This window comes from Pongo pygmaeus, chromosome 1 (assembly GCF_028885625.2).
Source record: "Pongo pygmaeus isolate AG05252 chromosome 1, NHGRI_mPonPyg2-v2.0_pri, whole genome shotgun sequence".
Lineage (NCBI taxonomy): Eukaryota > Metazoa > Chordata > Mammalia > Primates > Hominidae > Pongo > Pongo pygmaeus.
This window is the reverse complement of record NC_072373.2, coordinates 50,465,025-50,609,203: the sequence shown is the minus strand read 5'-3', so window position 1 is coordinate 50,609,203 and position 144,179 is coordinate 50,465,025. Positions and strand designations below refer to the sequence as shown.

Sequence of the window (144,179 nt, the reverse complement as noted above, 5' to 3'; positions counted from 1 at the left end):
GATAGAAAATGTGTTGCTGGATGTACAATTTTAATGATTGTCTTAAAAGACATTAAAAGCAGAGAAAAAAAGTCCTTCATAGGAACTTGCCTTAGACTAATGTACTATGTCTACAGAGGGAAATAAAATCATTGGAAGAAAGATTGGAAAGTAAATAAAATTATACCTGTCACCTGGACAAATTGTTTTCTCCACTTTTACAAATCTGAGACAATTTTTGCTTAAAAGGAATAGGGGTTGGGGGCTGGGGAGGGGAATAGTAACCTCAGTTGGCTGCTTTAACAGATGATCGTTATGTTAAAAATTTCCAATTTAGCGTATTTTCTGAGAAAACACCAAATGGCGGATGATGCAGATGCAGCAGGAAGGCGGGGCGGGGCAGAGGCCCCCTGGGGCCCTGGGATGGGGAACCGCGGTGGCTTCCATGGAGGTTTTGGCAGTGACATTCAGGGCCAGGGCCTGGGCGGAGGCCGCGGAGGTCGATCAAGTCCCTGGAGGGAATCTGTCTCTTCTTCCTGCCCATCAAGGAATCTGAGATCATTGACTTTTTCCTGGGGGTCTCTCTCAAGGACGATGTTTTGAAGATTATGCCGGAGCAGAAGCAGACCCGCGCCAGTCAGTGCACCAGGTTCAAGGCGTTTGTTGCCATCAGGGACTACAATGGCCACGTCGGTCTGGGTGTTAAGTGCTCCAAGGAGGTGGCCACTGCCATCCGCAGGGCCATCATCCTGGCCAAGCTCTCCATTGTCCCCGTGCGCAGCGGCTACTGGGGGAACAAGATCTGCAATCCCCACACCGTCCCTTGCAAGGTGACAGGCCGCTGCGTCTCTGTGCTTGTGCGCCCCATCTCCGCTCCCAGGGGCACTGGCATCGTCTCGGCGCCTGTGCCCAGGAAGCTGCTCATGATGGTTGGCATCGATGACTGCTACACCTCAGCCAGGGGCTGCACTGCCACCCTGGGCAACTTTGCCAAGGCCACCTTTGATGCTGTTTCTAAGACCTACAGCTACCTGACCCCCGACCTCTGGAAGAAGACTGTATTCACCAAGTCTCCCTAGCAGGAATTCACTGACCACCTCCTCAAGTCCCACACCAGAGTCTCGGTGCAGAGGACCCAGGGTCCAGCTGTGGCTACAACATAGGGTTTTTATACAAGAAAAATAAAGTGAATTAAGCCTGAAAAAAAGAAAAAAAAAGTCCAGTTTAATCTTTGGCATTAGGGATGATTTCAAGGAATGAAAAGCAAATGACAAAAATATGCTTCTTAGCTAGTGGAGATTGAAAACAACTGTACAGTGGGCACAGTCATCAATGAAGCATGCTGGAACCTGAGCTTCAGGTCTGGGTAGAAGGAGAAAAAGCAGAAATGGATTAAACTCAAACTTGAATACTCAAATGATTGTAGAACTCATCTGTAGATTGAAAACTTTCAGATCAAATACAAATCCACTGGCTCAATGTAGACAAGGGAATCTGGAATGATATGGGGGCATGGGAGGGAGGAAAATCCAGTCATACTGGAAGGTATTTACTTCTTTTTGTTTAGAGCACAGCTCCTGTCAGCAGCTCAAGATAGACAAATACAGTGAATGCCTATTGCATAGGATTCCCACACCTCTTTTCTCGGAAATTCCACTGTAGCCTTCCATTCACACGTTTGCAACTGAGGTAATCCTGTTCCTATTACCCAGTCCACAATGTATCAGTCCCGGTTTGGGACTTGATCTAAGTTCAGTTAATCAAGTCTTTTTCTTAGGACTTTAAAATTGTGACTAAGATTTAGCTTCAGCCTATAGACTAAGACGGGAAAAATAGCCCATTTTCAACAAGAGTACACACTAGAGAGTCATGAAAGTCAATCATCAGCAAGAATGAGGAGCAACGCAGAGCCTGGAGATGCGGATGGTATACTTGTAGAGTTTTCTACAATGTCACAGATTTCAATCTTGATGCCGAGTTATGTTCTGGCCCTTGGGTTTCTTGACATCTCTTCTTCAATGACCAAAGACGAAGGACCCATGGATTGAGATCTGATATGGGCTCATCACAGAAACAAACATCCAGTTTTGATGCAACTTTTAATCATTATCATCATATCATATATAACTACGCCTCACTGTCCCTCTGACTTATTCAGTACATTGCATTTTAATAAAAAAAAAAAGGTACAATTCCTTTCCTTAGAGTCACTCCCATCTTCCTGTAACAATTGATAAGTTGTCCTAATGTTTTTCTCCAGCAACCTCACTTATAATATGTATTGTGAGGTTGAAAGAGTCAGTCAACAAATATTTATAGAGAATGTACTATTTACCAACATTATCAGATGGGAACAATAATGCTCTTTTCTTACCTGGCAAGAAGAGATAATAAGGTATGGCTAAACCTACCATACTAAACCCTTTATGGAACCATTGAAATGCATCTAAAAACAACAAACATACTATTGGTTCTTCAACTTCTTTAAATATAGTGGATTATATATTGTAATATATGAGTAATATATATTATACTATGCAGTATATGATATGTAGGAGAGCCATAGACAAGGAAACAATCTTTTACATTAAAAAAATAAAAATCCAGTTATCACTAACACCAAAGCTGTCAAGAGCATTGCTCTCCAAATATCTCTTATGACTATTTCCCTTTGATTTTTTCTGTTCTTTGCTGCCTTAAACGGTCTGACTTTCATTAAGCTCTCTATGTTAGCTTTTTATCAATGTCTTTAGTTCATCTACATCATTTCACATCCACTGATGCTCTTCTTGAGCTAGGGTCAAGTCAACTCCCAGAGGAGCAAGAGAAACTCAAATGACACTGATGTGTTTCATCTGACTCTGACTTCCAGCCCTAAATTCGGGGTTTGTCCAAATAGCCAGGGTTTTATAAATTACAAGATATCACTTTTCCTATTTGCTTACATTCATGAAAGCAAAAGTGAGATCAAACTTCTCATCCCCCAAAAGAATTTCAATTACAAGAACTATTTTCCCTCTGCCCTCCGTTCCCCAAAGCCACATCCTTTGTAGCTCCTACCAGTTCCAGATTCCCGCAAACCTTGATCTCTTCAGATCCATGTTATAAAACCCATCAAGCTCTCTGCCTCTCAACTTTCACATCCAGTTGTCCCTGTGACTGTTGTGCTTTGCAGACTGAGAAGAGTAGAAACTTGCTAAGACCTCTCTGTAGTCATGAGCAGAGTGATGTTACCGTGAAGTGTTCTGTAAGGACACATACCATTTCACTATAATGCTTCTAAAATTCAGAACTACTAAACATATTTGAGCTGCCCTTTCATGCTATTTTGAAGAATATTAGGGCACCTAATTAAATTATGCATGCTGATTTGACCAAATAAGGCATTTGCTTCATTTTAATGGAGAGTGACATTTATTTTCCTATGCTAAGAGAATTCCACAGAGCTTTCACCGTAATAAAGGCTAATTTTTATCTCTAATATGATAAATATATAGATATAACCAAACAATTTCTATCTTAAAAAAATTTTAGTCATTTTCAAGAGGTACGTTTTACTTACCTACATTTTTAAAATTAACAATAGGCTTGATAACTAACTTCAACTTTTCATCTTAGTTTTATGGCATATGTTCTTGTCATATCCACTAACTGTGAACAGAACATATCATTTGAATGCACAATTTAGAATCAACATAATTATTTTAAATGGGTTCTTTCGATGTTTCAGAGGACTATTGAAATTTATACAATGGGGTCAAATTGCAATTTACAAACTTTTGTGCATATTGAAAGTGATTTCTTTGGCAGTGATATGTTTTCAACAGATGATGATGATGGCAGTTATCTTCCGCTGGTCTGAATTTAATTTCAGTCATTTTTATTCATGATATTATAACCCATGACATATTAAAGAATACATAACTTCTAAAAGTGCTGAATTTTCTTTGAGATGCAGTTTATCGTCTGTTAAATACTATACATCATAAGCAAACAATTCATGTAGAAAACTGTGCCTGTTCTTTGGAGGGAGGTAAATAGATAAGCTGTCCAAGGTACAAGGAAATAGAGCATAGATAATGCAGGTTTGAAATATTCTCTTGCTTAAGTGATGCATTAAATCAATATTCTGCAAAGTCTTTTTCTTGTTATGTTATTTACTTGTATAGTGTCACAATTTTCCATTAAATTGTCTGTTTCAGAAGATATATTTTTCTCAGTTCCCAATTTCATTTGATTAGTATTCTTTAAACTCTTTCACTATATATGCAAATTATCAACTATTTCCATCATGTCACTCTTCTACTCAAAGACCTTCAATGGTTCCCTATCTTGTGTCATAGCACATGTAACCATTTGTGCCTGATTTTCAAGATCTATAGTACCTGGGCCCTACTCTAACTATAAAACATTATTTTCTAGTATTATCTGAGATTCTGCCTGGTGCAATCAGGTCATATAAACATGTCACGCCAGTCTCGCCCCACTGTAACTATTTTCGTGCTCCTTCCCTTCTTCCTTCTCCTTCTTGTTTGTGTACATGTGTATGTACTATATATGTAAAATGCTCTTTTTCCTTCCTCATTCTCTTTCTTTAACCTTTAAAGGCTAAAGACCTCCTCCCTAAAGTTTTCTCTTAGTCCCTAAAAAATAATTGATTGTCATCTTTAAGAAAAATCCTGCATACATAGCACACACTGTCTCTAACCACATAACATTTGTCTTATTTACATTTTCTTATTTATATTTCTATTCACCATAGCTATTATCATATACTGAGAGACTTACTATGTCTAGTCACTTGATATAAATGAATGCAGCAAAGTAAATAATTTATCCACTCTCACACATGTGCCAGAGTCAAGAAACCAACCCATGTTTATCTGGGTCCAAAAATCTCATGCCCACTCGCCCTACTAAACTGCCTATTCCATGTGGGTAATTTCTCCATTGAATGATAAATTCCATCTATTTAATGAGGGAGTAAGCATGAAACACTGGCAGGAGTACGAGAATAAGAAGCAAATGACTACATGCCTTGTTTAAACTGCTGTGCTGACTAGGGGTCTGTGTCTTTTTGAACTAGATCAACTTTGTCTGTTTCCTTAAAGCTCTAAAATTCCTTGACAAGAGTTTATGCTTCATTATTTTTCAAAGAAGATGGTATAGAATGTTTAGAACATACCTAGCATTCATAAAAACATTTTCAGTGGAATGTGTTAATTCAGATCATGATTATAAGGAATTTTCACACATCAGTTTGATTCATTGACATAGGAATTTATGAAAAAATACCTAATTGGTAACATCTGTCATAAAATTTTCATGTTAAAAACTAAAAAATTGCCTAGCACTTAGAGGATATTGAAAAATATTTGTTACATGAATTAATAGCCCAACTCTGAAACCAAACAGGGTAGTGTACTAGTATTATAGTTATAAAATGAAAGGACAGGGATTTTGTATATATGCAACTTTAAAATGACAGATTCATAAACAGAAATTCAAAAATAACCAAAATATTACATAAATATTAAAAAGACAGGTATTTTGTATTGTTATTTCGGTACCCCCAAGTGTTGCTTAGCAATACTGGATAGCTTTATTCTATTATCTGAAAAATATCTAGGTTCTCTTAGGATGGATTTTACAAATATTTAGTTTGGTTTTCTTTTTAAGGTTGTAAGTGATATAGCAGACTGATATGGAGTTGTAAAACATGTGACTAAGCATCTTGAGATGAAGTCATTATCCTGGATTATCCAAGTGAGTCCAATGTAATCACAAACGTCCTAATGAAAGAGAGGCAAAGAGAGATTTGACACAGAAAGAAGAGAAGGCAATGTGAAGATGGAAGAGACTGGAGTCAGGTGGTCACAGCCAAGGAATGTCAGCAATTGGCAGAGGCTGGAAGAGACAAGAAGGCCTCTGAGAGTCCCTGGAGGGAAGACAGCTTTTAAACACCTCAATTTTTGCCCAATAATACTGATTTTGGATTTATAACCTTCAGATATATAAGATAATATGCTGTTTTAAGCCACCAATTTTGTGTAAATTTATTATAGCAGCAATTGGTAACTAATATCTTCTTGCAGTTGACATAATCTTACATATGAGAAAACCTAAAATCTTTAACAAAAACTTTTGAACTATTAAATATATTGAGTAAAGCTGCAGGATACAAAATCACCGTACAAAAATCAGTTGGATTTCTTTATACTAGCAGTGAACTATCTGAAAAGGAAATTAAAACATTAATCTCATTTAAAATAGCATCAAAAGGAATAACATACTTAGGAATAGATTCAATGAAGGAGATCAAAGATTTGTAGGATGAAAACTATGAAACATCGATGAAGGAAATTGAAGAAGAAACAAATAAAAGGAAATATACTTTCTATTCATGAATTGGAAGAATCAATATTGTTAAAATCCTATACTACCCGAAGTGATCTACAGAGTCAATGAAATCCTTACCAAAATTCAATAACATTGTTCATTATTCACAGAAATTAAAAAACAATTTAAAATTTGTATGAAACGAACACAGACACAAAACTGAACAGCTAAAGTAATCTTGAGCAAGAAGAACAAGCTGGAGGTATCACACTTCCTTATTTCAAATTATATTACAAAACTATCATAATCAAAACAGTATGGTACTGCATTAAAAACAGACACATAGAGCAATGGAACATAATAAAAATCCCGGAAATAAACCTACATATATAGGGTCCACTAATTTTTGACAAGGGCACTAAGAGGACACAATGGGGAAAGAATAATCTGTTCAGTAAATAGTGTTGGAAAAAACAGATATCTTTTATGGAAAAGAATAAAACTGGATCCTTATATTACAGTGTACACAAATATTAATTCAAAATGAATTGAAGACTTAAATGTAAGACCTGAAATTCTAAAACTTCTAGAAGAAAACATAGGGTAAACTCTCCCTGACATCAGTCTTGGCAATGATTTTTTTTTTTTTTTTTTGTATATGAAAACAAAGGAATGGGCAACAAAAGCAAAAATAAACAATGACACTATACCAAACTAATATGTTTCTGAACAACAAAGGAAACAATAAAAAAATGAAATGACAACCTACAGAATGGTAGAAAATATTTACACACCATGTATCTGATAAGGGGTTAATATTCAAAATTTATAAGGGACTCATATAACTCAATAGAAAAAATAAACAACCTGATTACAAAATTGGCAAACGACCTCAATAGATACTTTTCCAAAGATGCTCAACATCACTAATCATTAGGAAAATGTAAATCAAAACAACAATGTCACTTCATACTTGTTAGGTTGACTATTATCTAAAAGTCAAAGATAACAGGAGTTGGCAAGGATGTGGAGAAAAAGAAACTCTTGTACATTGCTGGTGGAAATGCAAATTGGTATAGCCACTTTGTAAAACAGTATGGAAGCTCCTCAAAAAAGTAAAAATAAAACTATGATATCATCTAGTTATCCTACTTCTGGATATACAGGTTAAGTATCCTTTACCCAAAATGCTTGGGACCAGAAGTGTTTCAGATTTAGAACTATTTTGGATTTTGGAATATTTGTATATACATTATGAAATATCTTGCAGATGGGACCAAAGTCTAAATATGAAATTCATTTATGTTTCATATATACCTTATACACATAGTATAAAGGTAATTTATATAATATTTTAGATAATTTTGTGCATGAAACAAATTTTTGACTGTGAACTGTCATTTAAGTTAGCTGTAAAATTTTCCATTTGTGATATCATGTCAACACTCAACAAATTTCTGATTTTGGAGTATTTTGAATTTTCGATTTTCATATTGGGGATGCTCAGCCTGTATACCCAAAGGAAATGAAATCATTAGCTTGAAGAGATATTTGCACTCCCATGTTCATTGAAGCATTATTCACAGTGGCATATTTTCAATATACTATTATATATATATATATATTTACAATGGAATATTAGTCAGCCTTAAAAAGAAGGAAATTCTGCCACTTGCAATGATATAGATAAAGCTAGAGGACATTATGCTAAGTAAAATAAGGCAAACACAGAAGGAGAACTATTCCATAATCTCACTTACATGTGGCATCCAAAAAAGTTGAACTCATGGAAAAAGAGAGTAGTAGAGTAGTTACTAGGTGTCCAGGGTTGGGAGAAATGAGATGATGGTCAAAGGGTATAAACTTTCAGTTAGAAGATGAATAAATTATGGAGACAATGTATAACAAGGTAACTATAGGTAATAACAATGTATTGTATACTTTGCTAAGAGAATAGATGTATGATATTCTCATCACACACATCACACACACACACACACACACACACACACACACACAATGTGAGGTGAGGGATATAATCATTAGCTTGATTGTGGTGATAACTTCACAATGTATGCATATATAAACACGTCACGTTGTACACTTTAAATATACATCATCTTTTGTTAATTGTACCTTAAGTAAGCTGGGGCCAGAAGAGAAACATATTGTAATGTTTTCCAGTTATTCTTACTTAATTTTAGCCAAAATGACAGCTGTGGGGGCAATCTGGCTGTAGATTGTCAGGGTTGATTTGGCTAAAACTGAATGGCTAGGCAGGTGCCTCTTTTTCTGTCACCATTCTGCATAACCCCAAACCCCATGCAAGTTCCACTGAAGAGTATAGCAAAGTTTTCATACCCAGAAAAACCTTCACATAGTTATTCAGGTTTATCAGCAGAATCTAAACTGGATTTCAAATCTGTATGAATCCCCCAGTATATCTAATAGAATACTGTGTACACAATTATGATTAAACCAACTTTATTTGCACTTGTAAGCAAATATATTTATCTTCTCCAACTGTTGTCAGATAGATTTGTGGTTACTAAGTCTACTAGACTCACATTTAATTTTCAATTTCCTCGATGTTACCTGAAAATCCTACCTGTTACTTCACTGTGCACTGTGCATCTATTCTAAGAGGATGCTGTATTCAAGTGCTTTGGTGAATCTGGCTATGGTTATTCACTTATCACATCACGTATTTCCAATAAATTTTAAAATGCAACCTAATACTTTCTGATTTTCTTTTAAAGCTGGTTATAATGAAATAATTTGGAGAGAAGTTTGATAATACTTCTTGGTAATATAGTAGTTCCCCTTTATTCACAGGGGATATATACCTCCAGCAGATGCCCAAAATCTTGCATAGTACCAACCCCTGTACATACTATGTTTTTTTCTATACATACATATCTATGATAAAGTTTAATTTATAAATTAATCATAGTAAAAGATTCATAACAGTAATGGATAATAAAACAGGAAAATTTTAACAACATGCGAGTACCACTACTTTTGCTCTTTGGGGCCATTAACTAAAATAAGGGTGACTTGAACACAAGGTCTGCAATACCACAACAGTTGATCTAATATCCCAGATGGCTACTAGGTGACTAGCAGGCTGGTAGTGGACAGCATGGATATGCTGAACAAACGGAGGATTCATGTCCGAAGCAGACGGAGTGGGTCTACAGGAAATTTCAACACTCTACTTAAAACAGCTGCTTGACAGCATTTTACTCACTGTAGAGCTTCTTTCTGTAAAGAGGATTGAAGTCAATCCTCTCAAACTCTGCAGCTGCTTCCTCAGCTAAATTGATATAATATTCAAAGTCCTTTGTTGTCACTTCAACAATATTCACAGCATCTTCACCAGAAGTAGATTCCATCTCAAGAATCCACTTTCTGTGCTTCTTCACTAGAAGCAACTCCCCATTCACTAAAGTTTTATTGTAAGATTGCAGCAATTCAATCACATCTTCAACCTCCACTTCTAATTCTAGTTCTTCTGCCATTTCCACAACATCAGCAGTTACTTTTTCCACTGAAGTCTTGACCCCCCTCAAAGTCATCCATAAGGGTTGTAATGAACTTCTTTCAAACTCTTGTTAATGTTGATATTTGACCTCCTCCTGTGATTCATGAATGTTATTTATGGCATCTAAAATGACGACTCTTTTCCAGAAGGTTTTCAATTTATTTTACCCAGATCCAGCAGAAGAAATCATTATTGATGGCAATGATAGCTTTTTGAAATGTATTTCTTAAATAATAATTCTTTAAAGTTGAAATTACTCCTTGATTCATGGACTGCAGAATACATGTTTTGTTAGCAGGCATGAAAACAACATTGATCTTCTTTCATCAGGCTCTTGGGTGACTAGGTACATGGTCAATGAGCAATAATATTTTGAAAGGAATTTATTTTTATAAGCAGTAGTTCTCAATAGGGGGCTTAAGATCCATAAACAATGCTGTAAACAGATATGCTGTCATCCAGGCTTTGTTGTTCCATTTATAGAGCACAGGCAGCGTGGATTTAGCATAATTCTTAAGAGTGTTAGGATTTTCAGAATGGTAAATGAGTATTGGCTTCAAATTAAAGTCACCAGGTGCCTTAGCCTCTAGCAAGAGTCAGCCTATTCTTTGAAGCTTTAAAGCTGGGCATTGACTTCTCCTCTCTCGCTATGAAAGTCGTAGATGGCATCTCCTTTCAACAGGAAGCTGTTATGTCTCCATTGAAAGTCTGTGGTTTTAATGTAACCACCTTCATCAATTATCTTAGCTAGATCTTCTGGATAACTTACTGCAGCTCTTACATCAGCGCTTGCTACTTCACCTTGCACTTTTGTATTATAGAGGTAGTTTCTTTCCTTATTTCATGAATCAACCTCGCTCGGTTCAATTTTTTCTTCTGCAACTTCTTCATCTATCTTAGCCTTCGTAGAATTGAAGAGAGTTTTGGCCTTGCTCTGGATTAGGCTTTGGCTCAAAGGAATGTTGTGGCTCTTTTGATCTTCTATCCAGACCACTAAAACTTTCTCCCAATCAACAATAAGGCTACTTCGCTTTCTTAACATTCGTATGTTCACTGAGGTAGCACTTTTAATTTCTTTCAAGAACTATTCCTTTGCATTCACAAGTTGGCTGTTTGGCATAGAGGCCTAGGTTTTTGTCTATGTTTGCTTTTGACATGTTTTCCTCACTTAGGTTAATCACTTCTAAATTCTGATTTAAAGTGAAAGCTGTGTAACTACTCTTTTTTTCACTTGAACCCTTAGAGGCCATTGTGGGATTAACTGACCTAATTTCCATATTTTTGTGTCTCAGGAAATAGGCAGGCCCAATGAGAGAAAGAGAGATGGGAGATGGCTGGTTGGCAGAGCAGTCAGAAAACATACAACATTTATGGATTAAGTTGCTATCTTATATGGGTGTTTGTTCATGGTTCCTCACAAGAATTACAATAGTAACATCAAAGATCATTGATCACTTATCACCAAACACATCAAATAATAATGAGAAAGTTAGAAGTATTGAGAGAATGACAAAAACGTGACACAGAGACATGAAGTGAGTACATGCTATTGGAAAAATTGCACTGATAGGCTTGCTCAAAGCAGGGTTGTCACTAATGTTCAGTTTGTTAAAAATGCAATATCTGCAAAGTGCAATAAAATGAATGAAGAGTAATAAAACAAGATGTGCTTGTACTCTGATAGATAACAAAATCAGTACTGAAAATAAAGCTTTTAAAAAATCTGCCAGTAAGTATCTACTTATAACTGTTTTATGCATTTGAATTTAAAATTCTGAAACCAATTCTGAATTGTGAAGGATAATAAAAGAATTCCAATAGGGTTTTGTAAAGTACAAATTACCTCTTGTTGAGATTTTTAAAGGTAACGTTTTAGTACAGAAAGTTTATACTTGAAAATAATATGTTCCACATAAATTTTTTTTTACAAATGAAAGTAATCATTTTTATTATTTAGTTTTTAATTTTAATTTCATTTTTCCATAAGTTATTGGGGTACAGGTAGTATTTGGTTACATGAGTAAGTTATTTGGTGGTTTTTGAGTTTATTTCTGGGTTCTCTATTCTGTTCCATTGGCCTATGTGCCTATTTTTTATACCAGTGCCATGCTGTTTTGGTGACTATGGCCTTATAGTATAGTTTGAAATCAGGTAATGTGCTGCCTCCAGATTTGTTCTTTTTGGTTAGTCTTGCTTTGGCTATGGGGGCTCTTTTTTGGTTCCATATGAATTTTAAAATTGTTTTTTCTAATTATGTGAAGAATGATGGTGGTATTCTGATGGGGATTGCATGGAATTTGTGGATTGTTTTTGGCAGTATGGTCATTTTCACAATATTGATTCTACCCATCCATGAGCATGTGATGCGTTTCCATTTGTTTGTGTCATCTATGATTTCTTTCAATAGTGTTTTGTAGTTCTCCTTGTAGAGGTCTTTCGACTCCTTTGTTAGGTATATTCCTAAGTATTTTATTAATTAATTAATTAAGCAGCTATTGTAAAAGGAGTTGAGTTATTCATTTGATTCTCTGCTTGGTTGCTGTTGGTATATAGAAGAGTTACTGATTTGTGTACATTAATCTTGCATCCACAAACTTTGCTGAATTCTTTTATCAGTTCCAGGAGCTTTCTAGAGGAGTCCTTGGGGTTTTCATATCATCAGCAAACAATGACAGCCTGGCTTCTTCTTTACCAATTTGGATGCCCTTTTTTTCTTTCTTTTGTCTGATTGCTCTGGCTAGGACTTCCAGTACTATGTTGAAGAGGAGTGGTGAGAGTAAGCATCCTTGTCTTGTTCCAGTTCTCAGAGGGAATGCTTTCAACTTTTCCCTGTTAAGTGTTATGTTGGCTGTGGGTTTGTCATAGATGACTTTTGTTACATTAAGGTATGTCCCTTGTATGCCAATTTTGCTGAGAGTTTTAATCACAAAGGATGCTGGATTTTGTTGACAACTTTTTCTGTAAGTATTGAGATGATCATGTGATTTTTGTTTTTAATTCTGTTTATGTAGTGTGTCACATTTATTGACTTGAAACCCACTTCATCATGGTGGATCATCTTTTTGACTTGTTGTTGGGTTCAGTTAGCTAGCATTTTGTTAAGGATTTTAGCATCTATGGTCATCAAGGACATCGGTCTGTAGTTTTTTTTTTGGTTATGTCCTTTCCTGGTTTTGGTATTAGGGTGATGCTGGCTTCATAGAATGAATTAGGTAGGGTTGCTTCTTTCTCTTTCTTGTGGAATAGTGTCAAAAGGATTGATATCAATTATTTTTTGTATGTCTGGTAGAATTCTGCTGTGAATCCATCTGGTCCTGGACTTTTTTTTGTTGGTAATTTTTAAAATTACCATTTCAATCTTACTGCTTGTTATTGATCTATTCAGGGTATCTAATTCTTCATGATTTAAGCTAGGAGGTTATGTTTTTCCAGGAATTTAACCATCTCTTCTAGGTTTTCTAGTTTATGTGTGTAAAGATGTTCATAGTAGCCTTGGATGTTCTTTTGTATTACAGTGGCGTCAGCTGTATATCTTCTATTTCATTTCTTCCTGAGCTTACTTGGATTTTCTCCCTTCCTTTCTTGGTTAATCTTGCTAATGGTCTATCAATTTTATTTATTTTTTCAAAGGGCTAGCTTTCTTTTCATCTATCTTCTGTATTTTTTTATTTGTTTGTTTCAATTTCATTTAATTCTGCTCTGATCTTGGCTATTTCCTTTCTTCTGCTGGGTTTGGGTTTGATTTGTTCTTCTTTCTCTAGTTCCTTGAGGTGTGACCTTAGATTGTCTGTTTGTGCTCTTTCAGACTTTTTGATGTGGGCATTTAGGGCATGAACTTTCCTGTTAGCTCTGCCTTTCCTGTATCCCAGAGGTTTTGATAGGTTGTGGCATTATTGTCATTCAGTTCAAATAATTTTTTAATTTCCATATTGATTTTTTTGATCCAATGTTCATTCAGGAGCAGATTATTTAATTTCCATGTATTTTCATGGTTTTGAAGGTTCCTTTTGGAGTTTATTTCCAGTTTTATTTCACTGTGGTCTGAGAGAGTGCTTGATATAATTTCAATTTTCTTAAATTTATTGAGGCTCGTTTTAAGGCCTATCATATGGTCTACCTTGGAGAAAGTTCCATATGCTGTTGAATAGAATGTGTATTGTGAGGTTGCTGGATGAAATGTTCTGCATATATCTGTTAAGCCCCTTTGTTCCAAGGTATAGTTTAAATCCATTGTTTCTTTGTTGACTTTCTGTCAAGATGACCTGTCTAGTGCTGTCAGTGGAGTACTGAAGTCCCCCACTATTACTGTGTTGCTGTCTATCTCATTTTTTAGATCTATTAGTAATTATTTTATAAATTTGGGTGCTCCAGTGTTAAATGCATATATGTTTAGGATTGTAATATTTTCCTGCTGGATGAGGTCTTTTACCATTATATACTGTCCCTCTTTGTCTCTTTTAATTGCTGTTGCTTTGAAGTTTGTTTTGTCTGATATAAGAATAGCTACCCCTGCTTCTATTGGCGTCCTTTTGCATTAAATGCATTTTTTCCACCCCTTTAAGTTTATATGAGTCCTTATGTGTTAGGTGAGTCTCCTGAAGGCAGCAGATAGTTCATTGCTGAGTTCTTATCGATTCTGCAGTTCTGTATCTTTTAAGTGGAGCATTTAGGCCATTCACATTCAATGTTAGTATTGAAATGTGAGGTATCATTGCTTTCATCATGTTCTTGTTGCCTGTGTACTTTGATTTTTTGTTTTAGCTTTTTAACTTGTATTTTTGTTTTATAGATCCTGTGATTTATGCTTTAAAGAGGTTCTGTTTTGATGTGTTTCCATGATTTGTTTCAAGATTTAGAGGTCCTTTTTGCAGTTCTTGTAGTGCTGGTTTGGTAATGGCGAATTCTCTCAGCATTTGTTTGTCTGAAAACGACTGTATCTTTCCTTCACATATAATGCTTAGTTTTGCTGGATACAAAATTCTTAGCTGATAATTGTTTTGTTTGAGGAGCCTGAAGATAGGTCCCCAATCCCTTGAAACTTGTAGGGTTTCTGCTGAGAAATCTGCTATTAATTTGATAGGTTTTCCTTCATAGGTTTTCCTTTATAGGTTACCTGGTGCTTCTGTCTCACAGCTCTTAAGATTCTTTCCTTTGTCTTAACTTTGGATACCTTGATGACAGTGTGCCTAGGTGAAGGTTTTTTTGTGATGAATTTCCCAGGTGTTCTTTGTGCTTCTTGTATTTGGCTAAGTATCTCACAAGGCCAGGGTAAATTCCCTTGGTTATTCCCCCAAATATGTCTCCCAGGCTTTTAGAATTATCTTCTTCCTCAGGAACACTGATTATTCTTAGGTTTGGTCATTTAACATAATCTCAGACTTCTTGGAGGCTTTGTTCATATTTTCTTATTCTTTTTTTTGACTTTGTTGGATTGGATTAATTCGAAGACCTTGTCTTCAAGCTCTAAATTTCTTTCTCCTACTTGTTCAATTCTATTGCTGAAACTTTCCAGAGCATTTCAGATTTCTGAAAGTGTGTCCAAAGTTTCCTGAATTTTTTATTGTTTTTTCTTTAAGCTATCTATTTCCATGAATATTTCTCCCTTCACTTCTTGCATCATTTTTTTTTTTTTATTTCCTTGCATTGAGCTTCACCTTTCTCTGACCCCTCCCTGAGTTAGCTTAATAACAAGTTAATTAAGGTTAGCTTAGTAACTAACATCCTGAATTCCTTTTCAGGTAAATCAGGGACTTCTTTTTGGCTTGGATCCACTGCTGATGAACTAGTGTGATTTTTGGGGGTGTTGAAGAGGCTTGTTTTGTCATATTACCAGGGTTGGTTTTCTGGTTCCTTCTCATTTGGGTAGCCTCTGTCAGAGGGAAGGTCTAGGGCTGAAGGCTATTGTTCAGATTCTTTTGTCTCACGGGGTGTTCCCTGGATGTAGTACTCTCCCCCTTTTCCTATGGATGTGGCTTCCTCTGAGCTGAACTGTAGTGACTATTGTCTCTCTTCTGGGCCTAGCCACCCAGCTAGTCTACCAGGCTCCAGGCTAGTACTGGGGTTGCCTGCATAGAGTCCTGTGATATGAACTGTCTATGGGTCTCTCAGCCACAAATACCAGCGGCTGTTCCAGTAGAGGTGGTAGGGGAGTGCAAATGGACTCCATGAGGGTCCTTAGCTTTGGTGGTTGAATGCTCTATTTTCCTGCGGGGAGGTGGCACCAGCTGTAGTATTATGGAGAGGGACAGGTGTTGGGTGGGGCCCTAGAACTCCCAAGTTTATACGCCCTTTGTCTTCCACTACCAGGGTGGGTAGGGAAGGACTATCAGGTGGAGGCAGAGCTAGGCATGCCTGAGCTCAGACTCTCCTTGGGCAGGTCTTGCTGTGGCTGCTGTGGGGGATGAGGTGAGATTCCCGGGTCACTGGAGTTGTGTACCTATGAGAATTATGGCAGGGAAGTGGGGGAAAGCCAGCAGTCACAGCTGGCTGAGGCCCCCATCAACAGCCTGGAGTCTGTTTCCACCAGGTGGAGGGTGAGATGAGCTTGAAAACTTGCCCCAGGCTATCCGCCTCCCAGAGTATTTGGGGTGTCTCCCAGGTCTTGCAGTAGCAGTCCGCTTCCTTCAGAGGGTCTGTGGGTCCTCTCGGGATTGCAGGTTTGTTCTTGCTGTTGATCTGGAGCTAAAATTCACAATGCAAGCCTCCGCTTGCTGCTCTGTCCAGGGTGACAATCTAGTCCTGCCTCCCATCCACCATGATCCTAATGCCACTTCACCAGAGTTGAGAATTTCAGACACAAGGAAATAGTTACCAAGTCTATTTGTTTTGTGTCCTCCTGGACAGGTACAAAGTAGTCCATTAACCTTATTAACTCTTGGATTTATGTATTTGTATGTTTAGGCTGTTACTGATGTTGAAAGTGAAAGTGGCAGCTAAGCTTCCACATATATTATCTTGAAAAGAGAAACATAAAAAATGCTTGGTTTCTGCTAAAAGTAGATAGGTATTTTCATCAATATATTTTTGAGTATATCATTTGCCACTCAGATAATGATAATTTCCTACAAAAACATGATTTTTATATTCAAACCTATGAATTCAAGTTGTTTAACCATTTGTATGAGGCCATGGTTTTCTTGTAATACTGTAATAGTAACTTCAATTGAAAAATATTTTAAATACAGGTGGAAAGCCAAAAAGAATTCTTCAGTTACTGTCAAATATTCAATTGTGCATTTCCCAAATGCATACTTCTATAACAATTTAAATAAGCATCATACTAACAAATATCAAATACGAAATGGCTTTTTAAATGGAAGAAATTATTTCTTTTTCTAGGAATCCTAGTCACTTTGTATCTATATCTGACTTAGTGGATCCTTTAATCATAATTTTACTGACATACATATATTAAATTATCTTGGAAAAAATGAACATTTTCATGCTTCTTAATGTGTGGTCATGTGATCACTTTAGTACAGCTTTCAGTTTGCCCAAGAGTACTGCTCTGGTTTTTCCCATAATTGGATCTCATCCAGTTAATGTATGACCCCTTTTAGCCCTTGTAATATCTGTTTCATAACGAGGAGGGGAAGAACAAAAAAAGCTGTTGAAACTCTATCACACAGTAACTGTACGAAGAAGAGGAGGTGGTTGAATTTAATATGTAGCATTACTAACCAGTGATATGAAACATTCACTGTGAGCCTGCATTCCTGGGGTGCTAATTCCTTTACCTCTTGCAAGAATGTGAGAAAATAAAACTCAGGTTTTTACTATGTGGGATATGGGAAAGGGTCACAAACTACAGATTAATATGTATTTCATATCTCTTTTCTTTTTTTTCTATTAGTGCTATACAGTTGAGACCATGTAAATATGGACTGATTTAAACTACTTGAAAATCTGGCTATGCATTTTGTGAAATCAGACCATTTGTTTCTGGAGAGAAAACTATGTATGTAATACGATGAGCTTTACTTGGAGAGCTCCAATATTCTCATGTAATTTTCATGCAGGACAAATTAGCAAAGCATCTTATAAAATAATAGAAAAAAGGATCATCTACATATTTTTCATTTCAACTGGGCAGAAGGAACTTTGACAGAGATTCTGAAAAAAGGGGTTTTGTTTTGTTTCTTTTAGTTTTTTGTGTGTTTGCAGATTCTCATCCATCTAGGCTTATCTTTAATCAGGAAATGGCTGTTGAATATCATTATAAGAAAATTGGAACTCGCATTGTATTATGACAAGAAAGAAATTTCTTCTTCTTTTAAATGAATTCAAATTTTTATGATCAAAATCATTATATATCAAGACACTGATATAACTTTTAAGCATGACTCCATAAACTTAGAAAATTTAGAGACAGTAGAAATGTTTCCACATAAATTATGAAACAAAATTCTACAGAAGTTTATGAAGGGTAAATAACAGAAAGATTCTGAAAAAATATAGACTTGCAAATTGGATGTGAATTCAAAATAATAGCCCAGAATGAATGCCGAAAACAATTGAACAGTGACAAAGAATCACATGAAGAAAGATGGAAAAGAACCATAACTTAGGTTAAAGTAGAAAAGTTGTCTGATAAGACACAAAGAGCTTTCCTTAAATGTCTTCAAAAATTTGAAGAAAGATAAATTAGATTGGAGTAGAGTTTCAAAGAGCAGACCATGGGCCAAAGTGTTAGGCCAAAAAAGGGATAGATTGTCCAATTATTTGAGCTATTTGTAAATGTAATGAGCTATAACAGTGGAGTTTAAGCATAAGTTGTGCACTGTCACTTATGTTTTAAAATAATAACAAAAACAATTTCTGTGCCCCCCCAACAAAATTTCCCCCCCAGCACAAAATTTCCCGTGTGGCGTCAGATGAGGAAGATGATTTCTAAGTTACTCAGCTCGTACTTTTTTCTTCTATCTTCATAAACACTTCCTTTTACTTAATTTTTAAACCAATTTGTCCTTTAAAATTGTATTTAGCTTTGATGACAAGATTTTAAATGTGTTACATTTAGATTATGATTTAGCAGATAAGGAATACATACTTGAGTTTTTAGATCTTTGCAAAGGATGCCCTAAGACAAAATCATTTTAAATCAGACTACTGGCTATTTGTATAAAGATTGTTATTTCTTCACAAAAACTAGGAACTTTGAAAATAATCTCATTGACTTCTCCCAAAACACACTAAAATGTAATAAATGTAAGAATTGAAATGCAGTAATTATAAGAACTTTTTTATTTTGGGGGTTGAATTTGTGTGAGGTAGTACTGGATGGTCTCAAAAAAAAATGCATGTATATGTTCATTGCAGCACTATTCACAATAGAAAAGACATGAAATCAACCTAATTTCCCATCAATGATAGACTGGATAAAGAAAATGTGGTACATATACACCATGGAATGCTATGCAGCCATAAAAAAGAACAAGGTCATGTCCTTTGCAGGAACATGGATGTAGCTGGAGGCCATTATCCTTAATAAAGTAACACAGGAACAGAAAACCAAATGCTGCATGGTTTTTCTATACACATAGAGGGGAACAACACACACTAGGGTCTATTAGAGGGTGAAGAGTGGCAGGAGGGAGAATAAAAAAATAGAACTAATGCATACTAGACTTAATACCCAGGTGATGAAATAATGTGTACAACAAACTCTCATGACACAAGTTTACCTATGTAACAAACCTGCATTTGTATATCTGAACTTAAAAGAAAATTTTAAACAAAACAAAAAAAGATAAACACACAAAAAACTAATAAAAATAAACATATTTACATGCTCACAGTAACGCAGGATGCTTTCTACTTGGTTGAAATTTAAAGGTTGGTTTATTGTGGCAACTTCCTCCGTGAGTTAATTGTAGCATTGAATAAATTTTGAATCAGCTAGAGGAAAGTGCTATGTGTAAATAGAAATCCTGCTGTGTTTGATTGCTTGTGTCTCTGGAGATAAGGCATCATGGATATGCTCATCTTTGGCATGAATGGAGAGAAGCAAAGGTGTAATCAGCTAAATCCATTAGTAAGTTAGAGTAGGAGCAAAGTAAGAAGCAATGAAGGATTATAGGGGAAAGCAATGTGAAAAGAAAAGTGGATACATTCTAGATAATTTCTGAAGATACTGTCCAAAGAATTTTCTATTTTTTTTCTATGTGGGTCTTGAAGGCAAAGGAGTCAGAATTGACTGCTCAACAGCTAAACTTAAGCTACTGTCCTTTTCTGAAATGGAAAATTCAGAAAGGAACAAGTTGTTGCTTTTTTTAGTGGGGGGCTGGAGGGAGAACAGGATCAAATATGAACATGTGAATTTTTAGATGCTTATGAGGCATTTATGAGGATATGTCAAGTGAGATACATGAGTCTGGCACTTAGAAGAATTAGCTTGGCTGGATGAAAAAATGGAGAAATCTCTATATTTACAAAGTATTTAAAGCAATGAAAAATAGAATTATCTAGGAGAGTTTAGAAAAAGATAAAAATGGATATTGACCTATAAAAAGATAGAAATAACATTAACATACATTTCTCCTATAGGAGTTTAATCATAGAGTAGGACATAAAATTTGCCCACATAATTTATTAACAAGAACTGAGCCTCTTACCCAGATATTTCTGAATGGATCTAGAACAAGTCAATTCTAATATTTAGGACACTGCTTGGCAAGACTGAACAGATTGAAGAGTTAAGGGAACTAAGAGTGGAATGAAATATGGCCCACAGTTGGGGTTGGCACTAGGAGACACTGATGCAGCTGTGGTAACTAAGAAATTTAGTCTAGTAGGCACACACATCCTTGCACAAATACAAGGACAGGTCAACAAATGAGGGTCAGAGTTGTGTAACAGAAGTCAATAATAGGTTGTAATTGGTAGAGCACAGCAAGCAATGTTAAATTTGATGACTCGTACAGCTACAGATATATAGGAGGGGTCAATCCTGAGTAACCTTCTTCTCTGGATAGGAAGTAAGTTAGTATTTCTCTCCCTACTGACATCACACTAGCATGTTAAATTCTACATTTGCCTCAGTGAATATCACATACCTGTCTACTCTATTGTCTCCTCTTTCTTCATTAAGGATAGGCTTCTTGTTCCAGTCTACCAATCACCCAAATTAACAACTTAAATGTAAATCAGTTCATATCATTCTTTTTATAAAACCCTTCCAAGGGCTTCCATTTGCACTTAAAATAAAATCTATGACTTCGAGGGCTCTTAATGTTCAGGCCTTTGACCCCATTTTCCTCCTCATACCACTCTCTCTTATTACTCTCTGGCCAACTAGACTTTCATATTCTTAGAGGCAATAAAATCTCACCTTCGTAATTTTACTTACTTCTTGCACAGAAGGCACTTTACTTATTTATTTATTTATTTATTTATTTATTTATTTATTTATTTTGAGACAGAGTCATGCTCTGTCAACCTGGCTGGAGCACAGTGGCATGATCTCAGCTCACTGCAGCCTCCGCCTCCCAGGTTCAAGTGATTCTCCTGCCTCAGCCTCCCAACTAGCTGAAATTACAGGTGCCCACCACCACACCCAGCTAATTTTTGTATTTTTAATAGAGACGGGGTTTCACTATGATGGCCAAGCTGGTCTCGAACTCCTGACCTCAGGTGATCTGCCTGCCTCAGTCTCCCAAAGTGCTGGGATTACAGGAGTGAGCCACCGCACCTGACCAAAGGCACTTTACTCTTTAAGCAGGTGTGTCTGTTCCTTCAAGTTTCAGTATAAATGTCACCTTATTCAATGGAACTTTCTGAATACCTTATTTAAAATAGTTTCCTTCTTTTCATCCCTCAGCTCATTTCATTATTTTTTTCCCACATAAGTTAGTGATTATATATTTGCTAATACATATTTACTAGCTAAATATCTGCTCATTCATTAGACTACAAACTCCACAAGGGCAAAAATTATTGCTTTTTGATTCATTATTAGACTCCTGGTATTTGGCATATGGGATATTAACATTAGCAATATTTACTAAAGAAATGAATAAACACAGGGATAAATGAATGAATTAATGACTGAAGAAGTACATAAATACATAAACAAATGAGAAAACTTCTCATTAGCATCTGGCTTTTTAGTACATGAACATAAGCCATCAGTAACAATAGTAGGGTTCAGGCTATCAGCATCTTTCTACACCATGTGAAATTACAAAGAGTTGTTAATAGTCATACTCCAGTAAGTAAAATGTTATTACAACATCTGTTCTTGGATTTCAATGTGTTCTTGGATAGTTGATTTCCAGCCTTTTTTGTTACTGTTCTAGATTTTATAATAGATTTGTAGATTTTAAATTATGTTCCTGAGTATAGTTAATAAATTTTTACCTTAATTGATCTAGATATTGGATTCTAATTGTATATACTTCTTGATCAACCAAACCATGAGGAGTATTTAATTAGTTTACATCAGATAAAACATGATTTTAATTTTACAATTTACTAAATTTCTCTATTCCGTCTAAAACTTAGAAAACTTATTAATTTTCTTTATTCTAGCAAGTTACTGGATAATCCTAACTTTAGTCTGAGATTATTGCTAAAAAGCAAAACAAGCTATGTCTGAACAACAGATCCCAAACTCTGTTATCAGTTTTTAAACCTAGTTTTTACACATCTATATTAATGTCCAAAAGAAATTATTTAGGAAATGAGGCCAGTATTTTGCTCTGGTGTTGATAATATTTGTTGACAAGTTGTAAACCCTGCTAAAATCTGGTCTAGAGAAGAAAAAATATACTAATTATTTTCATTTCAATATAAATTTTGTTTAAAGTCACAAATCATCATGACTTTTGCACATGCCAAGATAGGTCTGATATATAACAGGGACTTAGACAACATTAAATAATGAAAAAGAGTCATATCATGTTAAAATTCTAACAGTAATCTAAGTAGCCCTCATTGTACACAGTTTTATATGTACTGATTTTCGTTACCACACTTTAAGTCTGTAATATCAGTACTTAAACAACATTGTTCAAATTTTAGTTACCATGGCATATTAACTGTGAATAATCACACAAGATATAAAATTTGCTGCTAGCTCTTCAGGCCACAGATTACTATGTAAATAACAGATGCAACTCATGTTCAGCAGCCAATCACGTCATTTCTTTCAGAAAGGTGGGTGTTTTGTCACAATGCTTCTGTTGCTCCGTTCACACACAGACAGCTAAGCAAGTCATTGTGTTGTCTTCTTGTCACAAACCCATGCGACATTTTATAAAACAAATAGTCAAAATGAGGAACTGGATAAGGAAGATGAAATTTCAGCAAAGAAATGAAGAGTGATGATACTGGAAGTGAAATTTGAATAGATGGGGGTATAGAAGGCATGGTTGACTAAGAGAAGGAATGTTGACTACTGCATGTATGTAGTCAAGAGGAACTTAATGAGGGTGAGCTTATCAATATAATGAAAAGGATAAGGATAAAATGACGATGATGTCCCAGAGGAAGTGATGCCAGCAAAAAAAAAAAAAAAAAAAAATTATATTAAGGAGATTCTCAACAATACTTCATGCCTTCAAAAATTCAAAAGATGAAATGTTAAAAGCTCATCTAAACTTGGGAAGAGTACGTTGGTTTGTTAAGGCATAGGAAAGACACTTACTCTTTGAAATTATATGACAAGAAGGAGGCAAACACCGTTCAAACCACTCTCAATGAGATTTTTACAGTGAAATAAAACACAAATTCTCAATGTTTCTAAATGATTTAAATTACAGTGTTCTAAGAATATAAATTGTATTATTTGTTTTCATTTCCCCTACATTTATAACTGATAATATCAGGAGAGGCCTTAATGTTCTGAAAAATAAAAACTTTAAAAATCATAGAACAATTGTAATTTTCTCATTGATAAGGAGATCACTTTGTACTGCCAGCTTTCACATCTTTTAAAAGTCCTACACTACCGTGAAAAGCAAGGACTGCTTGTACTAACTTCTTTTACTTTATCTGAGTGAACAACAATCAAGTTCAATATATTTTACCAGGAAACAGGTACTATGTGGTTTCTAAATTACCTCTAATCATGTTTGTGTAATAAAAAAGCCTACAGTTCTGATATGTCTTGGAACTTTTTAATAGCCTAAAATTAAAGACAATCACTGCTACAAACTTTTCAATATGACCATTAATTGACCCTGCTACTGATCAACATTGTGGGAATAATAAAGCATATGGAGTTTTCACTGGTCACTTATAATATATTGTGATTCACCACTGAAAAAAAGTAATCTATGATGCATAATTTAAGCTTGGAAGATATATGCTAAAGTTATAATTCATTATTTTGAAGAAAAAAGACTCATCTATATTTTCACCCATCCCAAGAAAGATGTCATAATTTTTTGGGAAAAGCTATAAATTATTATCATATCTCTGCAGATCATAAATAAATTAATTGCATTAAAATTTGCTCCCATAATAGAAGCAAGAAGATAAATTAATAATACATTTTAGCGTTAAAGAGGTACACATAAAGGCGTATATTAGCCTAAGATGAACCACAAACCAGGAAGCAGACCAGAAACATTCTATATAATCAGGGACTATGCTGGAAACGGAACACACTAAGATGGTTCAAGAGACTCTAATGAAGGGTTTGAAGAGAGTTAAAAAAAAAATAGTGTGTTGAAGCAGCCAGAGATTAGCAAACATGAGAAGCCTTTATCACCTCTTGGCCTAAAGGGTTAAGGAGACGATGTGTTAATGAAGCCCAGGGAACTCTAGTGTGGAAAATAACTAGCAGACAGGAGTTCCACTCCTGGAGGATTCAGCTATTGCTGGAAATGTGGCTTGGAGCGGAAGAAAGAGGTCAGGAGATGCTCTGATCCGATCTCTTCCTTCTTTCTTCTGCAGTCTTTCACCAGTGGACCCCAAATCCACCACCAGTGAATCCCATTAGCCAAATCCCACTAGAATAAGCCAACAAGGGAAGTCAATGCAATCCATGAAGGTTGACTTCCTGAGGCCCTGAAGGGGACAGATAAGGAAGGAGTTTGATTCTGGAGATATGGCAAATGGAATAAGCAGAATAACATAATAACAAGACCTTAGTAATGTACCTGTGTCTCACTGAATTATACCCCAGAAGCAAGACTGAAACACATCTCAAGATTTGAAAGTAAGCAGAAGTTTTAGTAAACTCAACTTGAATTCTGAAAAAGAAGCATTTTATTATAATAATGTTACAATATCAAGGAATTTAAGCTTCATTTTTCTATTTAATTATACTTAATCCTCACTTTCCCACCTCATTTAAGCCATTACCTGTATTTTGAGAAACTCTTAACAACTAACCTGGGAGTGGACAAAGATACAAACAAAATTATTCAAACATAGCATGGCATTACACAGAGGAGTGAGTGCTTAATGCTGCCTGCCCAGTCAATGGATCTCATGAAGTGAGGCCATTAAAAGTGGACAGGTGTCCACTGTCCCCAGAAGGTTGAGGCAGCATGAGCAAAGGTGAGAGAGGAAGCAGGAAGTGGCATGATGCTTTTTTGAAACAGCAAGCATCTCTATATATGGGAGTACAGAGTAAGAAAGTGAGGTGATACTGGTTTGGAGAAGGGCAACCTTCTCTGAATAATTAGCCTCATGTGTCTTGAAAACAATCTTGGACGTTATAATTTAAGAGAAGAAATGGAGAAACACTAAAAACTGAGAATCAGGGGAGAATTAATTACTCTGAAAGCTTGCTCTGACCAGGCACCGTGGCTCATGCCTGTATTCCCAGAACTTTGGGAGGCCAAGGCAGGCAGATCACCTGAGGTCCGGAGTTCGAGACCGGCTTGGCCAACATGATGAAACCCCATATGTACTAAAAATAGAAAATTAGCCGGGCACGGTGGCACATGCCTGTAATCCAGATACTTTGGAGGCTGATGTAGGAGAATCGCTTGAATCTGGGAGGCGGAGGTTGCGGTGAGCTGAGATCGTGCTATTGCACTTCAGCCTGGGCAACAAGAGCAAAACTCCGTCTTAAAAAAATCTAGAAAACGTTGGAACAATTTAATTCAGTATTAACTTGTTTCTTACTCTTGGGGAAAGAAGAACAGGAAAAAAAATACAAACAGTGATTATATTGTTTACATAATTATAAATAATGCTTCCTACAAATGCTTTACAATGACATTTAATTAATAATTATAAAGATGAAGCTATAAACATTGTACCAGACCAGGTATTTGGCAATGATTACAGCATGGTTCCTTGGGTATCCAGACAAAGCACATAAAACTGTGAAAAGAACATGGTTGCCATTTATAGCGATGTATTTGTGTAAATCTGAGTGTTTTGACAAATTGTGACTTTAAGACAAAGAAGAGAAATTGTGTGGTTACTAAACCTAATAGTAAGTGTCAGATCTGCAACTCTTACTAGAAAAGAAATGCAAGAAATTCGCTGATTTATATAGACAAACCACTGGAGAACACATGTGAGAATTAATTCTGAGGTGATAGAACAAAGAAGGAGAAATAATTTTAAATCAAGCTGAATTTATCAGCTTTGATGCACTTACCAGGGAATCTGGCCACAAACAGTTATGAGTAGTTTGAATTATTTGCTAGTTTGGTTTGATTCAAAAGTGACCCACACTCAATACAGTTTAGATAGCAGATAGTTATTGTTATAATGTAGAGAAGGAATCCAAAGACTTTAGAGGTTGTGCACTGTTAAAAACATAAATATCTTTCCCTTCATCCAAGCCTTAAGAAAAAGTAATTGGTGAGGGATACATTGCCTTTTTTGAAGAGTAATTTCGTGGAAACATTTTATAGACTAAGCATGCTGGCAGTGGACTCCACAGTTGATTTTAAGAAGAATGAGAGATGTTGGTCATGCCAAGTAGTGATAAAATGTTTATTCCAGGTGAGAGAAGTAATTATGACAGGCTGCAGTATAAGCCTACTCCACAGATTGGCCTGATTAACATACAAAAATTGGTTACAGAGTCTGCAGAGTCAAAAGAGATGGGCAATCCACAAAAATCTTCTTTGTTTTATTAAGAGAAAATTCACCTGGTAAAAAGAGGCCTGAGATGATGCATCAAAGTAGAGAATTGTTCCCCCCTCTCTCAATTTGCAGCTAGCCAATTCACAGGGCAGAGCTACTTGAATCAAACACCTTGAAGAAAGGCCCTGCAATCATATTCAAAGAGCATATTGTAGATTTTCCAACAAACGCCCCACTGACTGGTCCTAATTTACCAGGGAATTCTCCATTGAGAAAAGGAAAACGCCTCAATTTTTCAGATATTATTGGGCCTTGGATTGAGGTAGTATTAATTCCTAAGAATCCAGAATGCCTCCACAGGCTCTCAGTCAGAGGGCAGTACTTCTTTTCTTCTTTTTTTTTGAGACGGAGTCTCCCTCTGTCGCGCAGGCTGGAGTGCCATGGAGCGATCTCGGCTCACTGCAAGCTCCGCCTCCCGGGTTCACGCCATTCTCCCGCCTCAGCCTCCCGAGTAGCTGGGACTACAGGCGCCCGCCACGGCGCCCGGCTAATTTTTTTTTTTTTTTTTTTTTTTTTTTTTTTTTTTGTATTTTTAGTAGAGACGAGGTTTCACCGTGGTCTCGATCTCCTGACCTCGTGATCCGCCCGCCTCGGCCTCCCGAAGTGCTAGGATCACAGGCGTGACCCACCGCGCCGGCCAGAGGGCAGTACTTCTGAGCATTATTTAATGATGGGCTTTTGATTTGCGCTCACATCATAGTAAGCTCATTGAGTTCTGAGACTCATTTCACGACTTCATACTGAATTCCTGAGTGTGTAGTTGAAATTCATAATTTTCAGCAATTGGCAGAATCCTAATATTGGTTCTCTGGCTGATAGATTAAAGGCTATTATGTCAGACAAGACTAAGGGGAAGCACCCGAAACTCCTAGTCATTGCCAAAACATTAAACCAAGTTCAATTCTATGTACCTAGGGATAACACAGAGATTAATGCCATCATCAAAGACTTAAAAACTCTCGGGTGGGGATTCCTATTACATCGCCATTAAACATTGCAGTTTAACCAGTGCAAGAGACAGATGAGTTTCAGAGAATGGCAGCAGATTATGGATTATTTTCAGTTTAATCAGATAGTGACTGCAATTGCAGTTGCTATTCCAAATGTTGGTTTTAAATGAATTAAAACAGGAATCGAGTAAGGATTATCAAATGAGCCAGAGGTGAGGACCTAGGTCATAAGAAACAAATGAAAAAGGGAAAGAGAGCAGAAGTCTACTCCATTGTCTGATTCCTTTTTAACCCAAAATAACTAGGAAGAAAGCTTTTTACTAGAGGGAAGGAGCGATTACATTCTGGGAGGGAATGGATACAAAAGAGAAGCTGGCAAGTGACTTTTATTGCAACTTATATCCCAAATGTAGCATATTTCAAATATTTTCTCCCTCACTTTCTCTTTCTTCTCATTTATATATGCGTTATACTGCTTGTCATTGTCCCACGGGTTATTGAGGCTCTACTCAGTATTTTAGCTCCTTTTTCTCACTGAGTTTCAATTTGAATAATTACCACTGTGCTGCACAATCACTATGGTGATCTCTTTTTCTGCACTGTCAATCTCCCGTTAGGCATACCTAGTGAAGTTTTTATTTCACTTCTTGTACTTTTTGTTCTAGAATCTGCATTTGGTTCATTTTAATAGTCTTCATGACTCGATTTAGATTCCTCATCTTTTCACTTATGTTCATCTTTTTCTTTATATTTTAAACAAATTTTAACAAATGTTTTAATGCCTTTGCCTGCTAGAGGCTCACATTTTACTATTTCTTCTCATGCCTAATAATTTTTAACTGTTTTCTGGTATCATGGATATATTGTAAGGAGTCTACTATTGTCTTCCTTTCAAGATAACAGGAATGTTTAATTTAGTTCTGAAAGGCAGTTTTGTACTGGCAGATGAGTTGGATCTTTTGGAGGCTTGTTTTCAAGAGCGGACTTTTAGTTCTAAGACTACCTTGTTTCTAATATGTAACCATTCTGAGGACTCACTTAAATATCTGGGTTGTTCAGTGTGTTCTCTCTACTCTGGGTCATTGGGAATCTTACATGGCCCAACACTAGGATCTTTGTTGAGTTCGTAGACCCCTTACTAGTTATCTTTTGCCAGATCTCATCTTAACTCCCCTGTTCATGCACAGTTAATATCTGAACAAAAAAAGTAGGGGACCCCTACACAGATTTCTGGATCACTTTCTCTGAACCACTGTCTTCCATTTAGTATCTTGCCCTGCAGTTTCCATCCATTTTAACAACCTCATTTTTCTTTTTCTGTTGATATATTGCCCCAATACTCTGCAAAATACAGATAGAATAATAAAGGCGATTACTGTCAGTACAATCATAAAGTTTTCAGCAGAAAAGGTTAAGAAAGGAACAGAAAATTCAAATATGCAAATATAGATATCATACAGTGAAAAAGGAAGTATGGATAGGTAAGATTTCTGGTGTGTTTGTTACAAAGTAGGCAAAGAGCCAGATACCTGAAGGAATGATGAGGCATAGCAGTTATATTGTTAGTTCTGTCATGTAAAAGGATTCAGCTATCTGCAATTTTCCTCTGTAATTGCCATAGCTATAGATCAATATAGTTACAATGATATTAATTATAACTATATTATTAATTTTTGGCACTAAAGTATTCTAAGCTATTAAAATGAGAACATATAGACTTTTTTTTTCGAGACAGGATCTCACTGTGTTGCCCAGGCTGAAGTGTAGTGGTGCAGTGGTGTGATCTTGGAACCTTCGCTTCCCGGGCACAAGCTATCCTCCCACCTCAGCATCCTAAGCGGCTAGTACTACAGGCACACGCCACTGTGCCTGGCTAATTTTTGTATTTTTTTTGAAGAGAAAGGGTGTCGCCATGTTGGACAGGCTGATCTCAAACTCCTGGGCTCAAGTGATTCACCTGCCTCAGTCTCTCAAAGTGCTGGATTACAGGTTGACTTTTATGTACTTAAAATATTTTAGAATGTTTACCCTATTAGTGTAACAGGTCAGACTCAGGGCACCAATTTTTAAAGTATTATTGAATATTAATTTAGATTCATGATTTTAAGTTTAAATTGTATTAAGTACATATTTAAAATTCAAACATTTAAGAAAACATAAGGTTCACTTGTTATAAGCTCTCTGTCTTATTCTTAAAAATTATTAAAATGCTTATAGATTTTGCTTGTGGTTTTGTTGATTATATAATTGAAATATTCTAAAAGAAAGTAGAATGTAATAAACTTAAATATGGAGCTTAAAATATTTAGGTGAGTTTAATTAATTAAATTTATAGGTGAAGCCAAATATTAGTCTGGGCTATATTTAAAGTTACTCTTAAAATTAGCTAGACTTATAAATAAAATAAAATTGGAAAACTGACCTTAAAAATACAAGGAATAACTAATATCAAATTATATATTTTTAAAAATAGTATCAAGTAGTTCATTTTTATGCACTACAATCTCTCATCGAGGACATTAAAAATTTGATCTACATTGCTTTACCTTCATGTACTTAAGAAAGCTTTAATTTTACATTTGTATGGTTAATTTTGATGTCCTCTATTGAACAGAAGATTCATGAAGGCAAAAACCCAGTTGGTTTCTGTTTTTTATTTAAGCCCAGTGGAGTGCTCTGAGTAGGCCCTCAAAATACATTTTTAGATATGGTGAATACATTCAAACAGCATTTTTTCATTATCCAAAAAGACAGATATGAATCATCTTTATATCTAGGTAAATATATGTATATGTGTGAGGAAAATATTCCATTTATTTCTCAGGTAAAATATATACCATAAAAACCTTCAGTCTTACAGCAAGATAGCTCCAGGTACTCTCTTCCAATCCAAGAGTATGTGACCATTCACATCTTCCTCTATATACTTCTATGAGAAAGGGGGAGGGCCCTGGATTGGGAAATAATTGCTGGCATTAGTAAGTCTGTTCCAGAGGAGGGCAAGGCAAGAGGCCAGACTAAAGGTGATGGAGAGGACCGGCTATAAAGGGAATATAATTAGAACGATGTGTAGACAGAATTGAGATTTCCTGTTCATGTGTGTGTGCGTGTGTGTGTGTGTGTGTGTGAATGATAACAATTTAGTCATATTAATATTCATTTAAAGAGAATGGCCTGTGCAAACAGAAAGTATTAATGATGCATTGTCCACCTGGAGTTGCTAGTATGGCATGAACACCAGAGGGATTAACTTTGCATATAGGAAGAGAAAATGCTGCCACTAAGACAAGAAAAGAAAAAAAAGAAAAGGAGAGAAGGATGAGAGTGGATGCAGATACATGCTGATGACATAGGGCACACTTGGGCAATGCAATTTCAGGCTTTCTTATTGCCCTCCCCTCTTTTCCAAATCCCCCGTAGCCAAGTTCAAGTTTGCCTAAAATTCTGATTTTTAGATATAATACTGTGATTTCATCTCTCCAACTTTGAAAGGTAATTTTTTTGTTAGTCACTTTACTTTCGTTTGAACATTTATTACAAATATTCCTACTAAATTTTTTGAAAATGACTAGTTTAACTAATGACTATCAGAATCGAATGTAGTTTTAATAATATTTATATATGTAAGTAATATATACACAAATATGTTGATTAGTTAACAATTAACATATATATATAAATTTTGTCATAGGGAAAATTGTAAAGCAGCACAGAGACAAATAAAGCACATCAAATGAGAGTATGAGGCAAGCAGTGTTTATTATGGCTGACCTGTGTTTTCTGTTTGTCTAGCTGTTATTGATGATCAAAAAATATTTGCTCTGTTCCTGAGATAGGAAGCAGTGTCTTCTCCCAAGATAGGAAACAATGTCTTGACAGCTTTTTAAGCTAGACAAGAAGACCGTGAAAAGTACTATATGTAAAAAGTGTGGAGTCAAGTGTATTGTAAAATGAAATGCATAAATGTGAAGAGTAAGTATGCGGTACAAAGAAACAGCAAAAATGATAGAAACACACAAATACTATTTTTGTTTTATCTCTAATCCTTAGAATAATATCTAGGAACTTTTAACAAATGCTCCATGCAATTTAAAGATTAATCTTACCTCACAATTTAAAGATTTCACAATGGAGCTAGTGACCCTGAGGCACCTTAGTGACAAGCCAATGATTAGTACCTGAGTTTCTACTTTGCTTTTAGCCATTGATTCAGGCTGCCTCCCCCAGGACACCAAGATATTTCTAGGAAAATCGCAGCTCACATTTGACTACTTTATTGATTATTAATCTTCCATTTTAAGTGTAAGGATCTGAAAGTAAATACTAATCACCTTTTCCTGGAAATATTAAAACTTTAAAGGTTCACACAGAAGGGGCTAGAATGACAGGGGAAAAACTATACATTAAAAAAAAGAAATGATTTGCAGGATGAGGCCCCAAGGATCCCAGAACATGATCCTCTTTTTATATTCTCTATTCTGCTCTTATCCTATTTTATCATTCTCTATGATGAAATGGCATATAACTTTTCTAGTCATTTTCATTTGTAAATAGACTTATGTTAACATAAATTCATAAGGATATTTTAAATCATGAGAAAAAAAGTGATCAAATCCTGTATTTAAAAAATGGAATATTCCCCACTTCATGTAAATTCAATGAAAGCAGAGTGTTTCTGTTTTATTCATAGATTTATCCACAGCATCTAGTTTAGTACCTGACTCAAGATAAATGGTCTATAAATATTTGATGAATAAATAAATGAATGAACTATATTTCATCAAATCAAGTCAATCAATACCATAAGCAATCAACTGTGGTACACATTAAAGAAATGCAAAAATAAGTATCTTACCTACTCTGTGGCGGTAATAGAAAGAGGATCCGTCGCTTGATCTGGGCCAAAAGTCAGAGAAGTAATGAAAGAACATCCTTATGGAGATGGGAGATATGAAGTAGGAGACTGATGTTTAGCAGGCCACTTAACATACTTGAGACTCAGTTCCATGATTCATTAAGTAGGAACCAATAAGCCGAGTATCACTGGCTCCCCATGAATATAAAAGGATGTATGTTATACTACTATTTCCAAGAACTTTCCTACAAAGTGCCTGTGATGGATTGAATTATTTTTCTCAACTTGTTACTCCCTTCTTTCCATACGAGGATTACATATCACTTTCCCATTGGCTTTGGTGACTTATTTTGGCCAATGAAATGGGAGTGTATGTGATACACTCCTCATACATAGGTACCTAATGGCAGAACTTGTAAAACATAGGAAGTCTGTGCCCGTGTTCTTGTTCATGTCCCCTCTACCGTGTCCCAGCCTATGGCTATTCCTGCAGCCTAATTCTCAGAATACAAAGTGAGGGGAAGCAACTCCAAATCTGACACACAACCAGAAGCAAAGAGAGCAGCTGACCTGTAGCTGATGATATCTGTTAACAATTTATTTATGTGAATAATAAATAGTTGTAAACACTCAGTATTTTTAGCTTATTTGTAATGTAGCATGACCTCAAGAAAATCTGACTCATACAATCCCTTAACCACAAAAGCAAGTAATGTGTAAATGTGTATCCTTCTCCACAAGGTCATAACTTAAACTGGATCATCAGAAGTCTGTAAGTTCTTTTTTTTTTTTTCCTGAGACGGAGTTTCACTCTTGTTGCCCAAGCTGGACAGCAGTGGCGCAAGCTTGGCTCACTGCAAACTCTGCCTTCCGGTTTCAAGCGATTCTCCTGCCTCAGCCTCCGGAGTACCTGGGACTACAGGCACGCATCGCGCCCAGCTAATTTTTTGTATTTTTAGTACAGACGGGGTTTCACCATGTTGGCCAGGGTGGTCTTGATCTCTTGACCTTGTGATCCACCCACCTTGGCCTCCCAAAGTGCTGGGATTACAGGTGTGAGCCACCGTGCCCGGCCGAAGACTGTAAGTTTTTAAAAATCTTTTAGTATCTAATTTTGCACTCCAGTTCATAGTATTTGTGTTTGTTTTATAAGCAGTGTTTCGAAATACTTACAATGAGGTAATGTTACTCTCTAGGAAGGTTTCAAACCACATGTACATGTGGCACATCACAGCACTTATGAGAAGCACAACGCTGTGAAATTTCAAATAAAATAAGGTTTTTGCTTTTGTTTCCTGTAGTAGAATAAGTCTATACTGATACATTTAAAAAAACTTTTTAAAATGTAAAACTTAAACATTTAATAATGTAAAACTTATGAGGTAGCTCGAGTTTTAAATATATGTATACTGAAAAAAATGTAGTTTACATACATAAACAGAGCTCAGCAGAGCTGGTATGTGTACATGTCAACATATTCATGGTTTAAGTGTGCATATTAATGTTAGTTATTTGGTTTTTATTAGGTTAATTATTTTTTTATTTGGTTAATTATGATTTTTTAAAAGGATCTCTCATTATACTATCCCCAGAGAAAAACAGATCTTCAACAGTTTTTTGATGGAAATAAACAATTTCAGGTTGAGACAACACATCAACTTCATGCATTCCTTCAGCTTGAAGTCAACTGGGCCTGGGTTGAATCTGGTTCTGTTTTGTTGTTGTTTCATTTTGTTTTTTAGCATTTGACTATGTACAGTCTCCATTTCTAAGTCTTGATTTCCTCATTTATAAAACGAAGCAACTAAATGATATCCAATACACTTGTTTTGAAAATCAAAGAATAAGCACGGCACCCAAGACAATTTTTTGTATCACAGGCACACATGAATATTTTTTTCCTTTTCCTTTTCTTATCATAAAAACCTATATTTTGTGACTTTTATATTTATTCCTAGATGCTCTCATATGTATTATCTCATTTTTACAATAACATTATAAATATAAACACTGTTATGCTATTTTACAGATGAGAGACTTGAAGCACAGAAGGCTAAAACTACCTTTAACTTCTAAAGAAACTTTGTGAGAAGCATCTGAGACTATTGACAGTTAAAATCCCTATCATTTCAGAAAATGCAACTGGGGATCACATGTATTTTAAATAATTCTAGTTGAGAATAGAAAAAAGTCGCATTTATGAAGGAAGATTGACATTTTTAACCTTCCCAATGATTTCATCAAGCTCTTTTAGTACTCCTAGCCTCAGTTTCTTCACTTGCAAAATAAGAATAACCAAAAACAGGAGCTTCGTGGATTAATTTTAAGAATTAAATGGGAAAATGTTTATTAACATTTTAGCACAAGCCTGCTTACAATAAACATTTTAAAAAGTTATCTATCTTAATAAGTATCGATTATTTAAAATGAATCTATTTTATTTGTGATTTTGTTTTTCTTGCTTTTTTATTTTTGACAAATCTGCCAGGTGTTCATGAACATTTATTGATCAATTTGAAGTCATCCCATTTTGGTTAAATGGATTTAACTGTATCTGTGAAGACGGTAATGATAAATATAAGTAATCTCTAGATGGCACAATTACCAATGATTTTCAGTTATTCTATTTGTTTATCAATATTTTATATTTTCTGGTAAAATTTTATTTGATATTAAGAAACATTATTATATATTAAAACAGACTTTTAATAAAGAAGGCTTAAAGAACTGCATGCAATGTTATAAGGCTCAAAGGTGGGTAATGCATATTCAAAATGCTCAAACTCAGTTTTGTCATATTGTAAGAAAATTGTCTTCATGATCATTTGAAATGTTTGACCGGCCTCCTTTTAGAATTTACTAGAGTGTCATTACTTTTGCTTCTTAATATGACAATGAGTAGCTCTAAAGAGAAAAGGTGTTAGCTCTGCCACTTTCTCATTTGTTTCACATCTATTTTGTAGTATCTTTAATCCATATTTGACTACAAGATTTTTTTGATCACTTGTCAATTTTTGGAGCATTTACGCTTTTAAAATTTGAAAATAGAATTCATAAATCCATACCACTAGGCACACAAAAATCATGTCACAATGTGCTTAAATGAACTAATATGTGAGAAAACCATTGTGGTTATTTTCCATTGTGAAATGCTCACTCATTTTGCCTTGGAGTATGTCACTGACCAGAAAAGGCATGGAGTTATCTGTCAGAGTGTGATAAATAAAGTCAATACAAATATTTAGAATGCTTAATGCCCATCTAACTTTTTAAATTAATATGTGTATATATAAAATATTAATCCACAAATACGTTGTATATATATATATATATATGAAAATCAGCAGAAATCCTACTTACACTTTGAGATGCTATTTCACTTTGAAAAAATGCTGTAATAAATAATTATTAATCATTTACTAATTAATAATCATTAGTCATTTACATAGTAAATGACCATACTGAAACAATAATATTACACAGCTTCCCATATGCACTCATAAAGTCAAATGAGGAAGACAGATGGTAAACAGTTCAGAAGAAGGAAAAAAGCAGAAGGAAATAAAAGAGTTTAACGAGGAAGCTCATTTAGACATGATGGGCAAAAAAGCTCTCAAAGAACTGGTGTTATGGCTCTTCTAAAAGATTAGATGCCATGAATCAGGGAATAGTAGGAATGAAGGCTTTGAGTTAGAAAAGAGGAAATTTTATTGTAAGGGACTGTCTAAATCCAATATGACTGTGGTGTAGTGAAAGAGGGGAACAGTTGAATGAGAAGAGGTGTGAGAGGTAGGCAGGAATTAATTATAACAGGCTTTTCAGCCATTGAATGGGTTTTGCATTTAATCTTCATGCAGTAGCAAGGGTTTTACATTGGCTGCATGGATAATAGATTAGATGAGCGAAAAGTAGAAGGTAGAAAACAAATTTGGAGTCCGTCTCTGTAAAGCAGGGAGGAGATGATGATTGTTTGAATGAAGGAATAGCATTGAGGATGCAGAAGAGCAGGTGAATTCAAAGTATATTCTGAGGACTGAACATTCAGGACTTGCTGATAGATTAGATGTATGGTATAAGGAAAAGAGAAGCATCAAGAGAGACTCCAAAACTTTTAGCCTGAGCAACTGGTAGATGGTAAAGGCATCTACATGTATTGGGATGAGGAAAATTTGGGAAGAAGTGTGCTTGAGAGAATAAATTAAGAGTATCCTTTCAACCAGATTGGGCTAGTGCCTTGGTGATGTGATGTAATGTTCAAAAGGGAAATTCAAGTTTCTATCTTTTGTAATTGGATGAGTGGTGGCAGGATTTACTGAGATGGGAAATAAGAAAGAAACAGATTCGTTCTTACTCTAAATTGGTGGGATTGTCAGATCTCTATTTCCAAGGCATATTCAAGAGGCATTTAAGATGAGAGGCTGAATATGAATTTGGGACTGCAAGTTTGGCATGCAAAGGAGAGATCTGGGATCTGGATATATTCACTTTAGAGTTAAAATACTGTTATTTAAAGCAAGGGGTATGGAACCTGGGGAAAGAAATGTAGAGACAGAAGAAAACCTGGTAGCAAGATAGTAGTAAACTCTGTGGTTCCAAAGAAAAATTTATAAAGTTCCATTCTACTATTCATGTCTCATAGAAAAAAAAATCTTAAAATCAACTATAATGGTTTTAAATAAACTCCAGCATGCTGGTATAACTTAATGATGTATGAAAGTATGCATTCTCCAAATCACATACAGATGCTCCTCGGCCTAGATTGGGGTTACATCCTGATTAACTCATGATAAATTGAAAATATTGTAACAGAAAAACGCATTTAATTCACCTACCAAACATCATAGCTTAGCCCAGCCTACCTTCAACATGCTGAGAACACTTACATTAGTCTATAGTTGGACAAAAACCTTTTAGCAGAAAGCCTATTTTATAATGAGTTGAATGTCTCACATAATTTATTGAATACTGTCCTGAAAGTGAAAAATAGAAGTGTAGTTTTTACTGAATGCACACTGTTTTCAAACCATTCCTAAAGTCAAAAAATCAAAAGTCAAATGACTATGAAAAGTGGGAGACTTAATTGAACAATGAAAACACATGGACACAGGAAGGGGAACATCACACTTCGGGGACTGTTGTGGGGTGGGGGGAGGGGGGAGGGATAGCAATGGGAGATATACCTAATGCTAGATGACGAGTTGGTGGGTGCAGCGCACCAGCATGGCACATGTCTACATATGTAACTTACCTGCACGTTGCGCACATGTACCATAGAGCCTAAAGTATAATAATAATAATAATAATAATAATAATAATAATGATAAAAAAAAGAAAAACAAAAGAAAAAAAGACTTTATGAAAAAGAATATATATGTATATATTTATACATACATATATAGTTATTGATATTCTTTGAAAATTAAATCATAAAGGTCTGAATATATTATGGAATATGCAAATATGTGTATAATAAACTGTATTTTCAAGGGGAAAAAAAAAAAGAAAAGTGGGAGACTGTCTATATACAGTTTGAAAACTTTTGGCTACTTTTCAGAGTCTAGGTCACTCAGTTGCCTGATACTTTGTAACACTATTTCTCTGTTTCTTACTGTATTCAAATTATTGTTTTTGAAAAATGATTTTATTCACTACAGAACCTCTGCTAGCTGTGGTTAATTACTACTCTACCTTTTTGTGTACCTGTCTCTTCTGCAGGGTATGGAAAATTAAAAACTATACTTCTCAATTTCCCTTGTAACCATGATAGGCAATGCAAATTCAGTTCTTTCAATTAGATGCACCAAAAGACTGAAAACAACTTACCATTTATTGGCTATTTTCTGTTGTCAAGTCATGGAGATGCCAGAGTTACCCATGTGGAAGTTGAGAGACCTTGATGATGGTCACAAGTCCCGGCATACCAGAGTCTAGTCTGTACTGTTTTGTATGTTAACTGCATTTTAGCTGTGACCAGACTCTGTTTCCAGGGTATAAGCTTCTCTCGGGGAGGGAGCCTGATTCTGGCTTCCTGATCCCTGCATCACAGCCAAGTTAATATATTCTCGCATTCAATAGTTGCAGTTTCAACTCCTGATTCTCCATCTTCCTGCCTGTGTTAGAAAGTAGTAGTTCACCTGGCAAATGAGTGCCACAGTGTTCTGTCAATCATTCTAGAAAGGCCATCATAGAGCCCATTGTTCCAGTATTTGCTGCAGTTTTGTAAGAACTTTTATAAAAACCGATAGTTTCCTAAATCCTTGTCTGCACAAAAATACTTAGAGATATTTTTACTTCCTGTATTAAAACAAGACCCATAGCCTGATTTAACTCTGGGGATAAGCAGAGTATCAGTTGGAATTAAACACTATAAAATTGTCGATAGAGGAGATCCTTTGAATCATGAATTTTTCATTATTTAATTTAGTATAATACATCGATTTATTATGGGTTTACATTGAGAAATACAGACAAACTTAGTAACCAGTACCCAATTTCAAAATTTATGAGATAATTCCTGGGTAAAAAATAAGTGACTGGCAGTCATGATTAACAGTTCACACTCTTATGCTTAATGTCCCTATCCATTACAGACAAATTGAAGTAATTTATTTCTAAAAGCACTTTATTAATAGAAAAAGGAAAAGAAGATTCATTTATGTAACTGCACTCCTAATAAAATTGTCAGAATCATTCTATTAGAAGAAACAATATACCTTCTTAAAGACACAAATATATCCCTTTTTATGGCTAAAGTATTTTGATGTAATGTGATTTATGGCATAACAATTGAACAACCTAGAAATGCAAAATGTACTCTTTTCAGATTTTGTGATAAATATTCAGAGAGTTCTAAGCTCATATCTATTATATTTTATTGCTCTATATCAAAAAAATAATGAAAGAACAGGAGTTTGTCGCCCTCAAAAGTTAAGTTTAATATTCTCTAGTATTAGTCCATTCTCACACTGTCAATAAAAACATACTTGAGACTGGGTAATTTATAGAAGAAAGAGGTTTAATTGACTGAGAGTTCAACATGGCTGGGGAGGCCTCAGGAAACTTAGAATCATGGCGGAAGGGGAAGAAAACATGGCCTGCTTCACATGGCGGCAGCGAGGAGAAATGCCAAGCCAAAGGGAGAAAAGCCCATTATAAAATCATCATATCTCATGAGAACTCACTCACTATTATGAGAATAGCAGCATGGGAGAAACTGCCCCCCATGATTCAATTACATCCCACCAGGTCCTTCCCACAACACAACACGTGGGGATTGTGGGAATTATCATTCAATATGAGATTTGGGTGGGGACACAGCCAAACCATATCATCACTTGTGTGATAATTAAATATGGAAGATATTTTTCAGGCCAGAAGAACAGGTCAAGCACAGTGGCTGGCATACACCAGGTGATCAATAATTATATGTCCAGTGAATAAATGAATGACTTAAGAGATTCTCAACAACAGCAAAAAAATAGGTGATTTGGAAAATCACCATGGATGAGGTTGGCCACACAAGTTCAAACAAAACAGTTATTAAACAGTCATTATGAAGAAAAGAATCAAACATTTCTCTGAAATCAGTTAAGCTGGCTTTGGTTCCTAAATATGTGTTTTATTTAATATATTACATGTTCAAATAATAAAAAAAACTCCAACCTTGATATTTTCTCATCTGTAAAATAGGGATAACAAAGCTTCCCTTGCATAGTGGTGATAAGGGTTACATGATGGGTGCTCAAGAAATCGTGGTTATAGGTATTGCAAAAGTATTTTAATTTTTATAGAAAAAAGTGTTTAAACCAAGAAAATTTAAATAATCATCCCTTGCTTTTTAAGAAAGAGTAAAGCAAAGTGTTTCTAGGAGCCCTGCCAAGCACTTTAGGTGCCTCGTGACCTGCCATGATAATTCCTCTGCTTCTATGAACATCCTTCACTCCCACTACACCTTTTGAGAGAATATTAAATTCAGTATTGATATGAATCCTGTCTACAGTTTAATTCTCTGATATGTGGCTTCTTCCTCCCACTGATGGAAAAAGAAGTATTAATACAAGTGAAACCATGTCTGCTTTAAATTCAATTTTACAGAATTTTTTTCACATTTGAAAACTGTGCTAATGAAGGTTAAATTACAAGTGTATGTCTTTATATGTACATAAATATTCATGCCAAATGTGTTCCTACACATGTATTATATTGCATGTTTTTCATGTAAGCTGCTGAACCCTCATACCGAACATGGGTGCATCCATGTCCCTCAAGGACAATGAGAAAGAAGCAAGTGTGCCAAGTGTGTGGTTACATGCAGAGCTGGAAAAGAGGAGGTGACAGAGTAGTTTGGCTAATTCTCAACATGATTTTGAAACCAACTCTCCAGAAGAGAGAGCTTAAAGCTATAGAAATACCTCTGAAATGCTATGCAAAAGTTAAAGACTCATCTTAATTTATTAATCCCACAAATTCACACAAAAATTCTACCAGCTTCTGAAAGAAAGTGTCTATTTGCCATCACATCATCCAATAAATAGCATGGTAATAATAAAAGAAGCAAACATAGTTTAATGTTTGGAGTTCAATTCAAACGATCTCATTAAAGTAGAAATGTCTAGTGCATGAGAAGCACAGTAGACTAGTAAAAAGTTAATTAACTCATATTTATTTTCAAAATGCATTTATTAAAAATGAATTACACAGGTAAGTTATGTTTGCCAATTCTTACAGCTACACACTTCCAAGGACATCGGGGTTTTCCTGAATCTAAACTTTTAAAATATCACTACCCCTTTAAAGCTACCTTGAAGAAATTTTGCTTATGGCATAAGCACTTGTAACACAGGACACAGTAACAAGTGAAAGAAGAAATAAAATTCATCCTGCACCCATGGTGCTAAGTGGGCTTTTTAAGGAACAATTAAAAGCAATAAGTAACTATTTTTACACATTTTCTTGATACATAATAAATTTGGGAAACAGGGAAATCAGCAACTGAATTGATAATTTATTTGCACTATGGTGCCTTAGTTGTCTATATAGAGCTTTATTACTCTATAAATATACAATAAAATTTGGAATGATAGGCCCATTTGGCAGTGTAGTGAATAATTAGTAAACTCAAGAGTACAAATTGAATCACATTTTGGCAAAGAATTGAAGAAAACACAAACAATGCAACAAAATTCATTGCTGAGGATGTTCAAAAGCTAATTCACATCAACAAATATACTTCCCCCAAAGTGACATATTAAAACACATAGAGGAAAGGAATACTGGTACTCAGGATAAACTCAACCTAAGCAAGAAAAAAAAACTAATGCAAACGATTATTTTCAAAGAGCAAAATTCATGACATCTAAAGTTTAATGCCCATTTGTGGGCTCAGCCAGCCCCAATGAAATGTCAATTACCAGAAGACTAACATCCTCATATGTAACAGTAAGCCCTAGCCAATCAATAGAAAATTGAAAATACTATAGTACAATGTGGGAACTGTATGACCTGACACAAGATTATACACTGATACAGGGGGTTATAAGCAAGAACATGCTGAATGAATCTTCAGTGAAATGGCCCATACATTGTATCACTTTGATTATCAGATAAGACCTAACACCATAGGAAAAATGACTCATCTCTTGACTTCAGGGAAACACAATAGGATATTAATTAATATACTAGTATTTTCTTTGTTAAAAGTCTTAGATTTATTCATTATTTTAAAACTAGGTACTTCTTCTTGTTCTTTTACTGAGACAGCAAAGGAAGATCTGCCTGGCTCAGGTATAAAACGTGAGTAGCCAAGGAATGAAGATACATAGGATGACATCAGAGAACAGGGCGTGGTTTTGCTTTTAATATTTTGCAGTCCCCTTCCAGTTGCCTTTCTACTTATATTCAAGTAGAAGAATTGGTAAAACGAGAGAGAGAGAGAGAGAGAGTGTGTATTTTTTTCCTCTTAGGACTAAATTACAGAAACACCATAAGCATTTTAAATCAAAGATTAGCTGTTTTAGGAATTCATCGTAATATCAATCCTATCTTATGTATTAACATTAGCAATCTAAGGTTTTCTCTAGCATGGGGAAATAGAAAACAATCCACCAGTCAGAAAAAAAATCTTATTCTAAGCTTAACATTTTTGTGATTAAAACATAAAATTATTGAGAGTGACATTTCTGTAATACTAATGGATGTGAGAATCATAAATTACAATAGAATGACTTTCTAAAAAACAATATTGAATACATTTTCTTCTTTTACTCTGATGTAACATCACATAGATCCTAACTCTGTATGTAGGTTTTATAGCTGTATTGGGCTGTTATAAGCCATGGCCCTTGAAAATCCTGATCTTTATTCTTTTTCTCTGAAAGATAAAGAATGAATTTTAGCACACAAGAGATCATCTGGAAATAAATAGAAGATTTTCATATTAACAATTTTCCTCTTTTCTGTTACATTCAGTATCTAATATAAGGTTTTCACTTTCTCTTTTGTCTGTAAAGAAACTAGATGATGTTTATCTGCTTGAAAACTATCATAACATAATGTACAGTATTATAATAATCTACTACTATAGTACCTTCTGTGTTTCTTTGATTTTATTTATATGTATTAACTTTCCCACAAGGATATATCATTAACTCTGCCCCAACATTTATTAGGAAAAATCATCTACGTTTTCTTGATCAGATTTAAAACTTCATCAATACTTCTACATGCTTTATGCTATTATATGCCAAAGCAGAATTACCAAACTACGAAGAATATATACTTATAAATTAACATTCTATATAATTAACATTAATATAGAGATTAATGTTATAAACATTTCATATATATATATATATATATATATATATCTTGTGAGAAAGCACTTACTTCCTCTCAAAATAACCCAGTTAATCTTTGAAACTCTTTTGATACGATGTGTTGTGTTATTATACACAGTATATGTAGGGATTAGGTTAAGAAAATAAATATACTAGAAAAACAAATTTAAGAATTGCTCCCTTCCAATTTTCCTTCCAGTTTAGCCATTACTGAGCCAAAGGTGAAAAGGCTGAAAAAATTAAACTGCCTTTCTCTAATTCTACATCCCACCCAACTAGTAGGAGATTTAATTTTTATATACTTGTAAAAATGTGATTCATGTATGAAAATCCAGACTGTCTATGCTTTTCTTTGTTTAGTTCTAAAGAATTTACATTGTGGCCTATTTATGAAGAGCTCTGAGGTGCCTCATGGTGAGTTCAAGTGCAAAAGAGGATCTCTATTTGCATTTGAATTACCGCCATCCTCAAATAACCAATCAAGTAATGTCTCATTTTGAAGGGCAAGTGGGTGGGAAGAAAGAGAAGTAAGTATAAAGTTTATATTTCACATGATGTGCCAGATCTTCCCCTACATATAATTTTTCAAACTGGGAAAGAATGGAGGAGTCGAGTGATTATTGTACTCCTGGCATTTGGATGAAGACAAGGACATAGCCATGCCGATCATCTTTCCTATTTCATTTCCTGAAAGCGAAAGATCAGTTAGTGTGATTATCTTATTTGGTGTACAGTAATTTTACAGAAAGTATTGATTCTTTTCATTTATTTAAATGTGTGCCACATATTATCCCATAAGTTTCCACAGTACTATATCCCATAAAACTATATAATTTCTCATTTAATAAAAATAAACAATAAGAAAATAAGATACTATATTTTATTTGTCATCTAATCCTTTAATATTTCAAATGTTAACATTAACACTGAATCATAATCAGTGTGCTAAAATTCAAGGCAAAAATAGGTATTTTTGTTTTGCTCTATGTCAGAATAATTGTTGAAATGTTAAGCCTTTTTAAATTTAATGATTGGAAGAAAAAAAATGAAGACCACACTTAATGGAAATCAAAAGAATTAGTAGAATTTGACAATTTTCATGATATAAATACTGCATACATTTTAGTGTGTATTAAAATTATATTAATATGCAATATATAGTCAACATGCAGTAAAAGGTTTCTACTGATACTAATAACCATATCAGCATTTAGTTAACAGAATAACTGTATTCATCTTAGTTATATTGAAAGTGATAATTAATTGAGTTCAATCACTGGCTTCTTAAAAAAAGATTATATAGGTAGGTGGTATAATTCAGAGGTAGATTTTCTGTAACTTAACTAAATTGATCCAAATATGGTTATATTTGCATTATTGTAATAGCTAATCAATGAGCAGTTAATAATTGCCATTTGGTCACCATATGGCCAAACTAATTTAGTTATTCCAAGTGACCAAAATAACATAAAGAGTTATTTGTTATTCTATTAAAACCTTAAGTACAAATTGGAGTAACCATGTAACCAATATTCAAACTTGCAATAAAATATATTTCTTATAAGAAAAATATTAAATCTAAATCATAGAAATGTTCTGCTCATATCACCTGAGAGCATAATATGGCTACATTCCATACTTGAGTGCCAAATTTGTTGTCTGGCTGCTCTGGGATTAAGGTACATCCAAATAAAAGCATATGCTTGAAATATACAGAAGCCTACAAATACTCAAAATGCACTTTTCTGTAGCTTTGAAAATGAACATGGACTATCTATCAAGAGAACTACAAGGCAGCAGAAGAACTTGAGCATCTATATCTAGCTACCAAATGAAGAGCTGATTGTGTGTGTGTGTGTGTGTGTGTGTGTGTGTGTGTGTGTGTTTTCCATGCTCTTCTTTTTAATCATGGTCATGTAAATCAGCATTGAAAGCCATGTGGATGATTAAGCTGAGAATCACACCCAAAACTTTCACAATCAGTGCACATATATGATATTTTGGCTTCTTATATTTCTGACCATCTGTCAAAATGGCAAAGGCCCAATTCAAAGTTGCCAGATCCTAGCAAGTAGTTTTCAGATGGTTATGGGTTTCAAGGGATCTTCTAAATAATAAATAACACTTGTCATTTAAGGATTTCTGGCATTCTAATAAAAAAGAAATCGTATTATACTTCTTTTATGCCAAAGTAAATAGTATATAGATAAACATCATACTTCCTAGCAAGTGAAGTAAGTAAATGGGAACATCTTGAACCAACAACTAAAAATATTACTTCTAGGTTGTTTGAATCATTGTCTTCTTTAAATAGAGACTTGAGTTTAAGTGTTTTCCCATTCAGTAATGGATCTATATGAATTGGCCTGACTTGTACTTATATTAAGTACTTGTACTGGCCTCAACTGGACCTAGGGGTAGGATTTGTGAAGGCAGGGCCACTGAACAGGGATAGAGTCCCTGTGTGAAATAGAAAGTCCAGTGACCTGAAAACCAAGGAAATCTTTGTACTTTATTTCTCTTTGCCTTTTATTTTTGGTGCCCTTCAACACCTTACTTAACAGCTCCAACTCTCATTTTATTCATGTTTAAAATTAAGCAACTGAAATAAATAATTGCTCGTCTTTTTAATAGTATTTTTTAAATTCTAGAATGCATAAAATATTCTCTATTCCTCAACGCCCCAATCACAGATCTTCTCTGTGTATCTTTAAAAATGGGCCCCCCTCTTTCCCAATCAGAATTATTTCCCCATTTGTGTTCCCATAGTACTTTCTACACAAATCTATTAGAATACCTGGTACATGATAGTGTAAGTTTATGTATGTTTACGATGTCTCTGGTAAACATTTTGAGAGCTTCTCAAGAGCAGACACGTTTTAGCATTCCTAATATTTAACCCAGTGCCCAGCATACAGTATCTACTGAATAGTCATGTATTACAGTAAACAAGGACACAAGTATGTGCAACACTAAAACAATAGTAACTTTAGAAAAATAAAATAAAACCACATGCACACACATTATATATATTTGCAAATAAACATATATCTTACATATTATATATTACTTATATAATATGTATGTACATATATATGTATTACATATATGTACATACACATGTAATATATGTAATATATGTATATATTACATATGTGCACGTACACATATGTAATATATGTATATATTACACATGTGTATGTACACATATGAATATATGTACACATATGTAATATATGTATATATTATATATATATGTTTATTTGCAAATTTTGGCACTCTGAAGTGAGCATGACTTGCCCTAATGCACAGGAAAAAAATTTGTTCTATAATCCACTTTTAAATGTATGCATCAATGATAGCTTATAAGATTTATCCCTGCCAACATTTAATTTAATTAGGTGAGAATTCTTACATTATTTTAGAAACTAGAACTAATTATTGCTGTCTTTGAGATGCTTTCTTCGCAGAGACGTTTATATCCATCTTCTTTGTAGACTTTGTCAAAACTTGATGGGTTTCTATTTCAAGACAAGCTTTCACTACATTCTCATTAGCTGCCATTTACCTCATTCTCTGGACTCTGTCATTTGGTTAGGATCAGTTCATTCACTTCTCATCTTCTGCATGGCATTCAGACCAGAGTGCTCCTAAGCCCTGTCGTCAGACCCAGGTGGCCTCACTTGGCCTTACCTTCTCACATGTAGACATTATAGATTGACTCTTTGTTCAGATTTTAAAAAAAGTTTCACTCTAGTACACAGACCTAAAATGACAATAATTCTTAATACTCTGTAACATGGGTAAGGGCAGTAAGTGGTAGGGCTGGAATTGGAACCTAGATCTTGCCTTTTTGACTTCACAGCCTTCCTTCTATTAGTTGTTTTTCCAACTGACCCATTTGATCGTTCTACGGTTTTCTGGAGTATTGACAAGCCTCTATGTGTGGTATTGCCTGAGCTTACTCATTTGATATCTGGCAACATTAGGTTCCAAAGTGAGAAACGGAAATCTGGTGTCTCTAAGATCCATGCAGAGCATACTTTGAGCATGAGCCTTGTGAGACTGTAGTATCCAAAGCATTCTGTATTTCATGTAGGCAGAGTTTAAGATGTGAGATCAAAGAACAACACTATTTGTTGGATAAAATAATAACATTTGGATGTTTCCAAATGATTTTCTTAAAAAATATAATTAATAAATGGAACTGGGCTTTCATTTCCTAAATAAATATTTCATAAAGTGATTGCACAAGACTTTCTTTGCATTTTGCACTACTGAAGGTTGGTCAAACATGTTGAATATGCAGCAGTAATGAGATCTGTCATCCAAAATGGTAATTTTGCTTGAAGTCATGTTTTCTTTAGAGTCCTTGTTATTTAAATAAATTCACTTATCCTCATGCTAGGCTTGATGCATTTTATTTTTACTTTACTTTTTAAAAATGGCAACAATTTAAAGAGAATTTTGTAGGGTAAATTACGAGGTTCTTATTGTACAGCACATCTTTTTAGTCGCACTAAATCTTTCTGAACATACATAATCCATATAGAAATTGCAGAATTTTTTTCAAAAAAGCACAGAAAACATGAATCTAATTTGAAGTTGGCTCAGTATCTGAAATAAAATATGAGAAAAACAAAAGTATGCAGTTAAAACTAGAACCTAAACTTTAGCTGAAAACTTTGGGGTTTTCTGAAAAGGAAATGTCAAAGTTGCAAGTAAGCAAAAAATTATTTAATTTACACAATGTCACTTTAAACAAATAGTTATTTAAAAAAATAAAGATGATGAAGAAGAAAACCAATTAAAAAAGACAATTGAGTATCTTTCCAGAGATTTTATTTATCCTAGAAGAGAGATGCCCCTTATCTTTATACCCATGAAGCTAACTTCATAACATTGCACAAAATTTTTTTAAGAAAAAAAATAAGCCTCATGGAGCGTGGTATATAATTTTCCAATGTGTTATTTCTCAAAATAGTAACATCTTAAAATCTATACAATAAACTTCAGATTATTTCTAAACAAGGCCCATGGTCAGAATAAGTTAGTAGAGAAACTTCTTTGATTCTTCTATAAGAAATTATGTTGGGAATATTAAATGCTTGGCATACAAATATTTAAAGTAGACAAATGCATATCTAAATTGACCTTTAAGTGGATATTAATATTTTTGTTATACAAATATAAAAAGAAACTCACCTAGGGTTTCTTCTTTTAATAAAATTACAGAAAAAGCAATTTATATATAAATGTATTTGAGTGTCTCTAAAGTGGAAAAGAATTGTGTAGCTCAACAGTGCATCCATTTTAAGCAAGTCCAAGACATTCCATGAGCTTGTGGAATGATATTTAGGATTTTGCTGAAATGGATTTCTACAAAGCCCTTGTTCACTTTTCCCTATGTGTGTGTGTGTGTGTGTGTGTGTGTGTGTGTGTGTGTGTGTGTGTGTGTGTGTGTGTGTGTGTGTGCGCGCGCGCGCGTGCGCGTAATTTTAAAGAGATTTAATCACAGTGAGTCTGATTAATTTACTTTTCTCTCATCAAAATGCTATTTAGCAAGAGTTGGATATTTGATAGCCAGTTATCTATGCTGGACCTTTTTCTTTGTATGGGGAAATGCGCATTTTGCCAAAATTAAATGGAAATCAAATATCAAGAATATGTCAGTAAGGTATGAGATTTAGTGAGTTCCAAAGCTATAAATAAATTATGGTTGTGGTCTGAAATTCATTCCTACTGCTTATTCTCTATACATTATGCCAGAAGTTTCACTCTAGATACTTATTGAGGGCAGGGCCGGATTAGACTCCAGAAAAATCAGGGACACCGGGTGGTCTGATTCAAATGAGCAGCTCCAGGTCATTTTTCATACATTAATTAAAAAATAATCAACTTAAAGGGACTTTGTCATGGCCTAGATATTGCTCTAAATACTTTACACATGTGAACTTGTTTAAGTTTCCTACCAAGTACATGACGAAGGTCACATTATATAACCCATTTTACAGAGGAGGAAGTGTTAAGAAACTTGCAGTGCACCAGCATGGCACATGTATACATATGTAACTTACCTGCACATTGCGCACATGTACCATAAAACCTAAAGTATAATAATAATAATAATAATAATAATAATAATAAAGAAACTTGCTCATGTCCATCTAGCTGTTAAGTGGCAGAGCTGAGTTTCAAACCCAGGCAGCGAGGTTTTCCCAAAAGAAGTGCTTGAGAAAACTATTAATATCCATTTAAAGGTCAATTTTAGATATGCATTTGTTTAGTTTAAATAATATTTGTATGCTAAGCATTTAATATTCCTAACATGATTTCTTATAGAAGAATCAAAGAAGTTTTTCTACTCAATTATTCTGACCATGGCCCTTGTTTGGAAATAATCTGAAGTTTATTGTAGAGATTTTAGGATGTTACTCTTTTGGGAAATAACACATTGAAAAATTATGTACGACACACAGTAAATTAGGCTTATGTCTTTTTTTCTTGACAAATTGTTGTGCAATGTCACGAAGTTAGCTGCATGGGCACTTCTTTTGGGAAAGCCCCACTACCTGGGTTTGAAACTCAGCTTTGCCACTTAACATCTATATGGCCATGAGCAAGTTACACTAATCTAATTCTTAGATTAGGTTAATGATGCCCAAATTTGCTTCTTTAGTGAAGGGATTACAATAGGAGCCTCAAAGATTCTACTCAGCAGCATGGAGGTGTTCATTTGACCTGAGGCATGCTGAAAAGTGGTTAGTAATTCCAAAGAAAACAAGTAGCAAGGATTTAATAAATTCAGGACTCACGAGCCTTTTCTGGAGCTGCCTTCTCCTTGCATCGACACCTTCTCATGTGGCTGCGTCTCATCAGCACAATCTTTTACATTACTTCCCACAATTTCAAATGTGTAGCAGACATTCCAATGTACCCCAAATTGTGCCCATCTTAGGAATCTAGACAATTCTAGGGCTAGAATATGGAATCTGCATGACTTGAGGCCATGCACAACTACTTACTACCTGGGGCTTTTGGCCAAGTCATTCAACTTTGATAAACTATAGTTTACCCTCTGCAAAATGGGGATAATGGGAGCAACTACACCATCACTTTTTTTGTGGATCAAAGGAGAGACCACAGGTAGAGAACCTCAAAATGATAAGCATGCAATACTATTCACATGAGGACATTCCCATGAAGTGAAAATGTTTGCATGGAGCCACCAGGCGAGAAAGAAACATGGAGAAAATAGCTTGTGGTCTATTCTCTGAGCTGCAGAACGAACTCATGTCTAGATCCTAAAGGAAAACACCAGTTCCAGGAGGCAGTCTGTGAAAACACAGCGCTCACTCAGTTTTATGTGGGGCAATATGTAGCATGACTTGGAGGACAGAAGAATTTCCTCATTGCTTTAAAACAGGGAGGGCAATAGGAAGCCCAGAAACTCTTAGGAATCTCAAGGCTGGGCAGAGGGTAATCATGCCGTTGGTGTGGACATTGGCTTTTCTTACTGAGACAGAGGCTGTTGATCATAGGAAGATTGCACCTTCCAAGGACTTTAAGTACCAAAAGGGAAATGTGGAGGAAGAAGGGAAGGAATGAAAATACATTAGTGTGAAGTACACAGAAGACTCTCCTCTGGCTTTTCTAGAAATATTAAGTTGAAACCTTGAGGGAAGCAAGCTGAAATCCTTTTTGTAAATGCACATACATGTGTACACATTCGATAGCGACCCTATTAATACCTACTTTGAGGCTTGTAAAGGAAACTTGGGTTATATTGGGTATTAATTTTGTCATTCTAACTACATTATAATGCCTTCAAATGGAAACCTATTTTATGAAAAGCCTCTAGTACATAGCCCAACATGTAGATAATTGATCATTATTTTCCCACTCTGTGCTTTGCATAATTAGTGATCCTAGAACCACCTCTGGACTTAGGTGAATCTCCCAGTGATATGTTATCATCTTTGGCTTTCTTAAGGTTGATTTTTTATTGTGTATTTTATACACCTCTGACCAATTGTTGAGGAATAAATGTTTCAGGTTCTTCCTCAACCTCTCACCCTCAGCTTTCTAACCTATTTTTTTTGTCATTTTGGTAGAGTTTCTTTTTGCTTTTATACAATCAAATAATTTTTTCTGTATTATATAATATGTGGTCTAACATAAATGTCTCTAATGTTGTATAAAAAAATTCTTGAACACAGAAATTTCCAAAACAAACAAATGAACGTGTAAGGTTTGTATGGATAAATTCTATTTTATTTTTAATAGGCTGAAATAATTAAAATAAAAATTTTGAACTGAATGTATATAAAAATGTTTACATAAGTAATGTTTCTGGGTTTTTTTCTATGTGAAAAATTATGATAGAACTTTTCAAATGCCTTGGCAAAATTCACTGGGGTGGAGGGGGAATATGACACAATTAGAAATAATTGTCTTCCAAGACTTTTTCTCTAAACACTGGGAAAAATTATAATATTATGAATTTTAAGTATAATGAAATCCATAAGAGTAAAATTTTAAAAGAGAAGGACAAAGAAAAAGAGGAGGAGGAAAAGGCAGAGAAGGAAGTAGAGGATTTCATATACAAAAGCTGTTTAAGATATATATATTACAAATTTCTGTAATGTTTTGACAATTGTTTTATAGGATCACATATTGTCAAGAGAATTCAAAACTTGCTTTTTCTTTGTTTGACTGTATATTTTAAAACTCAATATTTTTGCTGGGATTTTTCAGACCTTAAAAAAATGCAAAAACTCTTTGCCTACTAGAATGCCTCTGCTTAACCCATTTTTCTACATCCTTTCTTCTTGCATTTATAACCGGATCACACCAAACCAGAATATGCCCCACAATACATCCAAGAAATATAGTGATAACATAGGTTCACCCATATCTTTGTTACTTCGTTGGCCTTAGTTTTCGGTTGTGCCTGCTCCTCCTCCCCTTTGTTGGCAAATAGATCAATTTGAGGTGTCTGCTTTATTTCTCACAAGCATATGTAAGCATTTATTTATGGGTTTTCTCTTAATGCATTCCATATTAGAAAAGGCCAAGAGTACAACATTTCTTTAAAAATTCAAATTTCTTGAGAAACAAGGAGGAGGTGAGGGGGAGGGAGTGTTAACTTGGCAGACTGTGTTTAAAATATTTTGCAAGAGGAGCCCCCTGAGGAGCTGTCCATTAAACTCCCACCATTTTGCTGTGAGTAGTGAATGTTTTTCCTGGCTCTGAATTTATGTGATTCTTAAATGTTCTCACAGGTTGAAACAAAAAAGAAATAACTGAATGTATATTTGACTATTCATGACTAAATTATCTCTATTTATTACAAAGAGAATTTGTTTCTTGCTTGAACTTCATACTTCCTCTTATTTTTCTTAGAGAAAGCATAATATGTGGATAAGTTTTAACACTAGTCCTCTAAGAATATCAGAAGGAACATTACATTTATGCCATGATTTTTTTCTCTTGTCTGCATTTGCCTGATTTTGGAGTGCTATTCACAGTCGCAGGAAAGCAGTTACGTCTTTGAAAAGCACAAAATAAATTCTGTTCACTGAGTGGGTAATTGTTCAAGGTCATCCACTTATTGTCTTTGTCTTGATTGTTTGAATTAGTAGCTAATAATGGTGCTGAAATGTGAATGAATTATTAGCAATGGGGCATATTTTGGGGAGTGTCAGGAAATATTACAGGGCAATTAAGGTTATCCAATAGCAAAGCTGTGTTCCCAGCAGATGTCTTGTAATTACTGTGTTTAAGGAGTGTAAGGCTTAAACTAAGATTACAGCTTTTATATTGTCTGCCTTTAGAAGTCATATTTGGAATTTATTCAGTTTATTCTCCTGCCCTTTCCCTTTTGTTCTGATTCTGTCACTTACATTTTCACTTAAACATAGTCTTTTTATGAATTAAAATAAGCATCAGCAGATGGTATGCAGTATAGATGCTTATAAAATAGGAAAATGATTGCAGAGACATTTAAAATGACTATTGATAAATAATTTATATTGATATTATTTGTCACTCACTTTTTAATTTCTGGAATTCAAATATTTTTAAATCTCAAATAGTTTCACGACCTGGCGTTTATGAAAGTGTTGCCCCAATTTATTCATACTTACCAGGGTGGTAAAAATCATTCAAGAAATGTTGAGTTACACATAATCTGGAAGCTCTAAGTTTTAAGGGCAACACTCATGGCACACTTAATTTCTTCTTTCAACATTGACCTGTCACAATTGTTGCTGTTTCATTAAGTTTATAAAATATATTAAAATAAGTGGAGTAAAAATTGTTATGTCTCTAATAATAAGTATTTTCAATTTGCAGATACAGCTTTAGGAAACAGCACTGCATGCATTGTTCACATCTGCTGTGAGTATACTTGACACAGCTGCGGTGGAGAGATGCTTGAAAAACATACTGTAAAATACACTCGGTTTCCTCTTATTGACATATTTAGCAGAACAAGGCTAATTGGACTATTCCAAGAAAGTACTCACAATCAAATCTGAAAGTTGATGTATTTGACCAACTCATAAATTATTAGAGGACAAAGAGAATGGGTGGAAGGGGGGGGGGTACCTAGCAAAATATCCTTATTTGTAGATTGCTATCTCTCGTGAACTATATAGAAATTTTAAAAGAACTAAAAAGAAAATAAAGAATGAGCATTAAGGTAAAAAAAGTCAAGCATTAAAATCTATAGGTCTCTAGCTTACAATTATTAAGACTTTCTCAGTTTTGTATTCTCCATAGAATTGAATAGATTCTCTTGCTAATAAAAATGCCACTATTAATAACACCTACGAGACCTTGGATTTTCATATTGTATTTAATTTCAACATATTTGGGAAATACTAGTTAGGGCTTTGCTAAAAATTTTTGAATAAATAATTTCAAACATAAGTTTTCTAGAACTTTTGGAATAATTTTATGAGTCATTGGAAGCCTTAAAACAATTGGTTGCTGAGTCTTGAATTTCTCCTTATAAATGGCAAAGCATGAAAACATTTTATAGTTAGAACATTTTGGTCACTATCTTTGATAGACTCATTATGAATATTAACAGTAAATAGGCATACATATTTATGCAATTTTAAAATATTGTGTTTAAAATTCAACAAGCAATTCTTGCATACTTACTCTTTGTATGCATTGTGATAAACATTCACAGAAGTATGCCTCTGAGTAAGACACAGATTCTCCTCTCAAGGAAAAGGGGAATTTTGTTTTGTGGACCAGATAGGTGTAAGGTACATACCGTGACCCAAAACAAAATGTTGCTAGTTTTATAATAAAAACACAGTGCACAGTGGCAACACAGGAGGAAAAATGATATGTCAATGCAGGTGATTGGAGACGTTTTCCTGGGCCTTTAGTGTTTTGTGTATGAAAAAAATAGGAAATAAGTTAGGTCAAAGAGGGAAGAGCAAATGATAGGAACTCCGGGCTAAGAAATGGACTTTGGGGACTTGGGGGAAAGGGTGGGAGGGCGCTGAGGGATAAAAGACTACACATTGGAGGCTGGGTAGGGTGGCTCACGCCTGTAATCTTAGCACTTTGGGAGGCCGATGCAGGTGGATCATGAGGTCAGGGGTTCGAGACCAGCCTGGCCAAAATGGTGAAACCCTGTCTCTACTAAAAAATACAAAAATTAGCCGGGCGTGGTGGCGGGCACCTGTAATCCCAGCTACTCTACTCGGGAGGCTGAGGCAGGAGAATCGCTTGAACCCGGGAGGCAAAGGTTGCAGCGAGCCAAGATCACGCCACTGCACTCTAGGCTGGGCGACAGAGCAAGACTCCATCTCAAAAAGCAAACAAACGAACAAAAAAGACTACACATTGGGTAGAGTGTACCCTGCTTGGGTGACGGGTATTCCAAAGTCTCAGATATCACCACTAAATAACTTATCCATTTAACCACACACCACCTGTTCCCCAAAAACTTATTGAAATTAAAAAAAGAGAAACGGATGGAAGTGTAAAGGGATTGTCTTATTTAGAGATGAGAAAATAATCTTTAATTGCTAGGATGTAGATTTATAACATTGATTTATAATGAAATAAACTCTAGTTAGGTTGGAGTTAGACTAGATAGGGCCTTAAATGTCACACAGGGGAGTTTAACGTGATCAATCAGTAGTTGTTTTGGGCTTTTGAACAAGAAAGTGAATGACCACATCTGTTATTAGGAGATAATTTTGGAAGCTCTGTGAAAGATGGAATTAAAGGGAGAGATTGGTGATAGAAAAATCAGCAGGAACCTTATTGCAATAGCTCAGTTTAGTGACAAAAGAGTCCTAGAAACCAGTAATTGTGTACTTTACCATTTTTTTGTATTTGCTCATTTTATCTTCTCTCTCCTCCTCCACCCCATTGCTGTCAATAACCCAAGAACAACAAGAAAAAAATCGAAAAAAATCTCAAAAACTAATATGTGTTAGTTTTTAAAAATTCAATTAAATAACTCAAAATAATAATAAAAACTCTGGCCCCCAGGGACAAAAGAGGGAGAGGGGACACTGAAGTGTAATTTAAACACAAATTTTGATATAATTTTATTGAAAGGAGGGAGATAATAGAAATAAAAATTTTTACCAAAATAAAATAGAAAAAGATTCCTTTCTCTTTCTTCAGCCTTCATATTATGAAATAATACGTATCACTGATACCAATGACTCATTTTTATGCAACATTAAAATTAGCACTTTTTTACCATGATACCAAATTCTCTCCACTCCTCTCTCCCTCCTCTCAATAAAATTGTATCAGAATTTGTATTTAAATTACCACTTCAGTCTTCACCCTCAACTTTTTAAAAGTTGTGTTATATTGTTCACTTCTGAACCAAGTCATTTACTAAGATTTGCACCCTTACCCAAATAACTCTTTGTTTTTCCTGGAGTTAATACTCGTCTCTTCTTTTCCATAAATTGCTGCATTCCAAACAATAAAATACCTATGGAAATTGTTTTGTTTATGTTTGCTTATGGTCAGTCTCACCAGGTAACGTGTCATGAATTCATTGGTTCCTTTTTTGTTTCCTGGAGACATTCATTCCTTAGTCTTCATGCTCTCAATAGCCTTGGGGTTTCTAGACTTGAAGAACGGCTGATGTCTTAGGATTTCCCTTCAACATTATTCCAGGAATTCTTGTCAACCTCTCCTGTGTTGTAATCATTTTTCATTAATCCTATGTCTTGCTTATTTATTCCATTATTTTGGTGATGTATATCTTCCTACAGAAGGGTGTATCACAAATAAATATTTTTAGATCTAACCTATCTGAAAGTTGCTTTACTTAATCTTTGTCTTCTGATTAATTTTTTAAATGGAGCGTAGAATTCTAGGTTGGAATTAATTTTCTTTCAGAAGTCTAAATGTTGTAACTCCCATATGTGATCTTCTTTATCTTTGTAGAAGTTTTTAGCATCAAATATTTATACGCATTGTACAATTTCAGAATGATACACTTTTGAATATGTTTTTATTCATTTATTGTTTTGACTCTTCAGTGTGCATTTTTCTTTATTTATTTAGCAAATATTATTGGATATTGTCAATATGCTAGATACTGTTCTAGATATTAGGGAAAAAAAGCTATCTATATTCTTAAGTTCTTGGAAATTTCATTCAATTATTTCTTGTATTATTTTTAAGATTCAATGGCTGTGGGATGTAAAGAGATCCCCAGAGAGAGTATAGAGTGGGAAGAAGACCTTGAAGACAACAATAAGAGGAAAGGAAAATCATCAATTAGAGGTTGATAGAAAATATCAGGTAAGTAAAATGAGACTCATTCATTTACTCAGACACTCATCCAACCTCACTCTTGGGAGCTTGTGGTTTCTGTTGCACATGGCTCCTGCAGTTCATGGAAGCGAGCCGCTTCCCTGTTGCTCTCTCCCTTGGGCAATAGCAGAGTGCCTGTGGTCATGGCATGCTCACTTGGCCCCTTGGCCCATCTCTAGCTCAACCCTAGGGATAGTGGCTAGTCCATATATCCGTATTCCCACATTTCTTAACATTATTTTACTGCTGCTTGCAAATCCCTCATTACTTCAAACCTCTGTTACAGTTAAAAAAATTCTCATAAACTTCTTTGTTCAAATTACCACGTGTTTTTCCTCTCTTGATTGGATCCTAACTGATTCACTGGATAAATATAAATCAAATTATAAACATGTATAAAATTATTATACTCCCCAGATTATATTAATGTTAGTTATCTTTGGATACATTGTCATTATATTGCTTATCTGCATATTCTAAGTCCTTACAATAAAAATATATTTTGTGATAAGAAAACTATCAACATACTTTTCTTAATCCCCAAATAAATTGTTTTTTATCCACCTGTAGACAGTAAAGAATGACCTGCAATTACCTGCAATTACTCAGTGTGATTTAATTTGGCTCTTTGTGCTTTGTTCAAACACTGTGTAATGAACTTACAGATAAATAACCAACAGAAAACCCAGAGTTTTGGTACCATTTCCAGTACAAATTCATGATCCAAAGTAATTTACTGATGCATTAATGTTCACGGAACATTGCAAGAAATTATTTTCAGAAGTAAGGCAGGTACACAATAGAAGTGTTGGGGTTTCAGCTTTCCTGTTACATGGAATAATCTTCCTTGTCTAAAACTTTATTTGTTCCCACATCTAATGTATACTTACAGAGATCGGAGGGAGGGTTATTTAAACCTTTTTGACATCCGAATTTGAATTTTAGTTGACATCTTATAAAAATCAGACGTTGTATTGATCAGAAGTAATCTAATTGGAAAAGGTCCATTATTTTAAAATTTAACTTCTCTTGATATTTTTCTGTGTGTACCAGATCACAGGAATTCTGAAATGAAAATGCTCTTACTTCAATAGAGAACCTTAAGTAAGCTAGGTAGTTACACCAAAGGCCAGTAGAAGGGCTAGGGAACACACAGTGAAACTGGAGTAGTTCTCTTAAAGTTTGATTTAAACTATAAAGTGGTTTCTAAAAATTGCAATTTTCTTTTTCTCAGAAAATACATAATTTTCACCTTTAACTTGACTCAAAGTTAACTTGCAGTTATAGCTTTAACATTAGTAAAATCCTGCACTACTATTATTTTTAAAGCACTATTGCAAAAACTTAATAAATACCATATTCTATATTTTATTTTGCAATAAAATGGAAAATTTCATCCTATGCATTTAATTATTTCACTATTTCTTAAAATAATAGTTTCACATAGTGTTAAAGTATAACTGTAGTATGTTAGCAGTTAATCTTGCCTTTCCTGGTTCAACCTAAAATTTCTGCCCTGGAAAAACAATTTAGCAGGTTTTTATCAGCGTACTAGACGGTAGGCTCAGAATGAAGCAAATGTGTGTACTAGGAATAAAACACAATACTTTAAGAATTAGAAATGTTACACACAATTAAAATTATAAGACACAGAAAAAAGACTAAATCAACTTTGTTTAACATATCTTTGTGTAATATTATGTATGAAATATATAGGCTTGGTATGGAAAACCAGGTAGACAACTCAAGTGTATTTTATGAAGTATTGTCAAACATGAGCTGTTCTTGAGAATATTGAAACTCAGATTGGAAGCATTGCCATAGAGACTACATACTTGATAGGAACAGTTTTCTTTTCTTCTTTTAAATTTGATTAGTAATTTTGGTATTTTCAAATTCATAACATCAGAAACGTCATTCAAAATATTCATGAAGATATTAGAATTCCTTCTTCTGGAATAGGAATACATTTGTTTTATTTTCAGCCTTAAGTAGCTCATTTTTATTTATTGGTCTGATTTTCCTAAATTTAGGATAATAATATCTTGTCCAATCCATTGTCATAATAGAAAAGATCATTTTATGTACGATTTTGGTTAGCTTCTGGTTTGCTTTGTCAAATTTAGAACCACTTGAACATCGTGGTTTCTAAATTTAGTCAAACCCTTTGAGCTTTAAGTTCCGTTTGGCGCTGGCTGAACATGAACTGCTGCTTTGAAAAAAAAATTCTCTTGGCACTATCAGAATCTAGATGTGTGCACTGCACAGACCTCCTCTTATTTAAAAGAAATACATTCACTTTTATTTGAAAGTTGGGAGCTCCAAGAGGATACATAATAAAATGAGAAACTTGAAAGAAATAGGTCATATTTTAAAACAGCTCTCAAGCAAAATTAGGCCTTTGGGTTTAGGGCATGATATTATTTAAAAGAGAGAGAGAGAGATCCACTTTAGTTATTTTAAAATGTAGTGATTTAATTTATCTCAGGAAGTTAAAGCAAACTCTGTCCATTATGTTGCCATTAGTTTGGTGTTACTAAGGAGGGTCTTGTTGAAGTATTTTATTTTTCATTAAAGACAACTTATTTTCCACACTGTAAGGGATAATCAGAATATACATCCCTCAAAGTTAGTGGGTTAATTTTTCACACTTGTACAACAAATTTAATACAGAATGATAATTAAAATTAACATTTATGGCTGGGCGCGGTGGCTCACGCCTGTAATCCCAGCAGTTTGGGAGGCCAAGGTGGCTGGATCACCTGAGGTCAGGAGTCTAAGACCAGCCTGGCCAACATGGTAAAACCCCATCTCTACTAAAAATACAAAAATTAGCTGGGTATGATGGCACCCCCCTGTAGTCCCAGCTACTCAAGAGGGTGAGACAGGAGAATCGCTTGAACCCGGGAGGCAGATGTTGCAGTGAGCCAGGATTGCCTCATTGCACTCCAGCCTGGGCGACAGAGTGAGAAAAAAAAAAAGAAAGAAAAGATAAAGAAAGAAAAAGAACATTTACAAGGAGACACGTCAGGCAATGTCCTAAGCTTTTTACATGTATTAATTCATTGACTACAACCACCCTTTAAGATAGGTACTACTATTATTCCCAATTTACAGATGATGAGGCTGAGGCTCCATTGGTGAACTAACTTTCTAAGTGTCACACAGATAGTAACACAGGGAGTTGCACAGGAAAAGCCAGGGTCAGAACCAGAGCCATCTCTTAACTCCTACTATGCAGTATCTCAGTAGGCTGGATGAAATCTAAAGGCAACGATGTTCAGGGATCCAAGTTTCCCCTCATTCTGTCCACATCAAGCAAGTTAGCCTGTGTTTATGTAGCAAAGTTTTTTTTCTCAACTTGTGCACTCACTCTTTAGACACATGTACAGAAAGCTTATGTAAAACCTGCCACACATAATGTTCAAATTGTGACATAACACAAGGTTGTAAGCTCCTAGACGTTTTCTAAAGGAATCTCGCTTGTCTCTTAAACTGAACATTCTGTCAACTTGCTTGAAACTTTCTGGGAAAACACACACACACACACACAAACACACACACACACAAACACACACACACACACACACACACACACTTCACATGATTCTTTGTATTTCGAGTCTCAGCATGCTTTTCCTTCTTTGGTGGCTGAAGTCTAGGCTGAGCATTCCCAGTTTTTGTGTTCATCCTCCTAACATTCTCTATACTATTTCCCTGTATACTTTGATGGCTTCTCCTGCAGGCCTCATGCACAGTTAGTAAGCGCTGGTTGTAACTAAATGAATAAATAAAGGAATTGCTGTAACATAGAGAGCTGCTGTTCCTGAGAGATGACTCTTTAAACACAAACAGGAGAGAATATTTTGTAGACAGACTTCTGAAGGCAGATACATTTTTCCTTTTTTCTGAGAATAACCGAAAATCTGGTTAGAGAAAGGCCCAGAGAAGTAACCTTTTCTCTATGCTTACTGCCCCCTTGTAAGATAAATTCAGAGTGGTCCCCTAAAGAATTGGGAAGATTAAACTGAAATGCCACCGAGATCCTCTCTGAAAACACTTTGGGATAACATCTCCAACTCTAATGAGCCTCTTTACTGGCAGCAAACAAAACAAAACATTTAGATATATTTACTGTCTTACAGCAGGTCGGACCTTATGGGTAAAATTTCCTAAATCATACTTTCCTTTGTTATTTTAGTTTTAGTTTATTACTCTTAGGTTTCCTTCCTAAGGATGCTAGAGAGCCAAGACACTTGTGAGCCCTATGGAAAGAAATTGTTCAATACCAACCAGCTCTTCCCCATAAAGAGGTAGTCATTTTCCTTTTTTTTTTTTTTTTTTTTTTTGTATTTAAGACCTCGCTTATAGCATTTACTGTACCTTCTTGTAGTGCAGCCATAATATTGGGTATTCAATAAACGTTGTATTGAATTGGATTGAATATTTTAGCTCTTACCTTAAAACATCTTTCTTACAGTAACAAACTGAGTGAAAAGGGCACAAATGGTCTCCATTTTACGTTGGATTATACATGACATTTCTAGGAAGTGAAAAATGTAGGGAATTGCAGGGGCAATAATTTGTTGAGTGTTGGAGATAGAAATATCAACAAAATGATATACTCCAAGCTCATCCACTATTTAATGGTGGGTAGTTGGGTTCTATTCTGTGTCTTCAAGTTATTGTCACTGCCCTGTCGTAAATTATAGTGACATACACTGTAGCTATTTCTTACATTCTTCTGTAGCAGAGTAAGCAGAATTACCAATTTCACATTTTCTGTGCAGTTCCCTGTAGATGGGATGTTTTTCAAAAAATGGGAGTTTGAATGAGAATAAAGGATAGAAGGGCCATAACAACCCAAAATAAATAAATTTGTAAAACTCTATCATCATGCATGCATTTTCCCATGTGCTCTGGTGTGTAAATTCTTTTTTCCCTACATAGATAGCTGACAGAGAGTATAAATGCTCATGTATCTTTAAAACAGCCACTATTCCAATACAAGAGAAGAATAAAACTAAAATGTTGGTATATGACTGCAGCCAGAAAAATCAAGAAATCTGCCTCTCCATACTCCAGATTAGCTTGAAATTTTCTGTCTTCCTTTTCCCTTTTTGAATTCTAATTTTCTTTTTTTAAACTGGAGCATACGAATTTTGCCAAAGTACTTATTATTAGCTCTTCTCCACAGGTTTTGTTTGTTTCCGAAAAATTAGGTTTTCTTGGAAATTTGCTTTAGTGAGTAAACCATATTTAGAATATTATCTTGCTCAAAGTAGACACTCAAAATGTATTAAATAAATTAATTAATGTGTTTTACTTCACGTAAATGCACCTACTTGATTATACAGCTTCGAATAAGACGATTTCAAAGAGAGGTTGTAAAGAGAGGGATCACGTTTGAAATCCCTTTCAGCTCTAAGCTCCTTCTTTGCCATCCTTTTTGGGTCATCTTGTCTAAAACTTCAAAATTAGTATCTGAATGTAGCATGAAGCTACCCTAATCTCTACACAGCAAAAAGGAAAATAACTCATAGAATGTGATGAAAACTATTTGAAGTATATTAAATATAAAAAATATGTGGCAGAATATACACAAAACCAAATAGTGTTTACCTGGAGAGGGTGTGATGGGAGAGTCTGGGCAGAATTTAGTTTCTTCCACTAGGTTATAAGTTTTATACAGCAATGTCATGTCAGTTTTGTTTTCTATTGCGTGTCTAACTGCTAATATGAGGTTCAACCCATGGTACATGTTAAAGAAATACTGATTAAATGATATTCTATTCATTTTTCTTCTGCATAGGTTTTTACAAAGAAAAAATATTCCTTTTCTAATCAGAAAAATAAACAATAAAGTTTTTTAAACAACTTTGCAGTATAGCATATTATTGAACCTCTGTAAACATTTGTTGAGTGACTGAACCCAAGCAAAGAGCGTGAAGTTAGTTGGGCAGACTGTGAAACATGAGCCACTGTTCTTTAGCAGCATGAAGACCACACCTTTTTCATCAGGATAAAACTGAACACCTAACACAGGCATGCCCAGATCACCTGTGTCATGGCTCTTCCCAGTGTTTCCCGTCATTAGGCTGATGCTAAAGAGGCCAGAACTTTCCAGTGGGAGCTTATTTGATATATCTCTACTCCACTTCAAATGTATCTCTAACTCCAGGTATTCACTTTCCTTCTTCTACAGACTTAGAGAAAGAAGTGTCATTTTCTATCTCAAAAGCCCACAACTCCACCTGTGCCTGGGACCCAGTCCCCATGGTCCTGCTCCAGGGCCTGATTCCACCAAGCTGCCCTCTTGTTTCTGGAATACAACTCCTTACCATGGCTGTCTCCATCCATTCCACAACTGTGCAGGACTCATGTCTTCTAAGAATAAAAAATCAAACCTCCAGCACCCAAGGAGCTGATCAAGCCACTGCCCCTTTAATAACTTCCCATCACCTTCCCAAGGTAAATTATTCACTGAAAATCTGGGTGGCATTTGAAATCTGTGGGGAAGCTGCTGAGGTGGAATGGATAGCGATTTTGAAGTAGCCTACACACCAGCAAGATACCATCCAATAGGTTTGGCTGGACTTCTGCTCCTTGGCTACTGCTGCTGATTCCCACTCCCAGCTCTGACTGTTGCATTCGCCTCATGAAGCTCTTTGTTGTCTCCAATGGGGACACAGTATTTGGCCTCGTCATTCCCCTGTTGTCTGTGACCAGCCATAACCTTCTCATGGCTGTTTTCACGACTACATGACAGAGTTTTTTCAAGTTTTATATTACTATAAAATCAGACAAGGTTTTTGTTTCCTGATCACCCACTTTCTCCTTAAATCTTACGCTTCAGTTTCTGCTTCCACCATTTAATAAAACACCTCTCACGAAGAGATGATTAAGAAACTCTTACTTGTGAAACAATGGTTTTCTTCAATTTCATTCTACTTCTCTTCTCTGGATTATACAATACTATAGACTAGAGATCACAAACTGGCACCCTGTGGACCAAATCAAGATAGCAATGTATTTTCTATAAGGATATTGTTTTTAAAAAATGTCTTTCTTTTGAAGTCAGTTACTTTATGTGAGTCACATGCATTTCACTTTGCCTTTGTCCCGTGCCTTCTTATTACTTTAGATTTGGCTTGCTGCAATATTTGCTTGACCACTCAAAAGATTCAACTTTGCATCTCTTAGTTAGATGATTCTCTCCTTTGAGCTACTACTCTACTCTCTTTGTTGTTTTTAACTACCTTTAGGATCACTCTTTGTTTTTATTCTCTCTCAAGTTCTTCCAATTCTGCTTCCTCATCCCATCTTTGAGATATAGATCCTTTATAAAGATTTGCTCATAGTCTTTGTTTTTTCTCTAACCACACTCACTTCCTTGGTAATTTTGCTCAATCTTATACTCTCAATTGTCACCTTTACCTAGTGGCTTCCAAGAATCCACCTGTCTCCTCCTGACTGCCTGTGGGTTCTAGTGTGCATTGTACATCTTCAGCAACAGTTCTGAAAACCATTTAAATTTAGTATATATAAGCCAATATTTTTCTTGTGGTCCTAAAACCTACTCTTTTTCCAACATATCCTTCTGCTTATTACTAACCTCCTAAGTGCCTAGATTAAAAGTGTCAGTTATTACTATTATCTCTCTCTGATGTTTCTTTATTGTCAAGTTCTATTTATTTCCATCTATCCTATTTCTTTTTCCTGATTTCCACTTCCCTTATATGATGCTCATGAAAAATCAGCTTTTCTTTAATTTGATGGTGCTTCCAATAGAGGGAAATTTTTTTAATTACACAAAATAATGCACATCCAATATCCAGTATTTTCCTAGATTTACTACTGTTACTCTTTTTAAATATATGGTCTTTTAAAGATGGCATCTTATGTTTACAAGGTTCACCTTTCTTCCCCTTGATGAGTATCATGAAGTCTCATTTTCCACACCTGAGTGTCTCACAGACGCACCTCTCCTTCTTATAGAGACATTCCCAAAGAACATTTTACATTACATGCATGTATAAAGGGAAGCCTGTAATTTTGACCTGGTAAGGAACGGGTGAGTTGCTGATCACCCTTCCTTTTTGTAAATCAGTTTAAGAAACAAGCTTCATTTTAAATTCCAATTCTATAGTCATATTTTCTACAGTATTCATTATTTCATTCTTTCAACAAGTTAATATATTAACTTTTATTCCTAAACCAATTATTTTTTCCTTATTCATTTTATAACTCATTTCAAGATTAAACTTTCTGAAGCCTAGTTCCATTAAGTTTCTCCTACTATTCAAAAATGTAACAATGGTTTCCTCTTGTATATAAAATATAATGTTCAACTCCAGTGTAGGGCATTCAATTCTTTCCACAACCTGAACCCAAACTTCTTTTCCAACCTGACTGTCCCATGTACATGTGTCACACACTTCAGCTAAACCAAAACTTTCACCTTCCACCCTGTGGTGGATAGGCTCTGTGGTGGCCCTCCATCATCCCCATCTCCTGACATTTATGGCCTTGAATAGTACTTTCCCCGAGTATGACCATGACCTGTGACTTGCTTCTAACCAATAGGATACAGCAAACAAGACAGGGGGAATGTGATTACATATTTATGATTATCACGTAGGGAAGATGGTGTGATCATCTTGTTAAAGTTTATTTTTTCCTGGCTGGATTTAAAGAACTATACTGCCATGTTGTAGGCTGTATGTTGGGTGACCATTGTGACAAGGAACTTAGGGTGGCCTCTAGGAGCTGAGGATGGTCTCCAGTTGAACATCAACAAGACACTGAAATTCTCTGTCCTTTAATTGCAAGGAACTAAATTTTGCCAACAAAAATGAATCTTTCTCCAGCTGAGTTTCAGATGAGACTGCACTTCCAGGCAAATCCTTTTTGTAATCTTGTTCACCCTAAACAGAGGACTCAGCTAAGCCCTTCCCAGATTCCAGATCCACAGAAATTTTAAGGTAATAAATGTGTGTTATATTAAACTGCAAATTAGTGATAATTTCTTATTCTGCAATAGAAAACTACTACTCACCTTTTGCTTTTGCATTATGTCTGAAAAGTCTTTCTCTATATGATCATATATTTTAACTCTACCATATATTATAACTCAATGCCAATTACTCCAAGAAGTATCCTCATGTCTTGGGAAGCAATCTATCCCATCTCTCAACTCCAACATCACCTTACGGGATCTGCTTCTAAGAACATACTTCTTTTACATTTTTATTATGGGTGCTTATCTTCTCTTTTAGACCATAACCTTCTAAAATGCGGAATTTTATTTGATTCATCTTTAAAAACAAGGGATCCAACACGTTGCTTTGAATATGTTAATAGCTCAATAAATACTTTAACTAAATAAAATTTTACAAAATATTTGAGCCTAAATATTTCGGTGCTGGGAAGATTAAAATATATGCTAACTTTCTGCTTTATACAATGACAAGCTTAGTGGGCAATTGATCACACTAGTAAATACTGCAGATAAATAGACTCATACTTCTAATTATTTATTTTTTCAAAACCTGCTCAAACTCCTTCGTATTGTGAAATATAAGAAGTTTTTCTAAAGGAATGATATAAATACATAGTATTAGAAAAAATTAGAAATTAATTTTTATGTAAAAAATAATAGTTTTCTAAAGGTTTTACAAGGGCCTTGCTATTAAAATAAAAGGAAAGCAGTTTAACTTTATTTCTCCATGGTCTACAGTATTTGTCTTCTATTGATAATGAACATTCTATCTGCTACACTCATAACTGTTGTCTGCATTGGGAGAATGACTTTGATTAACATACATAAGGGCATAAAATAAAAATTTAACCTTTTTTAGTTCTTCAAAAAAGTCTATAAAAATAGTAAGTGAAATGAAAGCAATCTTCTATTAACAGGAAGATAGTCTAGGGCTGAGTTTATGCTTTGTGGAGCATCCATGTTGTATGTGAAAGGTAGCTGTACTTTCATAAGAATTGCTGAATAGTAAAGAGAATTGGAATAATGTTTAATATTACATATGGTAATACCATTAAAATATAAGCAGATTTATACATGTTTTCTTCTAGGAATGTGTCTTCATGTACTAGTTTTCTGTCTTTATTGAGAAGTCATGATTATTATATCCTTATTCTATACTATTTAGCTCATTTCCTAGTAGCAGTAAATGCCAGTGTATCAAAGATATAAGATTGTTGTGAAAACTGCTTAGATGTAATGGAGACTCAGGACACTTTTCTAAATTTTCATTTATTCAAATATTATTTATTTATAGAACTATGGTTTTTAAAAATAACATTTTTAGATCTGTACTATATAACCCTGGTAGAACCAGTATCACACCAAATGTGTTTGATAAACACCTCTAAATTGCTAAGAGTAAGATTAAAATGATCTTTTGTGATAAGACATTTAAAAATGGTAGTCTATTTCAAAAATATCAAAAATAAAAGAAGGAATAAAATCTTCACAACAAATTAATGCTTTACTCTTTAATATGCTTCCTTTAAGTATAAAACATTCCATTTAGCATTCAGAAACTGCTATTGAATCAGTCTACATCAAAAACATATTCACTCACTACAATTTGTGTTGTCATTTTGGAATATTACTTTAAAGCATGAGTCATAAAGCATGTGAAGTGCTATTGTCAAAAAAGTCATAACATACGTTATTTAAAGGAACACATTAAATTCTGCATTATTGTAAATATACTTTTCATAATGCTGTTTGCTAAAATACTTTAAAAAATCTACAAATTTACTTTCAATAGCTTTTCATTGAATGGGAGATTTTTAAAGCATATACTCTGATTTTGTGCTTCTCTGCAAGGTGATAATTTCAAGATTATCATTATAATGAGTACATTCTTGAAAATTTAAATGTCTTAAATTCAATATGCCTATAATTTTCTGTGAATCTGCACATATAAGTATCCACATGTAATTCTTATGAATATAGATTTCATCTCCTTTCCCCACCTATATCCACTTTCCTGCAGAACAGCTAGAGTAGTCCATTTAAAATGAAACCCAGATTATGCCATTCTGCTACTTAAAACACTTCAATATCTCTCCATAACACTTAGGATAAATCAAATTACTTGGCTGTTCAACACCCTACTTGATTGGTCCCTGCCTCAGCCTCTCTAATGTCAATGCCTATCATTCTTCCTTAGCTCAGGGTGTGATAGCTATACTGGTAACATTCTGGCCCTTGAATGTCCTTGAATATCTGAAGATTTACCTCTGCATTATGGTCACAGCTGCTCCCCCTTTATCTTCCTATGCTTATTTCCTTCTTGACACGCAAATCTTAGCTTAAATGTCACCATCTCAGAGAAGTCTTTGTAGGTCACCAACCCAAAAGTAGCTGCCATCTTCCAAGCATTGCCCATAATGTCACCCCTGCTTAATTTTCATCTGAGCTGTCATCCTTTGTGTATGTAGGTGTATATATATTTATTTTGGTTTGATGTCAGCCACACCCAACCAAAAGTAAGCGGCATAAACCTAGTGCCTGGCCTTTAGTAGATGTTTTGAAGGGATGAGTGGAACAGTAAGATACAGAGGGCTCGCTGTAGCTTACCTGCTAACTCTTAAATTTTGGCTTTTTCTCTCATTTGCTATGTGACTTTAGGCAATTACTCAAACTCTCTAAGCCTATTTCCTTATCGGTAGAAATAAAATTGTCATACCTATTTCATGAGGATTTTTGAATAATAATGAGATACTATGTATTCAATATTTAACTTGTTGATTGATACACAGAAGTCAAAAATTGTTAGCTATTTAAATGTTGTATATATGTGTGTGTATACATATGTACACATATATGTATATATATATATGGAGAGAAAGAGAAAGAGTCTCATCTTCAATACAATACATTATATTTCTGAGGCTAATGTTTTATGTTATTTATGAATAATTTAAAACATAAAATAACACTTATGAGAAAAAATAGTTTTGAATGATAAAAGAAACATTAAGGGTTATATTTGAATTTAAATGTAATTTTCTCAACATAATTGTTAGTAATTTTTCTCCATAAAATGTGTCCGTATTTTATTGCAAATGTAAAACAATCAATACATAACAGTATAAAGTTTCAAAAGTACTTACTTCATAATCACCTTAATTTTACTATTATAGATTTCATCTTACATTGTCTGTTTTTATGAAAGCATGTGATTCAAATGCTCTGTTACTTCTATTACTCTATAGAGTATTGAAAATCAACGTATTTTTAAAAACTAAATGACTGGTGGGCTGATGATAAATGTTATTTAATGAAAGACAAATATTACTTTTTAAATGTTTTAAAATATAACTAATATGTGAGAATTGATATTTTTATAAATATGGAGTTTTTATCCTCCAGAAAATTTAATTATCTCACCTTTTAAAATTTATGCTGCTATAAGGGCCTTCTGTTTTGCAACATTATTGGAAATACAGTCTCTAAATCTTCATTTTAAAACTTGGCTTTTAAATTGAAAAATCTAAAAATATGGGCTTTTAGAAAAACTTCTGGAGTTAAGGGAAGAAAATTTATAAGAATGAATGAAGTTACAATATTCTAAGACAGAAAATGACAGGTTGCTGTCACTGATGTACAAGCTAGACCAATCTGTTTGGGTCAATGTGCGAATGTTGACTTAGAAAAGAGATATAGCAGGAAAGCAAAAGTTTTGTACACTAGAAAGCCACTTGGCAGTCTGAACTTTTCAGAGGAGATGGGTGGGGCTTATGGATTCTTTAAAAAAGCAAAGTCATCACACTTTTAATATAGCATATAGGGCTTTCTTTAGTAAAAACGTATCTTTCTCCTAAATCAACATTTAGACTTATAGTCAACTATAAAAAGAAAGGCTGACTACCAATTAACTGACTCTTTTATACCACCCAGGCAAGCTTCTCAGTTACATTTGTTATTTTAGAAAAGTACATGTTAGACTGAAGAGGGAACCCACATGGGTTTTGGCATTCTTCTTTTCTCCTCAAATAAAACATGAAAAGCTGTATTGAAAAGAAGATCAAATGATGAACAAACTGAATTTGTTATAATTGTTGTTAACATTATCTAATAATTTTGTTTCTTCTCACAAAGTTTAAAAAACAGTGTTAATTCAGTTCATACCATTTGAATTACAGTGAGATGCTTCAAAAGTGTCAAGTTAAACGAGTATACAAAAATGAGTTCTAAAATACAGATTTATTCAAATTAAAACTTTCATTCCAATGCTATGTTAAAATATTAACTTATAGAATAAATACACAGAGATTACTCACCATATGCCAGGTAGTCTTCTAGGTGCTGAGACCCAAAACTGAACAAAAGAAAACCCAGCCATGGACAGGTTCTACACATGTTATATAAAACCTTCCATGAACATCTCTGTGCTTGGAATTGGAACTTTAAGGAGCTTGCCACCAGAATTTTATTCAGAACTTACCAATAAGGATCTATATAATTCAAATGAACTCCATTTAAGTTTTTTATGGCTTTATTTCCATGTGTGCTATAGGGTGGAGAGGAAGTATCCTGTGGTGGTTAAGCACGCATGCTCCGAAGCCAGGTGGCCTGCCACATTGCTTCCTCTCTGTGCAACACTGGGCCCTCTCTGACCTTTGGTTTCCTCGTCTACAAATGGAAGGTTATGATGATATCTACCTTCTAGATTGTTATAAGGAATAAATTAAATAACACTTGTGTGGTACTTAGGCTAAAACTTACATTATAAGCACTCAACAAATGTTCATTATTATTATTGCTTAAGCTGAGGGAATAGCTAGATAGCACCAGATTCTTAGGTGTACTGCATGAGAGAAGGACCGGGGGAAAAAAATCCATATTGTTTGCATTCTCTTCTTAGAAAACAAGAAAGCGAAACATGAATGGAAGGATTTGTGCTTGTCGTTCTAACATCTGGCATAATTTTAATCAAAGAGGAGGACTACATGTCTCATTAAGTTTCTACTATTATTTTTCACCAAATTAAAATAAAAACACTGTCAGACTTCAATTTTCAAAAGAAGCTCAAACTATATATGTATAATTTCCACTTCTAACCATTTTATGATCCAATTCTTATGGTAATATTTGGGAAGAATCTTCCCTTTGGGGATCTCTTTCTCATTCTGCATCACCTTTATTACTATTCTTTAAAGAAAATGTATAGTTTGTTAGCAATAAAATTATGGAAAATGGCTTTTGGTCCACTTTGGAAATAAACTTGAATAGCAAGCATGAGAAATATTTTGGAGAGTTTTTCTTTTAAGTGGCAAGCTATTGTTCTATTATGGATATAGCCAAGGTTAAAGAAGTTCCATATGGCTTGAGCAGTAGTAACACCACCAATAATTAAAGGCTGCCCCAATGTCTCTACTTAGCTATGACACTATAACCATAATTATTTTAGGACTGAAATGAACTATAGTTTTTCTCTAGTCTAACCTACCATTTAACAGTTGAAGAAACTGAGGCTTAGTTAGATAAATTTGCTGACCTAAGACCACTTGGCAAGTTGGCAATGGAAAAGGGAATGCAATTCACATCTCCTGCCACTCATAACAACACCCTTGCCCTTGAACATTGGCATCTTGCAATAATGGAAAAGGTATACATCTTGAGCATTTTGTTCAATTACTTTTCCTTTATTTTCTCTAGAAAATATAACTATGAAGAATTATAATATAAGTGAAGATAATGGGAATCTGGATTAATTTTTACTTTCAGTTCATGTATATTCTGACCCATATAAGAATTCATCTTTTTCCTCCCCCTTGAAAATCTGTTATATTTTTCTCTTCCACTTAAAAGTTTTAACAAATAATAAATGAGTGTCTCAGAAACATACATAATGACATGCATTGTTTTCATGTTGTGTTTTTTTATATCACTTCAAAAATTTTAAGTAAAATTTATAATTAAGTTTATAATTTATAAATTTATGTAAAATTTATAATTTATGGGTAATATAGCAAGTACTATTTTCTTCCCATTATTCCCCTTAGGCACATGGAAATTGGGGATAGACTTTAAGTATGATTTTAAAAGTTAACATGAAGGTAAATAAGTTTATTTGACATAAACACACTCTCTCATAGATTAGCTATAATAGAAGCTGTTTAATCTATCTCTGTATATATATGTTTATCCCTTAGTCAATTGTGTGTTCCAAATAAATCATTTTGGTTTTCTTCCCCATTTTTAATCTTCAGAGTTTTCTTCCCAAAGAACAAAAGTCAATAAGCATATTACATGTTATGCATTAAACAATTAACTGAATGGATTAAGATAGTTTTATTTTAGCCTAACTCTTAAGCAGGAAAAGAGATTCAATGTTGCCTCTTCAGTTTGAATTGGTTAGCTTTATGTGTAGGCAAAAAGGCAATTGCAGTTATATTATCTGATTATTTGTAAGAATTAAGATAAATTAGTGCTCTAAACGGAGTCAGTCAACCCTCTTCCATTTCCCTTTCTAGTAAATAGAATGAAGACAAGATTATTTTCAGAAAAACATTCAGAAAGCTCCAGACTGGCTCTTTGAGTAGGGAGGTGGTTTACTGGGCATCTGGGTGGAGCATAGAAGCACTGAAGTAGAGGAGGGAGAAGTGACAAAAAAGTATATATTTGCGAGATCTATTATTTGTCTGGCCTTTAACATAAATGAATGGTCTTTCTTCTTAGGTTTTCATGACACATTCTCTTTGGGCATGCTTCAACTAGACATGTGTAAATAAGATTTGTTTTAACATATTTTCACTCCATGTTTGTATGTAGACACTGAGTACACTAGTTAAAATAACTGACTTTGCTGCCTTAAACATTTCATCAAGTCAGTTGGAGCTTCCACTCCATCAAGACATGGAGTTTGCCCATGCTTGAGACCTGCTCTGTAATATTTCTTTATAATTTCAGCTATGACTTTGCTCATGCTGGTACAGAATTTAATGCTCACTATTTGATTACTGTTGAAACTTTGCAATTTATAGTAGCTTTTACCATTATATCATGGCCATTCATGTTTCTTATATTTCTTTTAGCCTTAAATGCCACCTTTTTTGGTATTAACATTGAGTCTTCTACTTTCTTTGTTTGCATTTTTTCTTATCTTTTTGTTCACTCCTTGACTCTCTAATTCTCCTTACCAATTGTTTTAAGCATGACTGTGTAAACATTAAGTACATTGGTGTTATGTTTACCCAATGTGATGGTCTACCTTTAATGGCAGAATTCATTCCATTCTCAGAGTAGAGATCAGTATATCTCAGGTTTACTACTGGCTTAAATTTCTTATTATTTTTTTCTCTTATTGTTTTATTTGAACAAATTACTATTTATGTTATCTTTTGTTTTTGTTTCAGTTATAGTTTTCCATTCTGTTAATGGTTTCCCCTTTTCTTGCTCTTCTTATTAGATATCTATGACTCTACTATTATTTTAAGAAGATAAACTATGCTCTCAGTTGAGATAGACTGTCTTACTCAGCCAACACTCAGTTTTCTTTGATATCTTTCTCATTCCTCAAAACAATAACAAAGGAAGATGTAAACCTTAGAAAAAATTATATTAGGTCTCTCCACTATTTGCAAGATGCCATTTCAATTTTAAGATTTTTTATTTTTTAAGACTGAGTCTTGTTCTATCACCCAGGCTGGAATGCAGTGGCACGATCATAGCTCACTGCATCCTTGAACTGCTAGGCTCAGGTAATTCTTCCACCTTGGCCTCCCACAGTATTGGCATTACAGATGTGAGTCACTACATCTGGCTGCCTCAAGACTTTTTTTTTTTTTTTTTTTTTGAGACAAAGTCTCACTCTGTCACAAGGCTGGAGTGCAGTGGCAGTGATCTCGGCTCACTGCAACCTCCACCTCCCAGGTTCAGGTGATTCTCCTGCCTCAGCTTCCCGAGTAGCTGGGACTACAGGCGTGCACCACCACACCCAGCTAATTTTTGTATTTTTAGTAGAGACGGGGTTTCACCATGTTGGCCAAGATGGTCTCGATCTCTTGACCTCGTGATCCACCTGCCTCAGCCTCCCAAAGTGTTGGGATTATAGGCATGAGCCACTGCACCCGGCCAGCCTCAAGATTTTTTAATTTAGCATTAAATAACCTACTAGATTTTATTTATTAAGATAGAAAAAATAGATTGAAAAAAGATAATGAGTAAATAAATAGGTGAACGAATGAATGGATAGGTGGATAGGTCCATAGATCACCACCTTCCTTCTCCCTCTTGTTTCTTGAATTCCCTTTTGATCAGTGTGAGTATTTTTTCAAGTAATTTTTTTCATGCAGAGTATTTGTGTGGTACATATTCTAAATTCGTGTGTATTTTAAAGTAAATAATATCTCCGGTTGCCATAGAATTCTTGAGTTATAAATCCTTTCCCCCTTTTTAGTGTCAACTATTACTAATAAGAAATACCATGCCAAACATACTTTCTCCACAAACCTTGCAGACAACTTTTATTTCTATTTGGAGGTGTCTATATTTAAAAAACTTTTGACTTTAGGAATTTCATCAGGATAAAATGTTAGATTTGTTTCTTTATTCATCAATTTAGTTTAGAACTCTTAAAGTCCTTTTGCTGCACAGACTTTAGTTTTTTCTCCATGTCAGGGGAATTTTCTTAAATAATTTATTCAATTACTGTCTCTCCTATTTCTGTTTTTTTTTCTTCTGAAAATTCTATCATTTATGTTGTATCTCATGAATCTAGCCTTCAGTCCTTTTATCTTTTCCCTCATGATAGCCATCTCTCTATAGTTTTGCTTTGTCATTAGAAATGTTACTTGTACTTGACCTCTTAAGTTACTTAATATGACTTTTATATTGGCCATTCTCTTTCAGTTCAACCATTATATTGCTTACCCTAAAATAATGATTTTTTGTTTTATTTTGCTTTGCTATTGTTTTAGCACAAGACAGACTTGAAACTCAAGTGTACTGAATGCTATATGTTGTATTTTTATCTCTCCCCACAAGCAGTTTTGCTTCACTGCAAATATGCCCTGATTATTCTGCCTGATCATCCTTTCTGACTGGTGGGAAATTTTAGATAGGTTGTTATTTCTGACTTCTTGTCTCATGCAGCTCAGATCTAGAGGTTGGAGCTTCCTAAGAGTTTAGAATCCCATTGCTAAGAAAAGCAGAATAGTTCTGACACTCACAGTTTAGAGGGTTGCCTGTTTCTTGCCAAAGCACCTGGAGGAATTCTCTTTACTCTCTAGCTCCCCTGAACTCTTTCAGCTTCTAGGGACAGGAGAACTCATTCATCACTGCCCCTCCCAATCTTCTAGGGGCCAGAGGCACCTTATATATTCATTCAGAAGAATGTCACCCTTCTTATTATGGTTTCCCAAAATATAAGAGAGCAATTATGAAAAAAATGAAAGAATCATAGGATAGGTCCAGAAGATATAAAGCTTCTTTCTTCCTTCCACAAATCTGTGAAAGCTAAAGTCTTCCTACAGTCTACTTCTTTATTCTCCTTTTTCCCAGGCAATAATGCTTTACTCTAGTAGCTTGCCCTGCCACAGTTCTTTCTGCTGTGATTTTAACAGACATCATATCCCAATTATACCAGTTTTCCATGGGTTCCAAAGTCTCTTGCATTAATAGAGTCAAATAGCTTGGAATAGGAGTTGATAAAAAAGAGAAGGTGGCCCAGCTGCTGCCAGAATCTCTGCTCATGGTATCTATTTTCTGTAACACTCCTATGGTGAGCTGATCAAATCCTACTAGTGAGTGAGTTCTCGTGAGATCTGGTCATTCGAAAGTGTGCAGTACCTCGCCACTCATTCTCCTGCTCTTGCTTACATGTGACAGGCCTTCTCTCCCTTTGCCTTCTGCCATGATTGGAAGCTTCCTGTGGCCTCTCCAGAAGCAGATGTCGCTATGCTTCCTGTAGAGCCTGCAGAACTGTGAACCAGTTAAACTTCTTTTCTCATAAATTACCCAGTTTCAGGTATTTCTTTAAAGCAATGCAAGAAGGAACTAATCCACTGCTCCAGAAAAGATATCATATATGACACAGCATCTACAATTAAGGCATAAATTTACTTGAGTTACGGTGGCTCACTTTCATGCTCAAAGATCCATCTGACTTTTTTATGTTGGTGAATAAATGGCGATATCATCGGGACTACCTCCCATGGATCCTTAGGTCTTTAATAATGGCACTAACTGTGGCTATTTTTCCAGAATAAAGTATTATTTTGGATTTACTCTCTTGACTGTAGAGTACAAGGGTAATTTCAGAGGCTTCCATTTGGGATTTCTTCTTACAATATCCCCTACCTCACAGGCCAAGGAACCAGACTGGGATTGTTTCCAATAATAAGGTGTGTTTACTTTAATTATATATTGAGGACCAAGAAAATGATCATCCATGGCCCTAGTAGACCCACCGTGAGCTGGACCTGTTCTAGAACCTGCATTTATTATTCAGCCCTCATTCACACCTAATCTAATATAGCTGCCATGGTATTTCTTCCAGCCCCTGTTTATCTAGGTCAACTCAAGTCCTACATGAAACAGTCCTTGAACTATTTCAGTGTTCCCTTTCCCCAGTGAACAATTACCTAAGCAAATGGCCACAGACCTTTTGGGGAAGGACTAGAGAATTTTTACCTAAATACTTTTCATGGTAATGTTGGGTCCTTCCCCTGAGGAGTTGGTATCTCCTCCCATCAGTGGGTTCCTGGACTGAAAACTGCTACAAGTTCTGCAGTAGGAAAGAAATTGTGACTCTTTATTGAGGCAACTGCCCTTAAATTCCTGTTCATCCCTCTGTGGTTTTCGTGGCTTGTACAGACTGAGCTAGACTGTGTAGCAGGAGAATATCACAGGTACGATGAACACATTTGGAAATATGTGACCTCATTTGTGTCTTCATCTGTTGAGTAGTTAACATTATCCAGCTCCTCTGGACCTCAGCTGCAAAAATGCATCTTGCCCACCTGGAAATAACTTCAGAGTGCCTACACTATTCTAGCCACTGCAGCCTCCTCTTACCTACTGAGGAGAGCTGATCTAGCATTGCCCTTGGGAGTTTCTCTACTCTTAGATTTCTTACTAACATGATGTGTTTCTACTAACATAGGTTAGTAGAAACAAACAAACACATGGTGTGTTGCTTGAGGTTAGTAGAAACAAACAAACACATGGTGTGTTGCTTGAGTGTGACCAGTCTCAGATTCCATTGTGTATGACACAGTTTCACCAGCTCTCAGTCGCTTCATCTCCTCAACAACTGACTCACTGATAGTGTTCTGCCTGTAACTACACCAGGAGTAAGAATAAACAGAAGTGTGTGTGTGTGTGTATGTATGTGTGTGTGTGTCTGTGAAGAAGGGCAGAATTGTGGTGGGAAAAGATCTGTATCTCAAATATACTTTTTCCTTCTATAGAGCACCTTCTGACTCACCCATTTACTATAATCTAATACTGAGATAAAGTGTAACTTTCTCAGCTTCCTTCAAGGTTAATTTTCAGAGATCTGAACATGCACACTGACATGAGCTGTCAGAATATATCTTGATTTCTAAAATGTATTTAATCAGTTTTCCAAGATATTCCTGCAGATAAAATGAATGAATGTTGAAAGAATAATAATAAAGTTATTATTCCAGTTATGAATAACCACACCCAAAGAATACCAAGCTTTGAATCACTGTCAGCCTTGAGTTAGGTTTCTTGTGACATGCATTGGATACTGTCTTATTCAACATTTTAATCAATGGCTTGGATAAAAATAAAGGTACACTTATAAAAGCAAAGTCGGATGAAAAATGCTAAGATTTAAAAATAGAGTAAAGTTGTATTAGTCCATTTTCACACTGTGGATAAAGACATACCCAAGACTTGGAAGAAAAAGAGGTTTAATTGGACTTACAGTTTCACATGGCTGAGGAGGCCTTAGAATCATGGCAGGAGGTGAAATGCACTTCTTACATGGTTCAGCAAGAGAAAATGAGGAAGATGCAAGAGTGGAAACCCCTGATAAAACCATCAGATTTCATGAGACTTATTTACTACCACAAGAACAGCATGGGGAAAACTGCCCCCATGATTCAAATTATCTCCCACTGGGTCCCTCCCACAACACATGGGAATTATGGGAGTACAATTTAAGATGAAAATTGGGTGGGGACACAAAGCTAAACCATATCATTCCACCCTTGGCCCCTTCAAATCTCATGTCCTCACATTCCAAAACCAATCATGCCTTCCCAACAGTCCCCCAAAGTCTTCATTCATTTCAGCATTAACCCAGAAGTCCACAGTCCAAAGTCTCATCTGAGACAAGGCAAGTCCCTTCCACCTATGAGCCTGTAAAATCAAAAGCAAGCTAATTTCTTCCTAGATACAATGGGGGTATAGGTATTGGCTAAATACAGCCATTCCAAATGGAAGAAACTGGCCAAAACAAAGGGGTTACAGGGCCCATGCAAGTCCAAAAATCCAGTGGGGCAGTCAAATTTTAAAGCTCCAAAATGATATCCTTTGACTTCAGATCTCAAACCCACATCACACTGATGCAAGAGGTGGGTTACTATGGTCTTGGGCAGCTCTGCCCCTGTGGCTTTGTGGGGTACAGCCCCCCTCCCAGCTTCTTTCATGGGCTGGTGTTGAGTGTCTGTGGCTTTTCCAGGTGCATAGTGTAAACTGCCAGTGGATCTACCATTCTGGGGTCTGGAGGACGGTGGTCCTCTTCTCACAGCTTCACTAGGTGGTGCCCCAGTAGGGACTCTGTGTGGGGGCTTCAACCCCACATTTCCCTTCTGCACTGTCCTAGCAGAGGTTCTCCATAAGTGCCCCGCTCCTGCAGCAAACTTCTACCTGGGCATCCAGGCATTTCCATACATCTTCTGAAATCTAGGCAGAAGTTCCCAAACCCCAATTCTTGACTTCCGTGTACCTGCAGGCTCAACACCATATGGAAGCTGCTAAGGCTTGGGGCTTGCATCCTCAGGCCATGGCCCAAACTCTATGTTTAGCCCCTTTCAGCCATGGAAGGAGTGGCTGGTATTCAGGGCACCAAGTCCCTAAACTGCACACAGCACAGGGACCCTAGGCCCTTCCCATGAAACCATTCTTTCCTCCTCGGCCTCCAGGTCTGTGATGGGAGAGGCTGCCACAAAGGTCTCTGACATACTCTGGAGACATTTTCCCCCATTGCCTTGGGGATTAACAGTTGACTCCTTGTTACTTATGCAAATTCCTGCAGCTAGCTTGAATTTCTCCTCAGGAAATGGGATTTTCTTTTCTATCGCATTGTCAGGCTGTAAATTTTCTAAACTTTTATGCTCTGCTTCCCTTTTAAAACTGAACGCCTTTAGCAGCACCCAAGTCACCTCTGGAATGCTTTGTTGCTTAGAAATTTCTTCTGCCAGATACCCTAAATCATCTCTCTTAAGTTCAAAGTTCCACAAATCCCTAGGGCAGGGGCAAAATGCTGCCAGTCTTTTTGCTAAAACATAACAAAAGTCACATTTGCTCCAGTTCCCAACAAGTTCCTCATCTCCATCAGAGACCACCTCAGCCTGGACCTGACTGTCCATATTGCTATCAGGCTTTTGGTCAAAGCCATTCAACAAGTCTCTAGGAAGTTCCAAACTTTCCCACGTTTTTCTATCTTCTTCTGAGCCCTCCAAACTGTCCCAACCTCTGCCTGTTACCCATTTCCAAAGTTGCTTCCACATTTTGGGGTATCTTTTCAGCAACACCCCACGACTGGTACCAATTTACTGTATTAGTCTGTTTTCATGCTGCTGATAAATACATACCCGAGACTGGGAAGGAAAAGAGGTTTAAATGGACTTACAGTCCCACATGATTGGGGAGGCCTCCGAATCATGGTGGGAGGTGAAAGGTACTTCTTACATGGTGGTAGCAAGAGGAAATGAGGATGATGCAAGAGAGGAAACCCCTGATAAAACCATCAGATCTCATAAGACTTATTCACTACAAAGAGAACAGTATGGAGGAAATCACCTGCATGATTCAAATTATCTCTCACTGGGTCCCTCCCGTAACATGTGGGAATTATGGGAGTATAATTCAAGATAAGATCTGGGTGGGGACACAGAGCCAAACCATATCATTAGTCATAGTACAAAATTAATAAGATGAAACTTAGAGAAGAACACCATCTTAGAATTATACTGCAGCTAAGATCATGCAGTTTCAAACTGCTGATTGTATAGATGAGGAAACTAATTCCCAGAGAGGTGAAATGATTGACTTAGGGCCACTCAGCTTGCTTGTAACAGAGCCACGATTGAATTCTGGCTCGTTTTTCCAGTGCTATGTGACTATGCCTTGGTTATTCTCACTCAATACTATCCTTAGATAGCCTCCATATTTTGCCTCCAAATTGATTTTTAATTTGCTGAATTCTGAATGCATAATAAAAACTATGCTTATCAATGTGGAGTCCTATATCTAGTCCAAAACAAACAAACATAAATTGTTTGTATTAGTGCAGGATGGACAAGGCAGACATGTGAAAGAGACATTGGTTTTTTGGCAATAATATGTCTCTAAAATGTGATTTGACTTCATAAAATGCTAATTCAGTCTTAAATTGCATCAGTGAACAGGAGGCATTCGGATTGAGGCAGGCTTTTGTTGCATTTTGTTCTGCAATGATCAGAGCACTTCTTTAATGGCCTATCCAGTGCTGGGCAGCACCTTAACAAACTAAAGAACATTAATCATAGGACCATCTGAGTGAAAATCTGGAAATCATGACAGAAATAGAATATTTGTTAAAACTGACATTGAGATTTTTTCACCTAGAGGAAGTAAGCATTTTATTTATGTGTGTGTTTGTTTATTTGTTTGATACAACACATTAGTAAACAGCCATGAAGAAAAAGAGTGATGTATTTGTAATCATGTTCAGTTCTGTCTGAAGTGGTCTGAATTTTCTGTAATAAAGAGAGTCTGGTAAAGCTGAATTTTCTTTCTGATTAAAAACAGCATTAATCCTCTTTGCTTTTGTTAATCTAAAATGATCCAGTGCCTTCTTTTTTCAAAAACCACAAAGAGTTGCATTTATTTGTTTAGTACCTAAATATGTTACCCATTGAGCCAAAAGATATGACCCCCAGAAGCACTTTTATTCTTTCTACTGTTTGGCTGTATAAGCAATCTGTGGTGAATGTTTGAATGTTTCTCAGTTAACCCTTCCAGGGTGTCTATAGATTTAAGAGTTACCCCATTATAGTCACAGGCCTGTGTTAAATCTGTTAAATAATTTTATTTCAAAGCATAATTTATTTTATTAATAAGTAATATATTATTTCTACATAATGTTAGTAAGTAGCTCAAAAAAGACACTAAAAATAAAGTGGGAATTTTATCTTATTTTCTTTAAGTGTCTTGTTCACAAGGAGAATCATTTTAGGTCTTTTAAAAAATACTAGTTGGAAATATTTTATTAGTTAAAACTCTCAAAGACTAATGAGTTGACATAAGAAAAGTTTTTATCCACCTTTCCCAAGTGAAGTATTGAAATTGAAATTGAAAGTATTATTATGAACCACGCAGGAAGCCAATATTTTTAATGTTATCATGTTGAAATAAGACTAATAACTCACACTGATTTTCATCAGTGAAATAAGAGGATAGTTGAGTTCATTTGAAGAGCAAAGTATAAATATTGATGAATGCCTTTTGACTCTGTCATCTAAACTTCAACTTTAATGATAATATTATATGCAGTGTCCACTACTTTATATTTGTAACATGAACAATATATCTAACACAGCATTTTGGTATAAAAATATTTTTAAATTTTTATATAATTCAACCAAATCTCTCTTTAAAGACCCTATGTGATTCATATCAGAAGATGTAATAGTCATCGATTTTGAGTAAGTTTAGGAAATAAAGGTTTAAACTCAGCCATTTCAGATTTTCCTTAAACCTCTTCTCCCTTGAATGCGTCTAATTCAGGGATAGTGAGTCCTAAAGTTGTTGAGAGATGGGTGAGAGAACACTGAGTCCTCGGTCACCAAATGTCTGCTGGTGTCCACAGGGTGCATCACTCTCTGCTGGCCCTTTCTGCCTCCATGGAGTTGTCCAAGTTGCCATCAGTCCACACATTCTCTGTTTTCTCATCCTAATTTCTCTCTTCCTACATTTCTCACACCTTTAAAAGGCAGAAGTCATTTTGAGATGCTCTGCAAAATGCGCACTCTGCAAAATGAGAGACCAGGGAGCTGGATCAGGTTTCGTCTGGATTCAGTATGCTGGTATTTCATGTCAACTATTACCATGGTTCAGGATTATCTAAAACTTTTCTCACCTATCTCTTCCCTTTCAGAAAATGGCAAGGTCTTTTCCGCTTCGCATTCCTTAGCTCTCTCCTGGTGTTCTACCATTCATCTCCTGGAACTGATGCCTCAGCTCTTTCAAGAGACCCTCACCTGAGTCTGACTTTCTTGCTTTCTTTTCCCATTCTCTTTCTCTCCAAGTTTTCAGAGTTGGTTTTTCCTTTATCTTTTTTAAAATTTTAATCTCATCTCCATTTAGAGCAGAGGAAAATGCTTTGCCCTTTTCCAGCTCTTCTCTCTTAAACCTTGGACAGTCATATTTTCATAAAGCCAATAGTTTTCTGACATCATGATTTTCTGGCTCTGTCGTAATACCTCTCCCTTGGGTCACTGGGAGCGTCAAGCCCTGTAGTAGCAAAGGAGTGGGGAAGGGGAGCACCAATGGGTTGAAAGACAATGTGTGTGTGTTGCAGGGGTAGATAGGATGAGTGGGTAGAGAAGCCTGCTTAATATTTTGTAATGTTGTTCTGTTATGTGTGCTTCATCATGCTTATTGGTTTATTAGAGAAAATCAAATGCCTACGTGGAAAGAGAAACAGGTGTCTCTCACTGGAATGTAGCTTCCTGAGGTCAGGGACTTGCTTTGTTTTCTTCTATAACTTTAAAGCCATGCCTGGCACATAGCAGAAGCACTATAAATAAATCCAGGATTAATGGTTTGAAGGAATGCCCATTACATATCTAGATTGAAAGTGTTCTTAGGTTCAGCACTGTGCTTCAGAGCGGGCCTGAAAAGAAATTAAATGAATGAAAGCTCAATCTTAAAACAGGACTAAAGCTTTGATAATTTCAAAATGAGAAATAGGTACATTTTTAGACTGCACCTTTGAAGTGCTAGATATCTCAAGTGGGTCATTTTATGGTTGAACTCTCTGACAAATGTCTAAAATGTGACTACTGTGTTGAAGAATAGAGATTAATGTACTGTAGGCCACATTCCCTGCTGGTTCGCTGCAAATGGGTCTATGAGTGCCATGTATTGATCTTCTCAGCGCTGTGGGTGGCAAGAGCCCCTTGGCTACCACCTTTATCTGACAGAAGCCTCCTCCTTTTTCTCAATTTGTCATCTAAATACATGGAGCAAGCAGGGTTGAGTCTAATGTAAAAAGTCTGACCTATATTCAAGCTAATTTCTTCTAGCCTCAGTTTTTCTCTAAATGATAAATTATCAAGTATATAAATTGACTGCCACATAGGTAACATTCACTAATATCGGTCGTTATTTTTACTTTGTATGTGGAAAGGCTGATTCTGAGCAATGCTGCATGTTACTTGCATGTTAGGTATGAAGTATATGTCAACTTAAGCAGCAAAGACTTTCTCCTCATTTTAAAATATTAATTATTGCAACGAAAGCAGTAGCTTTGTTAAGCTACTTGCTAGAGCCTGAAAATGAATCTATGCTATCGGTGTATAGATGAATATTTCACTTTATATTCTTTTAGTCCATTTCATCTAATACAATAGCTACATCAAATAAATTGGAATTAAAATAAGACCTAGGATAATATATTATTTTACACTATTTTAAATTGAAATTTATTTGTTCTTAACTGTTGTTATACACTCTACTTTTGGTAGTATGTTATGGCATATGCTTTAAGAAAATATTAATGACCTGGGATCTAAAATTAAATGGATGATTTGTTTCAAAGGCAGTTCCAAACTATGAACTAATATGTTTAGTGAGAGATTACTAAGGACTTAAAAAATTCCTTGCTTATTCCTTTTCTCCATTAGGTTTCAATAGTTTATATATGCATAAAATTCTCTCTCTCTCTCTCTCTCTCTCTGTCTGTCTCTTTAAAATAGAGATGGGATCTCACTCTGTTGCCCAGGCTGGAGTGTAGTGGTGTGATCACAGCTCACTGCAACCTTGAACTCCTGGACTCAGGCAATTATTCTGCTTCAGCCTCCTTAGTAGCTGGGACTACAGGTGCACACCACCATATGAAATTAATTTTTTAAGCTCTTTGTAGAAACAGGAATCTGACTATGTTGCCCAGGCTGGTCTCGAACTTTGGGCTCAAGTGATTTTCCTACCTCTGCCTCCCAAACTACCTGAATTACAACAGTGATCCACCATTCCCGGCCCCATTTATCTCATAGTTTGGTAGAGTGAGAATCCTGGGCAACAATTTGTTTGAAAGCTGATAGCTGTATTTGAGAAATAGCAACAGAAGGCTATAATTTGGATTTCTATTTTGAAAGATGGCATAAACAATACTAGGAGTTCATTCTGGGAGAATATTATCTAAAGATATAATTAAGAAAATAATTTTGCATGAAAAAGAAGGTCATTAAATAATAATATTTAAATAATTTGTAAAGTTAGAGATCTTTTCTTGGTGTTATCTTTAAGCAAGAAATTTGTTGTTATATAATATAGTAGTATAACTGGATCTGAATTTTTTTTTAAAATCCACAATTTGGATAAATTTTTGTAGGACCCAAGTGGAATAAATTGTTTAGTAATCGGTAGATTTCTGCTTAATGATTATCCTTGCAGAAGTCTAATGATATTTACAATTTCTACATTTATAGTTGCTCTTGCTGGCTGAATAAAATGTCATTTGTTGAGACTCACTGTTATCTTCCCCCTAAATTATTTGCACTGTCTAAATTTTAAAATTAATGTTTATTCATTATTTAAAATCAAAATTCCATCAGAATTTTAACTCACTTATTTTTAGCACTATTCTTTTTCTTCTTGGCTATCTTTAAAAACAGAGATTAAGTGACATTTAATTGTCCAAAAATGAAATAGTTAAGCCTGTTTGATACCTTTCTATAACTGATTAGGGCTAAATAAACAAAGAGGCAATATTTTCCCACACTCTATTTGGTCAGCATAGTATAAAAATTTTTTTAGACATCAAAGGATTATTTTTATTAAATTAGAAGCCTGCCTAAACCAAATTCCTTGGTTTTACCTCCAAATCATTTATATTGTACAAATCACTCAGGGCAGCAATAGTGAGTGACAAATAGTATAAATTTAAAAAGAAATGACTTACAATCCATTCTAAAATATTTGCCTAGAGAATAGGTATAAGTAAGATAAGGGACTAATTTTAAATAATAATGCTGGTCCCTTCATTAGAGAAATAAATTAAATTGTCTTTAGATTTCCCACAGGCTGCCATTTACCATTATCCAGTTTTGATAATGAGTTTGAGCAGGTATTTTTCTCTTTGATTCAAACTGCTCTTCTAGCGAAAGAGCCCAAAGGGAAGTAATCTTCTTCAATTCAAATTTCCTATGCCAGGACCGCTGACAACCCTGGCAACTGCAACCACTAAAATCATTAAGTCGGATAATGGCTATTTACGTAAAGTTCACACAATTGTTAAATTGATTCCAGATGTCTAAATAATCTGCATGCACATTAGCAGGAAGTATATCAAATATATACATGTGTGTTCTATACACATTAACCTACCACCTGTCAGTTACATGACAGTAGATAGACCAGAAGTAATAAAGCCTTACCACATGTAAATTGTAGCTCTGAGGTCTACCTTCACTTATATGAGCTCAAATCCATATAGCTAACTCACCTTTACTTTTATCAAAATTGCTTTGAATTAAGGATGGGAGAAGAACCTTGGATATGGACACATTAGTTACATTAAAATCAAGTCTGTTGTGAACCTAAGATAAAAGCTGAGAGGAAGGTTTAAAATCAGGTCTTTTCTTTCCATTACGCGTTCCAAGAAAGGATTCTAGTTGCTGGGAATCTATCGTAATGTTCTTGCTGAAGGTTCCTCAAATATAACTCGGGGTCTGCGTCCCTACTGCTCTTTGGAAGAGAACAGAATTCTTTTAAAGATGTGGTCTACAGCATAAAGTATTACGTATTAGAAATATTGATTCGTGTTTGTGATTTCCCCTCCACAACTCTAATGACCAGATTATCCTAGATGTAAGATGATCTTTCAGTCCTGGTAGGGCTCCACAGTTGCCCTGAAATTACTGCTGTCTTAGGGAGAAATTTTGTTAATTGCTTTAATGTAAAATTATTTATATATATTTATTTATTTTCTACTTAAAATATTTTAGTTTATTTTTGTCTTAGGGAAATTTTAAAATCACAATAATGTCTCATGTTCATAAATAGAGATTTTTAGATGTGATGCACTCAAGAATTTCCTAGAAGCTGTCTTTAAGGTTAACATACCTATCTGGGGCTAGCATGGTTTAGGGTCTTGAAGGACTGCAATAGCACTAGTAAAAGGAGGAAAAGAAGATGTACTCTTTTGGACAGAGGAATTTTTTTTTTCTATCTTCTGTTCAAAGAATAAAAGCAAATATGAAGGTATATAAAATATTTGGAAAACACACTCTCAATTTGCTGTATTCAATAAAGTATAAAAAGTATAAAATAATAAAAGCTGTTTTGCTGAAGGTAATATGAGTATCTTATAGCTCTTCTCTTAAAGAAGTGATTCTGAAATGTTTTAGCATTTACTTTATCAGAATAATAAACTCGTCAGATGAATGCCCCTGCACCCACTTCATATATAACTGACCACTGCCTAAAGCTATGGACTTCTTAGCAGAAATCTCTCCCCGATGTTCTATCTCCTATCCCAAACCATTTTACAGTTTAGACAGGCAACTGAGGCAACTACACACAGATGTGATATATACCTCAAAAGTTTTGTAAGAAACTTTTATGGAGTTTCAGATGAGGGGAAGGCTTTGTGCCGTTGGAAGGATCTGAGAGTTCCATGCTGGAAATTTCATTTCAATTTGAACCAAGGAATGGACTACACTGGATCTCAATAGGAACAAGCTGGTTGAGCATATTCCAGACAAAGGACTAATGTGATCAAAAGATCAGAGAAAAGAAATCTCTGACATGACTGGTGACCAGGTCAATTCATCAAACAGGTGGGTCAAGAAATAATGCCATTTGAAAAAAAAAATGTTAGAAAATTGGTTGGGATTGCATTATAGATACCCCTGCATATCAGATTACATTTTGAAAGATTTTTGCTCTTCATAAAGGAAACTGTGGCAAATATTCAAAGAAATTTGTGATCTTATTAGAGCTGCATTAAGAAGATTACTATGATGAAATTCATAGGATGGAACAAGAAGAGAAACTAGAGGTGGGCAGAGAGAGGCAAAAGCCCAAACTAGGATGAGGACATTGAGAATGGAAAGGAAGTGACATATTGTGAAAGAAAAAACACAATTTGTGGTTACTTAAATGTACAGAAAAACAGCATAAGCAGATTCTTAATCAACAATTTGCCAATATTTGTTTTACATATTAATAGAGCCAAAGGGTGTTTCATAGTTTTAGGAGGTGCTTCAAGAGATCTGTGCCATATCCTCCTCTGGAATGTTCACAGTGTTAACACATCAAAGTCTATGAGAAGACCTGTGTAAAGATACCAACTTAACTTTATTTCAGCAAGAAATTATCCAATTTATTCCAGTAGATAATGGCATGTCTGCAGTTGTATGTGGAACACCTATTCATAGTCCAAAAACCTAGTATTCTTTAGTACACACTTTCTGGTGCTTAGAGCAGTAATAAACATTAGCTGTCAGTTCTGCCTTTTGTTGTGACACAGCCATACTTTCTTGTCATTTTTATTCCACACACGTCATTGCTTAGTGTGTGCTTATTGAGGGGAGGGGTAATTTTGAGCCATAACATAATTTATGTTATTGAATCATCAAATATTTTGAACCAGAAAATGTTCTAATCTAGCATCACTCAGTTAAAATTCTATTTGAAAATATCTTGGAAACATAGAATGAAAACCATAAGAACAAAGACCATAAATCCAGAAAATAAAAATGAATGAAAAGATCAAGATATAATATACAAATGACAGTTAAACTTTTATAATTCCTTAATTTATGAAAAATAATTCAAACACATTTAGTATTTTACAAATGAGCAGGTAAAATAATTATGATTTTTAAAGGCTACATTAAGATATTTCTTTATTAAGAAATGTAGACATAATACTTATAATTTGTTTCTGCAGTTAATAATTAACATGGGTCTTTTTTTAGATGAAAAATCTTGAACATGTAAAGAAAAGTCTTGACATTATTTATTGTATTAGAATAAAGTACTAGAATTCTCTCGTTCCTTATTAAAAAATTAAGCCTACGTTACCATGTTTGTCAATCTCATTTGATTTTCTATTCTTAGGTCTAAAGTTTCTAATAACAGTTTAATGCATTTATCAGTAAAACACATGCTTAGAATCCAAATGTATTAAGATTTTTGCTAAAGTAAGCAAAATAGATAAATAATGAAATGTTTTTACTTCGATTTTTAGAAAAAAGGTAAAGAATTTTATTCTCTAAGAGAGCAAAACAAATTATCTTATGGTGACACTGAGACAGAAAAGAGTTTGTTTTCATTTCTGGTATTATTTGCCAATGTTTGACAGTTGAATTTTTTTTCCAGATGAGAATTGTGCATCAATGTTCAAGTCCCAAGAGATGCTATCAGTCTGAACAGCCCAGTGAACAAGTATTTGTGACTCTCCTTCCAAATGAAATGTTCTATAGAAAGGTGGAAGTGGTAAGAAACCGTTGAAACAGTGGTTAAGAAGGTAGGTCTTTGTGGTACTGATGGGAAATAGTCGTTAGGGGAAAGCTGCTTCACCACACAGGAAACAGAAAAACTCTTGAATGCATCTTGTCCAGCTGTGGCAGAAGAATTTACATAGATAACATTTTAAAACCAGAGAGTTTGTACTCAACTGGTGACCAAGAAACGGAGAGACGAAGGGCTGCAGGCAGAGAGTAGAAGGGAAATGTTTTAAAGTTACAAGACCTACAAGCTGTGCATTTTGTAAATCACATAGCTACATATCTTCTCAGAAAAGATGTTTAAAATAGAGACCTACACTTTATCATATTGAAAACCAGAGCAATCTCAATGAAGGTTTAAAAAAAATGTTTACCAAACCAAAAGAAACTCAAGGAAGCATTCTATAAGCTAACAGAGCTATTATTGAATGCCTTGAAATGGAAATATTTTTATTTTCTAATTATAGATATTGAAAAAGGTAGTAAGTATAAATATTCATAATAAATATTAAAATAGTAACAACAAAGTTTGCCACTTTTTCTCACTTAAGAGGAACTGATTTGGTTTTGTGATTTCACTTAATTATAATGAAAATTCTATAAGCTCAGAACTGCCATCCACATATTATAGATGAGCAAACAGACTCACAGAGATTGAGGCTTTTGACCAAGCTCCTAGGGCTCAGGCTTTGAACCCAGATGTGATGGAGTCTGAAGCTTGTGCTTGTTAAACATTATTGTGCAATTCCCATCATAATTTGAACAGTAACAAAAATAAGTACATTCTGTGTTTGGTTCGTTCTCTGTCTCTTTGTTTAAGTTATTTTATTCTTCTTCCAGCATGTCATATATATTATTCTCCATATAAAGAAATATAAGAATATATTCATCCTTAAATAAAATGTTGGAAATGCTCTCTTGGAAAGGTTTCTTTGTGGCTTCTGTTTTTGTTCATTACTCTGTTTTTAATGATCTTTATTATTATTCTTTCACAATATTGTAACATACTACCAGAGTCATTTTATTGTAAACACTTTGAAAAACATACTTCAACAATAATATTGTGGCTATAACTCAAATTCTCACCCACACGGAAAAATTGTGTGTTTTTGCTATAAAATGTATGTGGAAAAAAGAAGTGCAAAGTAGAAAATGACAACAAAGTTGAAATAAATTCATTAAAAGCATAATTCATTGGTCTTTCATTCTATTCTATTCATCTAGTGAATTTATAAGATTTTAAGTGTGTTGGTAATTTCTTCAAGCAATCTAGGTACTATTACTGGGGAAAAACATCTCAAAGGCAAACACTCTTAGTATATCAATTGCTAACTTGAGATCATGTCACATACAAATAGTTGATGTGCATATTCTTTACTTCTTTTTGCCTGTTTCATGGGATCCCTTTTGCTAGGTGCCCAGTCTAGCAAGAAAGTTAGCCCAGTTGACATTTCACCTTCTAGTCAATATCTAAGCAAACATTTTGAACACTATCTTCTTTCTTTTCCTTCTTTCCCCTGGCCTGAGTACTTCAGGAAGGTGCTATCTGATTTGTACTTGTTTTAGCCATCATTATACCTTTCATTTACATGAAGCCTAGTTCATTTCACATCTGAGGCCTCCTCCAATTCGCATAACTCTCCCAATTACTTCTTGAACATATGAAGAGTCAATCTCTCTTTCCTTTTTTAAAGTACTTAGAAAACTTCTTCATTTCCTAAATGTTTTGGTGTCGTGTTCTAATTGAATTTTCATCAGGCTACAAGATAATTTAAAATATTACTTTACTGATTTTCTATTTAGGTTAAAGACTACTTTCTAATAACATATTTCTGTGTGCTTTACAAGCATGCACAATTCATGCAAGATGCTTATTTGGTCTATCCCAGAGCCAAGGCAGGCCAAAGAATGATTTAGAAATATCCTCTGGGAGACAAACTTTTATGTAGCAGGATGGCTATATTGTAAATATTTAAGATTTGTCTAAAACTCTCTACAACGTCCATATTCACATTGTCACACTGTCCTTTAATACAGCTCTTTTGGATTTTTAAATATAGTAGATTCCTAGGATTAAAGCAATTAAAATGGGAGCAACCACTTGTAGGAATCTAGTCTAATCCTCTTATTTTATAGCTAAGGAAAGTAAGACTCAACACCATAAACGTATTGAAGATTGGCTCAAGGATCAGGTTGTTTTCTGATTTCCAATATTGTGTACTTATTTTAGTATAATTACTAGCAATTGATTTTTACTCAGTAAGACATTGGGCCCAGGGTCCTAGACCAGATAAAAAAACTAAATGATCAAAATAGCTTGAACAATTTTGGCCTAAATATTTCTGTTTTAGAGAAAAATATGGTATCAATGGATTTTATGAGGCCTGAGATGCAATATTTGAATGTCCTCATGATCACTGATTCACTCACTTTTAGATTTTGAATGTCATTTTAATGGCTTTTAAAGACGGTCATATTATTTTGGTCCAGTTGGATCATTAAGGCATTTTTTTCTAAAGTAAACCACATAAAATCACTAAAATGGAATAAACCTAAGTTACAAGGAGGACTAAGCAGACACAATCATGAATGAGTAAATCTAAATTCTATAATTAATGACTTTGAGGACCTTGTACTTGACTTCTGTAACAGCATTTAACAAATCCTTTCATCAGAATCATTTCTCATGCTGTACTTTAAATGAAGTTCTTTGTCCGGTCTAGAACAAGCTGGAGAAGAGCTGGCAAAGAGCCTTTGGTCATATATTTCAAATTCGTTAAGCATTTTTAATCTTCCCCTTGTAGATAAAATCTCTTCAACCAAATCTCCTAACTTGGTCCAGATAGTTCATAGTTCATAGTTTCTGAATCCCCAGTGTGCTCTGCTTTCTAACCCTGCCTTGCAGTTTCTTCTGTACCTTTCATTAAATCCATGATGAAATTTAAAACACACAAGCAGAATGATGTAGGCTATAAACATTAAGGAAGTTAAGGAAGTTGATTTGCCATTTGTGTTTTCATACTGTTTCTTTGCATTCCTACATCTACATAGATAGATGTTTTATCTTTCACTATATTATTTACTTATCTCTATCTTGATACACTTTGAATAAATAACTAGCCTCCACCCACCAATTTTAGTTGATTTCTTGTTAAATTAAAATTAAAATGGCACACATGCACATTTATGTACACACACACACTCATACATAACACATACACACAAAATCTTCTGATCACTGATCACCTTCAATACTCACTCTATTCATATCTATACGTCACAGTTTTTGTACTATACATTTTAAGACATACATTCTTGGTCCCAATGTGTGTTCTGGAAAGATGTTTTGAATTTGCTATTTTTCACTGGCTTTATAGACAACAGGTTGAGAACAGTGACATTGGAGTAGTTAAGCTCTAATATGGTGGAAATGAGTAGTTCTTACAGACTGAATAGGGGAAAATAGCAGAGGACAAAGAGAATTTTATTCAGATTTTTAAAAAAATAAGTTCTAGAATTTAAAAAAAGAAATCAAATATGTTAAAAATAGAAGAGCAAATTGGAGAAAGACTAAAAAAGAATAAGAAGGAAATGCAAACTTAAAGAAGTGCAAGTCTGTTAGGCAAAATGTAAGAATATTGGGAAAAAATAAGTTAAGCAGACTGATTATTTTGGCAGCACAAAATAAAATATCTGTATCTATCTATATATCCATATATATAATAAAAGAGAGGAAAGATCAAACCACAAGTCTAAAATATTATTGTACTAAGAAATAATAAAGTATCATCATTGCTGCTATTTCTCTTGTCTTTGGTCATATTAAATATGACCAAAATAATTTTCTACAAATTGAACCTGATATTATGGTATTACTCAAATTAATGTATAATACATTCTACACTTTTCTCCACTTTTACTTTTACAAAATACTTATATTGCATTATTGCTCAGTCAATTTATTGGATAATGTTGATCATTTTAGACATCTTTAAAAGTGCAGGACATGGGGAAGGGGGAACAAGATGGCTGATTAGATGCAGCCAGGAGGCACTGCTCCCACTCAGAGAGACCAAATTATCAAGTAAACCACCATAATTCGGGAATGTCTTCAGAAAGAAAATGCCGAACTCAATGAAGAGGTGATGCTGAAGCTGAGACTGAACAGGGAGGAAGCTGGGAACCCCATGCAGGGTACCTGAATGCTAGGGCTAACTCCTGATCCTGAATGGTTCCTGGGAAAGAAGTGAGTGAAGGATGATTCACACTTGTCATGAACCTCTGGGATCCTTGCTACAGGGGACCCCGCATCCCCCATGGACTTATGAGTTGTCTGGAGGATCTTCCCAGGGAGCAGGCAGAGACAAGCCTTCAGACAGCATGGAGCCTGGGAGCATTTGTTCACTGGGCAGCTCCAGCAGACAGCAGCCATAGATGGCCATGCCCCAGGGATCTCTATGCACCTCTGGGAGGCACTGGCCTCAGCTGACCTCTGAGCTAAGAGAGAGCAGGGCTGGTTTCCCTGTGGGACTAGAGCACATGTATTCCATAAGCCCTCCTGCCCACTGGCCTCTCCTGCCCACTGGCCCCCATAGGGTCCATGCCTAACTGTTCTGCAGAAACAAGTGCCCAGTGCAGCCTCTGCAGTCCAGTCTGAGTGCATTGTTCCACATGAATACTTTCCTGGTAACCCAAGAGCACATCAGATCCCTCAGCACAGCCAGAACCCAACCCTGAGCCATGGGATGCCCCCAGGGATGCAGCACACAGCTGGGGAGAATGAGCCAAGCTCTGTAGCCTGCACCTGAGCAGGGAAGGAGCCCCCATCTTAAAAGCACTGCAACGGATGAGATGCACAGGTTCTTGGGCCAGGGTGGAAGTGGGGTGAGCTTCCTTCTGAAGGACCATTCCAGAAAGACTGTGGCACATCTCCCTGCTGTAGCCTTTCCTTAAGGGAGCCCCACAGCCCAGAGCACCTAACAAAAGAAATGTGGACATGGTGCCAGTGATTGAAGGGGGCTCCCCAATGGGCCATGAGCAGACCTGGTGAGGAAGTAGTGTATCTCCCCTCAACCACAGAGCACGTCTGCAAACTGAATGAAGTACATAAAGTGGTACAGTTTGGTATTAGCCTACCTATAAGCCATTACTCTTAAGCACCATCTACTGCATCACAGCCCAAACTACAACAACAAATATCCTGCTAATAACATATATGCCTGTGAAACAAAGCACAACAATTCACCCATACATAAAGATCCTATGCAGAGCCCTGGCCCTCAGAAAGCATCCAGAAATGAAGCCAAGTGACTATACTCAACTTATATAATAGTTAAATGAACACCAACCCTCCAAAATGAGAAAGAATCAGCACAAGAATTCTGCTAATTCATAAGGCTAGTATGTCCGCTTACCTCCAAACGAGTCCACTAGCTCCCCAACAATGGTTCTTAACCAGTCTGAAATGGCCGAAATGACAGACATAGAATTCAGAATCTGGATGGCAAGGATGGCAAGGACACTCATCAAGATTCAGGAGAATATTGAAATCCAATCCAGTGAATTCAAGGAATCCAGTAAAATAATCCCAGAGCAACAGTCATTTTAAGAAAAAAAACACAAAACTGAAATTCTAGAAAAATTCACTACAAGAATTTCTTAATACAATTAGATGTATTAAGAACAGAAAAGACTAAGCTGAGGAAAGAATCTCAGAGCTTGAAGGCTGGTTCTTTAAATCAACTCAGATCAAAAAAAAAAAAAAAAGAAAAGAAAAAGAAAAAGAAGTTTTAAGGAATGAACAAAACCTCCAAGAAATATGGGATTATATAAAGAGACAAAATCTATGACTCCTTTCTATTCCTGAGAGAGAATAAGCAATTTGGGAAATATATTTGAGGATATAGTCCATTAAAAGTTTCCTAATCTCACTAAAGAGGTTGGCATGCAAATAAATACATAAAAACCCAGCTAGATACAATGTAAGACTACCATCCCCAAGGAACATAGTCATTAGATTCATCAAGATCAATACAAATGAAAAAATCTTAAAGTCAACCAGAGAGAATGTCAAGTCACATCCAGAGGGAACTTTATGAGGTTAGCAGCAAACTTCTCAGCAGAAACCATATAAACCAGAAGAGATTGAGGGCCTATTTTCAGCATTGTTAGAAAAAAAAAATTCCAATCAAAAATTTCATATCCTACCAAACTTAGCTTCATAAGTGAAGGAGAAATAAAATCCTTTTCAGATAAGCAAACACTGAGGGAATTTGTTTCAAAGAAACCAGCCTTACAACAGGTCCTTAGAGAGTGCTAAACACGGAATCAAAAAAACACCTGCTACCACAAAACACACCTAAGCACATAGCCCACAGGCACTTTAAAGCAACTGCACAACCAGCTAACAGGATCAAAATCACACATATCAATGCTAACCTTGAATTAAGTGGGGTCAAACATTCCATTTAAAAGACATACAGTAGCAAACTGAATGGAAAGACAAGACCCAACCATCTGTTGTCCTCAAGAGACTCATCTCATATATAATGACACTCATTGGCTCAAAGTAAAGGGTTGAGAAAGATCTACCATGCAAACAGAAAAGAAAAAAGAGAAGAAGTCACTATTTTTACATAAGAAAAAATAGACTTTTACATAAGAAAAAATAGACTTTCTATTTACATAAGAAAAAATAGACTTGTAGAAGGACAATGAAAGACATTACACAATGATAAAGGGTATAATTCAACAAGAAGACTTAACAATTCTAAATATATATGCACCCAACACTGGAGGACCCAGACTCATAAAATAAGTTCTTGTCCTATGGAAAGACTTAGACAACCACAGAATAATAGTGGGAGAATTCAATAACCCACCGACAGCATTACATAATCAAGGTAGAAAACTAACAAAGAAACTATGGATTTAAACATGACACTTGACCAACTGGACCAAATAGGCATCTACAGAACATGTCACCCAGCAACCACAGAATATACATTATTCTCACCTGCACACAGAATGTATTCTAAGATTGACAACATGCTTCATCATATTGAGCAAGTCTCAATAAATTTAAAAAAATGAAGTCACACCAAGCAAACCCTCAGACCACAGTGCAATATAAATAGAAATCAATATGAAGATCTCTCAAAACAACACAAATATATAGAGATTAAACAACATGCTCCTGAATAACTTCTGGGTGAACATCAAAGTTAAAGCAGAAATTTTAAAAATCTTTGAAATTAAAGAAAACAGGGACACAATTTACCAAAATCTCTGGAATGCAGTTAATGCAGTATTAAGAGGAGAATTTACGACCCTAAACATCTTCATAAAGAAGTTAGAAAGATCTCAAATTAACAATCAAATGTTGAACCTAATGGATCTAGAAAAAAAAATAAAATAAAACCAATCCTAAAGCTAGCAGAATAAAAGAAATAACTACAATTAGAGAAGAACTTAACAAAATTAAGTACAAATATTAATGCAGAAGATCAATGAAACCAAGAACTGGTTCTTCAAAGCAAATAAACAAGATTAATAGACTGCTAGCCAGATTAACAGAGAGAAAAAAGGAGGATTCAAATAAGTAAAATCAGAAATGACAAAGATGACATTACAACTGTTCCTAAAGAAATACAAAACATCCCCTAGACAATAGTATAAACAACTCTATGTGCACAAATTAGAAAATCTGGAGGAAATGGATAAATTCCTAGAAAAAACACAATCTTCCAAGATTGAATCAGGAAGATATTGAAAATATGAATAAACCAATAACAAGCTCTAAAAATGAGTCAGTAATAAAAACCCAGCAACCAAAAAAAGCCCTAGACCAGATGGATTCACAGCCAAATTCTACTAGACATATAAAGAAGAACTGGTACTGATCCTACTGAAACTATTCCAAAAAATTGAGGAGGAGGCACTTCTTCCTAATTTATTCTAGGAAGACAGCATTACCCTAACACCAAAATCTGGCAGACATGACAAAAAAAAAAAAAAAAAATCAGGCCAATATCCCTGATGAACATAGATGCAAATATCCTCATCAAAATACTAGCAAACCAAATCTAGCAGCACATCAAAAAGATAATTCACCACAATTAAGTAAGCTTTATTCCTGGGATGCAAGGTTGGTTCAACATATGCAAATCAGTAAGTGTGATTCACCACATAAACACAACTAAAAGAAAAAACCATATGATCATCTCAATGGATACAGAAAAAGTTTTTGATAAAATCCGACATCCCTTTAAGAGACTAGGCATCAAAGCAACATATTTCAAACTAGTAAGAGCCACCAGTGACAAACCCACAGCCAGTATAAATACTGAACGGGCAAAAGCTAGGACCATTATCCTTGAGAACCTGAACAACACAAGAAGACCACTCTCACCTCTCCTATTCAACATACTACTGGAATTCCTAGCCAGAGTAATCAGGCAAGAGAAAGAAACAAAAGGCATCCAAATAGAAAGACAGGAAGTCAAACTATCCCTTTGCTGACAATATTATTCCATATTTCAAAAACTCTAAATACTCCATCAAAAGGCTACTAGGGCAATAAATGATTTTAGAAAGGTTCAAGATGCAAAAGCAGTGTATAAATGTCAGTAGCATTTCTATACACCAATAATGTCCAGGCTGTTAGTCAAATCAAGAACCCAATTCCATTTATAATAGCCACACAAAAAAATATAAAATACTCAGGAATACAGATAACTAAGGAGGTGAAAGATGTCTACAAGGAGACTACAAAACACTGCTGAAAGAAATCAGAGACAACACAAATAAATGGAAAACATTCCATGCTCATCGAAAGGAAAAATCAATTGTTAAAATAGCCATACTGCCCAAAACAATTTATAGATTCAACACTAATCATATAAAACTACCAATGTCATTATTCACAGAATTACAGAAAACTATTCTGAAATTCATATGGAACTAAAAAAAAAAAGTCCAAATAGCCAAAGCAATCCTAATCAAATAAGAGCAAAGCCAGCAGCATCATTCTCTGACTTGAAACTATACTTTCAAGCATGCAGTAACCAAAACAGCATGGTAGTGGTACAAAAATATACACACAGACCATAGAACAGAATAGAAAACTCATTAATAATAAATAAAGCTGCGCACCTACAACCATTACAAAGGCTGACAAAAACAAGCAATGGAGAAAGGGCTTCCTGTTCAATAAATGGTGCTTGGATAACTGGCTAGCCATATGCACAACAATGAAACTGTACCTTTACCTTTCACCATATACCAAAATTAATGCAAGATGAAATAAAGATTTAAGTATAAGACCTCAAACTATAAAACCCATAGAAGAAAACCTAGGAAATACCCTTTTCAACATCAGCCTTGGCAAAGGATTTTTGGCTAAGTCCCCAAAAGCAATTGCAACTAAGACAAAAATTGACAAGTGAACATAATTAAATTAAATAGCTTCTCTACAGCAAAGAAACCATCAACAGAATAAACAGACAACCTACAGAATGGGGGAAAATTTAAAAAAAAAGAATGGGGGAAAATGTCTACAAACTATGCATCCAACAAAGATCTAACATCCAGAATGTATAAGGAACTTAAACACATCAACAAGCAAAAAAAGATCTGATTTTTAAAATGGAAAAGATCATGAACAGACATTTCTCAAAAAAAACACATACAAGTGGCCAACAAATAGGAAAAAATGCTCATGATCATCAGAGAAATACAAATCAAAATCACAATTAAATAAATATCGACTCACACCAGTCAGAATGGCTATTATCAGAAAGTCAAAAAACAACATATACTGACAAGGCTGCAGAAAAAAGGGAACACTCTGACCCAGCAATACCATCTCTGGGTATATAGATCATTAAACCCAAAAGATCATCATCACGGCACTGTTCACAATAGCAAAGACCACAAACTCAAACTAGGTGCCCATCAATAGTGGACTGGATTAAAAAAATATACATACACACTATGGAATATTGCACAGCAATAAAAAGGAAAGAAATCATGCCCTTTGCAGCAACATGGAAGAACCTGGAAGCCATAATCCTAAGTGAATTAAGGCAGGAACAGAAAATCAATGTTCTCACATTGTTAGTGGGAGCTAAACATTAGCTAAACATTAAGCCCACAGGAACATACACATGGGAACAATTGACACTGCAGACTACTAGGGAGAGAAGTAGGGAGGCGGCATGGGAGGAAAAGCAACCTATCAGGTGTTATGCTCACTAACTGGGTGTAGTATACCCATGTAACAAATCTGCATATGCGAATTTAATCTAAAATAAAAGTTGAAAATGTTAAAAAAGAGAGAGAAAAAAACAAGTACATAACATTTCAGAACTCTGGATTACCATATAACAACTATTAGGATTAAACAAAGATCACATTCAAAAGAATACCCAGAATCCTTATCAAAAGAGATATATCAAGTTGTTTTTAAATCACCTGTTTAGTTTGCCCTATGAACACCTTATTCTCTATGAGAAGTATTTTAAGTGTTTAATACTTGAGATGTGTAAAAGTATATAAATTAACTTTTCCATTCCATTTATTTGATCAATTGGCTCTTTTCTTGGAATCTGAATGACAATGATGATAATGAAGAGATTATCTGAAATAGTCACTTCCTTTCTAAAGTTGAGGCTGAACTAGTCTTGAAACTTGTCCACTGGACTAAAATTTTAAGTTTTGACTGTTTTTATTTTCAATTTTTATTTATTAAAATCTAATTTTAGAAAATAATTTGCAGATGGACTATCCTACCTATTTGCTCTCATTTGAAGAAAATATTGTTCTCTGTTTCCCTGCCAACCCATGGTTATTTTACAAGTATTTAATAGGAAAGTTGATTTTAAAAATCAAACAAAATGCCGGGCACGGTGGCTCACGCCTGTAATCCCAGCATTTTGGGGGGCTGAGGCAGGTGGATCACGAGCTCAAACAAAAAACACTCCATAAGATTCCTATTATTTGAGTTGATTGATTTTAAGTTATGCAGCAGAGCAAGCTTACTAGAAGGTACAGTCTTTACCTACCCAGAAGACCGTAGTTGGTATCCAAACTCAGCCACTTATCGCCTCTCAGAAGTTAGAGAACTTTATGAACATCACTGAAGAGCTGTCTTTTAAGTTTTGAAAATGAAGTTAAAGTACTAAATACAAAATATTTTGGCCGATTAGTTGATCATGGTGGCACATGCCTGTGGTCCCAGCTATGTAGGAGGCTGAGGCAGGAGGATTGCCTCAGCCGAAGAGTTTGAGGTTACAGTAAGCTATGATTGCACCATTGCATTCCAGCCTAGACATCAGAGTGAGACCCTGTCTCTAAATAATAATAATAATAATAAAATACATACAATAAGGCCAGCACAGTGGTTTATGCCTGTAATCCTAGCACTTTGGGAGGCTGAGGTGGGAGGATCACTTGAGGGCAGGACTTTGAGACCAGCATGGGCAACAGAGTAAGACCTCATTTCTACGGGAAAAAAAAAAAAAAAAAAAAAAATTAACTAGCCCAGTGTGGTATTAGGCACCTGTAGTCCTAGGTACTCAGGAAGATGAGGTGACAGGATCCCTTGAGCCCAGGAGTTTGATCTACAGTGTGTTATGATCACACTGCCGTACTCCAGCCTGGGCAACAGAGCAAGGCCCAGTCAAATATATTTATATCTCCAGTTAAATAAGAACATCTATGCAATTTATCTGATAGTTCTAAAAGATCAATAAATAATTGCCACTATGAGCAAAAACACATTTTTATGGCAGCATATAGTAGCATAAGTATACACATTTGTTTCTTTTAACTCACTTGTCTTACTAACATTTATTAAAAACTTTTATTTTTGCAATGTTATATTATTAAAGTCCTAAATCTGTCTCTCTTTTACATTTAGTTAGGGTTTGCATGCTATTCCATGATTGAGTTACATTTTGAATGGGGCAAACTCTTCACATAATTTTAGCATATTAATTCCACAAATTGTTAACATTTGTAAAAAAGGTATTTTAAATAAAAATATCATTTCAAATAAGACCCTTTCTATTCCAAACATTGTACGGCATTTGTTCATAATGTTTCCATTTATTATAAATAACCTTTTAGGTTTCATTGAGATATGAATAAATCTTTATCTACTGGTAGAGATAGAAAATATGATTTTGCTTTTGAGAGGAGATACACCACGTGGTCTGAGATTGTAGTAACTAATTTTGAGTCTACTACATCCCAGAATACACAAATAAATACACTGTAAGTAGATTTCTATCAAGAATTCAACAGATATGATTCTAACTGATAAGGTCCAGTACAAATCATAAATATCTCTTAGGCATTTTAATGTAAATTGTGGTTATGCTGCTGTTATTGCTTTTGGTGACAATGATCATGATGCTACTTCAAATTTTCCAGTTTGTTAAGCTACAGGGGCAAAATGAAATACATAATGAGTTTTCTTTAAATAGATTGCCATACTAAGTTCAATTTTCATTTGTTAGCCAAAGCATTCAAAATTACATTTTTGGTAACACAAGATGAGAGCACTGAGCTAGAAGGAATTCTGTACTTAGAGACATATACTGTAAGAAAGAGTGCCATTGCAGGTACGTCATTAGAAAATAAAATTGATGGATCATCTGCAGGGATGAAGTGAACACTAATATAAAGTCCTGGAAATCTACTGACATCATTGAAATATGCCACCATAGAGACAAGCACTGAAATAGTATGCTTGGACCAAATCATGCCAGTATTTCTGGTTTATATAGGCCGATAAATGATTTTCAGAGGAGAAAAAGAAAAGGATTTGAAAAAGACATTTTGTTTGTTGCCAAAATATTTAAAGATGAATTACACAAAGATTGGAACCTAATTTTCAGAAGACCAAATTATAGCATGTGGAGCATTTCCTGAATGCTCAATTCAACCCTTGATAATAACATTAGAAAAGTTTACATCATTCCTGGGATAAGATTAGTCCTCACTAGAGAAACATGTGAATGACAGACTATGCTCTAGTTCATCATTTGGCCAACTGCTGATTCACCAACTGTCACTCCAGCCAGTTCACATGGAGTCTGATGAATGTGCCTTGAGTTATCACAACAGGAACGGCAAGAACAGGCAAGAGCAAAAAACTGAGTCTTTCACAATGGCATCCATTATGAAAATCATTTGATCATTTTAGATAATAGGCATTGAAATAATTTGGGTAACATATATTTAGTCATTCATTATTTTTAATGACATTTCAATCAATGTTCAATGAGAAAACAGTATGAAAGGAGATTGAGCTCACCACACTTAAATTATTCAGCTCAGTGTCTGGTGAATAGCCTATCTTTTTCAGTAGTTTTCCTACAGAGTTGTCCCCAGAAAGCCTACTCATGTCTAAAAGGATCTTGAAGGTTACTTTTAATTTCCACTGTTGATGAAACTACTTTTGGCAATCAAAGCCTCCCTACAGACAAAAACCCAAAGGCACTCTTGAAGATACAAAAATACTTCATGGCAGTAACTATAAACACTGCTGAGCATTTGTATATTTGTGGAGGAATGAGATAATGTGAAAAAGTTAGGTTGGCCTTTGCATACATATGCCTAAGTTAATATTTGCCAAAATTATCTTTATCTATGCAGAAAAATGTATTGTATAGATATCATATTTAGAATGTATTATTAAGTGGTTTGATTATTTTGGGGATATCAAAAATGCACATACAAATAAATTTTAAACACTGTATTCAAATTTCATAGTGTGGTTTCTGCAATATTTACACCAATAAATATATGTGCATATATGTATATATAACATTAAATACATGTGCATATATGTACATATATGCAAATATATATGTGTATATATATAACATTAAATATATGTACATATATATGTCAAAGGGAAAATGCCCAAATATGTATATTTTAGCTAGATTTCTTCAAAGACTTTATAAATATTCTATAGTTGTATTGTGCAAAATGCTTACAAAAAGGATTAACTCTTTTTTTGAAGGATGAAAATTAGGAATTTAAATGCTCCTGTTAAAAAAATGCAGTAGCATCTTCTTATTTTTGAGCTTTGCTTAGAATGCATTCTCTATCCTTGTCACAAGCTTGGTAATTGTTGCCTCCTAGATATTAAAATTCAATGAAATATTGTTTAGACATCTCATCATCTAATATTAGAAACATCATCAGGGAATTTTAGTCTTGTATGATTTGTAATAAAAAATACTTTGTAATAATAAAATTAAAGTTTATAACCTAATAATTTTGTAACTTTTAGAGATTTAAAAATCAATTTTTCTTTCAAAGACAAAATGATTAGGATGGACAAGTTGACTATGTTGTTAATATCAGGAAGGAAAACACCCTAGAGAGCTTCAATTAACCAATTTACAATTAATCATTTAGGAGTGTGTGTGTGTGTGTGTGCGTGTGCGTGTGCGCATGCACGTGTATGTATCCAGTGGTTAATCAGAGATGGCAAGATCACGTTAGCTACACATTGGCTGGTTGCATATCTCTGGTGTCACTCAATCCCAGAAAGTGTGTCACATCATAAGAAAGCATTTACATAGAGAGTACTGACTACAGGAAGTTTTTTCTGCATTTCTTGTGTCAAGGTGTCCTTTCTACATCAAGGGGGGTGGGGAGCAACCCCTGTGTTTCTCATGTCTTACTGAATTAACTTCCTATTAGTTTTCTAATGAAATTATTTGTTGAGTGCCTACAGTCTGTAGAATACTATGCTGGGTGCTACAGCCTGTGCTTCATTGTATCCTCTACCACTTAGTACAGTATCTAGCACATAACATGACTCAAAAGGTATTTAAAAAGTATAAATGAATAAGTGATAAAACAAGAAGTTTGACCGAAGGAATAGACACATTCTCTGAATTGTGAGTTATCTAATTATGTGTCCTGATTTCTAGATTTGGAAAATGATTGTTCTGGAACTGATGGTAATAAATGACTTGGACTTCAAGAGAGAGCCTGAAGACAGCTGCATACATCTTTTGCAGTCCATGTCTGCATGCCATAGGGAGAAAGGCTGTGCTTTATGTGGAAATCTCAATTTCTTATATACCAGAATGTTCTTTTGCTAAGGCGGGGCAGAGACCCAAACTACCGGGATCATGACAACCATTAGTTCTTTCTGAATTTCTGTACTAGTTAAGCATCTTGATTTAACACAATAAAGATCTATTTCTTGCTCCTCTCAGAGTCCAATGAAGGTAACTGGGGTAAAAGGCTCTCTGTGCACTGCTATTCAGGGGCCCAGGCTTCTTTCATATGTCTCTCCTAAAGCCTCAAAGTTCTCAGTGGAATCCTCTGCACCTGGCTGAGTAAATGATCAAAGAAAGAGAGTATGAAACACAGCATGAGTGGGTCTAAAAGTCAGGTCTGGAAATGGGGAACATCATTTCTACTCATACTCCATTGGCTCACTTACCTGCAAAGACTCTGAGAAATGAGTCCTGCAGTGTGCCCAGAAAGAAGAGAAACACTGGTGAGCACATTCTCTGCTGCAATTGGCAACACTCCCAGGTAGAACTCTGCTTTTATAATAACTACTAAATCTTCATGCTGTTAAGGAGTTTATTTTGTTAATATTTATTTGTCACTACCAAACTTAGAAAGAAAAAGGAGAGGAAAGAGTAACTAGAAAAATATCTACAAACTGTCTATTGTCAGACAATAACTGATTTTTCTCAGCAAAATCAAAGTAAAAAAAAAAATTTTTTACTTTCCCAGCAAAGTAAACATTGGTCCTGAGTCTTTAGGAAGGAGATGGAAATTAGAGTTATAGAAATTATTGGAAGGAAGTTCTCCACAGGTTAATAGTGAGGGAAAAATAACTTAAAGTAATGTATTTATATTTAATTATAAATGTAAATATAATTAATCATAAATATGAGTATCTGCATGTGGATACATGTGTTTCCTCCCAAGAGCTGCATACTTCTTGGGTTACTTAAGGAGTAAAAGCATACTGGGTATTTTCCTGATTAGAAACCAGCAGCTGGAGTAGGAGCATCAACTCCCACTCAAAAACAGTTCTTTATTCCCTTCCATTCTAGCGCAAACCCTCCCCCAACTTCTAGTATTTCTCTTTGAATTCTTTTTTCTTTTTTTTTTTTTTCCCCCATGGAAGGAAAATTGTGTCTTCTGGGGGCATTCTTATGGGTTAGAGTAACAGCCAAATTTCTCACCACTGCCTTCTGTAGGCCCTTGAAATCTCCAAGACAAGCAAAGCCAACAGTGAGGGTTTTTTGTTTGTTTGTTTGTTTATGGCTCAGTGTTCTCATCCTTTCTTTGATCAGGACATGGTGATAGTGGGACTTTGAGAAGTACTAAGCTATGAGGACGCAAGGGCATAAGAATAATACAATGGACTCTGAAGACTTTGGGGGAATGGTGGGGAGGGGGTGAGGGATAAAAGACTACAAATAGGGTGCAGTGGTACTGCTTGGGTGATGGGTGCACCCAAATCTCACAAATCACCACTAAAGAACTTACTCATGTAACCAGACACCACCTGTACCCCAATAACCTATGGGAAAAAAAAGTACAGGTTGTATTGAAAGTTTTCTAGGCATCTGGACAGCCAGAAGACAATTAGGTAGAATGTCACCTGCAAACAAATCAACTCAACATTTGCTTAATATACATCTGCCTTTATAAAGGGTACCTTGTAAATTGCATAGCTTTATTCCAAAATGGTATGGTTCATGTGCAGGAATTTTATCTTATGCTTTATTTTAACATGTATTATTTTTCCCAATAGATTTCTACATCTCCCACATATTATAATTTGGTCTGTAAAAATAATAAGATATTTTAATATGAAAAATGATTCAAATAATTTTTTAAATTAGTTTGAAATGTATTTATTTCCTTTTTCTTCTTTCAGTTATACCAACTTTTAAGTTTTAACTGAAACATAACTCAATATAGAAGAAAAGGACTATATTAAGTAGTGTTCATTTATACAAGTGTTTTCCTACAGTTGAAGAAAGACTGTTAACACTTGATACTCTAGTAAAAACCTAAACATCTCTCTTAGATAAATTCTATTGCATTGTTTTATTATCCTGTTACTCTGAAATTATCTTAATACAAAAATTAATGCATTAGATATACACATTAAGCATACTATAAATACTTAAAATAGTAACCTTTTATAAATATAAGCAATGAAATGAAAATAGCTTCTATTACATAATATAAAATAAATTTATAGTTTACTTAATATAAAACAATTACAAATTAGTTATTAATTTCCCTAAAGAAAAACCATTTTATCACTTTGTATTTTAATAGTTTAAATGGCTCATCTATTTACATAACATTAAAAATAATAACTATTTTTAAAGTTATGAATTATTAAGAATTTATCACATTCATTCATTAATCAACTATTGATAGGCTATTTGGTTTCAAATATTATACAGTTATAATTTAGAAAATGACATGTGGATAATTATAATGTAGTATACTTGTACACTTGTACTTTACAGTTTTGAGAGAATTTTCACCTCCAGTATTTTATTGGAGTCTCAGAATAATCAAGTGAATTTCCAAAAAAAATAAAAAAAGTCTGGGACCAAAATCTATGATCCTTTCCTCTAGTACGTCAGTCTAACTCTCTATTGAAAACCCCCAAATGTTGAGAAAATCCCATGGAAATAATATCCCAACGAGATGATAATATTATTTAGGCCATACTTTCTTTAATTTTTCTGCAGGATAAAAAGTTCTATACACTTGGGAAAGGATAGGGCTAAATAATGTCACCCTTAGGAGCTGGGTTTCAGTTAATTGCAAAGTCTATTTTCTACTGTTTTCTACAAGGTGTCATAGAAGTTTTATCTGGTTAAAAAATTGGGAAAATGATGTAAGAGTGCATTTATTGCCTCAACATTCATAGCATGCAGGAGTGGAAAAAACACTAAGCTTGAAGTCAGTCAACTTGGATTTGAATCCTCTTAAACACTTGCCAGCTCTGATATTGGGCAAGTCACTTAACAAGAGTTACCAATCTCTGTGGAAAAGATTGCCGCTCTTAATAATAATGATGATGGCATTGATGATAATAGTTTTGTATTTATTGAGCACTTCCACTCAGAAGTCATTTGTCTTGATGTTTAAAATAAATACCATTGATTAAAACCTATTTCCCAGTAATTTTGAGAGTATGTCCATCATATACATATGTAATGTATGTTGACATACATACATCTAGTGTCACAAGATCTGAAGGTGTGGGTTTAAAAAAAAAAAAAAACATTGGTTACTAAAGTTGATATGGAGACAGAAAAGACCCAGAACAGCCAACACAATATTGAAGGAGAAGAACAAAGTTGGAGGACTGACACTACCCAACTCCAAGACTTACTAAAAAGCCATTATAATCAAAGCAGTGTGATATTGACGGAAAAATAGACAAATAGATCAATGGAACAGAATAAAAAGCCCAGAAACAGACTCATATTTATATAGTCAACTGACCTTCAACAAAGGAGCAAAAGCAACATAATGGAGAAAAAATAATCTGTTCAACAAATGGTGTCCAACAATTGGACATCTACACAGAAATAATTAAATCTAGACAAAGACCTTACACCCTTCATAAAAATTAACTCAAAGTGGATCATACAACTAAATGTAAAATTCAAAACTATGAAACTTTTAGAATATAACAGGAGAAAATCTACAGGACGTTGGGTATAGCAATGACTTTACAGATACAATATAAAAATCAGAATCCATGAAAGAAATAATTGATAAGCTGGACTTCACTGAAATTAAAATTTTCTGTTCTCCAGAAGACATTGTCAAGAGAATGAGAAGATTTGTTACAGTTTGGGAGAAAATATTTGCAAAAGACATATCCAAAAGAAACATTGACTTTTTTTCCTAATAAAAGATGGTTATCTAAAATATACAAATAAATCTCAAAATGCAACAATCAAAAATGAACAGCTAGATTAAAAAATGGGCAAAAAAACCTGAACAGACACCTCAACAAAGAAAATATACACATGGAAAATAAGCACATGAAAAGATGCTCAACATCATATATCATCAGTAATTTTCAAATTAAAACAACAATGAGATATTATACACATCTAATAGAATTGGAATGGCAAAAATCCTAAACACTGATAACACCAAATATTGGTGAGGACATGAAGCAACAGGCATTGATTGCTGGTGAGAGTACAAAATGGTACAGTCATTTTAGAAGACAGTTTGGGAGTTTCTTACAAAACTCAACACACTCTTACCATATGACCCAGCAATCATGCTCCTTGGTATTTACCCAAATGAACTGAAAATGTATGTCCACATAAAAACCTGTATATGGATGCTTATAGAAGCTTTATTCATAATTGCCAAAAGTTGGAAGGAAGCAAGATGCCCTTCAGGAGGTCAATGGATAAATATCCTATGATTCAGACAGTGGAATATTGTTCAGTGCTAAAAAGACATATGAAGTCATCTAAAAATACACAGAGGAACATTAAATGCATATTACCAAGATAAAGAAGCTAATCTGAAAAGGCTGTGTACTATATAATTCCAGCTACATGACATTCTGAAAAAGGCAAAGTTATGTAAACAGTGAAAGGATCAACAGTAGTCAGAAATTAGGGTAGAGGGAAGGATGAATAGGTGGAGTACAAAGAATTTTTAGGTCAGTGAAATTATTCCGTATAATACTATAATGGTGGATGCATACATACTGTTATATATACGTTAAAACCAATAGAATGTACAATACCAGCAGTGAACCCTAACATAATGACATTGGGTAATAATGATGTGTGAATGTAGGCTCATTGATGGTAACAAATGTACTGCTCTAGTGCAAGACGTTAATAGTGGGAGAGACCATGCATATGTGCTGAGGGTATACAGGAACTGTGCATTTTCTGCAAAAGTTTGCTGTAATTCTAAAACTGTTTTGAAAAATAAAATCCATTTAAAAATTAAAATAAAATAAAATTTTTAAAAAGTGTTGACAATGTGATTGAAGTCATTTTTAAGTGTTTCAAATTTGTTGGTTATATTAAATCTTTTCCCCATGTCTGTTCAATGTATAAATTCACATATCATTGCCTTTCCTTTCTGATTTGCCACACTCCCCCTATACATTTCTTACACTCTTCTTCTCTCATTTACTTCATGATGCCTGAGGCATAAGTAGAGTTGTAGTCTGTGGTTCAAGTTAGGAAAGATACTAGATTTCATTGGAAAGTACTTACTTCCACTCTTCTTTCCCCATTTCAAGGCCTTGTTTGATAAATTAGCAATCAGTCTTTCATAGAATTATAATTCCTGGTAGGCAAAATGGAAGTTATATTATTAGGAGACAATGTACAGGTAGGACCCTTGAGTTATCTCTGAGCCAACTTACTGCCTGATTTATACATCACTAAAAGATCATAATGTCAATCCAAAAAGTATTTGCCAACTTTAGTTTTCTTCTCAGTATCAACATTAGAAGAAAGAAATGGTTTTATCTTTTAAAGCTTTAATCAAACAAATTTAAAACACACCATACTTTGGAGAATTTAGAATACTTTTTGCTATATGATTTATAGATGGAGTTTTTAAATGTTTTATTAATTTAACACATTTTTATTGATGCTCTGCCATTTGCTAAAATCTGGGGATATGGTGAAGCACAAGAGAGATAAGTTTCCTGCTTTTGTGGAACATGTTTTCTGGTATGAAAGAAAAATAAAAAGCATGGAAACACAAGAGTACACAATGACAATATAATGAACACTTGGAAAGAAAGATATCAAATAATCAAGAGAATCCAATTAGATGGTATGATTAGGGAAAACATGTCAGAGAAGGTAACATTTGGACTGAGACCAGTAGAATTAAAATGAGCACACCAAATAGAAACTGTGGTAATGGGCATTCTTGGAAAAGAAAATGATACCCTGGTGTAAAAACAGTTTGCATGAAACAACAGAAAGTGGGCCAGTGTACCTGAAACAGAATGAGCAAAGGAAGAATTCATGTACTGAAATCAAGGAAATAGAATGGAGTCATCAAAAGCCTTACAAACCATAGGAAAACTTAAGATTTAATCTAGCGCATTAGGAATTCATTGAAGGATTTACATGAAGGAGTAGTATGATCTGATGTATGTCTTAAAATGTTTATACTGGTGGTTGTATTTGAAATAAGGATAAACGATGGACTACTAAAAAACAATTAGTAGACTACCACATCGGTCGAAGGGAGAACTAATCAAGACTTGGACTAGAGAAGTGATAGTGGAAATAGAAAGAATTGAATGTATTTAAAATATCTGTTGGAAATAAAGTGAATAGGATGTGTTGCAGTTTAGATGTTGGGGGTATGAAAAGGAAATTATCAAATAAAATAACTAGGTATTTGTCAAGTAGGCAGTTGGATATGAGTCTGGTTTGGGCACAAGGTTGTCCACATAGAGATCTGTGGTTCATCGTGAATATCGCATTGCCATCCTGGAATGTTTGGAAATTGTATGTGGGCATTACTTAGATGTCACAATGATTTGGGGGGTTCTATTGACATTTGGCTGTCAGTGGCTGGGAATGCTAGATGACCAGCTATGGTGTGCGACAATTTGGAAAAACAAATTATTGGCCCATGTCCTACACAACATTTCAATGTTCTCTCCAACTGAATACCTTGTAAAGATAAATTGGTAGTAGTTAATTGCACGATAATTCTTTTTTATTCCGCAAGCAGTTACATAAGAAGCCCAATAACTTATAAAAAAGCTAGTTAAGGAGAAGGAAAGCAAATATATTGTCTTCAAATCATGAAATAAATTTGTGTACTCTGTTTATCTGTCTCGTACTTGATGTATTCTTGTATTTCCAACCATATATTAACGCATTTCAGTGCTGTAATGCAGCTATTAAAAATCAGTAGTTTTAGTGGTGTAATGTAGCCCTGATGTAACAGATGAAACCCCTTGCAACAGACTCAGAACCAAATGTTAATTAAAATAGTGCAGATGTATTAAGGCATGTCATTAATAAAACTTTAAAAAGATATATCACTGCTAAGATAAGAAATGACTAAAGTGAAAATAACATGCAAATGTTATATTTCCATGTTTTGGGGCTGCCTATTGTTTCTCAGGCGTTCTGTCCCCAGAGGTGTAACACAACTTCTCTATATCCTCTTATATTTCTGCTTCTCTTTCTATCTATACTCTAGTCCCTGTTGCCCATTGAAGTAGAGTCCTGTGTCTCCTTAAGTACTAGAGACTAAATGTAGGCTTCCATTTGTGGTAGAATTTTAAGAGAGAAGGTATGTTTGAAATTTTGAGATACTTTATCACTACTTCATACCATGCAATAACATAGGAATTATTTTGGTACTAAGAAAAAAGTTCCTCAATAGAATATCAAACTTTCTTATTGGTTCCACTTTAACAGTCTGAAATTTATCTTGGCCACTTTTCTTATTCCCATTATAGTTATTTTCTTCCCATATACAATTGAATTGTATTTATTATAACATTCTAAACTAGATTTTATTCTCAAGCCCATTTCTACCTCTCTGCACTTTTTTATATTTATTTGCTTCTTGTATATAATGGCTTTTGATTGTCTCACTTATAAATTCATTATAAATAGGTACAAACATTACCTATGGGTATGTCTGCTAATAAAGACATTTCTAAAAATTTACATGTTAAATCATATTATGTTATTGTAAATTAATTTCCTTTTATTTTTTCTTTATCTTTGAGTTAGGCTGCTATGTTGACTTTTTTTCTAATCATTTACAGTATTTGTAAATTTTTCTGATCATTTACAGTATTTGTTAATTTTATGTGGGGATAGTAAAGATGGCAGTGTAATAAAATATTTTATATAACAGAAGGCCTTAGATCCAATAGGAATGAGATCCACTGATATAAGTATTATTTTAGCCAGCCTACTAGATGAGATCATCCAGGAAATGGCATAGCCAGAAAGGAGGAGGGGGCCTGGCACTTGGCTCTAAGTTACTCTAACATGTAGGTTGTGGGTAGAAGAAGAGAGGCAAAAGTGAGGAGCAGGAGTATCTAGTGACGAAAGAAAGAAACAGAAGATATTGGCATCTTGGAAGCCAACAGACAGAAGTATTTCAGAAAAGACACGGGATCTCCTTTGTTAAAGGCTGCTGAAACTTTAAAGATAAAGACAGAGTAAAGTCCTTAGCATTTGGCAAAATGGTAGCTATTGATGACATTAAGAGAAGTTTCAGTGGAAAAGTGGGAAAGTAAGATTGTAGTAAGTTGAACAGTTAATTGGAGGTAAAAGCTGAGAAATTTTTTTTTACAATGAAAATAAGAATTGTATGTAGTGAGGATTTCAGAACAGAAGAAGTATCTTTTATGAGAGATATTATAGGAGCTTAACAAGAAAAATGATTAAATTTTAACAGCAGAGTCTTCTGATTCTTTTGATTACACATTTAGCTTATAAAAGTATATTTGTTATAAACAGTATAATAACGAGAATACTTAAGATAGTAAAATTTTAAATCCTGGTAAAATAGGCACGAATATTAAAATACTTGATGAGAAGCTTGAAATTGAAATGAGAAAAAAAATCCCTGGCACATAGAGGGTACTCAGAATATATTTTTAAATGAATAAATAGATTATTTGTAAAAGACTGATGTATTGCTGTTCTTTGGAAAGGGGGTGTAAATAAAAACCTTAGCTTATGTTAGGTGTTCCCAGACTTTCTGTTGGGGTTATATTTAACTTTACTACTTAAAAGAAAGAACACTAAGTCCTCTTTTTTTTCTCTCTCTCTTCAAAGAACCAGTAAGTACTTGATGGGTATTTTATTAGCAATCTATGTAAACATCATATCTTAAATATTAAAACATTACATAGAAAATCATCTGTCTATTTAAAACTGAAAGTGAGAAAAATATCTAATGACATTTGTTTTGAAGCACTTCACTAAGAGTTTAGGTGAAATATTTTAAGTTCTTGTCATAACAATGTAAAATATACAATTTTAGTGGATATTTTGCTCAATGTAATTTTCATTTAGGCAGAATGACTCAAAATACACTGATAAAATTGTCTTTCCTAACAAGGCAATTTCTGTTGATCATCATAGTACAGCCTCAGGGAAAATGGCTTTTTAAGATATATGTGTGCTTGAAGTTATTTTAATAGGTAATGTCTATGTAAGCTTGGAAAATGGAGGCTACACTGAAAATTGGCTGAAGATGGGGACTCCTCTAAATATGCTTTTGTCATATTTTGGAGACAATAATGCAAAAGCTAACATAGCAGTGGGCTATGTTAAATGTATGTGAACAGAAAGTCTTCCCCTGAGCAGTAATTCACAAGTCACTTTTCCCCAGTACCAAGTAGTTTATCAGCAAATGGCTTTAGTTAGGTCACACTGAAACACTTGTGCCTGTTTATAAATTATGTCACTTGTCATGGCCTCCTAATATCCACCATTGGTTGGGTGATCAGTAGTAGGAGGAGAGAGAGGTATAGAGGGTGAGAATCAACCTAAATTAAGGACTCTGATGAAATTGTACATATTACAATTCTATGATCTTTTAATATGTATTGCACTGAAGGTCTTTCAATCCAAATTATAGAATCTGTTCACCATATGCTGCACACTTTCTGGAATTCTCCACATGGAAACAACCAATTTATTTCCAAGAGAAATTTGACTTAGACTATTTTTTGCAGATTTTGCAGTGTTTTTGTGTGTTTAGTCCAACGAACTTGTTAAAGCTATAATTATTTTTATGGAGAAGGCTAACTAATAAACACAGGAAAAAATAATTTTCTCAAACCCTATTTGAAAACTGTAATGAAAAAGTTAAATATTTTATGATAAAATAATAAAAATTCTTATCCTACTATGTGTAGATCCTACAGTAATAACTCAATTTTTTTCTTTGCTAAAATTGCCACACTTAAAAGCATTTCTTAAAACACATACCATCTTTTCTAACACTGGCATTTCAAATGTCTCTTTTCCATCCATGGGATCACACGCATGCCATCCATCACTGGATACTCCTTGATCTTAAGAAGTTTTTTTTTTTCTCTCTCTCTCTCTCTCTCTCTCTCAGTCCTCTATTACAGATACTACTCTGTTATGCAGTGGGCTTAGAATATTTGACTATTGACTATTTCACTAAGGAGTACTATGCTCTAGCATATAATGTACTACATCTTTAAAATTTCTTGATTTCATGATTTCACATGATTTAAAACACATTAGTTCCTTTTTTTAGTTTTTTGAGTTTCAATTTTCTGCAGCTTATGTTCATTTATAATGAGTGATAGCTGTATTTACAAACACTCTAGAGAATATAATCCATTATATTTAGAATGGTAAATTATTTATACATCTATTCTAGAGAGTATATTGATTTTTCTTTAAATAATCATTTTTTTCTGAAATAGAAAGCATATTATCTTCTGTTGCTATGCTGTTGTTTCAGTTTATGTTTAGATTTTCAATTTCAGTCTTCATGATATTTTTGGTGGTGAAGGGTTTCGGTTTTGAAAAAGTGATGAGGTAATGTCTTTATTTTTTAATCAGCGTCTCCTCCATTCCACTCTTCTCGATGTTTCTGCATCCTTGAATAGTCCTTGATAAAATGAAACTTAATCATCATTCAGTTTGAGTTTTTCCTAACAAACACTACCTTTTTAAATTAAATGTTATATGCACTTTGCGAATCCAAGCTTATGTAATATTTGGAAAGACTTAGAAATCATCTGTCCAATCTCCTCAGTTAGTGGATGGGAAAAGTAAGCTTCCCTCAAATCCTAAGGTGAAATGATTTCTTCAAGATCATAAAACTGGCTAACACATAGGGTATTTCTCAAAATTAATTTCCAAAAAGATTATATGTTTCATCAACTAAAAAAGAAATCCCTGAACATTTGTTCAATAAAACAAAAACATTTTAAACAAGATGCATGAACTATTAAGACAATAAAATTATTTCAAACATTTATATAAACACATAAGCTTGACATTTTCATTTTAATTAATAATTTCAACATTCTTGTCTTTCTAAAAGTTTACAGGAGCATTTGACTAGTTGCATTCTTAAAAATGCCTTTGGCTACTTTTGCAGCCAAATCATTACATAACCACCTCTACTTCAGCCGTGATCAGGTGAATAATCTTTGTACACTTGGACTGCATTTTGAAGGTATGTTTATACTGAGTTGTCATGTTACAGGATACAGATAACAGATCTATATGAAACTCAGAATAGCACTTTAATAGATATGCTATTTGCTATAAACAAGTAGCTTTAAATTAAGTTAGATTTTTTTTTTGCCTTAAAGTGAATCAAGAAAAAAAAAATTATATAGGTGCTCACCACTTAATTTGGTCTAAAAAAGAATAAATTTTCAGGCGCTGTCTGTATTATAAAGTTCCATTGCTACCTCTTTATTTCCATGTAACATGTTAATCATTTTGTTCTGGGGTTGAAATAGATTCTTTAGTATGTAAATATTTCAAGCCTTGGTATAGCATTTCAGAAATGCTCTCAAATGTAGAATTTCATAGATCACTAAAAAGCTGTGATTTAATTTTTACAAATAGTGCAACATAAATTTAATTCATCTGGGTGCTGGGTGGCTTAGTGCATGCTTATCTAGTTATAGTATTTGGTGAGTAGCAACACGAATTTTATTAGGTGAATGATCTTCGGGTTGCAGAATGGTCTCCATTATGGAAGCAACATAAATCTGATAGCTGCATAGACTAAGGGCAGAACCAACAATGAAATATATGTATCAATCCCTGAATCATTTTCTGAACTAAAATGTTAGAGTGTTTCATCATTATTCATAACTGGGAAATTTTAATGTATTAAATTCAATGGACAACAAGTGAATGCAGAAATAGCAAGCTATATTACAGGTGTGTTTTTAACAGTCAACAGTTTGAAAGGAAAACAGGAAACTCTTACTGCTGGTCTACTGCTGATGTATGTCATTATTTTTACAAACAAGGAAGACTGTAGCTAGTTTATTTGACCTATTGTCTAGGTAAGACCACATGTCTTAACTGCTCCATTCAAAATTTCTCCCAAAGAAGATATTGCTTTGTCTCACGCAACTCTTCACATTATACCATGTCAATTTGATGGCTTGATTTATTGTATTTCCCACCACTCTTGATTATTTTTGCCATCTAGTTTTACAGAAACATAATTATCATTTAAATTATATATTTATTGCCTAAACACTGGAAAATAAATTTAAAGCCATTAAAAACACAGAAGCAAAAACTGTATTATTTAACAGTAGTTAAAAATCCTTAGTTGGATATATTGACTGCATCTTGCCACTCGGAACTTTCTGTAAAAGGTTAAAAAAATTAACTTTAAAATGTTCCTACCAACTTCTTCAGTCGCATTTGGACATTTGTTAAAAAAAGAAACTAGGGTTTTTCCCCCCTTTTTAAAACAGCAACTTTGATAAAGCAGATAAAAGTGAATGCTAGGTTGTTTATCAAGGGCATATTTTAAAATCTTAGCTTGGTTTATCTATAGTAGTTTCTTTGGAGACCATTATAAGAAGTGGCTACCCAATGCACTTTAATCTTTCTAGTTTGTGATATGGTTTAACTGAATGTAAGATTAAGCTATATCACCCTAGCTTTACATCAGTAAATACCTGGTAAGAATTAGCCTTGTACATAAATAGCTTAGAATTTAACCCTTTCTATATAATGTTACTTCAAAACTGCGATGGGTTTTTCCACATATCAAATGTAAAATATAATTTAGGCTTGTTTAGCTTAATTTCTAATCATAGATATTTAAAAATATATGAAGGACTAAACATTGACAGCTAGCAAGTTTAACTATCAGAAAATTGTATCATATATCTTACATTTCTGCTTCCTTGATTTATTGATATTTTTCTTCAAATAGCCATTCTCAAACGCAGGTAGCTTAACTGACCTTTCAAAGGCCAGCATTTATGCTGTATGATTAAGCTTGCAGACTAGATACTTTGTTCTGAATGTGACTATAATGCTATGAGCTTAACCAGTAAGCTCTTCGAGAGTTAGAAAGAGCTCCAATAATCAGCATCCCTCCCAATTCAGAATATTACATCCTATAAAAAGATTATTTATTATCTGTATGTACACTGAATATATCTATCTCAGCTTTCACATAAGAACCTTTGGAGTAAAGTAATCTAATAGATTTATTACACTCATCCTAAATATTTATTCAAGGTTCAACAATCCTAAGTCTTTTAAACTTTTCTCTATTACACTTTTTTTCTAGGATATCTTCATTCTGGTTATACTTCTCCAGATAAATGATAGTTCAGAATTATGTTTCAAAAACGCTTTAGAGGAGATCATGTTGTAGAAAAAAGTATTATTTGTTATTTTCCTTTAGTGATGGAATATAGCTCTTCCTTTAATTGAACAGTATGTTAAAGTAATTGAATTTTTTCATTAATATTCCTATTGAACCATATGTTAAAGTAATTGAATTTTTCCATTAATAATTCTATTGTATAAGAAAACACGGTTCCTGTAACACTCAAATTCCAGTGTGGCAATACACTGACAAATAATGTGACACATCAAAGAATAATGTGATAACAAAATGTATATCTTTGATGTCACTCATTCAAGATAATACATTGAAAGCATAGAATGGTGAACAAGATCATCCAAATTATTTAAATTTTATTTTTCTATTCCATGAAAACTTTGAATGAGACCCCCAAAAATATCTGAATGTATATTTCATATCAAATATGACACCTTGAGGAGCTGTTATTGCAACAACGCACTCAATGTTTAAAACAAAATCAAAATGCCTCAATGTAAGTGTAGTCCTTCTCCTACTTTAGTGAGGTACCTTATATTTTCTATATCTCTTTCCAACAAATTTATTCTCCTACTACTTCCCCCAGATCTCTGAAAAATAGGACATATTAACCCCTTATTTTTCCTCAAAGCCCTGTCAAACTATCATGCCAACATAATAATAATTTTTAAAAAGGACTCCCTTTTAATATATACACCTTTTTGAATATATACCTTATGTATCTTACACCATCATTTCTCTCATTAATTGCATTACATCATCATTTCTTTAAGTATTTGCATAGTATTTATCTTAACATCTAATTAATTGTTTTACCTCTAACCTTGTCTGTGCTCTGATAACAATTTTAAATGTTAAATATACCTGTTAAATACCAGAGGGATGAAGATGATGAATTAAATACAACCTGTTTCTTATATTCCCGTCAAGAATCCCACTAAGATAAAAATAAGGGGATTTTTGAATGTGAACACATATAGGACAAAGATAAGTAGAGTAGATACCATCACAACTGTACTTTGGAGGACAGAAAGCATATGAACAGATAGTAGCTGATTTAGCAATCTGGGAAAGACTGAACTCTTAACTCATGGCAAAAATCCAAGAAACAACCTTATCTATACTACAGAATACTGTTAAAAAATTAAAAATTTGTAGTGCCAGTTTTCTGATGGAAATGAGGGCAAGGTGGATTAAAACAAGGATGAGTAGCTGGAAACTTTAAGCAACAGTTAAAACCATACACCCATTAGGATGGCTAAAATTATAAACATGGATAATAACAAGTGCTGACAAGGATGTGGAGTACCTATAAAATGGTCCAATCACTTTGAAAACCTGATAGTTTCTTAGAAATGTAATCTTATACATCTAGTATTTATGGAATGGAAACAAAAGCATATGTCCACACAAATATTTATACAAAAATGTTCACAACAGCTTCATTTGAAATGGTCAAAAATTAGAAACACCTCAAGAGTCCATTTATAGTTAAATGAATAAAATAAAGGATGTTCATTTATATCATAGAATAATACTCAGTAATAAAAGAAGCAAATCATTGTAAACACAACAACATGGATAAGTATCAAAATCATTATTCTGAAAGAAGCAAGACACAAAAGATTACAAGCTGTATTACATTTATATAAATTGCAAAATTGTCTATAGTAGTTGCCTGGGGTAAGGACTAAAGTAAGAATTGACTGCAAGGGATGTGAGGAATATTTTGTGGGTGATGGATATATTCTGTATATTGATTGCGGTTGTGTGGTCATGAGCAAATATACTATCAAAATTTATTGGGTTGTATATTTTCAATAGAAGGGATTTATTGCATGCCTGTGATTCCTCAATAAAATCAATGAGTAAAAAAGCAATTTAAAAAAGAACAAAGAAACAATTAGAACCTCAGGTCTTCTCAATCATTGCATACCTCCAAAGGATTTATTTAATTTTGTACCAAAAAAAGACTGGAGGTGGGCAAGATAGAAGGTTTCTAATCTGGGAGACATTTGAAGGTAGGGTATTCTGTTGAACATAGGATAATTAAATTAACATTTATAATACTGAATATTGATCCCCTAGCTCTCTCCCCAACATATCTTCCAGAATGACAGCAGCCAAGATTATAACCTCTAAGCTATTGAAAGATCATTATATGGAGAATCTACTTAGCCAAGAGAAAAAACATAAATACAGTCTTTTTTAAGACAGTGACATAACCTATAGTGAAGATTACAGTTACAAGTTTCATTTGGGGGCTCAATATTCGAAGGCAACTTTTAAATGCCCTACTTTTAAATATTAGCAGACATCCAAGGATCACCAGCCATCTGTGAACTTCCAAGTTAAAAAAAAAAAAAGGATCAAAATATATGGAGAAAAAATAAGAAATTTTGGAAATTGGGACTGTGCATGAAATAAGACATTTTTATTTAAAAAGGATTCAGCAAAATTTTAAAAAATTCTATTGCAATATCCAAATATAAAGTTGAGAAAATCTCCTTCAAAGCACAGAAATATAAAATTAAAAAAGAAGAAAGGAAAATTAAGTGAAAAGAATATAAGAAAATGAAAGAAAAACTAAAGGAAGTATAACATCCAAGAAACAGAAGTGCCAGAAAGAGAGAGAATAATAAAAACTGAAGAGAGAAAACTATCAACTAAATAACTGAGAATATTTCTTACAATTGAAGGACTTGGCTTGTGAGAGTAAAAGCCCCACTCTGTGCTCAGCAAAATAGACTCAGCAAAATGGACCCATATCAAGGTACATCAACATGAAACTGTAGAACCCTGAGGGAAAAGATAAGATTTTATGACTTCCAGGGAGGGAACAAAAATGAATCACATGAAAAGTCTCAGGAGTTAGAAAGGCTTCAGGCTGTTTATGAACAACACTGGAAGCTACAGACAATGAAGCATTGTCTACAAGATTTTAACGGAAAATTATTTAAAACCTAGGGTTTGATACTCAGCCAAATCATAAATCAGTACTATGGTAGAGATGTTCAATGTTTGTAAAATAATCTACTAGGTAATTTTATCAAGAAACTACCCTAAATGTCCTTCATTAAAATAAGGTTATGTACCAACAAAGATGGAAGCATGGAATATAGAAAATATAGGAAAAAGTAAAGAGCATCTTTTGGGTCATGGCAACATGAAAATTCCACGAAGATAGATGTATAGCAGGCATAAAGGAAAATCAGTCCAGAATGGGGCGGGTTAGAAGTCCTCAGAAGAGATGTCTTCAAAAGATATATTTTATCCATTAAATGTTGCATTTTAAAACGAGATTTAGACAATTGGTGAAGAGCTTAGATTTGACTTAGTGTTAAGTACATGATAAAAAAGCACGCAAAAATCAGGTAATTTTTAACTCCAGAGGGTGAAAAATTTGATTAAGAAAGGAGAAATAGTTTTAGTATGCAAAATAGCTTAGAATAGCATTTACATACACATAATTGTGTAAACATGGATGTAATCAAACTTATAACTATATTGATAACATGGGGAAGATTGAGTGTGAGAGTGTGAGTGTGTGTGTGTGTGTGTGTGCGCGCGTGAAAGCGAGAGAGAAAAAGAGAAAGAGAGAGAGATGCAGAGAGAAAAAGAAAAGAGGTATACATTTGTGGCAAGAGCTGAGTGTATGAGAGTAAAAAAGTGCTAAACCTCATTTCTTTATAGGAGAAAATAAGTAGAGAATACTTAAGAATTGAACAAAATGTCAAGACATAACAATATAATTCTGATATTTGAAGTATGGACGTAAATGCCAAAAAAAATCAGCTAAAAAGTTGCAAATAGTTGCCTCTATAGACAGGCAAATTAGAGAGAGAGGGCACAATGAATTCTCTATTTTGTTATAAGGAAAAACTACTTGACTCTTCTAGCTTTGCATGTGCATATATAAGGAGGATAAAGATTAAAACAAAACCACATTAAAAATATAAAAAATAAAAGCTATTATCCTAATGTGATGGTTAATACTGAGTGTCAACTTGATTGGATTGAAGGATGCAATGTATTGATCCTGGGTGTGTCTGTAAGGGTGTTTCCGAAAGAGATTAACATTTGAGTCAGTGGGCTAGGAAAGGCAGACCCACCCTTAATCTGGGTGGGCACCATCTAATCAGCTGCCAGTGCAGCTAGAATATAAAGCAGGCAGAAAAACAAGCCTACATCTTTCTCCCATTCTGGATGTTTCCTGCCTTCAAACATCAGACTCCAAGCTCTTCAGTTTTGGGACTCAGACTGGCTGTCCTTGCTTCTCAGCTCCTCCTATATACATATAATAGGAGATATAGTAGTTCTGTCCCTCCAGAGAACCCTGACTAATACATCTGGCTTCAGAATTCCTCACTCATGTACATTATTATGTTATATTATGTATTATGTCCATTATTATATTATAATGTTCCTTTTCTCTAGCCACACATCATCATATAGTCATGTTTTGTCATTACAATCAACTTGTATCATCTGATGAAAAGAAATGTATTTTTAATGTTTTGATTCTAGATCTAAATTCAAGATCAGCATTCTAGCTTTTTATCATGTATTACTTTCTAATATCTGAACTTACTATTTTCTCTTCATTATGATTTATAATATTTCCTATTTTTAACACTACAATTTCCTGTACTTCAGAGCTTTTCTGTCTTCTCTTGACCAACTTATCACTCTAAACTACATATTCAGCCATTCACTATAACTTCTCTAACAGCTAAGGATCCCTTAATTGCTTGAATGTTCTCTATTGTAAATCTCTAATTTCTTCATAGCTACATCTTTGCCAGGTTCCAAAAGGTCTTCAGAGAAGTCTGGGCTCCTATGCTAACTTATGTTGATTACCTACTCTATGGTAGAGTCCTAAAAGTATCAATTTTACCCGTCTTTCTAATATTCAGCTGATTTTTCCATGTGGTTTAAATTTATCAACTTTCCTCCTTTTCTTCATAAAGTATCCCTAATGTTTCATTATTCTTTATGCAATAAAATATCACATATCTTGTCTCATACAAAGTAGAGAAAGAAATACCTTTCTCCCTTTCTCTATTTTTAACTAGGTCAGGTCCTTTTGTACTGTGTAGTAGGCAGAGTTCTAATACACCATCCCCTGAAATCCCAAGATTCCTGGTCCCTGGTGTACACACATTTTCTCTCAGTTATTCAATCAAACACTAATCTAGGTATCTCTGTGAAGGGGTTTTGCTGATATAATTAAAAGTCTTAGGTTTTAATCAATTGACATTAAGAGTATCCTTGTGGGCCTGACTTCATCTCATAACTACTTTAAAAGCAGAGAGGTTCCTCCAGATAGTTGCAAAAGAGCATTTCAGAGATTCAAAGCACCATTGCTTGCTTAAAGATGGAGGAGGACACATGGCCAGAAGTGCAGTGGCCTCTTGGAAACTGGACCAGGCCCTGGCTAATAACCAACAAGGAAATGAGGACATCACCCGGAAGGAACTGAATTCAGCCAAGAACGGGAACGGGCTTGGAGGCTGTTTGTGCCCTAGACCCTGAAGATAAGAAGTCAGTCCAGCTGAAATCTTGATTCCAGCTTTGTGATACTCTGAGCAAGGAGCCCCACCACATTATTCCAGACTTCTGACCTATAGAAAGGTGTTAACAAATGGGGAATGATTTTTTTACTTGCTACATCTGTGAGAATTTGTTACACAGCAAAAGAAAACTAATATTGCAAAATTCAATTCTCTCTACTTGATTCTGAAACTTTTTATATCAACTAGCTCTCGTTTTGTGTGTGCATGTTTAAATTCTATCCTATCCTATCCTATCCTATCAGTCTATTATTCTTCCTCCTATTTTAATACCAATCTTCTTTCAAAAATAAGCTACAGCTACTATCTATATTTTCTCCTTAATTCTGAAGAATACAGAGCCAATGTCCTGTGGAGCATGAATGATGTTTTAATTGATAAATCCTGTTATCTTTGTTCACCCTTTCTATTTCTCCACAGTGTTGATTACTGGCAGGCTTCTCTGGTCATCTTATCCTACATGATTCTCCCTCCACTTCTATCAACATGGAGTTTTGTACTCAGCAAAATAAAAATCTTTCAAAACTGAGCACCAAAACAAAACAAAACAAAAGACAGTTTTATATTAAAAAACCGAGAGACTTTGTTGGTAGCAAATTAAAACTACAATAAGTGGTTAAATGAAGGAATATGGTATCAATTGGAAATGTGGATTTCCACAAAGGAATTGAGGACATTTGATATTATAAAAATGTAGGTAAGTATAAAAGAAGTTTATTTTTCTTAGTTTTGAAAACATTAAGTAATAATTGACTTTTTAAATCAAAACTAGTAACAATGTATTGAGGAGTTTACAATATGGAGAAAAGGAGTAGCAAAAGACTGTTGTTAAGATTCCTAGAATGACTGTTGGTGGGACTGTAAACTAATTCAACCCTTGTGGAAGTCAGTGTGGCGATTCCTCAGGGATCTAGAACTAGAAATTCCATTCGACCCAGCCATCCCATTACTGGGTATATACCCAAAGGACTATGAATCATGCTGCTATAAAGACACATGCACACGTATGTTTATTGCGGCATTATTCACAATAGCAAAGACTTGGAACCAACCCAAATGTCCAACAATGATAGACTGGATTAAGAAAATGTGGCACATATACACCATGGAATACTATGCAGCCATAAAAAATGATGAGTTCACGTCCTTTGTAGGGACATGGATGAAATTGGAAATCATCATTCTCAGTAAACTATCGCAAGAACAAAAAACCAAACACCGCATATTCTCACTCATAGGTGGGAATTGAACAATGAGAACACATGGACACAGGAAGGGGAACATCACACTCTGGGGACTGTTGTGGGGTGGGGGGAGGGGGGAGGGATAGCACTGGGAGATATACCTAATGCTAGATGACGAGTTGGTGGGTGCAGCGCACCAGCATGGCACATGTATACATATGTAACTTACCTGCACATTGCGCACATGTACCATAAAACCTAAAGTTTAATAATAATAAATAATAATAAAAGAAAAAAAAAAAAAAAAAAAAAAGACATCATAAAAAAAAAAAAGAAAAATTACAGACAGGAAGAAAATATTTAGAAATTACATATCTAAGAAAGGTCTTGAGTCTAAAATACATAAATAACTCTCAAAATCAAGAAAAAAAAAAAAGATTCCTAGAATGTATGTGAAGTAGAGTATTATTATTTGATTGTGGAATGTGATAAGTTAAAGATGTAGAGAGTAAATCTTAGAGAAATTACAAAAAAATGATGTAAAACAAATAAATAGTGGAGACAAAATTGAATAATAAAAAAAAAATTATTTCAAATTGTTCTCTTGAAGAGACCAAAAACAAAGAGAGAGATGGGACAAATGGAAACCAACCAGGAAGATAAGAGATTTAAACTCAAACATTTTAATAATTACATTAGACGCATTTACATTCAGTTGAAAGACAGATATTGTCATAGTGGATTAAAAAATATAGGCCTGGTGCAGTGGTTCACACCTGTAATCCCAGCACTTTGGGAGGCCGAGGTGGGCAGATCACAGGATTGAGACCATCCTGGTCAACAAGGTGAAATCCCGTCTCTACTATAAATACAAAAATTAGCTGAGCATGGAGGCACGTGCCTGTAATCCCAGCTACTCAGGAGGCTGAAGCAGGAGAATTGCTTGAACCTGGGAGGCGGAGGTTACAGTGAGCCGAGATCACGCCACTGAACTCCAGCCTGGTGACAGAGCTAAACTCCATCTCAAAAAAATATATATATATATATAAAAAATATATATTTATTTATTTATGTATATATTATATATATTCATATATCATATATTTATTTATTAATTATATTTTATATATTATATATTTATATATTATATGTATATATACACACATCTCCTGTTGGAAATTCATTTTAATATAAATATACAGAAAGGTTAAATGGATCGAAAAAGCTATGCAATGCTAATACCAAATACAAGAAAGATGGAATTCCTATTTTAATATCCAACAAAGTAGATTTCAGAGCAAAACATACTACCAATGGCAATCAGGCATATTACATACTGATAAAAACATCAATCCATCAAACAGATATAACTACCCTAAATGTGTATGTGACTGTTAACTTAAAGACATATAAAATAAAAACTGAAAGGAGAAATAGACAAATCCACAATTACGGTTGTAGGGCACACTCTTTTCTGAGTAATTGATATAAGATGGGGGGAAAAGGCAGTAAAGTTAAAGATATATACCATCATTACCAACTGGACATAAATGACATTTGTTGAACACTCTACCTAATAACAGCAGAACACACATTCTTTGAGGTACATGTTGATCAAACACCAATATAGACCATATTCTGAACCATAAAGCAAACATCAATAAATTTAAAAGATTTGAAATTATACGAAGTATGCTCTTCGGGTATCATATTTGGAAATTAAACAACAAATTTGTAAGTAACTTATTGGTCAAAAAAATCACAAGAGAAATCAGAAAATGTTTTGAACTGAATAAATATGAAAATACAACCTATCACAATTCTTAGGACAAAGCTAAATTGGGGAAATGTGTAGTATCAAATGCTGAACAATTACTACAATAACAAAAACAAAAAAAGTGCTGGCGGGAACACAGAACAACTACACTTTGCAAACCTTTTAACAGTTTCTTATAAATTAAAACTTTTACTAACCTAGATATTTCCAATCCTAAATATTTACCAAATAGAAATAAAAATATATGTCCAGTAGAAAATATTTAAGCAAATTTTCAGAGCAACATCTTTCATCATAATCCCAAACTGAAAAAAAACACACAAATTTCACTCCTAGATATTTACCAAAACAATTCCACTCATATATTTACCAAAGAGAAATACAACTATGTCTAGACAAAGATCTGTAAGCAATTCTTCACAGCAACTGTACTCATAATAACCCCAATTTTTGTCCATGGGTGTGTAAATAAACAAATTTTGGCATATCCACACAACGGAATACTAATCAGCAATGAGATATAAACCTATTAATACATGTTACAACACGGGTGGGTCTCAAAAGCATTATGCTAAGAAAAAAAACAAAAAGCTACATGCAGTGTGCTTTCATTTATATGATCTTCTGGAAAAATCTAATTGGTAGGAAACTCTACAAACAGAAAACAGATCAGTTGTCCATAGTGAGGATAGAACAGTGTATTTATTGGATAATACAATGTTTGGGATAATAGATTTTTCTGTATCTTGATTGTGGTAAACATTGGTCAAAGCTAATTGAACTGCATATTTTTTAAAAGATAAATTTTAATGCATATGAATTACGCCTGAATAAACTTCACTTTTAAAATGTTCTAATATATTCAGAAAGTTTCTTTCCACTTTCATAGATTGAGTCAATTTCTGTGACCCTATCATCATATTACTCTGCTCTGTCTAAATTTCTTACTAGTATTAGAAATACAGGACCTTTTCTTTTCAACTTTTATTATAGTTTCAGGAAATGAAAATGTTCAGAAAATTGTTTCTCCTAGATTTTCTCAAGAGGGGTAACAGTGCTGTTGAAAGTGTCATATGCCAGCATTATTACTATTATTGGACAAGGCATCATATAAAACCTATGCTTTTGTCTTTAGATTTCTACTTTCCAACATGATATTTTTGTGACATCAGACATCTGTAGGGTTTACTGGCACCTCATTTTTCAATGTGATTTCAACATATGACCATCCCATTTCAACTTCCCAATTTGGAAGAATACCATTGCATTTTATTACCAAAAAAAAAGAAAAGGAGAAATTCAAGAAGAAAATGGATTTTTTATCAGGATATTATGAGTGCTGGTAATTAATTTCCTCAATGAAAAGGATGAGCCCTTAGGAATACAATGATAAAAGAATATTATTCATCTTCTTCCTGCAAGCTAACAAGCAAATCAGTATCATTAGTGTTTTTGAAAGATTAACTTCTCACCTAAAAACATGCTTAGGGATACTGAACATTTGGTATCACTAATTTTCTTGAGCACATGTAATAGCCTTTTTAAAATATTTGCTAATAAAATGAAGCTCACTCCTTCTCACTTAAATTTCAGCTTAAGCCACTCCCTCTTTTAAATATTACACAATTCATTCAATTTTATAGTTTTAAAATTATTTCTTATTGAATTTTCTATCACTCTTAGCTCATAACATATTCATTTAAATGTAAAAAATTAGTTCTAACTTTATTTGATTATCTTTTAGGTAGTGATATTGCGTTTAACTAATTCTACATTTCTTAATATACCTAGTGATCCAGTGCTGCCTTTTGTTTATGGAATGTTGATCATTGTGATTTTTAAAATGATCATTATCTGGATCAGATGGCCTAAAACTAAAAGTATCCCCATTTAACCTTTCTCATTTGCCAAATCAGCAGAACTCAAATACATTGTCTTCATATAAACCAGATTCTCATTAGTGTTTACCTGTCAAATTTACATCTATTTTTTGATACAAGACTCTTGCTCGTTTCAATTATTTGTACGCTCAGAGGCCTCATCATTCTGTCCTTAACACCAGTCACACATTTTACCTATTACATTGTAGAAATCTGAAAATAACCAACGCATGTTGCTGAGTTCTCAGATCAATTGCCTCCTTGTTTTGAATATTCAGTTTATGGTTAAACTGCTGCATTTCAATATCACATGCAAATAACCATTTTATCAACATTTAAAAGTTCTCAGTGATTGACTCACGTCTCTTTTCATCACTTTACTGCAAGAAAGGAGTTGAGCACATGCAACCTTCTTCCATTAACCTCAGTCACTATATCATGAAGACTTAAACAGAACTGAAATATGCAATACAGGAAATAGATGATTAATTAAAGATAATTTCTGTCATTAATTAAGCCATTCTTTACATAGTGGCAGAAAACATGGTATTTTCCTGCCTCTTCATAACATTCATTATTTTCTGTTCTCTAGAATTTTTAGCTTTAAACTCTTCTTCTGCAAGTACAGGTGTGCGGATGATAAATGTAGAGTGATTCTGAACCTACCAATACAACTAGTCTAGGCATCATCTTACTCCTCAGAATCAGAACTACTTGAAATCTGAGAAACATGTACAGCCTCTGTGGCTGGTTCATTTTGATTGCAGCCGAATTTTTCCCTCCTACCCCTTCATCATTCTCACTCTAAGTGTGTGGTAGTCTCTGACGTCACTGAGATTTTGTCTTCTGCACACCAAATCAAGCCTTTGCACGCTTTTCCATACTCTCAGATTGATTTTAAAACAAATATATGAAAAGGAAGTGAACCCAAGGCATCCAAAGTATTGGTGGTTTTCATTTCTTCCAACTACTATATTGTATTTCTTTTCCTTTTTTTTTTTTTTTTCATGTAGTTACTTTGAGCTTGTATTTAGTGGACATTTTTCTAGACATCTCCTGGAAAAAGTTATTTGTTCATTATTTTAACATGTATAGATTCCCAATTCATTGCACTTTTCAAAATGAAGCTATAAATTTGCTGTGAATTTTAAAACCTGTATGCATTTGACATTTCTTCCACAGTCTTTAAATTTTATAATCCGATTTTGAAACAAGCTCCAATTTTTGTTTATTATTTTGTACACTGAAATAGATCATAACATTCCCTTTTAAATAGATTCAGAGAATAAGCCATTGCCACTCTATTGTTAATCTTCAGAATTCTTTTTCTCGTATTTGATGACATACTTATGTAGAAAGCATGATGCAGCCCACAAAACATTTTAAATGGTTTCAGACTAGTTAGAAAATAAGATAATGGACAAATAAAAATAAAGAACCAGGAAGCAAGGGAGAATTTGTTAGTAGTAGTAAAATGAGTATTCAGACCAGAGAAAGAGTTTAGCTACCAAATTCTTATCCCTCTTGTCATTTTACCAACCTTTCTGAAACCCTTGAAAATGACTTTGTTTCAGGATTTTAGTTTATTCTTTAAAAAAGTCTATCCACATGTGTATGCAAGTCATGAGAAACAGCTTCACTATGACAGCCACCAGATGACTAAAACTACCCTTTATAATCTACTGAGATTCACTGTCTACAATCTCAAAGGCAAAATGTGGACATAACTCATAACCCTTTTCACTAACCACATTTTAATAATAGAAGCCTACAGCAATTAGTGGCACCAAATTAGTAGGAGGAATAACCAGAAAAGAGTCAGCAAAGCATACCTAACAATTTCGAATCCATTCCCAAGCTATTTTTAAAATGTTTACAAGTAATAAGACTCCCAGTTTCACCACACTTGACAAAACTCAAGACTAAATGTTTCAATTTCCATTTACAAATAAGTATTAAGAGATAATAATATAGCAATGTTGTTAAATGGGTAAGATTTCAGGTAGATCTTCAATAAAGGCACTGGAGAATTTAACTAGGAGATAACTACCACTTTTAGGATTCTTTCATTTTAAGGGATACCATATGTAGCATCTATGTCTTGGGCCTGAGGACTGGTGCTTTTCTGAGGATGACAACAATAGTTAAGTTTTCTGAAAAGTCCTTGTTTATGTGTTCTAGAAAGTCATACCTTGAATTTTCATGTTTTTCCTCAACATTCTGCCAACTATTTTCCAATTTTAAATTCAATCTCTCTTTGTAAACTTACATAGTCACTCTTTCCTTACCCTATGTCTTGGGAGTATCTTTGATTCATAATAATTCTAGCATCTCTTTTTTTTGACATTTGAAGCCAACTTTCCTCTTTCATTTCTGATACTCATAGCTTCTGTTTTATGTTTCTCATATGACATTTATCTATGTGTCTATTACTTTGGGCAATTTGTTTAACCTTTCTGAGTTTTTTATTTGCTGAAAATCAGCTTAATAATTAGTTTAAAGATATGACAACAATTAAGAGGCTAAATGACATAAGGTACTGAAAAGCACTAAGCAGAAACTTGGATATGTATATTGCAAGCCAATCTATAGTTTCTGAGTTTCTTCTTTTCTCATTTTCTTTTATTTTTTCTTAATTAGAATATTCTCTTTTGCTATGCATAATTTAAATTCATATTTTTTACTTATATAAAACAGAATCAAATCATTCCTGTTTTATATTTATCATATTTCTTTATATGTCTATGACCTCATTGTTTTACCTCCAACAACCAGGAATTCCAAGAGACGAGTGTATTTAAAACAGGCTTGATCATCATAGCCAGGGCTGGTCAGTGGCCACAGCCTCAGCTCCAACTGCTTCAAAAGGACTTTGTTAGAGCTGAGTGTGGCTGACCTCCCCTCTTCCCACGGGAAAGGAGATGTAAGGAGGTGTTCAATGTATACGCGACATCATGGTCAAAGGCATTTTCAGTTTCCACTGTTCATACCTGGCCTTGAGTCCTACAGAATTCTGATCATTGCCAACTCAGTCCCTCAAGATTATCTCCTCCTGTCTTAGCAAATAGAGTCCCAGTTTCACTGACTGTGGCTGCTTGAGGAGAAAACATGACCACGTTTTAGTTCCATAATAGATTAAAGGTTTTCATCAGCCGTGGTGTGGCTGTGCAGTTCCCCAGGCTTTTTCTTTCACAAGAAACAAATCAATGTACTGTCTTCATTTGTTTAGTCCCAGAGTTTCCAAGGCTGTCTTTCAGGTAAGAAGAGGAGCTCAAGTTGTTTTTTTTTTTTTTTCCTCTCTAAGAAGACATCATCTTATCCCATTAGTTAAAGAATGTTTGGTTTCATAGATTGAATCTAAAAATATGGATACTTACAAATATGAAACCTATTTATCCTGGTCAAATGATGGGATGCCATTGAAATTGAAGTGGTATTGTGTGAAGTTTGTGCTGGATGGTTGTTTTATTTATTTTATTTTGCATGCAGCTTCTGAGAAGTTTGAACAGTAGCAGTTTGTGATGTGGCAGTCACTCTTTCCAACAATACTAAGAATTAGTCTTTGTCCACACGCACCGACTGCAATGCAGTCTCTGTTCTAGCATACACTGATGCTGTTGCCTATTTTCAGCTGGGTTGATGACTACATTCCAGACTCATGAAAACTAAGCACTGCTGTTATGGCACAAACCCTGGGTTTTCCTCTTGGCTGATACTAAAAATAACCCACCAAATTTGTAATTTTCAAGATAATTTTGGCTTTGGTTTTGTAAATGATGACATACATCTGGATTATGTCCTCTAACCTTGACATTGTTTCAAGTGTTATCTCTGAACACATCAGCTCTTAGTTTGCATTAAACAAATCCATATTAAATTATTTTAGTTCTATATCTATGTGAAAAAATACAAGTGCAAATGTTTTGAAGATGATTCAGCATATATTTTCCCTAGTAATCATTTCATCTTTAAAATGTCCATATAAGTAGAATATATTAATTTACTATGGTATAAAAAAATTTTAATGCAGTATTTTACTTCCAGCTACATTCGTTCCACTTCAGACATAGAAAAAGAAAATATAGTTGAAAAGCAACCTATGACATTTTTCAAAGCTGCCAAGTTGTCAAACTTTGATTCTTGTGAGGTGCTAAGAATAAGCACAAGAGGGTGAAAAGTCTACCTATACCACTCTTGGGGCTCTGTGACAACTAGGAAAAGTGATTTCCAGCCATTCCTCAGTCCCTACCCCAGCAGGATGAAAGCATGTTGTTTTACAAGAAACATACGCCTTTTCTTGAGTAGTAGGGAGACAGCTGATGCAATTGGAAGCTTTGCCATCTGTCCCTGTGACCACAGACTTTACACAGAAATGCTCCTACCAGGTCATGTATTTAGATTCTGTGGTCATGTATTTATACTATGTGATTAAAACTGCTGGGGAGAGAAAGGGAAGGCCAGACTGTGATGGTCTCTCCTTCAAGCCCTTACATAAAGTCTATTCCTGTTCTTGTTTGCCTGATGTTGATCCAGAACTTTTCAAGCTATCAATTTAGTGTAATAGATGCCTGTCATGACATTAACAAGGAAGGTCAAGCTACACACAAAATGAATTTCAAATTTTAACTTGGTAAGAGTTTTTCATGAAGGATAGAATGCTGTATTCTGACTTAAGAAAAGATTTATTCTTTACAGAGTAATCTTTAGCAAGACTTGGAATTTCCTCCTTCAGTGACTTTTGTCTCTCAGCTACCGAAAGCACACAAAATGATCTTTCAACATTTTATCCAACGTTTAAATATTTTTTGGTGAATATTTGGTGAATTAAATATTTGGTGAATTCACCAGATATTAAATATTTGGTGAATTCACCAGATATTAAATATTTGGTGAATTAAATATTTATGGTGAATATTTTGTAAAGGAATATAATGCTGTGAGTACATTTATCAGTGGTGTTTTTTTTCAAGTCTTATGGTGATAAACAAATCTGGGATGGGGATCATGACACTCTGTTAGCAATGAACCTCATCACTAAGTCAGAGTGAGATTAGTTAGAAAACCTTAATGCTAAGATGAAGGGGAGAAGTAGGAACAAGAAAGAATGACAAAAAAAGAAGACAATAAAACAATATGTGCAATATGGGGGGATCTTCCTGGAGACATTTCACTGCGTAGATTTACTTACCACAACTGATAGAATAAGTTTTCCTGGCATTGGCTCCCTAAAGAACAGTACAGCTAGTAAGGATTTGCTGCTTTTATAACTTGACAAAAGAGAAAGTTTTATTCTCCCCTTAAACATGATGCATGTTTCTCAGATTAACTAGCAATATAAACTCGTGGTAGAAGAAGAGTATCACTGAAACTCCTGAAAATCAGTCAAGCCGCTCAGGAGCTATCGAGCAAGCATCTCTGCAGTGGGAATAGGCACATCAACCCTACTAACTGCACAGAGAAGAGCAAATGGATGGGAATGAACTGTGCCTCCCTTTGCATATTAGCTTATAAATAAAAGGCTGTCTACTGTTTATTATAAAATTAATGGAACAATTAGAAGACTTAGGGCATACTCAGGCCTTTCTGACAAGCTCGAGTATGTTTTCTCAGCATTTCCTCCCAAACCATGGTAGGCAACACACACACACACACACACACACAGAGAGAGAAATCAAATCCAACACACACACACAGAAGTCAAATCCAACACACACACACAAATCCAATCTAGCCAGGAGGATCTCAACTGTCATCTAGATAGTATCTCTGATTTGAAAGGAAAATTGAAGAAGGAAAGAAGAAAGAAAAAGAGAGGAAGAAAAGAAGAAAGAGAACAGAGAGGAAGAAGAGTAGGAGTGGGAGAGAAAGGGAAAGAGTAGTAAGAAATAAAGAAATTGAGACATTGTCTCTCTTGTGCTCACCACAACCATGGAGAAAAAGGCAATTGGACTATCTTATATCTTCATTGAATTGAAATCTCTTCTTCATTGAAAATGGTCAGTATGAAAGAGAATTCTATGCAGTTGTTTATATTTATTTATTTATTTATTTGTTTGTTTATTTATTTTGAGATGCAGTCTCGCTCTGTCACCAGGCTGTAGTGCAGTGGCGTGATCTTGGTTGACTGCAACTTCTGCCTCCTGGGTTCAAGCGATTCCCTGCCTCAGCCTCCAGAGTAGCTGGGATTACAGGCACGTGCCACCACCCCCGGCTAATTTTTTTGTATTTTAGTAGAGACAGGATTTCACCATGTTGGCCAGGATGGCCTTGATCTCCTGATCTTGTGATCCACCCGCCTCAGCCTCCCAAAGTGCTTGGATTACAGGTGTGTGCCACCGTGCCCGGCCGTTATCTTTTATTTTGAAATTAAAATTGATTGCCGAAGAGAGCATGATGATCGTTTTTGTCTAGAGACAACTGAAAAGGGTGATGTGCTGTCCTGTATGACTTTCAGAACCTGGGGCATGTTATCAGTGCCATGCTTATTCAAAACATCAGTGAGTGGATTAGTCTGGTATTTGATGACGTTTATATTCCAACCTCTCTTGGAGATTTCAATCCAAATGGAAGAGTGTATAAGATTTTTGACTAAAATAGACCAATGAAGTAGCACACATAGAACAAAATTCCAGGCACTCAACTTCAGAGACTCTATGCATCCATCTTAAGGAATACTCTTCATACCAAGAAAGAATTGTGATCTTTTCTGGGCCTGGAATCCTTTTCCCTACTTCTTCCTCAGTTAACACCTTTTAAGACAAAATAGAAGTGCCACTTTTTAAATATAATTTACCTTCTTCAAAGCAAAATTTTTTGCTTCATCTGTGAGTCTCACAACACCATTAGAGGCATCATTATAACAGGACCTCTTGACACAGAAATTATTTTATCCATTGTCTCTTCTCCAAGATCCTCTGGAGCAGGACCTATGCCTTATTTAACTTTTTAAAACTTATTTGTTGTGGTTTGACACTCTATAATTTTAAAAATAATAATGTAGTAAAAAATTATTGTAGAAGGTTAGGAAATGGAAAGGGGAATACATCAACAGATTTTTAGGAATTAGCAGAGAAAATGTTATTAAGATAGAGAAGAAGAGGAAGACATAAATTAGAAGAAATGGCGTGGGAGTATATTCGGGGAGAGAATGGTGGGAGTGTAGGTAAATGGAGTAGAAATAGGGAGGTTGACTGTGGGAAACACAGAAAGATTAGTGTATGAGAAGCTGAGAGACGAGGCTGGGAAAGCTGTAACTTGAAACTGTGGGAATTAAGTCAAGAGGAAAAACTTGGTTGATTTGTGTGAAGAAGGAAAGAAGAATTAATGGAAAAACATTGCTGACTACACAAAAATGCTTGGTTTGAAATGGAGGAGTCAATAGCAGTGGACTGAGTACAACGCAGCAGGAAATGGTGAGGCAAAACCAGTAACAGGATCTAAAAATGTCCAACACTTTTACCAGGGCACTGCAAAGTGTTCGAAGGGATTCTTTTGTGGATTATCTCATTTGGTCCTCAGAAGCAAATATCATGAGGGCATAAAAATGATCAATAACCCCAATTCATTCATTAAGACATTGCTCCTATTCTCAAGGAACTTATAACAGATTAAGGTGAGAAAATATAAAGAATAGGGATGAAAAATGCCAGGCAGTGGGTGAATGACAATAAGTGTTTTATATGTTCACAACTGGGGCCTGCTACTGGCATCTAAAGTAAAGAGGCCAGTGATACTGTTAAACATCCTACAAAGTGTAGGACATCCCCTTACAATAAAGAATTCACCAGCCCAAACAAAATGTCAATAGTGCTACAGTTAAAATGCCCTTGGACAGTGCATATTGAAACCTATTATAAAAATAGGTGTATTTCTTACATAAGCATTAGGTATTAGCACAAACTTCAGCTGGTACTCCACTTCGGTGATATTGAAGTAACCGTTGCTTTGTTTCAGTACCTAAATATCAATACTTTTTTTTAAAAAGGCTTGTTCCAATAGGAAGTAATCATTGACTAATATAACAAAATCCAAAATGTGGACCACTCTACTGAACTATTGAACCAGCTTCTTAAAAATTCATCGCAAAGAACACACACACACATACACACACGAGAGAGAGGAAAAAAATGTAGTTTTTAGAAGAGACTGAAGAGACCTATCAACAAATTACAATGTATAAACATTTTCTTTTTAAGACCTGGGATCTCACTCTGTCAACAACCCAGGCTGGGGTGCAGTGATGCAATCATACCTCACTGCAGCCTCAAAATCCTGGGCTCCAGAGATCCTCCTGCCTCAGCTCCTGGAGTAGCAGGGAACACAGGCAAATGCCACCATGACCGGCCAATTTTTTTTTTTAAGAGATGGGGTCTCTCACTGTGTTGCTCAGGTTCATAAAAATTTTTTAATTCTAATTTAGATGAACACCTCCTTAAAAATGTAATTTGGATGAACACCTCCTTAAAAATGTATGGGACAATCAGAAATTGAACAATAAGTGGACATTTGGTGATATTAAGTGAATGTTAGTTTTTAGGTGTGATAATATAATATTTCAGAATGTTATAAAAAAGACCTTATCTTTCAGAAAGATATACTGAGATACTAATGGATAAATAATACAATCTTTGGAATTGCGGAAAGAAGTGAGTGCTAGTATATGAAAAGTGTCCATGAACTGATAATTATTGAAGCTATGTGATGCATAGTATGGGATTATTATACTATTCTCTTTAATTTTCTATATGTGTTTGATATACTCACTAAGAAACAGTTTTACCCATATATACGCCAACCTAATTTATCACAAAAGTAACACTGCTGTGCAGTGGGCAACATGTAGTTTTTCCAATAAAGGTGCTGCATCAATGGATTACTTATTTGAGAAAAATAAGTATCTTAATCTCTGCTCACCCAAGTCACAAAAATCAATTAAAATTGACTCTGGTCTATGTGGTTAAGGTAAAACAATAATGGCTTTAGATGAAAACATGGGCAATCATCTTCATGATTTTAGAGTAGTCCAAGATTTCAGAAACAGACAGAACACAAATAGTTTTAAACTAAAGCAAAAAGATAAATCAATACCTCTGTTCATCAAATGATAATATTAAATAAATAAAAAAGGAATATATCTACAAAAAATCTACCCCCCACACAAAAAATCATATCTAGACTCTGTAAAGAACACTTGCAAACTAATAAGGAAAGGATAGAAAATCGAATGGTAAAATGCCAAAATACTTAAACAATTCACATAAAATACATTAAAATGGTCAGTAAATATAGAAAAAGTTACTCATATTTATTACTTATTGACAAAATGCAAATTAAAACCACAATGTGATACCTCTACTTCCTCACTGGAATTGTTAACATGAGAAGACAGACACACAATACCAGGTGTTGGTTAGGATCTGTAGCAACTGCCAAGTTTCATATACTGTTGGTGTGAGACACAGTTTAGTATAGTTTAGTACAACCTCATAGAAAGCTCTTTGGCAGTGTCCTCTAAAGCTAAATATATGCATACCTTACAGCCTAGCAATTCAAATTCTAAGGATATACCCAACAGAAATGCATATACATGTTTACCAAAACTCCTGTACTAGTATGTTCATAATTCTAGTGAAATACCATATGTCAGTAAGAAGGAACTGATTACAACTGTGTGCAAAAACAGTTCTAAATTTACCAAACATGATGTTGAACAGGAAGTCACACACAACTAAATAGATACAGTATCATTTTGTTTTAATGAAATCAATTAAAATTAATAAAATTAGTCAATGATAAATTTTATTTTGATAAAGGTGAGAGATATACAACATCTCTGGTTTTAGAAGTGGGTAAGTGTCAACTATGGGGTGGAGAATAGTAACTGGAGTTGGCCTAAGTGGGGTTTTCCGACATACTGGCCACATCCTCTTTCTTGGTTTAGGTGATATTACACACGTGTTTGGTTTCAAAACATTCATTGAAGGGAGCCTCTAAGAAATATGTAAGCTTTGTGCAAATATCTTATACCTCCACATTAAATTGCCAAAAAATACCACTAATTCAACTGTGTTCAAATCTAGAGCTTGCTATGAAAGAATTACATCCTAAAAGAATTACTTGGTCACACAGTTCTCAACAATGTTTCTTATGATACTTCTGACAATGTGATGTGATGATAGAATAAATGTATTCTTAAAAATAGAAGAACTAAATCATGATAAAAAAATCAAATATTGCCACAAACTGATGACGATATTGATTTTGATAAAATATCAAAGAAACTGGAATGAGAATTATTATTGTATTTTCATGATTTTAAAGTAATATTTCAAAATGAATGAATCAATCAAGATGTGCAAAGATGTAATTTGATTAAACTATGTAATACCCTATGTAATTTGAAATATTAAAACTTAGAATAATTTTTCTTAACAAGTCCCTCCAAAAAAAAAAGCAGAAAAGAAAAAATTGTAACTGAAGTGGCATTTTCCATTAATGTCATTGTTTACAAACTCTGAATTACCCTTTTGCGGGGAGGTAATGCTCTGATATTTATCAATTGGTTCTCAGTGATATTTTTGACATCAGCAGTGTGCTATCATGGTGGGAAAACAAAGAAGTACATATTGAAAAGATATAAAAAATATTTGTAGAAACAGACTGACTCTCATGAAGCCTGCAGTGACAGGTGTTATTTGATTAACATAAGGAAAAAGATCAAAATACACTGAGCACTTATCATGTTCAAGAGTTAGTTCTTAACTCCCTATATTTGTTCTCTTTTAATCTGTAAAATAATCCAGTGAGGCTGATAACACTGCCCTATTTTACACATGATAAAGTTCAATAAGTAGTCCAAGTTTGGGAAGATACTAAATGATTGGAATTTAAATCCAGACCTGGATCATGCAAGAGAGTATGATGAGTGTGGAACAGAATAACCAAGGGCATACTCATAACAATTGACTCTGGTTGGACTTTGAAGCCAGATGATTCCAGAGATGAGTTCCAAACAGAAGTAGGAGTTATTGAGAGGTGAAGCCAGCTGGACTTCCTGGGTCAAATGGGGACTTGGAGAACTTTTCTGTAGCTAGAGGTTTGTAAAATGCATCCATCAGTGCTCTGTAAAAACGCACTAATCAGCGCTCTGTAGCTAGCTAGAGGTTTGTAAAATGCACCAATCAGTTCTCTGTAAAAACGCACCACTTGGCGCTCTGTAGCTAGCTAGAGGTTTGTAAAATGGGCCAGTCAGCACCCTCTAAAATGGACCAATCAGTGCTCTGTAAAATGGACCAATCAGCACTCTGTAAAATGGACCAATCAGCAGGACATGCGTGGGGACAAATAAGGGAATAAAAGCTGGCCACCCCAGCCAGCAGTGGCAACCTGCTCGAGTCCCCTTCCACACTGTGGAAGTTTTGTTCTTTTGCTCTTCACAATAAATCTTGCTGCTGCTCACTCTTTGGGTCTGCACCACCTTTAAGAGCTGCAACACTCATCACAAAGATAGAGCCCTCCACTCCATTTTGAGGCATATCATCTTTATAGGACAGGGGTAAAGTCCCAATACTAACAGGAGAAAATGCTTAGGACTCTAACAGGTTTTTGAGAATGCATCGGTAAGGGCCAGTAGATCTGATGTTTCTCAGTCCTCTTTGTGGTCTAAGAGGAAAGGCAAGGGTGCAGGTTTTCGACAATGCATCAGTAAGGGCCACCAAATCTGACCTTTCTTGGTCCTCATTGTAGTCTAGGAGGAAAACAAGTGTTTCTGCTGCTGCGTCAGTGAGTGCAACTATTCCAATCAGCAGGGTCCAGGGACCATTGTGGGTTCTTGGGCAGGGGAGGGGGGTGCAAAACAAACCAAAACCACGGGCAATTTTTCTTTCAGATGGGAAACACTCAGGCATCAACAGGCTCACCCTTGAAATGCATCCTAAGCCATTGGAACCAATTTGACCCACAAAACCTGAAAAAGAGGCAGCTCATTTTTTTCTGCACTATGGGCTGGCCCCAATATTCTCTCTCTGATGGGGAAAAACCTTCACCTGAGGGAAGTATAAATTACAGTACTATCCTGCAGCTTGACCTTTTCTGTAAGAGAGAAGGCAAATGGAGTGAAATACATTATGTCCAAGCTTTCTTTTCATTGAAGGAGAATTCACAACTATGCAAAGCTTGAAATTTACATTCCATAGGAGGATCTCTCAGCTTACCTCCATATCCTAGCCTTCCTATAGCTCCCCTTCCTATTAATGATAAGCCTCCTCTAATGTCCCCCACCCAGAAGGAAACAAGCAAAGAAACCTCCAAGGGATGGCAAAAACCCCCAGGCTATCGGTTATGTCCCCTTCAAGCTGTTGGTGGATGGGGATTTGGCCCAACCCAGGTACATGAACCCTTCTCCCTCTCTGATTTAAAGCAGATTAAAGTAGACCTGGGGAAGTTTTCAGATGATCCTGATAGGTAAATAGATGTCCCACAGGGTCTAGGGCAAACCTTTGACCTCACTTGGAGAGATGTCATGCTATTGTTAGATGAAACCCTGGCTTAATGAAAAGAATGCAGCTTTAGTTGCAGCCTGAGAGTTTGGAGATACCTGGTATCTTAGTCAAGTAAATGACAGAATGACAGCTGAAGAATGGGACAAATTCCCTACCAGTCAGCAAGCCATCCCCAGAATGGATCCCCACTGGGACCTTGACTCAGATCATGGGACTGGAGTCATAAACATCTGCTGACCTGTGTTCTAGAAGGACTAAGGAGAATTAGGAAAAAGCCCATGAATTATTCAATGATGTCCACCATAACTCAGGGAAAGGAAGAAAATACTTCTGCCTTCCTCGAGTGGTTATGGGAGGCCTTAAGAAAATATACTCCCCTGTCACCTGACTTGCTTGAGGGTCAATTGATCCTAAAAGATAAGTTTATTGTCCAATAAGCCACAGATATCAGGAGAAAGCTCCAAAAGCGAGCCCTGGGCCCTGAACAAAATCTGGAGGCATTATTAAACCTGGAAACCTTGGTGTTCTATAATAGGGACCAAGAGGAACAGGCTGGAAAGGAAAAGCGAGATCAGAGAAAGGCCACAGCCTTAGTCATGGCCCTCAGGCAAACAAACCTTGGTTGTTCAGAGAGGACAGAAAATGGAGCAGGCCAGTCACCCAGTAGGGCTTGTTATCGGTGTGGTTTGCAAGGACTTTTTTTTTTTTTTTTGAGACACAGTCTCGCTGTTGCCCAGGTTGGAGTGCAGTGGCGCGATCTCGGCACTGCAGGCTCTGCCCCCCAGGGTTCACGCCATTCTCTTGACTCAGCCTCCTGAGTAGCTGGGACTACAGGCACCTGCCACCTCGCCCGGCTAATTTTTTGTATTTTTAGTAGAGACGGGGTTTCACCGTGTTAGCCAGGATGGTCTCGATCTCCTGACCTCGTGATCTGCTCACCTCGGCCTCCCAAAGTGCAAGGACATTTTTAAAAAGATTGTCCAGTGAGAAACAAGCTGCCCCCTCGCCCATGTCCGCTATGCCAAGACAATCACTGGAAGGCACACTGCCCAGTTCTCTGGGCCAGAAGCCCCCAATCAGATGATCCAACAACAGACTGAGGGTGCCCGGGGCAAGCGCCAGCTCATATCATCACCCTCACTGCACCCCGGGTACGTTTAACCATTGAGGGCCAGGAAATTGACTTCCTCCTGGACATTGGCATAGCTTTCTCAGTGTTAATCTCCTGTCTCGGACAGCTGTCCTCAAGGTCCGTTACCACCTGAGGAATCCTGGGACAGCCTGTAACCAGGTATTTCTCCCACCTCTTCAGTTATAATTGGGAGACTTTGCTCTTTTGACATGCTTTTCTTGTTATGCCTGAAAGTCCCACACCTTTATTAGGGAGGGATATCTTAGCCAAAGCTGGAGCTATTATCTACATGAATATGGGGAACAAGTTATTTTTTTGTCCCCATTTTTTGTCCCCTGCTTGAGGAGGGAATCAACCCTGAAGTCTGGGCATTGGAAGGACAATTTGAAGGGTAAAAAATGCCTGCCCAGTCCAAATCAGGCTAAAAGACCCCACCACTTTTCCTTATCAAAGGCAATATCCCTTAAGGCCTGAAGCTAGTAAAGGATTACAGGATATTGTCAGACATTTAAAAGCTCAGGGCTTAGTAACAAAATGCAGCAGCCCCTGCAACACCCCAATTCTAGGAGTACAGAAACCAAACGGTCAGTGGAAACTAGTTCAAGATCTTAGACTTCTCAATGAGGCAGTAATTCCTCTATATCCAGTTGTACCCAACCCCATACCCTACTCTATCAAATACCAGAGGAAGCAGAACGGTTCACAGTTCTGGACCTCAAGCATCCCTTCTTCTGTATTCCCCTGTACTCTGACTCCCAGTTTCTCTTTGCTTTTGAGGATCCCACAGACCACACATCCCAACTTACGTTGACAGTCTTGCCTCAAGGGCTTAGGGATAGCTGTCATCTGTTTGGTCAGGCACTGGCCCAAGATCTAGGCCACTTCTCAAGTCCAGGCACTCTAGTCCTTCAGCATGTGGATGATTTACTTTTGGCTACCTGTTCGGAAGCCTCATACCAGCAGGCTGCTCTAGATTTCTTGAACTTTCTAGCTAATCAAGGGTAGAAGGCATCTAAACCAAAGGCCCAACTCTGCCTACAACAAATCAAATATCTAGGCCTAATCTTAGCCAGAGGAACCAGGGCCCTCAGCAAGGAACACATACTGCCTATACTGGCTTATCCTCACCCAAAGACATTAAAAAAGTTGTGGGGGTTCCTTGGAATCACTGGCTTTTGCCAACTATGGATCCCTGGATACAGCAAGATAGTCAGGCCCCTGTGTACTCTTATCAAGGAGACCCAGAGGGCAAATACTCATCTAGTAGATTGGGAATCAGAGGCAGAAACAGCTTTCAGAACCTTAAAGCAGGCCCTAGTACAAACTCCAGCCTTAAGCCTTCCCACAGGACAAAACTTATCTTTATACATCACAGAGAGAGCAGGAATAGCTCTTGGCATCCTCACTCAGACTCGTGGGACAACCCCACAACCAGTGGCATACCTAAGTAAGGAAATTAATATAGCAGCAAAACGCTGGCCTCACTGTTTATGGGTAGTTGTGGCAGTGGCCATCTTAGTATTGGAGGCTATCAAAATAATACAAGAAAAGGATCTCACTGTCTGGACTACTCATGATGTAAATGGCATACTAGGTGCGAAAGGAAGTTTATGGCTATCAGACAACCACCTGCTTAGATACCAAGCGCTACTCCTTGAGGGACTGGTGCTTCAAATACACATGTGTGTGACCCTCAACCCTGCCACTTTTCTCCCAGAGGATGGGGAACCAATCGACCATGACTGCCAATAAATTATAGTCCAGACTTATGCTGCTTGAGAGGATCTCTTAGAAGTCCCCTTAGCTAATCCTGACCTTAACCTATATACCAATGGAAATTCATCTGTGAAAAATGGGATATGAAGGGCAGGTAATGCCATAGTTAGTGATGTAACAGTACTTGAAAGTAAGCCTCTTCCCCCAGGGACCGGCGCCCAGTTAGCAGAACCAGTGGCACTTATCTGAGCCTTAGAACTGGGAAAAGGAAAAAGAGTAAATGTGTATACAGATAGCAAGTATGCTTATCTAATCCTACATGCCCATGCTGCAATATGGGAAAGAAGGAAGTTCCTAACCTCTGGGGGAACCCCATTGAATACCACAAGGAAATCATGGAGTTATTACATGCAGTGCAAAAAACCAAGGAGATGGCAGTCTTATACCACTGAAGCCATCAAAAAGGGGAAGGAGAGGGGAGAATAGCAGCATAAGTGGCTGGCAGAGGCAGGCAAAGACAGAAGAGAAGAAAGAGAAAGAGAGAGAGAGGTAGAGACAGAGACACAAAGAGGGAGTCAGAGAGAAAGAAAGAGAGAGACAGACAAAGAAGGAGTCAAAGAGAAAGAGAGAGATAGAGGTAGTAAAGAAAACACAGTGTACCCTATTC

At 35.0% G+C, this 144,179-nt stretch overlaps 2 long non-coding RNA genes and 1 pseudogene across 2 annotated transcripts; 2 read left to right on the top strand and 1 right to left on the bottom strand.

The window, feature by feature from the left end:
* Positions 1-339: 339 nt before the first annotated feature.
* On the top strand, positions 340-1,058 carry LOC129006880 (small ribosomal subunit protein uS5-like; annotated as a pseudogene).
* Positions 1,059-42,685: 41,627 nt separating this feature from the next.
* LOC129016619 (uncharacterized) lies at positions 42,686-68,830 on the bottom strand. Its single transcript, XR_008494910.1, has 3 exons — positions 68,648-68,830; positions 58,272-58,446; positions 42,686-43,094 (listed from the first exon to the last, which is right to left on the bottom strand). It is a non-coding gene; the product is annotated as an uncharacterized LOC129016619 (long non-coding RNA).
* LOC129016614 (uncharacterized) lies at positions 66,033-123,967 on the top strand. Its single transcript, XR_008494909.1, has 3 exons — positions 66,033-66,365; positions 89,207-89,323; positions 123,744-123,967. It is a non-coding gene; the product is annotated as an uncharacterized LOC129016614 (long non-coding RNA).
* The last annotated feature ends 20,212 nt before the right edge of the window (positions 123,968-144,179 follow it).